Raw genomic sequence first — 121897 nt, 5'->3', positions numbered from 1 at the left:
GAATTGCATTAGTGAAGTCAGACAGCACAGACCTGAAGTGAACTCAGTACAGTGTCCTGATGATTTGTGTCAGTCTTCCTCATCAGTTTGGATTCTTTGGCCTTTTTACCTTAGCACAGCTCAACAACGCTTCAAAGTTCTCTAGAAAGCTCATCTACAACCAAAATCAATTATCATGTCAAATCAACATCATCAACCAAAATATCCAATAGTATCCTGTAGATTTCATATTAAAAATCAGGACTGTCTACAGAGAGGATCTCTAACACTTTTAACACTGTAAACTCAGTGTCATACAGACAGAGGTCCTGTGAACAGGACTATGCATAAGAATCATGTAATAATTCTTAAAAAGCTGAAACTAGATCAGAATAAGAGGCCTGTAACCTTAAGCATCCAGACAAGTTGACTTTCAGCCAAGGCTAGGTCAAACTAGATTGAATTGGCTTCACAAAGAACCTGGGAAAATTTCTGGGGAAAATTTTCTGACTAGTTACATGCAATTGCAGCTTGGAAAGGATGGCAGACCAGAGGTCCTGCCGATTCTTCAGTTTTCCAGCATCTTTGCATACTTGAACCCTTTCCAGCAGTGACTGTATGATTTTAAGATACATCTTTTCACACTGAGGAAAATTGAGGCACTCAAACACAATTGTTAAAAAAAGGTTCAAACGTTCACTGAGGCTCCAGAAGGAAACAAGATGCATCAAGAGTTAAAAACTCAGTAATAAACAGTAACCCCTTCCACCCTCGATACAACGGCTGCCCACTGCTCTGGGTGTGTATTCAATACTGTGTGTTTGTACTTGGATGGGTTAAATATAGAGCACAAATTCCAATGGGTCACTTTACTTCACTTCAGTATTTGACCAGTCAGAAACAAGTATTACAGAGAGCTAATAATATAATTGCTTCTGGTCACGAATATTACATAATACATACTTTCATCTGAAAAAGGAGTTGTAATCCCACTCAGGCCAGGAGTGAATGCAAGAAAAGTGTACCTCCCCTGCAAAAGACCATCTGCAGTATTGGGGTCCTACAACCATCTAAAAGGTGGTTTACCTGTCCATGTTTTTTGTCAAGTTTCCACTTTCCACAATACACAGCCCCATTGGCATATAATAAGTGTCCTTGCATGACGCATGCCCTGAATGAATTCTCCTGTGTACTCATTCATACGAGGTTGCTGAGAGCATGGAGCCCTTTTACAGAACCACAGTAGGCCTATTGCTGTGTGTTCTATTGCTAAATCGTACTTATATGACCGCCATCAGTTCGTAGCAGTGAATGAAGATGTATCATATCGATCACAAGTGCAGTATGGAGTACCTCAAGGCTCAGTACTAGGGCCGCTACTCTTCACGCTTTATATGTTACCCTTGGGAGATATCATCAGGAAACATGGAGTTAGCTTTCACTGTTATGCTGATGATACTCAGCTCTATATTTCTTCGCGGCCCGGTGAAACACACCAATTTGAAAAACAAATGGAATGCATAGTCGATATAAAAAACTGGATGACGAGTAATTTCTTACTGCTAAATTCTGAACAAACAGAGGTGTTAATTATAGGACCTAAAAACTTGCTTGTAATAACCTAGAACACTGTTTAAGACTTGATGGCTGCTCTGTCAATTCTTCGTCATCAGTTAGGAACCTAGGTGTGCTATTTGATCGCAATCTTTCCTCAGAAAGCCACGTTTCTAACATTTGTAAAACTGCATTTTTCCATCTCAAAAATATATCTAAATTACGGCCTATGCTCTCAATGTCAAATGCAGAAATGTTAATCCATGCATTTATGACCTCAAGGTTAGATTATTGTAATGCTTTATTGGGTGGTTGTTCTGCACGCTTAGTAAACAAACTACTGCTAGTCCAAAATGCAGCAGCAAGAGCTCTTACTAGAACCAGGAAGTATGACCATATTAGCCCGGTCCTGTCAACACTGCACTGGCTCCCTATCAAACATCGTATAGATTTTAAAATATTGCTTATTACTTATAAAGCCCTGAATGGTTTAGCACCTCAGTATTTGAATGAGCTCCTTTTACATTATAATCCTCTATGTCCGCTACGTTCTCAAAACTCAGGCAATTTGATAATACCTAGAATATCAAAATCAACTGCGGGCGGCAGATCCTTTTCCTATTTGGCGCCTAAACTCTGGAATAACCTAACATTGTTCGGGAGGCAGACACACTCTTGCAGTTTAAATCTAGATTAAAGACCCATCTCTTTAACCTGGCTTACACATAACATACTAATATGCTTTTAATATCCAAATCCGTTAAAGGATTTTTAGGCTGCATTAATTAGGTAAACCGGAACCGGAAACACTTCCCATAACACCCGATGTACTTGCTACATCATTAGAAGAATGGCATCTACGCTAATATTTGTCTGTTTCTCTCTTATTCCGAGGTCACCGTAGCCACCAGATCCAGTCTGTATCCAGGTCAGAGGGTCACTGCAGTCACCCGGATCCAGTACGTATCCAGACCAGATGGTGGATCAGCACCTAGAAAGGACCTCTACTGCCCTGAATAACAGCGGAGACCAGGACAACTAGAGCCCCAGATACAGATCCCCTGTAAAGACCTTGTCTCAGAGGAGCACCAGGACAAGACCACAGGAAACAGATGATTCTTCTGCACAATCTGACTTTGCTGCAGCCTGGAATTGAACCACTGGTTCCGTCTGGTCAGAGGAGAACTGGCCCCCCAACTGAGCCTGGTTTCTCCCAAGGTTTTTTTCTCCATTCTGTCACCGATGGGGTTTCGGTTCCTTGCCGCTGTCGCCTCTGGCTTGCTTAGTTGGGGTAACTTCATCTACAGCGATATCGTTGACTTGATTGCAAATAAATGCACAGACACTATTTAACTGAACAGAGATGACATCACTGAATTCAATGATGAACTGCCTTTAACTATCATTTTGCATTATTGACACTGTTTTCCTAATGAATGTTGTTCAGTTGCTTTGACGCAATGTATTTTGTTTAAAGTGCTATATAAATAAAGGAGATTTGACTTGACTATTGCTAATTTGACTGAACCCATCTCATCATTCCTTCTCCATGTTCCATTTTGAACATTGTTCTTCCATTGCCCCTTATATAAACTTCCAGATTAGCAAGGACTCTATTTGTAAGTACTCAATAATAAACTTAGACTTATTTAAATGTAAAAATATATATTTTTAATAATAATAATAATAATAATATATATATATATATAATATATAATGTAGTAATTTAAGTCAATAAAAGCTATTATACATTTTAATTAGATTTAGATTTTATACTGGTGTCCCAGTTTAGTACCGTCGTTCATTTATCATTTATTCTTTACTCCAATATTTCTCTTGATCTTATTTCAGTCAGCTCAATGCACATTTAAAGGGACAATACACTCAAAAATAAAAATTAATTATTTGTTATAATTTAATTATTATTATTTTTTGTTCCTATTACTTTCTTCTGTGGAATAAAGGAAATAATGCTTTTAAGAATGTTGGTAACCAAACAAAATTTTTTTTTTGAGGACCACTGTCTTCCACTGTATGGACAAAAAAAAAAAAATAATATATATATTTGTCAAATGTCTTCATGTTCTACAAAAGAAAAAGTCATCCAGGTTCGGAATGCCATAAGAGTGTGTGAACCATGACAACTTTAATTATTCAGTAATTATTAAAATTCTGTTAAACTCATGCACTGTGTGGATGAATTTGGATATTGATTTGTACCTTTAAAATCTACTCACCTTAAAAAAAATTATATATATATATATATATATATATACACATTAATAAAAGTGACATAGTTAAATAATTACAATAATAAAGCTGCAAACGCATAATGAAAAAGTTAGTTTATTATAAAAACTACAAATAATAAAATCCTTAATTAAAACAAAATTGTTTGACAGGCACTAAGAAAAACAGAACAAATGCTGCAAAATACAGGTGCCTTAGTCCTGAGAAACCATATCCAGATTAGCAAGGTGTCTCATGGTGGGTCTACCATGTGGACAATTCCAGGGCTGTTCAATTTCCCCCATGTGCTGCACAAGTTTCTTCATTTCACTGGTGTTCAGGGCAGTGCCAACCATCACCTGTTTAAACAGACACACATTGACAAACTGTAGAAGACAAAAACACAACACAAACAAGCAAGAGCTCAATCACAGACTCTGTTCTACCTTACAGGTATTTACTTGGGTACAATTGATAAATAATAGACAGGTAGATTAGAACGGCTGAAAAACATTCTTGACTGGAAGAAACGCCAAATGGCACTCACCGATTTGCGACATGCCCTGGATGCAAACATCTGCCTCACACGAGAAGGTCGACACATGATTCCAGGACTGTCGCTAAGCATAAAGATGAGTTCTTCAATGTCACTTGGGCCAAAGGTCCAATTCTTGCTTGTAGGTAAAGACACCAACTTCACCCTTTCCATAACCTGAGCTGAAAGAAAAAAAAACTCTAACCCACATCAATCTGGTGGAAAAGGTATCACATAAGATATAAAATACTATTACAGCAGATAACCCACCATCCTCATCAATGAGGAAGTCAAAACCATTCTTTCTGAAGATTTCAAGGTTTTCCATGAGCACAGTTTCACTGATAGCTGGGAGGTGAAGACTTTGTGGACTGCATATTGAAAGATAAACATAAGTTAGCTTTAAAATAAATAGGCCTACATGTTCTGTTTAACTTATCTCCGCAAAGTGTGACTTACGCTATGAGTCGCTGTCCCTTTAAGACCGTATTCTTTTGTAGCATCTCAAAATTGTACTTTTCGTCAGTGGCATGCTGGTCAATTATGAAAAGGTCAGTTTTCAGCTTGGTGATAATAAAACCCAGGTTGAACTGACCAATGATTTCCATATCCTTGAACATGTCTTTGCTGTAAGAAAAAGTTGAAGCTTTGTCAGTGGCATATACAGGTCCTTCTCAAAAAATTAGCATATCGTGATAAAGTTCATTATTTTCCATAATGTAATGATAAAAATTAAACTTTCATATATTTTAGATTCATTGCACACCAACTGAAATATTTCAGTTCTTTTATTGTTTTAATACTGATGATTTTGGCATACAGCTCATGAAAACCCCAAATTCCTATCTCAAAAAATTTGCATATTTCATCTGACCAATAAAAGAAAAGTGTTTTTAATACAAAAAAAGTCAACCTTCAAATAATTATGTTCAGTTAAGCACTCAATACTTGGTCGGGAATCCTTTTGCAGAAATGACTGCTTTAATGCGGCGTGGCATGGAGGCAATCAGCCTGTGGCACTGCTGAGGTGTTATGGAGGCCCAGGATGCTTCGATAGCGGCCTTAAGCTCATCCAGAGTGTTGGGTCTTGCGTCTCTCAACTTTCTCTTCACAATATCCCACAGATTCTCTATGGGGTTCAGGTCAGGAGAGTTGGCAGGCCAATTGAGCACAGTAATTCCATGGTCAGTAAACCATTTACCAGTGGTTTTGGCACTGTGAGCAGGTGCCAGGTCGTGCTGAAAAAATGAAATCTTCATATCCATAAAGCTTTTCAGCAGATGGAAGCATGAAGTGTTTCAAAGTCTCCTGATAACTAGCTGCATTGACCCTGCCCTTGATAAAACACATTGGACCAACACCAGCAGCTGACATGGCACCCCAGACCATCACTGACTGTGGGTACTTGACACTGGACTTCAGGCATTTTGGCATTTCCTTCTCCCCAGTCTTCCTCCAGACTCTGGCACCTTGGTTTCCGAACGACATGCAAAATTTGCTTTCATTCGAAAAAAGTACTTTTGACCACTGAGCAACAGTCCAGTGCTGCTCCTCTGTAGCCCATTTCCTGCACACGCCTGTGCACGGTGGCTCTGGATGTTTCTACTCCAGACTCAGTCCACTGCTTCCGCAGGTCCCCCAAGGTCTGGAATCGGTCCTTCTCCACAATCTTCCTCAGGGTCCGGTAACCTCTTCTCGTTGTGCAGTGTTTTTTGCCACACTTTTTCCTTCCCACAGACTTCCCACTGAGGTGCCTTGATACAGCACTCTGGGAACAGCCTATTCGTTCAGAAATTTCTTTCTGTGTCTTACCCTCTCGCTTGAGGGTGTCAATGATGAACTTCTGGACAGCAGTCAGGTCGGCAGTCTTACCCATGATTGCGGTTTTGAGTAATGAACCAGGCTGGGAGTTTTTAAAAGCCTCAGGAATCTTTTGCAGGTGTTTAGAGTTAATTAGTTGATTCAGATGATAAGGTTAATAGCTCGTTTAGAGAAGACTTGAAATATTTCAGTTGGTGTGCAATGAATCTAAAATATATGAAAGTTAAATTTTTATCATTACATTATGGAAAATAATGAACTATCACAATATGCTAATTTTTTGAGAAGGACCTCTAAACTTGAAAATGATTTTGGAACTTCAAGAGATCAATCAAAATATCAGTATAACCTTATTTCTTTCTTAAGCTCGTCCTCAGCACTCTGGTTTTCACCAGGGTTAATTTTTGCCCTGAACCGTCTATATTTTAGCTCTTGATCATTGTTCTCTTTCTTCTGAGCCTGCAGCCTCTGCATCCTTTTAGAAAGTTCCTGCAAAGAAAACTGCAAAAGCACTGTGTTCTTCTGTATGCTGACAGGTGAATCAAACTGTGTAGAAGCATTCTTGTTTTTGGAGTCCACCAAACAGTTTTGTGCTAGAGGTTCAGCTTCATATCGAGCTCTTTTAGCTTCAGGACTGGAAATTCTGTCCTGGTGTTGCTCAGACTTTGTCTCTGGCACCAAAGGTTTATAACTCCAGTACTTCTCATCTACAGGTTCACTGATAGTCTCAGCTTTAACATCAGTTTCATATATACCAGGGTGTAAACCTGACTCTGAATTGCTTTCATGTAAAATCTCTGGATCATCTTCAACTGAAATGTGGTTTGCAGCCTCAGAATCTTCAGCATCACTATTAAAGGTGCTTTTATATTTAGCTAGACAAGCAGATTTTTTTATGGAGGAAATTGCAGCAAAACGTGGAGAGGACTTTAAAGGTGGCCTCATAATGTCTGTCATTTTTTTAGAGCAGCTCACAAAGGAAAACATCTTCTTTTGAGAATGACCAGAACAGGCAGCTTTATGACTAGACTGCTTTGACCCAACTCCAGGAACCTGATGGATTGAAAATGCTTCTTTAAGCCGAGCTAGATTGATGGAAGTCTTTGGTGGCTCATCATCTGGAAGCGCTTCAGAGACAGAACCTATTTCCCGATCTTCTGAACCAGCACTTGTCTCGGTTGGTCTACAGAAGTCTTGAATGAAGAACAACATCAACATCTGTAATAACACTTCAAGACAACATATCTTATGTCTTAAAAGGTCTGATGTACTTACTGGTAAGTGCTGGAGTGATGTGATTGAGACTGATTTTATTGACACCAGTCTCAAACATAACCATGAGTGAGCTTTTCAGAATTGCCAGCAAGAGCTTTTCCTCTTGTAGAAGGATCTGACGTTTGTCTGGAGTCACATTCACGTCGACACAGTCTAATGTGAAACAAAGAATTCAAACTTTTAATAAATGACGAGTATTAGTTAATAAAGTGCATTTAGCATTTTATTTTTTGATTAAGTTTCTTTTTCTCACCCAGACTCCATTTATATGATTTTAAAAAAATGCAGTGAAAATAGTAATATTGTGAAATACTATTACGATTTAACATAAATTGTTTCTATTGCAATTGATTTAAAATTCTATTGGTTTCAGTGATTGCAAATCAGAGTTTTCAGCAGCCATTACTGCCCAAGAAAACAGTACATTTTTAATTAAAGGGTTAGTTCACCCAGATAGCAAAATTATGTAATTAATAACTTACCCTCATGTTGTTTCAAACTCATAAGACCTTTGTTTATCTTTGGAACACAGTTTAAGATATTTTAGATTTAGTCCGAGAGCTCTCAGTCCCTCCATTGAAACTGTGTGTATGATATTAGTCCATGTGACATCAGAGGGTCAGTTCGAATTTTTTGAAGCATCGAAAATACATTTTGGTCCAAAAATATCAAAAACTACGACTTTATTCAGCATTGTCTTCTCTTCTGTGTCTGTTGTGTGAGAGAGTTCAAAACAAAGCAGTCTGGATATCCGGTTCGCGAACGAATCATTCAGTTCACCAAATCAAACTGAATCGTTTTAAACGGTTCGCATCTCTAATACGCATTAATCCACAAATGACTTAAGCTGTTAACTTTTTTAATGTGGCTGACACTCCCTCTGAGTTCAAACAAACCAATATCCTGGAGTAATTCATTTACTCAAACAGTACACTGACTGAACTGCTGTGAAGAGAGAACTGAAGATGAACACCGAGCCGAGCCAGATAGCGAACAATAGACTGACTCGTTCACGAGTGAAGAACCGGTTGCATCGGTTTTCGGATCACCAGTAGTTCTTTCAGACAGTTTCAGACAATAAACCGGTTGAAGAAAACGGTTCACCTGTTCTTTTGCGCTCGACGTAATGGCGTCATTTGCGATGATTGCCCTTGATTCAAGCCTTCGGTTTAACCACACTCATAACAATAGCACAGAATCAGTTCAGAATCAATCACCAAAAGAATCAGTTCGGTTCAGACGCCCTGTGTGTCAGTCTGCTTCACACTGAATCACACATGCGCAGTATCATCAGCTCCTCGGTTCTTCTTATCTGGCTCGGCTCGGTGTTCATCTTCAGTTCTCTCTTCACAGCAGTTCAGTCAGTGTACTGTTTGAGTAAATGAATTACTCCGGGATATTGGTTTGTTTGAACTCAGAGGGAGTGTCAGCCACGTTAAAAAAGTTAACATCTTAAGTCATTTGTGGATTAATGCGTATTAGAGATGCGAACCGTTTAAAGCGATTCAGTTCGATTTAATGAACTGAATGATTCGTTCGCGAACCTTATATCCAGACTGCTTTGTTTTGAACTCTCTCACACAACAGACACGGAAGAGAAGACAATGCTGAATAAAGTCGTCGTTTTTGCTATTTTTGGACCAAAATGTATTTTCGATGCTTAAAAAAATTCTAACTGACTCTCTGATGTCACATGGACTACTTTGATGATGTTTTTCTTACCTTTCTGGACATGGACAGTATACCGTACACACAGCTTCAATGGAGGGACTGAGAGCTCTCGGACTAAATCTAAAATATCTTAAACTGTGTTCCGAAGATAAACGGAGGTCTTACGGGCTTGAAACAACATGAGGGTAAGTTATTAATTACATAATTTTGCTATCTGGGTGAACTAACCCTTTAATAAGTTTAGAAGAATAGATTTTATTCATAATACATTTTTTGTAACATGGTAAATATTTTTCTAACACTTTTCATCAATTAAAATCAAATGCTACAGTAGTGTAACAGTAGTGTACACTTTTATATACAATTTAATTTCTTTATTGTTCTGTCAAGACTTACCTGAAGCAACAGTGATGTTTAGAGCAACAAAAGGGTATTGATGTCGATTGTACATGTGATAAACCTCATTCACAAGCTTGGATGCCTGCAAATAAAAAAATCACAAGAAAACAACAACAACGATGTCATACTTATTAGATATAATTATATAAACACACAAAAAAGTATTATTAAAAAGACACAACACCTTCACTGGATCACAGGGTCTTTTATTGATAAAGAAGAACTGTCTGTCAGTAGCACTTCGTCCGACACCATGATCCGCTTGTGACACAAAGCCGTCAATGCTAGAATTTAATATCATCAATTACAATCACTTTACACAGGAACGCTCCAAGTCATAAAATGGTTTTAATTTCCTTATTTACAGAAAGTGCGGAAACAAATTCATGTGTTAACTTAGAAAAACTCACACAAAAAGGTCTTTAGGAACATCTACGTCCCCGAGACCATAATCTTCTTTAATTGATTCACCGGGAGATATTTGCTGGAAGGGAATCAAACTTTGTATCTGTGGAAAAGTAAAAATGTGTCATACATGTTACTTTCAACAACAAGGAAAAATAATAGTAAAAGTACTTTGTTATGATAATACAACAAAGTGTGTTCTGTTTGTGTCAAAAGTACTGATGTCAGTACTGAAATGTTAAAAATGTGACCATACCAAAGCCATGTCATTCAACGGATCCCTAATATATCTGCTCAAAATAGATGGATCTGATGCAATGAAGTAATGATCATACCATTGTAGCAAATCACAGACATTTCTGTTAAGCATGTGAACACAATGGCCAATCAGAGGTGTTTAGGAATCCTCTCAACAGCGCTCAAAATGCTAGCGGGGAATGCATTTTTCACATTTCAGTACCGACCTGTCTACTGACATCGCCACTTTTGACACTATGCAAGAATTTCTCTTCTTAAATGATCCACTACAAAGAATAGGTCATTCTCACCTGTTTAGGTCCAAACACAGCTCCAATGTTGTCTCTCATGCTGTTACTCCCACTGGTGCACAGTACCGTGGTGCGCTTGCCTTGTCCCGTCTGGTTGGTGCATGTTATACGCACACCAGTGGAGATGATGCAGTAGGACTGCAGGATGAAAATCATCTTGGAATATTCCTGTGGAGAAACTCTAGTTAATTTCTTTCTAAACATGAATACAACCCCCTGCACCCAAGTAAACCCCAGCAGACCTTTTTGATGTTGCGCTGGAACTCCTTGTGTCGGACAGGTAATGTGGAGAAGAGTTTCTGCAGAATGACAGTAGTGCCATGTTGGCGGGGATGTGGCACACGCTGAGTTAGATGACCATCATGGTTATACACCAGCCGAGCTCCGATCTGAGCACTCTCATGACAGGTCACAACACTAAGATCACTGTGATCATAAGAAAAAACAGTGTATATTAAGAAACCAGTAGTGGATAGAGATCAGTAAAACAAGATATCAGAACATGAACAATTGTGAGATCATCATTACACTATAATCATCACACTCTTCATGTTGTAAGAATTAAAAGGACAAATCCAATGTAAAGTGTTACCTAAGAGCACAAAGTGAGCTCAGAGCTTCTCCACGGAACCCAAACGTCTCCACGTGTATCAGGTCGGAAAAATCTCTTAGTTTAGAGGTGTGGTGTTTTAAAGCTGCGGAAGTTGAAAAGGACACAAATAAGTTACTACTTGTCAAAAATTAGAAATCATTTAGATTGTATAATGTTTTTAAAAGAAGTCTCTCATGCTCACCTGAAATTTTTTATCAAAAAATTGTGAAATATTATTGCAATTTAAAAGAGCTGTTTTCTATTTTGATATATTTTAAAACATATATATATATATCTTTTTTTTGCAGCCATTACTCCAGATCTTCAGTGTCTGTCTGATCTATCAGAAATCATTCGGTTTTCCACAAAAATATTAAGCAGCAAAAACTATTTTCAACATTGATGAAATGTTTCTTTAGCACCAGATCAGCATATTAGAATGATTTCTGAATATGAATAAATGCAGCCTTGGTCAGCATAAGAGATATCTTTCAAAAATCTTTAAAAAAAAATATTTATTCCAAACTTTTGACTGGAAGTGTAAGCATGCTACAGTCTTTTATCTCTAATGTTCACAAGACAACTTACTTAGTCCCTCAAAGTTTTGCTCCTCAACACCTTTTCCATTGTCGGAAACCTCCACTAACTCTATTCCGCTGTCTTTTAGCTTGACATCTGTATGGAAACAGAACACTTGACCAAATGTTGCATGAGCTCAAATGCAATGTTTCCTCATGCTCTCATCCCCTGAGCTCACCGACATTAGTGGCACCAGCATCAATACTGTTCTCCACCAGCTCCTTCACAGCTGTGGACAGACTCAGCACCACCTGTCCAGAGCAGATCTGATGCACAGACTGTTTGTCTATTGCCTTTATGGCTCCTGCAGAACTTGTGCTAGGAATTTAAAACACAGAATATGAAGGGAAACATTAGTAAACAGTACTGTACAACACTAGAGTAAACAGTATGTCCAGAGTAGCAGATAATCTCTATCACTAGCCTATGATTTGTCGTTGTTCTAATGTAGCAAACTACTAAAAATAATATGCAAAGCTATAAACACTTACCTTAAGTCTGACATTTTTTCTGTGGAAATATATATGGTATCAGTCACAGAATCTTAACTTAAGGGTTGCATTGTAGGTATTTTGAAAGCTTTTGCTCCCTGCGGTATCCAGGTCAAACAAGCAGCGGGAATTTAATGTGTTTTCATTTCTCAGTGTGAAAAACCAATGCTTCGACAAGGAAGTGGTTCTTATGAACTATAATGGAACACACTTTAGTATTTCATATGCAATAAACATGCGCATAACTGCATAGCTCTCTGTAGACGTTTCCCGCGGTGTGACGCACAACGGCAGGTCACCACATGTTGCGTAGCACGTGATCAACTGTGTACAACTGTGTTTAGGATAATGTGTTTTATTTTTTATTGTTTCTTTATTGATCGGTTACATTTTATTGACGTATCAGATTGTGATGCATTGTAATAAAACTAAAGTACCTATTTTATTGTACTGTTTTAAAACGTTTCATCATCCTCCGCGTGGTTGCCTGAATAGGGGCCATGTAAACACTTCAGTTCTAGTATTAGCCGAAACTGACACTGACACAGCAACATTAAGGTTATTTTCTTGTAACTTGTGTTGTTCGTGGAGATAAAAGTATGTAGAAACTGCAATAAATCCATGTAATTATTATTATTATGTTTAGATGCATATTATCATTAGTTGTTCATCACGTCATCACATTGTAAAAGGTGATAGTTTAGAGATACTCCCTGACTGTTGTCCGTAGAATCATTGCAAGGCACTGTCGGTTTGCAGTGGTATTTTTATTCTGCCAGATTTAAAACGTGTAAGTGGGGTTAGCCAAATAAAAGGGGCTGGGTTTTTTTTAACGTTGGCCCTTCCGAATGGAGCTACGGAATGGGATGAACATAAGTGTATTTTAGCAAAACGTCATGTTTCACACAACAGAGAGACTAATGGCTGAAGAAAGTTCGAGTAGCAGTGTAGTTTCTACTGTTAACAGTCATAGCTTTCGTATCCGACGTGGCCTTTCCTCTCAGGACAGAGGATCAAGAGGAGCAATATTCAGCCTGACAGATACCGAGGATGACGTCCAGTTTGATAGTGAGTCCACTGCAATATAAAGCGCGGCCCCTTTCAGTTTTGACTGTAGTAATGGCTAGAGTTTGGGCTTTATGAGCCAAGCATTAAGGTTATTTACTCTCTTTAGATGTTAATGGCTTTAAATATCATGTGCATGATCTGTCAAGGTATTATGTCCAAACAACTAAATTGATTTAATGCATTTTTAAGATGTCCCTCCTCTGTAATATATAGTCTTGTGTTACTTCTTGGTGTGGGGAGGGGTAACTTGGAAATGTTTCAGGCTGATAAGTTACTTAGACCTTACCCACCCCTAGGCTACTGTACACTCAAGATGCAGCATTAGTGTATTTATATTTGCTTAGATGTTAAGAGAATACCGTAAATGCTTGGTGTCTAAATGGATTTAGGGGGAAATGACATTATTGCTTTAATTGCCAAGTTTATTGACGAAGGTAAGAAATCTTGAATTGAAGTTTTTGAATACTTTTTTAGATTTAGTTTGGTTAGCTTTCACTTATTTTGTGTATTTGATATTCGGACATAGTCAAACATATAGTGATCAATCTTTTTATTTGTTATATTATTGTAGCCTCAGACTTGGACAATAACTGTGAAGTGTTGCTGGCGGGGAGACCGTTTCCATCGATCCAGGAATTTGCCTCTGCCATTCCCAACCAACTGCTGCTGGGATCTCTACTGGAACACTTGTGCTTTGTTTATGAGAGTGATCCTACACGCTCACGCATGCTGTTTAAGGGTAGGTTGATACTGCCTTTTAAATAGTCTCCTTTTGTTTAATTTTCTGGTATTTGTCTTAAATTTAGTTTTCTTAAATGCCTCTGCTGTTTCAGTGATAGGCCAGCATTTAGCAGCCATGAACCTCCTGTCACCACTGGCTATCAGTGATGAGTTTAGTTCGGTCCGACTACAGCATAACCGGGCATTCACAGAGCTCCTGCACGCAACCAGCTCATCGCTCTTCCCCCAGGTAATCCATCAAAATTCATCATCAATAAAAAAAAAATTATGACTTCTATCCAGCTGTTGCTTTCTTGAACAAAAACTAAAAACCAGTTCATCTTTTTGATTCTACAGGAACATAGATACTTGAGAACAGAAGGCCAGAGCCTAAGGTGAAAACTTTTACACTTGTAGCAACTCCACTTACACTGCTTTATAATGTACACTACTGTTCAAATGCTTGGGGTCAAATAGAAACTGATCATTTAAATGTTTTTTTAAAAGAATCGCTTATAGTCACAAAGGCTGTATTTATTTGTATATAAATGTTTTAAAATGTAATAGTTTCGTGTGTAGGCAAAGCTGCATTTTCAGCTCCATTACTCTAGTCTTCAATGTCACATGATGCTTTAGAAATCATTTTAGTATGCTAATTTGGTGTTCAAGTTTTGGTGTAAATTTGGATTCTTTGATGAATAGAAAGATCAAAAGAACAGCATTTATTTAAAATAGATGAATCTTTTGTAACATCATACATTTCTTCGGTGTCACTTTTGATCAACTCAATGCAACTTAATCCTTGCTGAAGAAAAATGTCTTACTGATCTGAAACCTTTGAATGGTAGTGTACAGTACTTTCAATTTAAAATAACTGTGATATGCTTATCTATCCTAGATCCAAAGATGGTCTTTTCCAAGCACACACATCCCGCTACCTTAGTGAATTTGCCGAAATTGCAACACTGGGGAAAGGATCCTATGGTAAAGTGTTTAAGGTAAGGAGATTTTCTGATATTGTACTCTTAAATAGAGTGAACACATGACTTGAAACGTGCTTACTAAAAACAATAATAATGTTTTAGGTCACAAACATGCTCGATGGTCAGGAATATGCAGTGAAAAAAATCCTCATCAAGAAAGTAACAAGAAACGACTGTATGAAGGTAAAGTATGTCACAGATTCAGTTAAAATAGTGATATAATTTACCCCCCAAATCTATATGATTTAGAGATAGTATACCTTATTGCATCTGTTTTTATCTCCTCGCAGGTTCTTAGAGAGGTTAAAGTGCTCTCCAGCCTTCAGCATCCCAATATTGTTGGATATCACACAGCATGGATGGAGCATGTTCAGCCTGCTGTGAAAAGTTAGTTGCTGTATTGATGTTGTTACATTAGGAGATAAAGCCATTTGAATCGTGCTTTGCTTTTATTCAGTATTTCCTGAGTCATACAAAAATTACATTAACATGTAAAATTTTCTGTTTTTCTCACTAGATCCAAAATCCCTTATTTCACAAACATTTCCAGCATTAGATAAACCTTTACAGAAAGATGGGTAAGATGGTTTGAAAATGATGGTTTTTCTCATCACAATTAACTAATTGTAACACGTTTACAACAGCATACTGAAAATGTTTCTTGCTTTAGGTGTACACAGGAAAACACTAACAGCAGCAATGGATCGTCCATTGTCTTTGAACATTCTGAAGAAGCAGAAGGCAAAGAAAATCAGGTTGCATTAGAGAGCCTCTCAGCGAAACCCTCAACTTCAAAAGAAGAGATGGGACATGCCGTTTGCCCAAAAAATGTCCGCAACCCACAAAACATTGTTCCATGTGTTTTTCTGGGAAAGCCACGTGCTACAGTGAACAAATGCCCTGCAGCTAAATGGGAGAGCTCGACACTCTCAGAGGACGACCTCAGTCAAAACACACTGGAATTGAACAATAACTCTTACATTGATATGGACACTGCTGAATGGTCAGAAAAGCAGGCACATGAGGTATATGGTTAACTAAACAATGAATGTAACAATTGATTGAAATCTTTTATGTTTTTCATCATTTTTTTCTTGTTCCTGTCTATAGGTTCAACTCCACTTAATGCTTTATATACAAATGCAGCTGTGTGAGCGATCTTTGAAAGACTGGATACAGGAAAGAAACTTAAGGACCACAGAGGGACTGTTGATGTCAGTAGGTGAGGTCACTTTATTCATCTGAATTTACTTACACTACACATAGTCGGTACCTTCTTTATTTAAAAGACATCAAATAGGTAGTTCTTTGGAAGTCTTATAAATTGCTCAAATTCCCTTTCTTTATATAACACTTATATAACAAATATAGTAGTCACTTACATACACCCATTACTGTTTTTGCAATGGCTGACACATTGGCTGAACAAGAAAGACAAGAAAAGCTGATTTCCAGAACATATCATGGAATCAGTCACAGCATATAATTGAGTTGTTGGATTATTTTAGCATTTTTTTAACCAATGCTTTGATCCACAGATCCTTGTGAGTCAGTTGACTCCGAATGCGCATTAAACATTTTAAAGAAAATACTGGAAGGAGTTGAGTACATTCATTCCCGTGGTATTATGCACAGAGATCTTAAGGTATGTGTGCTTATTTTGTTGGTTTGCATAACTTGGTATTTTTCACCACACAAATATTTAGTACATGTCTGGCTTGAAACTGTAAATGCATTAGTCTGCATGGGAGGAGACCTAGTGTTTTGATAACAGATATTGGGCCGGTGTGGCACAACAATTTGCAAAGCACCAGTTTACAGCCACCATGGCATTTAACAATCAATTATTTCAAAATAAAATTAATTGCAGATAGTCACTTTGTCAAATACTCTTCTTGTCCCTTACAAACAAACTCTTTATCTGTTTGTCATAGTAAGGCAACACGGTATTTCTCATGCATCTCTTCTGGATACTTAAGTCTTTTAATCAATATAATAGTAAGCCCGAATACCACTTGGATCTGCACACATTTTTTAATTAACAAAAGGCTAGAATACACAGTTACCTATGAAATTCCTAAACAAATGTAATTTTTTAAGCGATTAATATGTTAAAACTGTGGATGTTCTATTGGTGTAAAGATGTGTCTATGATATGATAGATAGTGTCTATGATAAAAGATAGTGTCTGTTTGTTGCAAGTTTGTTACAAGTATATTTTTTTATTTACAGCCTAGGAACATTTTCCTTCATGGACCTGAGTGCCATGTGAAGATAGGGGACTTTGGATTGGCTTGCCGGAACATAATAATAGACGAGCATGAGCAGCTGCCCTCCAGCTCTCAAGCAAGTGTAAACATAGGTGACAGGCCTTGTAACTTCTTCTGTATTCACAAACGTATTTTAGTTATTACAAATTCTGAACTATAATATTTACAAATACATTTTTTTTTACATTATTATATTTTCCGTTTTTTTTGCGAAACTACCTCTGATTAATTGGCAGGTAACAGTAGATGGCAGCAGTGAACTAATGCAACATATTATTTCTCATTAAACATTTCACACTAGACTCAACTCACACTAGTGGAGTGGGAACTTTTGTTTATGCTGCCCCAGAACAACTTGAGGGTTCTCACTATGATTCAAAGGTAAGGAAAAATGGTAAAGTTACAGACTGTTATAATGTAAAGTCTGCTGTTTTTTGGGCTGTACTTTGGTGTCTGGCTGTTTCATCTTAGACGCATACTAAAAATGTGGTAGTAAAATTTGATGTATTTGTTTCATTTGTACAGTCAGATCTGTACAGTATAGGAGTGGTTACCTTGGAGTTATTCCAGCCATTTGGGACTGAGATGGAGCGTGTGCATACACTTGAAGAACTACGGCAGAGCAAGATCCCCAACACTCTATCTAAAAGCTGGCCACTTCTGGCTAAGTATATCACCCTACTGACCAGCACTGATCCCTCAGTGCGACCAAGTGCATCTCATTTACTTCAGAGTGACCTCTTCCGTGCCAATGACATGGTATGTGTGGCTATAATGTTTTTTTTTACCCCCAAAATGGAACACAAACTAAAAGTTCATGTATAATCACAATTTAGTTAGTTTTGTGAGCTTTGAAGAAATGTTTTACCTTGTAACCTTGTTTGCATTCTTTATTTTAGGTTATTCACAGTTTGAAATGCAAGATTGATGAACAAGAAGAAGAAATTGTTCAGCTCAGGAGACAGATCAGTGAGCTAAAGATCTCTCAAAATGCAATACATAGTCCAGAAAATATATGATAATAGTCACTCTTTTGAAATGCCATAAGTGCTCAATATTTGTACATTATATGAATTGTTGTTTGGAAATGGTTGTATGTGTAAGTGCTGCTCTGCTTGTATGTATATAAATGAGTGCCATATTTAACTTGACAAAAGGTTTGTAAAGTAAAGTCCCATGCCGATGGTGTATTAGTCTCCATTTATCTGACTCTTTAAAGCTGAGTAAATATTACTTAAAAAGTAAATAGTACCTCAATAGTATTCTTAATAAAAATGACAATTATTGCCCAATTATCACGAATATTTATAACACCCCAAGGTCATCATGGATAAGGCATTCCAGTGCCATTATATCAAAATAACTTTTGTAGGCTTATCAGTGTCCTTGAGGTATTTTTAATATTCATGATAATGATGCACTTTATGATATTTACCAATTTAAACTTTAACTTAGAAATAACACAATTAGTTTTCCATAAATTATTTTCATGGTGGATAATAAGATGCCATGCACAACCTACCGTAACGCACTAATACCCATTACCCACCATATAACGCCTCTACAGTAATATAAATGTGTACAAAACACTACTCTTGTGAACTTAACAACGGACACTGTTTTAATCGTTTTTATAAAAGCGATTTTTTCCATTCTCGCCGAGTTGACAGCAACAAAGACATTAAATTGCCTTGACGGCCGCGTTCAATAAGGCCACATCCACACAACACTGGGTTGGCTGATATTACGAAAGTACCCGGATGGACCCGTGGGGAAACTACGTCATTGTTCACCGCCGGACGCTCTTTGGATTTTAGAATGGATGAACTCATTTAAATTAATAATAAATTTACAGGTATGTGCATTATATGAGTTAAATATCACATATGGTTGCTGCAGGGGATTTTTGGAAAGCGCGTGTTGTATGGTTGCGTTTATTGCGTTGCACAAAATTGAAAACACCGGGTTTCGTAATGGGTCTTTTGGCGGCGTTGCCTTCTCGGCCAAGGCACCGGTAATTTTTAAATACCGTGCCCCTCCTTTCTACCTGTTTTCGATTAAATTCGAACTGAGGGTAATTTAATTTATTACTGTTGTGTTTATGTTTGTGAAAGAGACACGCCACATATATCATCATCATCTTTATTCGCAGGCAGGCTTCTGGAAGTGCGTGACCATGTTCACGCCGCGTTCCATCTGTATTGTCACGTTTCGCCGTTACCATGGCGTTTGTAGCTAACGTTAACGTGCAACACCGCGGTCTTTAAATCGGCCTGAACTTCTCGCGCCAAACAAAAACCTGCCTAGCCAGTTAACTTTCACTGACAAGTATTTTGCATACATTTATTACCACTGCAAAAACATTTATACATAGTATTTTATGTATAAAGAACGTGCGGCAGAGGCCTATCTCGCACGCGAAGCCTTTAGCCGAGCACACCAGCTAACAGTTGGCGGACGTGCGGAGACGGTGTGTACTACAGGATCATTTCCTCGTGTAAAATCACACACGGAACCGCCACTGTAGTTGTTAAACTGTGTATTGAGTGTCACGACATAATCGAAGGTACACACATTTTTCTGAGGTTTTATTGTGGAATGTGTTGATATATGAGAGTTTCCTGTAAACTACTACTACCATGAAGTAGCCGAGGCCATGGGCCCATCCTGGCGCGCAGCTCAATAGATCAACAACACACCGGCCACTACACCGACACATATTAAGCTTATTCGATCAAATCTGGTTGACCGTTTACAAGGAAAGAAAGGCTTACATCTTTACATGTTGTTTTGCTTAATAAGAAACGACTAGTGTGTTTGGGGGTCAACATTCACTTGTATTTGTTGTACTTTCACTTTAGCGTGATGTCTCAGGCATTTAACTCGTTATCTTCTTTGATGCTGTATTGGTGGGTTTTTAGTTTTTCTTCACTGCATTTACTTGTTACCAAGTTACGCGACTAAATGTTTTTATGAAGGAATGTCGTTTTTAGGTTTACAGAAATATAACGTTAGACGTAAACTTTTGAATGGCAGGAATAAATACTATTTAATGTAGCGAAATGCAGTATTTTTTTATTATAAAAACTGATCGAGACTTAAACTGAGCCAAAAAGTTATTGCAAGCATATATTACATAGTAATACACATTTATTAAGTGGTTTAGTTGGCATATATTAGTGCTGTTTAGACTGGCCCTGTGCTGTAACATGAACATTGATTTATATTTTATTGTTCTGGCCTGTTAAAAAAATAAAATTGGAGTAGGACATTGTTTGATGAATATATTTGTTTGTTTAAACTATATATTTTATTAGAGTAAGGGAAGGTCAGAAGCAGTTTACACTATAGACATCTTTCTTTACCTTCGTGCTAGAGAGTTTTTGCTTTCCTCTCAGGTACCTGTTGCATTTGACACTTACTAGTTTAACCTGAACCTGTTCCTTTAAAACCACTTCACATGCCAATGACAAACCCGTCTGCCTTGTCAAAAATGATCGAGTTGACAGACATCTGTTTTTTTACCACAGAAAATGAATAATGACCATAGTTGACAAACCTCCAGAGAAACCTGACCTGGAGTCAGTGCGGTGCAAGCACTCCAGCTCCCTGACCCCTTTGTCCTCCAGAGACATGGAGAGCAGTAGTTCGAGCTGGGGTGTTGGCCCTTCTGCCACTGAGCTTTCAAGGGCCAAGACTGCCTGTATGGCCTCAACCATTGGAGTGACTTTGAATGGTAGTAATAACACCGCAATCCAAGTTGAAGGGCCCCGAGAGCAAGGCAAGTGCATTTTGTATCACCACTTTTAAAGTACAACAATAGGTTATGCTGTATTGTTTATGTAATATATGTCTCTTTTTGTTTTGTTTGTCGGGCCGTGTAGTGGTCATGACCAGTGGGGATGGCATTGCTCTTCCTCAGAAAGTCCTGTTTTCCCCAGAGCGGCTTTGCTTGAAATGGAACCAGTGCCATCGCGTTGGAGCAGGTCTCCATAACCTGGGCAATACATGTTTCCTAAACTCTACCCTTCAGTGTCTGACCTACACAGCTCCCCTTGCCAACTACATGCTGACCAGAGAGCATTCCAAAACATGTAAGTGTGCTAGATTTTGCAACATTGTATATACGCTTGGCATGCCTTTTCTCTAATGCTGTACATTCTTCCTCTTTACATGCAGGTCATGAGCCTGGGTTTTGCATGATGTGTACCATGCAAAATCACATCATCCAAGTATTCGCTAACTCTGGAAACGTCATTAAGCCTATCTGTGTGCTTAATGAGCTAAAACGTGAGTGCTCAGTTTAAGTTATAACATTTGCTTTGAAATCATGTGACAAAATTACTATTTACCCTGCTAAACCATTAATATAACACTCAAGTGCTACATGAATAGTGGGTACAACTGCTGATATGGTGCTACAACACTTTTAGTGCTAGATAAGAGTTGAGGGTTTTGACAAAATAATTATTAAGGTTAAACCTTGAAGTTTGTATAAAAACAAGTAGCACAGCCACAGTGATTTTAATTTAAGAGATAAGGAAGGGTTCAGGATGACCGTTATTTATAACATAGTCCACTGATCTTTTGTTCTTATCCTCAGGGATTGGAAAGCATTTCAGATTTGGAAGTCAAGAAGATGCCCATGAGTTCTTGAGGTACACAGTGGATGCTATGCAAAAGTCCTGCCTGCCTGGAAACAAGTGAGTTCCCACAATGCAGTTTTGTTTGCCAGTTTTCTAGCATTATAAGGCATGAAATAAGCCTTTCATCAATCATCAGTACATGAACTGTTATGACTGCATGCTTACATCCAGTCTAATACTGCATTATTGTCATTTATTGTCAGATTGGACAGGCAAACTCAGGCAACCACTTTTGTACATCAGATATTTGGGGGTTATCTGAGATCCAGAGGTAGGTCATCAGATTTTTGTTTGTTTTGATTTGGTTTAAGGTTAATCTTATTCTTTCTGAATAACATGTTGCAACTATTTTCTGTAAAAAGACACCTTTAAATTTGGTGTCTAGAAGTTTGATGAATTATATGTATGTTTTATAGAATTTGTACAATGATGCAATATTTAAACTATGCTCCAGATTCATCTGTTGGTGCAGAGATATTGCACATTTCTTTTTCAAGTCATCTGTATTTATACAGTGCTTTATACAATACAGATTGTGTCAAAGCAGCTTTACAGTGTTAAACAGGAAAAACGTGTGCTGATAATGCAAGAGCACAATATAAAACAGTCAGTTTATCAGTTAAAGTCAGTTCATTGTTGATTCAGTGATGTAATCTTCCAGCTCAGTTCAGTTCTCTTCCAATAGTGTCTGTGCAGTCAAGTCAACAGTGTTGCCAGTGGATCCAAAACTCCATCGGTGACAGAAATGGAGAAAACATACCTTGGTAGAAACCAGGCTCAGTCGAGGGGCCAGTTCTCTTCTGGCCAGATGAAACCAACATGGTGTGGTTAAATTCCAGGCTCCAACGCACATCAGATTGAGCAGAGGACTCCTCTGGTTCTCGTGGTCTTGTGCTGATGGCCGACGAGGTCTTCACAGGGGATCTGTCTCTAGGGTTCGTCTAGTTGACATGGTCTCCGCTGACTTTCAAGGCTGTAGAGGTCGTCTCTAGGTGCTGATCCACCATCTGGACTGGATACGGACTCTATCCAGGTGACTGCAGTGTCCATCTGATCTGCATACTGACTGGATCTGGGTGGCTAATGTGACCTCGGAAGAAGAATAAAACAGTCTAATATTCGCGTAGATGCCATTCTTCTTACGATGTAATGAGTACATTGGGTGTTATGGGAAGTGTTCCCGGTTCCGGTTGACCTAATAAATGCAGCCTAACAATGCTTTAATGGGTTTGAATTATAGAAATATGATAGTGTGAAAAAAGATAATGCGCATGCCAGGTTAAAGAGATGGGTCTTAAATGAGATTTAAACTTCTGAAGTGTGTCTGCCTCCTGAACAATGTTAGGTAGATTGTTCTAGAGTTTGGGCCCTAAATAGGAAAAGGATCTGCCGTCTGCAGTTTATTTTGATATTCTAGGTATTATTGAATGGCCAGAGTTTTAAGATTGCGGTGGAAGTGAAGGACTATAATGCAATAAGAGCTCATTTAAGGACTGAGGAGCTAAACCATTCAGGGCTTTATAAGTAATTAGCAAGATTTTCAAATGCATATGATGTTTAATAGGGAGCCAGTGAGTGCAGTGTTGAAAGAACTGGACTAATATGGTTGTACTTCCCGGTTCTAGTAAGAACTCTGCTGCTGCATTTTGGACCAGCTGGTGTTTATTAAGCATGTAGAGCAACCACCCAATAAAGCATTACAATAACCTTGAGGTCATGAAGGCGTTTTTTGCGTTTAACATTGAGAGCATAGGTCGTAATTTAGATATATTTTTAAGATGGAAAAATGCATTTTTACAAACATGCCTTTTAAAGGAAAGTTTGCTATCAAATAGCACACCAAGGATTCTAACTTTTGATGATCAATTGACAGCATTACCATCAAGTGTTAGACCGTGTTTTAGATTATTACATGCAGAGGTTTTTGGTCCGAATAATTAACACTTGTTTTTTCAGAATTTAATAGTGGAAAATTACTAGTCATCCAGTTTTTATTTCACTTATGTGTTCTGTTATTTTTGCTAATTTATATGTTTTGTTGGGCCGCAAAGAAATCTAGAGCTGAGTGTCATCAGCATAGCAGCAGAAGCTAACTAAATGTTTCCTGATGGTATCCCCCAAGGGTAGCGTGAAAGACAACGGTCCTAGTTAGAGGTCGACCAATGTATCGATTTGGCAATTAATCAGTACCATGCCAATAGCTTTTCTGGGTTGCGTCTGTTGCTGGAGTAGCTGAGAAGCTCCGCTGTCATTATACATGTCACTGATTTTTTTCGGCCGATTTTTCCGGAAGTGCGCCCGCGTGCACAGACTACATTGTAATCATTCGCTATCATGTCATTTGTGTGAAAGAGTATTTCGAAATCTGTGCGCAGGACACGGGCAGCCGTTCAGCACTGGAAGTGCAGAGCTACACGTCTGAGGGTGCTTTCACACCTGCCTCATTTAGTTCGGTTGAATCGTACCAGAGTTCGTTTCCCCCTTTGGTTCGATTGGGCAGGTGAGAAAGCAGCAATCGCACTCGGGTGCGCACCAAAAGCAGACCAAACAAGCATACCGAGACCTGCTTGAAGAGGTGGTCTCGGTACGCTTTCAAACGAACTCTGGAGCGGTTCGTTTGTGGTGAGAATGTGATCCGACCTTGAACAGACCCAACTGCAAAAAGTACTGATTATTTTTGGACTAAACCAGCTGCCGTAGTCAGCTGCGTTGTGCATTATGGGATGAGGAAGTGTTTGTTGACAGTTTGCACTTTAGCATGGCAGCTCGTGGACAAACTTGTAGTAGAGAGGAGGTGCGGAGTCTCATAGAAATTTGGTCAGATGACCATGAGCATGTCAGAGTTAAGAAGAATTAATGCACGCCTCCGCTTGAAGTTACGAGCGATTCCCGCTCGCCGTTTGCAGTGCATTAAAACATTGTTTTCAAGCCGCATCCGCGCTTCATTTTAGAAATTTATTTTTTACATATTGTGGTGTATACAAACAATGTAATAGATTATGGCCAGGGACAAAACCAGCCCACGCAGTCGTGTTGTCTCCATGTTGTTTGCTGGCTTTTCCTCTTATGTTAGAATTTTCCCGCACGTAAATTCTGACCAATCGAAAAGCAGTTTAGGAAATACGTCATGGCCAATGAGTGATGTAGATGTTGTCATGTGACTGCATCTTGGTTCGTTTCAACTGGTACGGACCAAAGCAATTAGTGTGGTGTGAAAAGGAACCAAAAAAGCTGAAAAATGCTACAATGTATAATTGTTTGCCCTTGGTTCGGACAAAATTAATCGAACTAGAGATGTGAAAGCACCCTGAGGCACAGATAGCAGGAAGCAAACAGCAGCTGGTGTACTGGCGCACAAATAAGAGCCTCTTTCCTGCGCGAGCGTACTGTACCTGTCCCTACACAAGCGAGGACAGTGAAGCGATGTCCAGCTCAACTTCTCGCGTGTTGGATGAGAAACGACTAAACTGTGATAAAACTGAAACTCAAGCCAATAGTTATTTATTTTTCATTGGCTCAAGTAAAAAAATATAGATGTGAATCTTTACCCTATATATATATATATATATATAATTAAAAACAATTTTTTTTTTTTTTGGACGAATGAAACGCTTTGCATCTTTGTTTTATTCGCACCAACATTATTTGATTTTAACATTTTCGAATTTATTCTCACTGGTAAAGCTTTTTTTAAACCACATTTTAAAACTAAAAACATATCCTAGTGAAAAAGATGAATTAGTGATGTTCAGAAGAGGATCTATGACTTTTGGAAGAACCTCTTTTAGCATCTTGGATGGTATAGGATCTAATATACATGTTGTTAGTTTAGGTGATTTAACAAGTTTCTATACTTCTTCCTGTCCTATAGCAGAGAACGAGCAGAATTGTTCCTCAGGGTGTACTGTCTGATGAAATACTTTAGCTGACAGCTGCATGGTTATTATTTTATTTCTAATAGTATCTTGGAAGTAAAGAAGTTCATAAAGTCATTACTGCACTGCTGTTGGGAAATGTCTGTGCCTGCAGATGCTTTATTTTTGTTAATTTAGCCACTGTATTGAATAAATACCTGGAATTGTGTTTTGCTTTCTTCTAAAAGAGTCGAAAAGTAAGCAGATCTAGCCGTTTTTAAAAGGGTCATTTGATGCAATTTCAATTTTCCCTTTCTCTTTGGAGTGTGAAGTTCTTGGTGCATAAAGAAGATCTGTAAAATTGCAAAGAAAAAAGTCTCAAATCCAAAGAGATATTCTTTATAAAAGATAAGTCAACCACGCCCTCCTAGAGGCTGGTTTAAACACACCCCCTCATGACTACATCACGATGTGGGAAGATTTGCATAATGCTGCCCAAATGTTCGCGCAAAGAAAGAAGGCGCAACTTTTATTCTCACTGTTGCCGCTGGCACCATGTTGTGGAGACATTGTGTGTTTCGTTGTGAAAGCGAAACTACTTTGTTTGGCCTTCCAAAAGAGGACAAAACTAAAAATCAGTGGATTAAGTTGTATTTACAGCACTGTTCCAGAACAGTTCAAACCAAATATTCTGATGTGTGCTGCACATTTTATGGAGGATGAGGACTGTTTCCTGAACCAGTAGCCTACCTTTGTCGGTGGCACAAAGGCTGTTTCTAAAAAGTGTGGCAAATCTCTACATTGAGAGTAAATCACTCGCATATGTGACTAAAACTTCTCTCTGGTGACTAAATGATGTCTAATATTAGCCAATGGCTAATACATTCTCAGATTTTACTCACCAGTGTTTGAGTTGGAGGCTAAGTATAAGTTTAGCACAGATATATTTTCAATCGCCGAACACTCTTTGACTGAGCGCTTCAGAGTTTTACTCTCTGTCAATAGGGCTGGGAATCAATTCCAAAAAGAATAGATTTCTCGATTCCGAGGCGTTGGGAATCGAGAGTTTGGAATCGATTTCATCAAGGGTAATCGACTCCTCATTCAGAGTCTTTTTCAGTTAAACAAAGCTTGCTATGGGAGTTTCTCAAACGGAAGGCTACATCCGACAAAGGCTGCACACATTTAAATTCACGAAGATAAACAAAGAAAACGAGCCGGTACTGATCATTTTAATTTTAGGATGTAGCCTTTCATTTCAGAAGCACAATTCACCTAAGCCATAATTACAACAGTTGTGAGATAAAATATAATTTTTTATGGTGGAACTGGCTTGTCCACAATTTTGAGGGCTGCATGACAGAATAGATCATGACGTCACTGAGGGTCTTGATCTTATTACCATCTAAAATAATTTTTTTTAAAAACATTTCTATTAGCCAATGATAATTATAAATAATACATCACGAGCATAGATCAGTGGCCGAGAGTGCATCTGATTGACAGATAAACCATGAGCTCTATCAGTCATTAATGTTCTGGTTATTTTGTTTCAGTGTACAGTTTGTTAAAATTGTGCAAAGTATACAAAGTAAACTTCATCAATCAGCTGAACTGTGCACATTTATTTTAGACACTTCATGTCTTATTTAATTCATGCGATAAAAGCATGTCCCTGCTGAGCTGGGCTATTTTCACGGGAATCGATTCCAAAAATTGTGGAATCGAACAGCCCTACCTGTCAAGCGATCTGTGATATTTTTCAGTTCATCTGGCGAACTCCGGTTTGAAGGCGCACGACTCGCGTTGCTTTCTCTCACATGCGCAAGTGGGTGGAACTGATGTGCAAACGGCAATCTCATTGGCTGATGCTCACTTTTTATCATCTTTGTTTTGATTTCAGCAAATCAGTTCCCGCGAACAGACACAACCTGATTATTATTCATGAATCCAGCAGCTCATTCATCCTTTGTGCATTTTTTTACTGTTCTTATTAGTAGAATTCGGATTATTATTATTATCATCTTATCAGTATTATTGTTCGTTTCCCATTTGTGGGATTTATTTTTATTTTTTTATACAGAAACACTGAATGACAAAGCACCACCACCAGTCTTAAATTCAGTTAAAATGTCTATGCATTCATACATGGTTACCAAGAAAATCATAATTACTAAAGTTCTATCATTAAATGGTACTTTATCCAGATATCATATTATATATTATATATATTAGGGGTGTAACGGTACGTGTATTCGTACCGGACCGTTTCGGTACAGGGATTTCGGTACGGTGCACGTGTGTACCGAATGCAATATTTTGTGTGCGTAATGATAGGTACATTTTCGTGTTTCCACACGAACATATTAAGTGGCGGAAGTCTCCGCGTTCAGCGCAAATCCCGCCCTGCAGCTGATTCTAATGCCGGAGCGTGGCGTTTCTGTGTTAGTTGCGTGACGGCTGCTTCGTTTTCTGTGTCTTTACACACCAGAAGCGTGCCTGACGCGGCGCTGGCACGCTGCTGCTACTGTAGGTGACATAGAGGGAGATTGCCGACAGACCAGGATTTTGTCTTCACGACAACAATATCTATACTTCATGTTGAGCATAAATATAAAGCCTACTGATAAAGGACACCGTCAACAGTATTGACGGCAAAATAGACTATGTTTGACAGGTGCAATATGCCAGTGTGTCACCGGCTTAATGTTTTCAAAAGGCATCACGCGAGTGTGAACATCACTACAACTAGGAAAAAAACGATTGTAATTCAAACGCAATTCCCGTCCGCATTTAAATAGACCTTTGCTCTTAATTCCGATCGGTCCAACGCAATAACGAAATCTGAGCAGGTCTAAAAACTAAAACTGTTGATGCTGCACTTTAAACTTTGGAAAAGTTATATATATTTTTTAAATATGAGCAGGCCTACAAGCTGGGATTGGTAATGCTGCACTGTAATCAGTTACTTATTTATATTTTTCATTATATTTTATTATATGATATTGGTTTGAGACCGAGAGTATTTTATTTAGTGGAGAACTTTGCAGTAGTATTTTATTTCTTATTCTTTTTTTTTATTTTATATATATTTTATTAAAAAGTAAACAAATTGTTAAAAAAAAGTTTATAGTAATAAACAACCTGCAGTTTAATGTTTGCATTTCTTTCCCTTACTGTACCGAAAATGAACCGAACCGTGACTTTAAAACTGAGGTATGTACCGAACCGTGATTGTTGTGTACCATTACACCCCTAATATATATATATATATATATATATATATATATATATATATATATATATAAGTATATATATTAGTATATAAGTCTGGTGAGTAAACTAAAAAATGTACTAGCCAATGGCGAATCAGTTGCCAAGGTGTCTGTAGAGGGTTGTATGGCTGTTCCAACTTTGCAAGGACATTCTGGTGCTTGACTCACAGCCTGTAAGTACGTTTTTTTATATTTAAAGAATTTGCCATTGACTATTCAAGCACGAGTTTTAAGCAGTGTAGAGTAGCGTTTGTTGTTTTTATTGGTTTAGTCTCATTGTGCTGGGAGACAGCACCACAGTATGGTAAGGGGTGTAACATTTATGTCACACGCTTGAGTCATTCGGCCAATCATAATGCATTGCATAGCTGGCCAATCAGTGAATACCTCGCTTTTTTAGATTGATGAGCTTTGTAAAAATCAACACATTTCAGAAAGACGGGGCATAGAGGAGCAACAATAATGTACATTATATGGCATTTTTTTTTGTTTTTTAACCTTAGACATCATAAACACATTGCATTACACCATATACACAAAATAATGTTCTTTTTAGCAACATCATATGACCACTTTAAGGCTTTTCTGTGTGTAGAAGAACTTTCCCTGCAATACAAAATACCTCTAGTTTTGTTTTCTTGCAGCTGCGCTCCATCTTCCGTGCTGCTCTCTTTAGGGAACACTGTGGTGTATGTTCATTACACCACAGTGTGTGACTGTTTTCATCAATCTTTTTTAAGGGTAAAGGAGCGACCGTGTCTAAAGTGCTAAAAAAGAGAGTCAATAGTTTCTGTTACACCATTAAGTTTTTCTGAGCTACTGGATATGCTGAGGAATTGAGACCAGTCTGGAAGATTATTTACAAAGCAGTCTTTCGTTGTATAAGGGATGGTTCTACCATATTTGTAACAAGGATTTGAATTTGCAGCTTTAGCTATATGGAGTATACACAAGACTAGATAATGATCTGAGATCGTGTTATGTGATGACATTACATCTAAAGTATGATTATGATAATGAGTAGGTCCTGACATGTTTAATCCCAAAAGAGTTTATAATGTCTATATAATGTTTTTTTTTCTTTTCACAGTCAAATGTTTGAATTGCAAAGCAGTCTCGGATACTTTTGACCCATACCTGGATATTTCATTGGAGATAAAGGTGACTGAAAGGTTTCTTAACAAATTTATCTTACAGTTGAAGCAAGTCAATTTTGGCACAGTTACAATAGTGAATTTTTTTTTTATGTTTATTTGCAGACGGCTCAGACACTCAGTAAGGCATTTGAGCAATTTGTTAAGCCTGAGCAACTTGATGGGGATAATGCGTATAAATGCTCCAAGTAAGTTTTCTGTACATATTAACACCACATCATTATATTACCCAAATTCAATTTTTGCATGCGCAGTTACCATGTATTTGAATTCATGCATTGCCCACTCTTGACAAGGGCCTTCTTTCAGTTGTAATCTATTTTATGACTTGTTTTTTTCATAATGGGATAGTGCCTTTAGAGACCAAATAATTTGTTCATGTGGAATTGTTTTTATTTTTATATTTTCTCTTTCACTCAAGGTTATAGTAATTTTCTTTTGTCTTGGCAGATGTAAGAAAATGGTTACCGCATCAAAGAGATTCACCATTCATCGCAGTTCTAATGTTCTCACCATCTCACTGAAGCGGTTTACCAACTTTAATGGAGGAAAAATTACAAAGGTACACTGCATAAAGGTCATAACTGTAAATGTATTAAAAGCATAAAAATGCCATCAGTTAATGCTTTAATTTGGCAGCCTTAAATATGATAATTTTTGATACTTCACAGGATGTGAGATACACAGAGTATCTAGATCTGCGCCCATTCATGTCTCAGTCTCATGGGGAGCCACAAATCTATGCTCTATATGCTGTGCTAGTTCATTCTGGCTTCAGTTGCCATGCTGGACACTATTACTGCTACATTAAGGTAAGTCATCAAGTACAGACCTGCATCCTCTTTTATCATGTGCTTACAACATAACATATGTATAAATAATACAATCCTCTATTTCAGGCTAGTAATGGCCAGTGGTATCAGATGAATGACTCCTCAGTATCTCTCAGCGATATCAGAACAGTGCTTAATCAGCAGGCTTACTTGCTGTTCTACATCAGGTAAAGGTCTTAATTCACTTCCCGTGACATAGATGGATAATTCGTGTTTCTGGGGTTAAGGGTGAGTCTCATCAGTAAAACGCTTATTTTAATTCAGGTCACCTGATGCAAAAAATGGAAGTGATTTTAGCCAGATGAATCATACTCCAGGCCAGTCGTCTCCTCGACCATCTATTCCAATCAAGATGAATGGGCCTCAGTACACCTCCACATCTTTCATTGGCCCTCAGCTGCCTCCTCATATGCTGAAGGTACTGCAAGGCAACAACACAATCAAACAAATTACAATGGTTTAGAAAATTAGCCCTAAAGCTAAGCTAGGTTTGCGTCTCTTCACCTGGTTACTCTTTGTTTTTTATAGAACTCGTCATACATAAATGGGAATGGTTCTTCAAAGGAATACCATGGTGGTTCCAAACCCAACAGAAGTTTATGTGGTGCAACCAAATTAGGCTCTGCCCTATCTCATACATCCTCTTCTGCATCCGCATGCTCTTCTACTTCACTTGTTCGTCCCATGGGTATTCCTGACTCATCCAAGAGGCCTAAGTTGACTTTTCTCATTGGTCAGGGCAAGCCAGTGAAACCTACTCAAACCCATTCAGGCCCTAACTGCTCTTTATCCTCAGCATCTCACCCACAGCCCACATCTTCCAGCACCTCAGTGTCTAACTCAGGCTTCCCGCAGGTCAATGGAACCCAAACTGGAGCTTCTTTCTTGGTTCCTTATGGTCAGGAGTCATCTGAGGAATCAGACCAAGAGGCTGGAGCCTTGGACAATGGATCAGTTAAGACTTATCATGCTCCCAAGATAGCCAATAGGAATAGGTTACAGGATGACACCCAGTCCCACAGCTCCAGTTCACTGCCTCATCTTCCCCCGAAGACAAATGGATCTAATGGCTTTTCAGAAATACATGTGCGTGAAAATGGATCAGGACCTGCCCACAAATCCCAGAATGGCCTTCCCAAAGCCAATGGTTTTAATCATGCTGAAAAGGTAAAACATTTTATTTTTATTTTAAACATTTGAGGCTTGTATATTACTTATAAAGAAACACACACATACACACACACACACACACATATATATAATAATTTTTTAATATTTTGCTAAAAAAATATTTTTTTATTTTTTCAGGTTGTGGGTGCACCACATTCTTCATCACAGATTGCTAATCCGCCTAATAGTTCAGACTCACAATTCAATTTAAAGTCTGGATACAGTGAGTCAAGGTAGGATGCTCAAACACAACGTTTTTTTTTTTTTTTTTTTTTACTGTCATTTGATGTCTTCATGAATATCCATCCAAGTGTTTGTTTTAGAAATATTTACTATTATAGTGTATATGAATACTTTGAATTAGCTTTTATTTTTGTTATCAGTTCTCATTTTAATTGTAGGGTTTTTTAAATGTTTGTGTAGTTTTTACTTATGTTTTAGCAATTTTAGTACTTCAATTTAAGCAGTTTTTTCTGGTAGTTGCCAAGGCAGCATTTCTAATTTGTTTTTCATCTTAAATTAGTATTTGTTTTTTTTAAATTCATCTATTCAACAGCTCTAAACCAACAAGTTCTGATGGCCAGCCATGTTTCTCGCCTTCTAGAAAAAGGATGAACCCCTCTTCAGACTCTTCATCTCAGTCTGCTTCAGAGGTACAGTCTACATCTTCATCGAAGGCCTCATTGGTCTCAAAGACTATGAACACTGACCTTCATGCCCAGACAGCTTCAAAAGCTGAGTCGTTTCAGAGCCATGACACCCATGCAGTGGCTGGCATGTCTGATTTTCAGGGCAACAACGGTCATGTTGGTGATGGTCACACAAGTTCACGCAGGTTAAAGGAGGAGTTCAGGTGCAGTGAAGGAGAAAGCAAAGAGTCAGAGCAATCACACTTAGACAAGTTTGGCTCTGGAGATGGACAGAGTGAGGACCGGAATAGGGTTTTAGAGCAGCCACACTTTTCTTCAACCGTGAAAGACAGGGACCGATACAAGCACTATAGGGAATACAACGAAAGAAGCCGGAGCCGCTATGGTCATAGCTATCGAGAAAGTCGTCCATTTAGAGAACGTTCTACTAGTAGAGACCGGCATCACCGAGATCGTGATAGGGAGAGACACTGGGACAGATTCTCACACCACCGTCGAGAGCACTACCATTCCCAAAGAAGACCCAGAGAGGAACGTGACCGGAGTAGGGATAGGAGATTTGTGAGTGATGCTTATCGTCCTTCTGGATTCCATAACCGGGATGGATATTCCAGTCACAGCCATCGTGGGGTGGACGGTGGCTATGGAAGAACGCCTCATACAGTGAATGGTTCTAAAGTGAGACCCCCTTCTCCACATTCTATCAGCCCACTGCACGGACATTACAAGCGGAAACGCAGTCCATCGGCTAATGCAAGACAAAGCTCTGATGAGTGCAGAGTGAAGACATTCAAAAAGAAAAAGAGAAACAAAGAAAAGCACAGGTGAGTCATTTTTTTAGTAGCATACTTTGCTACTGCTTTATTTTTGCTCTGGATTTAAAGATTTATTCAAACATCAAATGCACTAATAATAATAATAATGAATAATAATAAAATATGTAAAGCATAAAGGAAATTCTTGCAAAGAAAATTTTAAGTGATCTTATAATTTCTTATCTTAAAAATATTAAAACAACTTAACTGCATTTTAATATTTGAAGCTTTGACAATTTTGTTTGTCACTGACCATTTAATATTTGACTGGGTGAGAATTTAAAACCATTAGACAAAAAAAAAATTATTAAAAGACTAGCTGATCATTGTGACTTTCCACTTCTAGGCACTCAGAGAAGGACCAATCTGAGGGCAATGAGGACAGCAGCTCCAAGAGACATAAGAAGAAGAAAAAGAAAAAGAAGAGGAGAGAGGATGAGGAAAGGCCTCACACTAGGAGAGATGTCACTCCGAGGCAGGAAGAGCATGATTCTAGAGCTAGGAATGGTGCAGAGAGAGGAAGTCAGCACCACATCTCTGAGTCTCTTCACGATGTCCACCGAGACCATATGGAGGACCAGAAACAGCTCAGTGGACACAAAGGTGCTTAATTGTTAATAGCTTACATCGTTGCAAATCATTTGAATTTTGTGGCAGTACGTCATAAATAGAAGGAGGCAACAGTTTACTGTTGGGGATTTGTCATCTTGCACTGCATCACTAATTATAATGGGTTCTATAGTATTTTGTTGTGCCATGTGTAGACACGTTGTTAGGCTTTTTCTTTTTAAACAGTGCAAAGTGGAAGCAAAGAATGCTTCAGGCAGTAGCGTACTTTCGTTTTGCACATTTTTACTCGTTTAGGAGATCACTTTTCACACTTATATCAAATGGGAAAAATAATATTTTTAACATTTTAAAATTTGCATCGTGGAAATATTGTCATGGCAGCTAAGCACATTTCCCCCCAAAATTATCATTAGAATAACTTTTTTTCCAATATGCACTTCCAAATGCAATTTAAATATGTATACATATGAAATAATATGGAAACATTTACAGTTTGCATTATTTTGCAGTAATGATAATTGGATGTTGACTTTTTGATTTAAAATATTGAAATTTAAATTAAATGTACAAATAACCCAGGCTGTCTCTTTCAATCATGTGAAAAAATTTGTTTGTATTTCATATACAAGATATAAAAAGGGCCTTTTGAGTGATATGGTTTATCTTTGTGCCTTTTAACATTGGATGGGTCAAAGCTTAGTAGTCTCCTTCAGATAGCAGTGCTAACTCTGAAATGTTCCAGTAAACTGATGTTATGATACATAATACATTAAATTGGTTAATCTGATTTGCCATTAATTGACAAAATTTTTCTCTCTCTCCAGCTAATGGCCTGAGCTGTTACAGTGGAAATGAACTTGATCTTTGTCATACAAGGATGGAGAAAGACATGAAATGCAAACATTTTGACAACTTTACCACTGTCAGCAGCACAAAGACACTCTCAAATGGAGATGTGAACTGTGTCTTTCACAGAACCCTATCAGATGTTGAAGTGAGTAGGGTCTCTCTACACTTTATAACTTGACCACAAAAATACAGGAATCTAAACTTAAGGAGCCACATTTTTCAGAAAAACGTTATATTTAAAACGTTGAAGTTAAATATTTGTAAAATAATATATGTAATTAAAAATAAACTACATTCTTTTGTAGTTAAAAAAAACATTATAGTTGTTGTGGTTGCACAACTCTGACTGATCTCTGGTTTTCACAGGAAGCCACACATCCTCTTCTAAAGGGAAAGTGATTTCTTGCTCACACCTAAGGTAAGAAATGTAGTTTTATTTATTTAATTTTAAACATAATAAGCTCAGCTCTAATTGTCTCGTTCCCTCTCTCTTTATTTGAAGACTCTGAAAGCCACCCATGCAAGCATGTGAAAGACTAAATCCACAGCTACAGTTCCTGACCTGGTGCTTAACGTTTAGAACATACTGTATTTTTACCACAAGATGAATTTTAAAGTCGCATTATTTTGTCTTTTTGTTTTTCTTTATTTTTAAGTCTATGGATTTTTTTAGTACACTGTACATAAATGAAGTTTGATTATGAAAAAAAATTATATTCTATAAAGTTAATATATGCGATTAAAACAAAAGCCTGGAGCTTAACATCAGAATTGCTGCTCAGACATACAGACTCAGGATTTTCTCACTTGTGAAGATGAGACGAGCGCTCCCTTTAAGGAATCAAACCTGGGAAAGACAAGAACATTTATATGCTGCATCGGCAGAGAAAGACTGCTTGTCTCTAGGCTTCAAGTTATGATGTCACCATTTTCACACATGGGTTGAGAAAACTGTCTCAAAGGAGCAGCCTTTGCTAATGCTACACGTGCACTTACGTCACAGTTAACCTGGACACACTTGAGGACATAAGATGTTTGCTTTGCTGTCTCTTTAGCATCTCATTGTATTACTCTCTATCTGAAATTCCTCAATCAGACCTTTCTAGAATGCAAGTTCATTGCATCTTTTTTGTTTTTAATTCTCGCTGTTTATTTTTCTTGAATCAATTTGATTTTAGTCAAGATAAAACTGTGAATTTAAGTTGAACTGTATTATCAGTTGTTTGTTTTTGGTCCTGTATCAGGAGGTTCAATAGAGACACTCAGTAAAGTCACTTGTAATGTAGACCATGGTCTCTGAACATTTGTCATTTTTTTGTTCTTCAGCAAAAAGAAAGAGACATGAAAATGGTTATATTCACCTTCATTTTACTGTAGCATGTCAAAGTAAATGTATACAGTGTACAATATGATGAGTGAGAGGAAACGGCCTTAATGTCTGAAATTGTAATATTTTCTCTCACTATGTTTACAGTGTTTTGTTGGAGTGAATGAACGTATGTGATGATGGGACGTGTTTGGTTTTGTAAAGTGTGGGGTTTCCTTTTTACATATAAAGAATGACATGTGAGATATGTTTTTTGAAAAATATCTTAATTGATGTCAAGGTGTAGTATTGTTTTTTAAAGCCATTATCTCCGCAATAGGAACCCAAACATAGCTTAAGAAAGACTTCAATTTAATGTGCTTCTGCCCTATACACCAGCAAATCAGAATATAATTGTAATTTATTTGTCTCGATAACCCAATAGCAGTTAGGCTTGTGGACAAAACGTACTGAAAGCAGCTTAATATAAAACTGCACAAATCAATAGTTGCAAGATTAGAGCGCACATTACTTGCAAAGCAATAACATGCAGAACGGTTAATCTTTTCGCTACTAATGCAAGCCTGCTCCCTAAGTACATGAAGAGTAAAAAAAAAAAAGTCCTAGCAGTGTGTCGGAGTATTTTCTCTATACTCTGCAATAAACTATGAGAAATACCGGTATAAAACATTCACATATAAGCTCTCAACTGACTAGCTGTAAATACATAGTTTTAGATCTATGGAGTTCCCGAAAAACTTCAAATAATAAAAATAGTGATGGTATTTGTGTTATTTACAAACATAGTAAAAAACTAAACATAAGTTAATACAACGTTGCCAGTATTACAAAAATAAAATACATCAACTTATATAAGTAACAATTTAAATCAGAAGGTAAATCAAAGGGGTGCAGAGTTTCCATTATTCTTAAAAAGACATCATTAGTAAGAGAACTTAAGAAATAGATTTTTTTTACAGTATTTTATAATACTATAAGGACCTTAAAAACATAATAAATATAATATGTTAAAGCTTTCTGGTTATTTTCTCTTCCAATTAATGCAACCAGTCCTGCTGATTTGGATGACTATGATATGACACAAATAAAAGTACAATCATTTAAAACTACTGACTAACAATGAATAATATTTGAAATCATACGATAGCACAAAAAATTACACTCAGCAAGACTCCCTGCCATATGGATCTATTTTCTGTATTCACAGGCTACACCTGAAATTTCTGAAAAACTGAATGGAATTGACATTTACAGTAGTTTGGTATACTTTACATACATTTCATCAACATCTAATCAATACCAAAGCTTAAATTTAGACTTTTGCCTTGCGATCATCTCCATTTAACTATACCTCGAAATTTGCAATTGCAAACGGTTCCTGTTGTAGGCAGCAGGAGGCGCTACTTACTCTATATTACACCCGCACATGAAATTAGTCAAATATCGTAGCATAGTTAAATCAGTCATCACTCTTTAAGCAAACTTCGTTTTGACAAACATTCAGCATATATTTGCATCATCACCATCACTGTCTTCCATTTACAATCCATTCAGAGAGAAATATTTTTAGCACATAACCCCTTTGATTACATCAGGACCCATACAGACACCATCATATCTAAAATCTTGTCCTTCTTTATTTTCAGAGAGCTTGTGTCTCTTCTGTCACCTCCTGCAACATGCACGTTCCCATGTGAAGGTTTCCACTTGAAGAGTGATTATTAAACCCAAATTGAAGGTCTATGGCTCACTTTTTAGTGGCCACTCGCCGTTTCCTAGTAGCCAGCATGTCATAGAAAGGATCCCTGCTAATGCTTGCCCTGTAGGATAGCAACAATAAAACAGAGATTGTACAATCAAAGCCTAGAAATATACATCCATATAAAACAGTTACAGTATTTTCTGGAAGCAGATCATAAAATGATACAGGGTTCTTTTATTTAGGGTGTTTAGTTCCTTGCAGTCCCACAGGACATGCTGAGGCAGCTTTTGATGTAAAACACCAGGCTAAACTGACCACAGAGCAGTTCCACAATTCCAGCTGAGTCAGAGGACATGTGTTACATAGACGTCTACAGTGCCACAGATTTTCAACTATTGTACACAAATGGCCTAAAGAGACCTACATAAGACCTAAACATACATGTTCCACGTCTTTTAAAACAAGTTTTAGGCAGGGGGAAAAAAAGCTAGAGTCATGGCCAACAGCAAAAGACCAAGTGGTCTTTAACTTCCCCTTCTCCAGTGATAAATGCTGATTTATCCTCAGGAAAGACCATTTCACCTTCAGAAGGACGTAGGTCACTGAGAATCCATTATAGTCTTGTCAGCCCTAAAGTGTGAGGTTTGTACAGTATATGTACTTGGCTGATATTTTGCCTTGTTTTTCAGTAACAACATCCTTAAAACAAAATAAATTGAACTGATATTAAAACTTAATTCAGAGAATGAATTTGATTGATTGACTTAGCATCCATTCATTCAAACAATCATTATTATTTTATTAAATCTAACAATGTAAAAAAAAAAAAAAAAGTATTTTTATTAAATTAAAGATTATTTTCTGCAAACAAGTCTTTTTTTCTTTTTTTTTGCCGTGCACAGCCAAGGTCTGAAACACTGGAAACGCTCTTCTTCATCTTATCAGCACACAATGGCGATGTTCCTTGATAAGAGAAGCCAATGTTCCTTTCTGAGCATCTGTGGGTGTGTGTATATGACCTACAACCAGCACACATCGGTTATCTGAGAAGAGAATAATGAGGGCTGACACGGTGAAGCCTTACTTGATGGATTTGATCCACTCTTCTTTCTCCTCCGGCGTGGGTGCAGATATTCTGTACACCACGTGATTCCCCTCCACCACCTTCCCATCAGCCTCTGTCTTGCACGCCTTTATTACCTGCCCCTTATGACTGGGGTTGTAGAGCTCAAAGCAATTCTGAAAGGTCGAAGCATGAAATGGATAGAATATAAAAAATATAAAGAAAAGAATATAATTTAACTTTGAGCTTGAAGTAGAAACATACTGGTTTTCTTGGTTCTTCCACCTCTCTTATACTAAGATTCTCCAGTGGAATGATCCCCCGAGGCTCTTTGTCCTGTGAACATGTGAGTAATGGATCATGTTTATTTGTTATTAAAGCAATTAGTTTTAGACTTAATCTGTAATATGTTTCCCTAAATGTGATGTGGATGGTGGGGACTTATGGAAACGCAAAAGTGAGGGAACTAACTATGTGCACATTAAGCAACTTCTGTCTGCCTCTTGATCTAAATCTGGCACACAAATAGGGAACAAATGCATTATTTCCTTACACTTTGCTGATGAGATGACAGTGGGGACACTGGTGCTTTGGGTCCATTAGTGCATGCATGTTCACTTTGAGGTCATGTATATGTGAGCGTACTCATAAACACTGACACATTTAAGCATGTGTACACATTAAACATGTACTTACTGATAACATGTCCTGCACTACAAAGATTTTTGTCCCAATTAAATGCTCAAAAATGACAATGGCCCTCCCCTAATACCAGCTGAAACTGACTAACAAATAGCAACTTGTGGCTGTAACTAGTCTTTTGGCTAGAAGCTTCAAAAATACATCAACACAGGGAAAAAAAGTATTTCATGGAATATTTCTTCAGATCTTGTTTTATCTTTATTGTAAATATGAAGCTTGCGAGGAGTGCTGGTGTCTGCTTAGACAACGAACAAACCATTTCTTAACCGTTCACTCTTTTTCTCCCTCACTTCCTCTTCTATCTGACCTCCTTTCACCCCTATCTTAACTATCTGAATCATCAATAGATTATATAGATAAATCCTAAATCTGTTTACTGCTCAAACAGGACATACAGAGCAGTTCTACTTACTGTTGTATATTCAAAGTAATACAGACAGTTATCTGTCAAAATGAACCACCTCCTCTTCCAGGTCTTCACTCTTCCCCCTGCGATTCAGATACAGAGAATACAAATAAATAAATACTGGGAAAGTGCTTCAACAATGGCCGATCCTTTATACTGTAAATAAATAACTGCATGACAGAATTGGTGTAGAGTAGACCCTATCTCTCACCAACTAACATTTGCCAAAATCCATTTGATGGATATTAAAGGAACTTTACTCATAAACATTAACTCACTGAAGTGCTATTAAAGCTTTAATGGTCTGCCAATAAAAGCATTATCTATGTAATCCTGATCAAAACCAAAAAATATTTAAAAGCACTTTAATTACTTTGAATTATGTCACAGTAGCAATTCTGCTGGATGAGCTATAATGTGAAAAAGTTATTAAGTGAGATGTTGGATAATACCACATTAAATCCAATATTTAATGAAATCAGGGCATGCTCATGGGTTTGAAACCATTAAAGAATGATAGATAGATAGATAGATAGATAGATAGATAGATAGATAGATAGATAGATAGATAGATAGATAGATAGATAGATAGATAGATAGATAGATAGATAGATAGATAGATAGATAGATAGAGGGGCAGACGAACAGGCATACAGAGAGAAAGCTATACAAACCTAGTTTTAGCAGCCACCCCTCTCTGTCTGGATTAAAGAATGTGTGAGTTAGATCGTTCCCATCGTCTTCAGGAATTTTGAAAGGCTCATTCTTAATGCTTTCATATAAATTCTGTGAAGGGAAAAGCAACATGCAAATGCATATTCTATCATTGCATAACTTAGAGAGGAGTGTGCAGCTCTCTCCAGACTCACTCTGAGCAGCTCCTCAGGCAGATCTCCTCCCTCGTTGATGCCCCGATTCATGGATATGAATCTTTCCACCGAGGGCTTGTCTCTGACATTAGGGTTGTGCAGGCTGGTGTTGAGCATGATGACAGAGAACGAAAGAACATAGCATGTGTCTGTGGAGAGAAGAAACTTGGATTGGTCAGCTCTGTAGGCCCACAAAGGCAAATAAATGGAGTATGCATATAAAGATACAATATGAACAATATTAAACTCTCTTTTTTCTTTTACATTTTTTATGAGTTGACTTCTAAATTATACTTTCTGAAAAAATTCTTAAGTTTTATGCAAGATATAGGCCAGTTTTGAATGTCTCTGGATCTTTATGCATGACTTCATGCTGACAGAAATATATTAATGCTTTGGACATTTGAAGACTCTGTTTATGAATTAGTAATCATTCCCTTGCACTTTGTTTAAGCACAGTGTCTTTAGTCCATTTCTGGGGTGGTGTATTTTATACAGTCTCTTACCTTATTCATCTCTGTTGTTATAAAGCTCTGGCCTCAGAGAATCAGAATTTCTACAGATACTCAAAGTGTGCTGAAATTCAAGAGAGTCGGCCCAGCAGACACAGAAGTAAACACCCACTGCTATGATTGGCTAACAGTTGTGTATGTTTGACATAGAGATAGACCGATATGGGTTTTTCTATAGCCGATGCCGATGTTTAGAGGTCGGGGTCAGCTGATGGCCGATATGTGCTGCCGATTTTTAGGGCCGATATCTTGAAGTTTTCCCCTTCATTTGCATGCTAAAATGTCACACTAATAATAAGTGGATGCACAACATTTCTAAACTTATCATCATTTATTGAGCACTGACTTGAACCATCTCTGGAATCTTAATTTTGTGCACTGCACGGTATTAAAATAAAAAATGTATCCAAAGTTAACGAAACAAATCAATAAACTGACCAAGTATTAATTGTCAATGTCACCTTTATTTATATAGCGCTTTAAACAAAATACATTGCGTCAAAGCAACTGAACAACATTCATTAGGAAAACAGTGTCAATAATGCAAAAATGAGAGTTAAAGGCAGTTCATCATTGGATTCAGTTATGTCATCTCTGTTCAGTTAAATAGTGTCTGTGCATTTATTTGCAATCAAGTCAACGATATCGCTGTAGATGAAGTGTCCCCAACTAAGCAAGCCAGAGGCGACAGCGGCAAGGAACCGAAACCCCATCGGTGACAGAATGGAGAAAAAAACCTTGGGAGAAACCAGGCTCAGTTGGGGGGCCAGTTCTCCTCTGACCAGACGAAACCAGTAGTTCAATTCCAGACTGCAGCAAAGTCAGATTGTGCAGAAGAATCATCTGTTTCCTGTGGTCTTGTCCTGGTGCTCCTCTGAGACAAGGTCTTTACAGGGGATCTGTATCTGGGGCTCTAGTTGTCCTGGTCTCCGCTGTCTTTCAGGGATGTAGAGGTCCTTTCTAGGTGCTGATCCACCATCTGGTCTGGATACGTACTGGATCCGGGTGACTGCAGTGACCCTCTGATCTGGACACAGACTGGATCTGGTGGCCACGGTGACCTCGGAACAAGAGAGAAACAGACAAATATTAGCGTAGATGCCATTCTTCTAATGATGTAGCAAGTACATAGGTTGTTATGGGAAGTGTTTCCGGTTTCGGTTTACCTAATTAATGCAGCCTAAAAATCCTTTAACGGATTTGGATAATAAAAGCATATTAGTATGTTATGTGTATGCCAGGTTAAAGAGATGGGTCTTTAATCTAGATTTAAACTGCAAGAGTGTGTCTGCCTCCCGAACAATGTTAGGTAGGTTATTTCAGAGTTTGGGCGCCAAATAGGAAAAGGATCTGCCGCCTGCAGTTGATTTTGATATTCTAGGTATTATCAAATTGCCTGAGTTTTGAGAACGTAGCGGACGTAGAGGATTATAATGTAAAAGGAGCTCATTCAAATACTGAGGTGCTAAACCATTCAGGGCTTTATAAGTAATAAGCAATATTTTAAAATCTATGCGATGCTTGATAGGGAGCCAGTGCAGTGTTGACAGGACCGGGCTAATATGGTCATACTTCCTGGTTCTAGTAAGAACTCTTGCTGCTGCATTTTGGACTAGCTGTAGTTTGTTTACTAAGCGTGCAGAACAACCACCCAATAAAGCATTACAATAATCTAACCTTGAGGTCATAAATGCATGGATTAACATTTCTGCATTTGACATTGAGAGCATAGGCCGTAGTTTAGATATATTTTTGAGATGGAAAAATGCAGTTTTACAAATGCTAGAAACGTGGCTTTCTAAGGAAAGATTGCGATCAAGTAGCACACCTAGGTTCCTAACTGATGATGAAGAATTGACAGAGCAACCATCAAGTCTTAGACAGTGTTCTAGGTTATTACAAGCAGAGTTTTTAGGTCCTATAATTAACACCTCTGTTTTTTCAGAATTTAGCAGTAAGAAATTACTCGTCATCCAGTTTTTTATATCGACTATGCAATCCATTAGTTTTTCAAATTGGTGTGTTTCACCGGGCTGCGAAGAAATATAGAGCTGAGTATCATCAGCATAACAGTGAAAGCTAACACCATGTTTCCTGATGATATCTCCCAAGGGTAACATATAAAGCGTGAAGAGTAGCGGCCCTAGTACTGAGCCTTGAGGTACTCCATACTGCACTTGTGATCGATAGGATACATCTTCATTCACTGCTACGAACTGATGGCGGTCATATAAGTACGATTTAAACCATGCTAATGCACTTCCACTGATGCCAACAAAGTATTCAAGTCTATGCAAAAGAATGTTGTGGTCAATTGTGTCAAACGCAGCACTAAGATCCAATAAAACTAATAGAGAGATACACCCACGATCAGATGATAAGAGCAGATCATTTGTAACTCTAAGAAGAGCAGTCTCAGTACTATGATACGGTCTAAATCCTGACTGGAAATCCTCACATATACCATTTTTCTCTAAGAAGGAATATAATTGTGTGGATACCACCTTTTCTAGTATCTTGGACAGAAAAGGGAGATTCGAGATTGGTCTATAATTAACTAGTTCTTTGGGGTCAAGTTGTGGTTTTTTGATTAGAGGCTTAATAACAGCCAGTTTGAAGGTTTTGGGGACATGTCCTAATGACAATGAGGAATTAATAATAGTCAGAAGAGGATCTATGACTTCTGGAAGCACCTCTTTCAGGAGCTTAGATGGTATAGGGTCTAACATACATGTTGTTGGTTTAGATGATTTAACAAGTTTATACAATTCTTCCTCTCCTATGGTAGAGAATGAGTGGAACTGTTCCTCATGGGGTCTATAGTGCACTGTCTGATGTGATACTGTAGCTGACGGCTGAATGGTTGCAATTTTATCTCTAATAGTATCGATTTTAGAAGTAAAGTAGTTCATAAAGTCATTACTGCTGTGGTGTTGGGAAATGTCAACACTTGTTGAGGCTTTATTTTTCGTTTATTTAGCCACTGTATTGAATAAATACCTGGGGTTATGTTTGTTTTCTTCTAAAAGAGAAGAAAAGTAATCGGATCTAGCAGTTTTTAATGCTTTTCTGTAGGATATGTTACTTTCCAGCCAAGCAATATGAAATACCTCTAGTTTTGTTTTCCTCCAGCTGCGCTCCATTTTTCGGGCTGCTCTCTTTAGGGTGCGAGTATGCTCATTATACCATGGTGTCAAACTGTTTTCCTTAACCTTCCTTAAGCGTAAAGGAGCAACTTTATTTAAAGTGCTAGAAAAGAGAGAGTCCATAGTTTCTGTTACATCATCAAGTTGTTCTGAGGTTTTGGATATGCTAAGGAATTTGGATACATCAGGAAGATAACTTAAAAAGCAGTCTTTTGTGTTAGAAGTGATGGTTCTTCCATACTTGTAACAAGAAGTAGAATTTACAATTTTGGCTATATGAATTTTGCAAAGAACTAAATAATGATCTGAGATATCATCACTTGCACTTAATTATATAAAACAGGTAATATATATAAAAGTCAATCATTTACATAAAAGCTTTAGAGCATTTATCAAGCAGAATTTTTCAAGTTTGTTGGAACATAAATGTAAACTTAAATATATACATTTAAATAAAATAAATACAATTTTATAAATAAAAATCAATTAAACTTAAAAATATAAAAAATAAAATATATAAAAAATAAATAATAGTAGTGCTGCAAACACACTAGCAACCAGCAACATAAAAATAGAAAATATTATAGTTTAACATTCAGATACATAGGGAATATGGAAACATATGGATATGTGCAGAACGAGACTTGAGCAAAAACCTCCAAATACATCTAGCCAAACCTGCGCTCGCTCTTGATCTAATGCACTATGAATGCCAGATTTTTTTAAACAAATAGGCCTAGCAGAATGCAAAAATTCAGAACATTGGAATTGCGTTTTAAAATACAACAACGAGCACCACGAAACCATTTAAAGAGGCACATTCAGCGGTCTCCTTGACGGGAAACATTCAACAAAGTAAAATGATCTCCAATGTATGGCGCGCTCTCTTCATTTTATCAAATGATCGATTTGATAAACGATTTGATAAACGATCGATCATGGAAATTATCGAATATTGACATCCTTAAATGCAAATGAGTTGGATGGAAACCTGGCTATTGTCTGCATCAAACCATGCTTCCGAACAAATGTCATTCACCGTTCTGGTGTGCGTTACCCAAAACCGTAGCTAACTAAGTTAGCAACTTTGTTGGTTGCAATGCAATTTCACATTGCCAACCAAGTTGCTAACAGGTTAGCAACCATGGCTTTGGGAAACGCCCCCCTGGGCAGCTCCAGGACAGCTGTCTCTCCGAGCACGGTGCTGTCTGTGAGCGGGGCGGAGTAACATAGCCCTCAATCATGCTGCAGTGTTTGTGAGAGCTGACAACTTCTCCACCCCATTTACAGAGTGAAATTCTCTGACTACCTTTATCTCACAGGACTGTTGATGAATTTTCCAAAAGTTTTGGCTTGGGGTTCTTCACTTGCGGCAGCAGCACTTTCCACCTCACCAATGACACGGTGCTGCCCGCCGACGTGCCTGACTTTAAATCGGCACTACTAAACACGGATATCGGCCGATGCCTATATATATTTTTTTTAAAAATTACAAATATTGGCCCGATATATCGGTCGACCACTACAGCCTACATCTTTCATAGATGGATGCTGCTGATTTAGGTTAAAATGCATAAATACTCAATACATATCGAACGATCTGTAATAACAGACAAAGAAATAGTGACCACGTATTAAAAACAGTTATTCACACTTGTGTGGTGTGACATTACTGTCGGATCCAATATTTTCAATACAGCATCGTCTTTCAGATTAAATCTTTCTGAAAATCCTGCATCGAATTGTACCTTGTTTGTAAACAAATCTGTGGCGAAATGAAGTAAACAAAAGACCAAGTTCTTACTGTCACGGTGTGGAACTTCTTTATAAATAAAGTTCATCCACTGTTTACTAATGTAAGAATCAGAAGGAAGGCAATGCAAAGATTGTGCTTTTCCACAAACTGGCACTGAACAGCAGCTTCTTGTTTTTATAGTTCTTCTATGTTTTTTTGTGTAGACCTGCTTTTGGTTTCTTTCATTATTTACACTACAAGCATGAATCAGTGGGCGGGGCTAAACAGGCAGTGATGTAGAAGTAGGAGTTGATCTTCATCAGAGGCGGGGCTTAGCCACACCATTACATTCCACAAGTGGCACATTTCACAAGATATAATTTTGGCAGATTGGCTTCAATAGAAGCTGTTTTTAAACTAACGAGAAGGTTTTGAGTTCTGAAACTCACAGGATGTTTTTATGGTACAATGACCTTATTTGTCAAAAGATCAAGGGAATTTTGATTTCTTAGTTCATGACAAAGAGGGGATCAGGAAGTAAAGATCACTTCTGATAAAAGCTGTACCTGTGGACTGAAAGACACCTGGGTTACACTGGCAATATCGAGCAGCAAAGGCCTCCATCATTCGATCAATTTTCTGTGCTTCACCAGGAAGTCTGAAACTCCACAAAAACTGCCTGCCAGGGAGAAATGGGAATGACACTTAAAATTATAATGATTATTTGATTGACCTTTGCCCTAGGGATTTAATGAGTATGTATGATTTTATATGAACAAAGTAAAAGAGTGATGCAAAGATAATGAATGGCTTGCTTAACTTACATTATGCTCTAATTATCGAATATCTTGTCTTTTTTACTTTTTTTGAAATACATCAAACAAAACAAATATGGCTTTAAGTCATTCAAATATTGCTTTCTTTAAAGACTGTCTTAAAAACATTTATTACAAACAATGCAATTAGTAGTAGTTCTTCTGAATATCAAGAAAGTGGTTCTCTCAAAGAACTGGCAGGGTTCTCTCAAAGTTATGAACGAATGTTCATTCTTCCAGTGTAGCTGCTCTTTAATAATAACTTAATACAATTAAAAAATGGAACATTCTCTCAATGGCTTCTCTAACATTTGGATAACAAAGAAATAATGTTTTTAAAAGATTTAAAAAAACTGGAGGTTCTGAGCATTCAGAGCACATTCAGAAATAACATTTTCATTACTTAATGGGAAAGTTATTTTGGTTAGCTTGGCAAAAATTTGATTGAAAATGATATAGGTTCAGTTCTAGATAAACAAACACTATATAGAGCTTAAAAGATGACAATTATTATATTTCCATTTCCATATTCAGAAAACATAGTTTTAATGGATGGTGGAGAAAACAGCAATCTCACCTCAATGCTTGCACCAGGTTGAGATCAGCAAACTCATGAAGCTCCACAAATGCCTGCAAAACCTTAATATTGAAGTCATCTCTAAAAATAATGAGAAAAGGCGTTAAATCAGCAATATCTAGTCCTCATTCATTCCAAGCTCCATCTCAAGAGATTCATGCACTCTTTATAACCGAGGTCAATCAAAAGACAGTATAGACTTTCAGACATTTAGGAGTCAGTCGCTGTTCGTTTGTTCAGTTTTTTTTACAACAGGGTTTGTAGACCAACTAAAAAATGCACACAAGTACATTCGTGTAAGACCATGTTTGGTGTATGGATATAAAAAAACATCATTTGAATACATGCAAGAGTTTAAAAAAAAGCAGAGGTATAAAGTGTAAGGATGCGATTTATATGCCTTATGCTAAATATTGTTTTAGAAACTTGTAGTCATTTTCAGTTGTTACAAAAGGGGAAGTCATTTCCTAAAAGAGAATCAAACAATTCACATATAATTTGCACAGATAGCAAGACTGATCTTGCTTTGTGAGCGAGAGCAATGTGACTTACCGTTCCCCTAAATAATCTCCTATAGCAGTTTTGTTTAAGCCTTCTCCTTTATAGAGGAACTGTGCGATGTCCTCAGGTGTGTGCTGCAGAAGATCATTCTCCAAAAGAAACTGGATTCCCTGCAAAGATGTTTGAGATGTTATCCACTTCTTGATGTTTGCTCAGGCTCAAAGTAACACCATTTTATTTATGGTAAGGATAAGGAATGAAAAGAAATAGCAACAATAATACCTTTTTAGGATCCATATTGAATTTCTTTCTTCCAACAGCAATCTGCTTGTTCCTCTGAGTGCTTTTGCTGTAATGTGGTGAAAAAAAGGTTTTCTTTTAAAATAAAAAATATGAACTAATATTATTTTAGTCTCAATGCTAAACAAAGCGTTGTAATCTGAAAAACCAAAAGAACCATACGTCTCTGTGACACACGTTAAATTCTCAATCTCTGTCATAACTTCTGAGATCTCAAACTTTAACCGCTGCAAAAAATCACAGAAAAAGTGGTTACTTAAGTTATATCACTGAAGTTAATCAAATTCACCAAAGATCTTTCTTAATATTCTTAAAATGAATGCAGTGTATAATAAAATATATCGTGCAAACAATCACATTCAGCACCCCTCAGGTGGACATGATAAATGTCAATCACTGAGATATCTTAATGACTTTAAAAAGATAACAGCTACATTAAAGCCAATACCTCAATGTCATCTAGCAGTTCTTTTTTCCTCCATCTAATGTTGGACAGTTCATCTCTCTCTTCCATTGAGAGATCTTCAGGCACTGTTGAGAAACAAATATAACATCTAATAATAATAACCAATAAAAAAGAGATTCTACAAGACATCCAAAGAAGCTGTATACTTTATATTCCTGACTGTAAGGTCTGTTTTGGGTTTTGACCTAAACTCAAATCCCAAAGTGCCAAGTAAGACAAAAAATAATGTTAACTAAACTGGCCTTGGCAACCCAAAACCAAGAAAGAAGCTTTTCTTTTAGGCTGAAACCATGTATTTTATGTAAGTACTTCATTCTTGAGGACACCTATGATATGATTCCAAATGTTCAAGACAACTTGACCTTTCATGGTGAAAGTCATCCTGCATCTAAATAAGAGACTGTATGCCAATCCAACTTTACAACATTGAGGTGCCCACTGAAACACAGAAGGTTACAGTAAAGAAAACATGTATTGATCAAAGCTGTGGGTGTTATGTAACTCTTTTGTAGAGGTTTCAGATGCTTAATTAAGTCATAAAGGACCATAATCTCTTGAACTGACTTTATCATTTCTCAAAACTTTCACAAGTAGGAGAGTTTTTTGGATGAGGACCTCAGTTGCTTGTTGCTAAGTGCTTGTAAATGTGGACAGTATATATAAGTGCATTATGTAACTGCACCTCAGACACAGGATTAGACAAGAGACGGGGTTAATAAGAGGGGCAGGGGGGAATTTCCTGCGGGCGTCTTGTTCTGCCTCATGACAATGGAAGGGAAGTTGAGAATGAGTGCATAAATCAGGGTTCAACCTTAACAATAACATTTTAGGGTGATTCATTGCAGTCATTCTGAGCTTTTATATTAAGTGCAGTGGTCTTTTTTCAATCTTTTATTATTACATAAAAGCTATACTAAATCTTAATGAGGAGCCATTTGTTCGTTACACACCAGGGTCTGGTCTGGGTATGGTCAAATGTAACTTAGGTAAAAATAGAATATTTCTTCAAGATATGAACATTCTGTGCCTCTAACTTGCCTGAGGAATTGGCAAAAATCAGTAGAACAGAAGTAAATTCCCTTCTTATGAAGTTAAGTCACTATGTCCTGAGGATCATCATGTAAATCAGTTTATCTTCATCAAGACACTGCATTGATTGGCAGGCATTATTATTACCAAGTTGCTTTCCATATTATTCATATAAACCATTATTCTGAATTTTTGGGAAAAGGAAAAACAACAAACACTATCAGTGTTTAATCAGTGGCTCGTGAGGCTCCTTGGCTTGTGGGAAAACAGCAATGTTGGCTTTATGCAAAACTGTCCATTCAAAAGCTTCATTCCATCAAAATGAGTGACACTTTGCTTAGAAACTATAACAGCAGTTTGTAAAAAAAAAAAAAAAAAAAACCTGCAGGTTCTTTCAATTCGGTATAGCCTAAATTAGACACAATTCAACTGAAAATTGCTGCAATGTGATCTCATGAGAAATCGTATGCATTTTGCGTAAAATGTGATTCAACAAAACGCACATTTACTTATGTTTTTATGACAATAAAACATACAAAACTGATGTTTTTAGAGCATCTAAACGTACAATATTGACATATTTACAGCATTTTAACACTTTAAACAAATTATATAAGAACAACTTTAAAGAGTTACACTTTTTTATACTTTATCCTTGTTTTTCTTTATTATTTGCACATATTTTTAAGAAATAGCTACGGTTAGGTTTAGAGGTAGGAGTTAGCTTAGTGGATATAAAATATCTTTTTAATGCTATATTGTTACTAAAATGGTTGAATCCCTGCATATTTTGGTCAGTGACGTTTTATTTAGGTTTAAAGGTCTAAAAATCGGAATCACTTATCGATAAAATACACATTGATACAAAATGAAAATGATATAAAAGATATATTTTACATTTTAAGCATTGAAATACATTCAATAGTATTTTGTGCTTGCAAATGATACATTCTAATTTCTACGTATAAACAATGAGACCAGGCTGGAAAAACACATATAAGTTTGTGGGAAAAGATGAGATGAATTCATGTTGACATTCTGAATAAATATATATTAAATGATTTGCAGCAAACACTGCATCCTGGTCTCTAACACCCACTTTAACCTACACTCTGGCCTCAGTCCCTCTAACTATATCTTATCCTTATTCTCAATAGCTGCACGGGCCACCAGCTGCTCTAAACCCACAGGCTTACCCATTGATATTAACCAAACACTCAGGCAAGGGCCCATAGAACAGGAAGTGTGCCAGCCACTATCCTAACCAAATATGATAAAGTGCATAAACCATCTATACAGACTTGTGTGGGCTATGTGTTGGTCCACTGCACATCATCATTGCTTGAGTTAATGTACTGTATCTGCCAGTCATAATAATGTACATATTACCATAATATAGCTGATAATAAGATACCTAGTACCAAGCTTGAAGATGAAATGGGACTTCAACAAACCAAACAATTCAGTCATTAAACATGATTTAAACTATGTACCAGTTACCAAATCTTATGTAATACCCACAACCCCTTTTAATGTCTCTTTCTTTAGAAAACCTGCAAATGATAAAGATGCAATGCTAAAGAATGCATGGCTACTGAATACTGCATTCCTGACAAGAAAGAGACGGGGCTCTGGGACGGTCCTGACTCAGAGGGTGGAAAACTGGACAAGGGTCCTTTGTACTAGTGACTGTTTGTTTTTAAATCTCCTGCTTGGACAAAATGTTTTGACAACCCCATCAAGAACCTATTTAGGTTTTTAACTTCCCCTTTCACATTTTTAAAACAAATATGAAAATATTTGCATTCAACAACCATAATTCACCATCCACCAACTGTCCAACTGGCACTATAGTTCATAAAATATTTTTGAATACCTTCCAGACTTTCTTCAAATTAATTCCATATGTGACACTTAGACCACAACAAACACACTGAAAGATCTCTCTCATTCTTCAGTCTGATTCACTCACAATAATAAAGATGCATCCACACAATAAATGTTTGACACCATCTTAGAGTCTGCAATATTCACAGATTAAACCTCATTTCAAAATCTCAAAATCGTCAGCAAGTCTAAACATCAAATCGGTACTCATGATGTCTCAGTATCAGATCTATCAATATTCAGAATGGATATTACTCTGCAGTGAAATGTAAACACTACAATGTTTTTGATATTATAACGTGGCTGACATTGTCTTGACATTAAGCAGATTTGCCAGGCATGGTGACCTTCGGATCTCTGCTGGTGCAGTCACACCATTGATGAGGTTTTGACCACTTCCTGTGTCATGCCTGGAGCCAGACGGCTCCTCAGGAGAGCCTGGAACAGACACCAGTGGCATCAGACGCAGACAATGAGTGTCATGCCTCACTATCTCTCCTTTAATCAGTCTGAGAAAGTCTGCATCTGGCTAGACCTTAGCTTAGGACAAAGCAATTATTTAAAAAAATTAAAATGGCCTTAAATTTCTGGTTCTGATAGAGAGTGTTAAGAGGGCTGTCCTTGACGTCCTATCAGTCTTTCTTTGCCGTCAACCAATATGCCACAGAAACAGAGTTTTCCATTTGGTTTTTCCCACGGTAAGATAAGACAAATAGCCATTGAGTCCAAGACTTTGAAGTTTACAAGATACAAGAGGCACTGGAAAGACCTACTGAGTTAATGGTACCTCTACAGCTCTGTGCTCTTTTTTTCTTGTAGACATTTACAATTGGTCTTTGTCAGATAAAGTGATTACGACGGTAAATCAACATACTAGTGAAACTGGCTCAAAAGTGCTCCAGATGTCTGGATTTTAGGTCTGTTTTCTGTTTCTGTTTTTCTTTTTTTACACTGATATACCAAAGCAAATCTCAGACCGTAACAGCCGGAAACAAAATCACTAGCATTATCTCCACTGTATATTTAGATGATCCCATATTTAGCAACTTAATGCAGAATCACTGCGGAAAAATCATCTCAAAAGAGTCATCTTAAAGGGTCATGAAACCCCAGACTACTTTGGCACTAGCACTGCTTTTTTCACTGCCACTTGTCCAAAATCAAGTTCCATCATGCTTTATCTTTCCAAAATAGTCATCACAATAACTCATCGACCAGATGGCTATAATCAGTGTAGTACTGTTAAGGTGTCAAATTTAATATCTAAATATGGAACAACAAAAAAAAAAATCTTCCAGTCCTTTAAAAATTACCATGGAAGCCACACTACGGTTACTACAGTTACTACAGTTACTACAGTTATTTGTTACTACACTAAAATTAAAATACATGAATATCTCATATACATATATATATATATATATATATATACACACACAAAGTATATATGTTAGGGATGTCAGTTGATTACATTTTATTTAATTACATGATGTGGAAATTAATTAATCGCACTAAATTTTGCTGTGAAAATACCCACAAAAGATAATTTAAGGCCATTATTGTGTTAAATGGGAAAAGTATGGAAGCCCATTTCCGCCAACGAATAAAAAATAAAAAGAGGAAATTGTAACTTTTTTATCTCACAATTTTTTCTTGGAATTGGGTGATACAAAATCGCAATTTCAGATATATAAACTTGCAATTCTGAGAACATATAAGTCCTTTTTTCCACTCAAAAATGAACTTTATAACTCGCAATTGAGAGATTATATCTCACAATTCGGAGAGAGAGAAAAATCTGAATTGCAATATATATAAACTAGCATTTGAGAGAGAAAAAAAGTCTCACAATTATCTCACAATTCTGGATTTATTTCTCGCAATTGTGTGTTTATATCCCGCAATTCTGACTTTATAACACGCAATTGCGAGTTTATATCATGCAATTATGAGAAGAAAAGTCTAAATTGTGAAATGTAAACTCGTAATTGCAAGAAAAAATGTCGTCATTGTGAGATAAAGTAAAGTAAGTAAATGAGTCATTTATTCATTTGATTCGTTCAAACGGCTGATTCATTCAGGAATAAAGTAAATAGGCGTGTCCGAAATCACATACTTCCCTACTATATAGCAGGTGAAAAACATAATGTGAGGCAAGTAGTATGTCCGAATTCAAAGTATTCGAAAAACGGCTCGGATGACCTACTTCTTCCGCCTGGATTCTGAAGTGCGCATTCGAAGGACACTTTAGCTAAGTCTAATTTAGAAGGCTGCACCCTCCGGAGGTCGCATTCAAAGGCTGCATACATCATTGAGGCTGTCTTATTTTAGAAAAGTAGGACACTCTGAATGCAATCTTCGAATGCAACCTTCTTTCACAGGAATTCGAAGGATGCATGAGATGTATCCTTCGCTGCTACAGATAACCCACAATTCTTTGTGTCACCATAAATAACCGTCGTTTATTCAGAAAAAAAGGGTAGTGCTGGCAGATGTAATGTTACACACAAGCGAAGCTGTGGTGTTTAAATATAAGTATTTTCAAGTTCTTCTTCTTTAAGCTGAAGTGATATACAGCCAAGTATGTTGATCCATACTCAGAATTTGTGCTCTGCATTTAACCCATCCCAAAGTGCACACACACGCCATGAACACTCACACGGAGCAGTGGGCAGCCATTTATGCTGAGCAGTTGGAGGTTCCGTTCCTTGCTCAATGGCACCTCAGACGTTGTTTTACCAGCCCAAGACTCGAACCCACAACCTAAGGTTGCCGGCAGCCATATCACCCTGGAGCCCAAGACCGGTTTCCCACTGAAGCTAAGCAGGGCTGAGCCTGGTCAGTACCTGGATGGGAGACCTCCTGAGAAAACTAGGTTGCTGCTGGAAGAGGTGCTAGTGAGGCCAGCAGGGGGTGCTCACCCTGTGGTCTGTGTGGGTCCTAGCACCCCAGTGATGGGGACACTATACTGTCAACGAGCACCGTCCTTCGGATGAGACGTTAAACAGAGGTCCTGACTCTCTGTGGTCATTAAAAATCCCAGGATGTCTTTCGAAAAGAGTAGAGGTGTGACCTCAGCATCCTGGCTAAATTCGCCCATTGGCCTCTGACCATCATGGCCTCCTAACAATTCCCATATCCGCTGATTGGCTTCATCACTCTCTCTCCTCTCCACCAGTAAACTGGTGTGTGGTGGGCGTTCTGGCGCAATATGGCTGCCGTCTCATCATCCAGGTGGATGCTGCACACTGATGGTGAATGAGGAGATACCCCCTGACTATGTAAAGCGCTTTGAGTGCATAGAAAAGCGCTATATAAATGTAATGAATTATTATTATTATTATTAAGGGTTAGGTGTCACACTCTCTAACCAACCACTAGGCCACAACTTCCCCATTACCTCAGTTGGTAGATGTGGTAAACAGGATTACAAGTATTTCTTTGCAAGGCGAGAAACTATTAATTTGTTTAACCCTCTGGTATTCTACATTTAACTAGCGTGCGAGTGCAGCGATGCTATAAATGTGTTGGCATAGCAATGTGATACTTCCTGTTTTCTTTTCCGCATGTCTTCTTTTCCTACAAATTTTATTTTATTTAATTCTGGGTTGAGAACACTTCGTATACATATCCTTCAGAGGATACGACCTACAGATGATGCAACCTTCGAAATGAGACACAGCATTCATACTACCCATATTCATACTATATAGAATGTACTTTTCTAATGGTCGTGAAGTATATTAAAATTAAGTAACTATTCAGACAGTAGTTGATTTTGGACACACTGAAAGTGTCCGAATTCAGGTCTCCACTTTCAATTCCGCCCCCAAGTGCAAGCGTCAACTCCCGCCGATCGGTTTGTGCAGCGCCACATGAAGTCAAACACTCCTAATGGCTCTTTATAAATGGCCATTAAATCCTTGGTTCACCAGATTTGTTCAAAAGGCAGATTTTTTCAGAAGTGAGGATGCTTTCAAAAATAATGCCATAAAAAGGTTTTATTTATCAATTTACATCTATTGGCTAAATCAGATATACATTTGGTGTGACCACACTTTGCATTTCCAGGTGTACTTGTGCATATTATTTTTCAGGTAGTTTTGCAGGTAGGTTTCTTCAAGCATCTTGGAGACGTTGCCACAGTTCTTCTGGATTTAGTCTGTCTCAGTTTCTTCTGATTCTTCATGTAATCCCAGACGGATGATGGTGAGATCAGATCACTGTGTGGAACACTGGCTGCCATTAGACTCTTTGTGCATACTAAAATCTCACTGGATTATTACAATTAATGGTAAAAGAAATGTTTGGAAATGTGAACTGATATTTCCTCCTTAATACACTACAACAAAAGATAGAAATAACTGGCTTAAACCTTTTTTTGTTGATAAAAATACTCAGGGCCGCTGCTGGCCAAATGGATGCCCTAAGCAGGATTGTATTGTTGTGCCCCCCTTCCTCAAATATGATGATGAAAAAAACACCTACTATAGGGGTGAAAAAATAACTTTAATCAAATAAAAAACTAAATGAATAAATTGTATTATTTTCAAATTACAATTTTAGCTCTCGACATTTACCTATGGCTATAACTTTATTATGACTATAATAATTTATTTTATAGTCTCAAGCATTAAGAAATCATGCAAAAGGAAATTAAGCAGTTTTACTATGATAAAAACATGGTTTATTTTTGTAAGGGTTGCGATATGCATGTTTTTTTTTGAAGAAATTATAAAGGCTGTGTCATCTATAGCAAAAAGGTGGCCAAAAATGAAAGATTAAGTGACTATTTGAATTAAATGTTTGGTCAGTAGCCTAAACAAGGATTTGATTCTCCTTTAAGTGTAACAGCAGCAATTACATGGCATTTGGCTCCCTTTGTAGGCATTTGTAATAACGTACATAAATTGTTTATTTTGTATTTGCCTACATTATGTATTTTAACAGTTTTATTATTAACCAATCATTATTGCCTCATTGTTTTTTATATAATGCATTTTAAGTCATTTTAAAGGCTATTGATGGCTTAGCTCTTTTTTATAGCAACAACAACATCAAAAAAATATTACAGTATATTAATACTTTGTAAATTATATTTGAAGTAACAAAACCATGGTTAATTTGCAGTTACCATGGCAACAAGAACGATGATTTGCGGTGTTATTGTTAAAACCATGGGTAATTTTCGTTAAAAAAAAAACGTTCACAGGAATGTGCCTTATCTTGGCCAGGTCGCAGTTGTAAATGAGAACTTGTTCTCTAAATAAAGGTTAAATAAATAAATAAAAAAATAAAAAGTGATAAATGGGCCTATTTTTTACCTAAATGATTTATAATGTATTTTAATATATATAAAAAATTTATAAGGTGTGCATTGTAGCTGACACCTAAATGAACACATTACAATTGTTTTATGACTGCAAGTCTTTCTCCTCAAATGCTATTGAGTTTCAAATTTGCGTTTGAGCCCATGTGAAAAAGTAGCATAATTTACATATGATTTACAGTTTATTTTAATAAATCTCCAACATTCAATTCAATTGTGCTTTATAGCTGTCACCTAGATGAACAATTACAGTTGTTTTTATGAATGTAAGTCATTCTCCTCAAATGCTACTGACGTTAGAAAAGTGTATACCAATATCGCATGTAACTTTAGAGATGGTCCCTAAATTTGAGACTCTGGAACATCTAATGTCAAGCCAACTTTTTTTAAATTTTTTTTATTTTTACTTTCTTTAGTTTTCTTTTCTCTGCGCCGGATTGCTGATGTCCTTTACCGGGACATAGATGTTCATCCATCAATTATGAACATTCAGCCGAAAACATGAGGTGCAAGCGGTCGCCAGCGCGGATGGGAGAATGGCGGAAGGTTTTTTTTTTTTTTTGAGCAACTGGGATGGTGCCCCATCTGGGAGTTGGTGCCCTACGCAGACTGCGTACTCTGCGTGTAGGGAGCGACGGCACTGAAAATACTAAAGGCCTAAGACTTTTTCACAGTAGTATATATTATATATATGTATATTATGGCTGCTGGATCAATGGTGCCCAATCCTGCCCTTGGAGGACCAAGATCCTGCAGGTCAGCCACCTTCAACACACTTGCCTGGAAGTCTATCGAGTCTAAAATGAGTCTGAAGTATGAGTATGACCTTGATTAACTGATTGAGGTCAGTTTGATTAGGGTTGAGGCTAAACTCTGCAGGATAGTGGCCTTCAGTGGTTCCCAACCACGTTCCTGGATACCACCCAACACTGCACAGCTTGCATGTCTCATTTAACAAACACACCTGATTCAGGTAAACAGCTCATTACCAAACTCTGTGTGTGTCAGACAAAGGAGCAGTGTCAGTGTCTTCCAGGAACGTGGTTGGGTACATAGATAGTAACCATGTACTATGAAATGTTGCGTTGAATGAAATCCAGCATCTTGCCATAAGATGGCATGTACATCACATTCGATTTTCAGATTTCGAGCATTTTGGATACATGTTAATGTTTATAAATGGAGTGTACTTAAGTGCAAAATGTTAAATCTGAAGAGCGGATGCTTTGAATCCACAGAATATATCTCTCGTTCTTCTCCACTCATTCACACTACTCAATAACAGATCAGTCTGCAAGTTTCTTTGTGACAAGTAGTGCCTTGCATTTGTTTCTTTTTTAACCATTTTACATGATGGAGAAGATATACAGAAAAATAACCAGCCTTTTTTATTAAAATTTTTTGTCTGAAACATTACTGTTTGTTAAAATGTTGTATAAAGCAACATTGGTCTCCTAATTGTGCTGTTGTACTGAATGTCAGCACTGCTACAGTAGAGTCCAGAATGGCACTCAAGTAATACGCTACTGTTCAGTTCTGAAAGTAGTATTTTCCAATTAATAAACTGGTAATTTATACAGTGCCCAAAAAAAAATAAGAAATAAAAAATACTAGCACTTGACTCTTTAAATGCCTCGTGATCCCTCTTGGCACCACAACTGTTCTCATAAACATCTCGCGAGCAGCTTCAAAGGATCTCCACATCAAACAAACTGTCGACCTACATATGAACAGCCATATTAACGGCTCTGGCAATAAGGCTGAAGCGACGTTCAAATTAAAGCACAATTAAAGCACAACGATAAGCAAGAACACTACGTAAAAACGAAACACCTTTTATAAATAGCAGATTGTTAAAGTGTAAATAAAGTAACTTTTTCTTATCCAATAACTGATAACTAATAACAGTATTAAAAGTAAGAACAGTAGAAAATGTTAAATTAAAGTTTACTTTTTTCCCTCTCTGTTTAGTGCTGATTATTGATGAAATATCCTTCACAACGACGAAACCGAGTGAGCTGTCTATCGAGTGTTGGGCATCAAAACGCGTTCCGAATCAACTGCACGCCACCCTTACGCTCAGAAATGCTGTCTATGTTGGTTTTGAAACAAACCAGTGATTGACAGCTGCTTGTACTTGCGTATAAAACAAACCTTACCTCGGTTATCTTCATCCATGTTTATTCTGTGAAGGTACTTGATGTAAATAACGTCCTACTTAGATTACTAGCCTAATAATATAACACTGGTCTGGTCCAGTTCAGGCGCTGCTCTAATTGACATTCGCATATTCTATAAATTGTTGCATAGATGAACATAAATCCTTGCGAAATAAAAAAATATGCAGACCGCTCTCCGCCAGCTCCCATTCGCCTTCATCCATAGAGAGGCTTGTGTGAAGAAACAGCTTCATTTAGCCAACGAACAGAGGCTCCGCCCATCACCATAATATATAAATGTAAGCTATTACTTATTAAGTGATTGCATCCTGGTCTTTACCTAGTTTAATTGTGTAAATGTCTCGAAGGTAAGTCGGAAGAATAATAACAAATATATATATTTTTTAATTATTTCCTATTTCTAATGTATAGGTGTTGTGTGAAAAGCATGAGAAGAGAAAGAGAAAAGCATGATTAATTACTTTGTAATTATATTATATGATGAATTTGATATAATTTGCTTAATATTACACAATTATAATAATGTATAATTCACAAAACATGTATTTATTAATATTTTTGCCACATGTTTTTAACCACAGTCTTCACTGATGTAAATATTTCTTATAATAAGATCTAATTTAGAACTAAGACTCACTCACATTTCACTGCTGGTTAAATATGCCCTATATAATTGTGATTGTGACGAATAAAAATCTTGAATCTTGAAACTGCATATAATAAACCTGGAATAAGACCTAATGTGGTGATATGCAATATCCTGAGCTTCATTTGCTAGAGTGATGTCAGAATTAGGGTGGAGAATCCCAGATTCCCAATAACTACAGTGTACAGGAACTTGCCTACATGTCAGCCGTATTAGTCAGACTATTTTCAAGGTAAGCTATGGTCATTATCTCTCTCCAAACCTTCTTACCTTTTGTGTCATGAATTCCATTTTGAGTAATGTGTTCCAAAGAATCATGCATAATCCATTAAACAACTCAAGAGAGTCCATTGTTACTTTGAAACAAAAACGACCTCTGATGTTTCACTTCTTTTGCATGGATTTAAATACCCCATTATTTGTACTTCACAGCAAATAGTTTTTGTATTTTGCTGATGGTATCATTCAGTCAAATGAACTTAGACTCACTCAGTCCTATGAAAATTAGAGAGTTTTGTCTCTGTGTGTCTTAAACTGACATTAAAAATATTTAAATGACCCCATCTTAGGATGTAATGTAAGGTATTACTGGATATGAGGAAATCAAAAGAGCAAAATGTAATGTTCTGTGACCGCAGTACACAGCCAGGCCCTGTGTGTGAGGGAATGACTATGAGGGAAAACAGGGGCTTCAGGGTGGGAATGACATCCTGTGTGGGAAACAGATATCCGCTGAAGCTCAGGAAGAGAATGTTGTTTGCATTTTCCCTTTTTTCGAGGGAATGAGAAACTCTCCCATGAACTTCACTTGTTGTGGTCAGTTCACTCTTACAAAAATTCACATTCATTTGATTCATTAATACAGCTCTGATGCCAAATTGATTAATTAACCCTAAAACAAACAAGAGCAAAAAATAATTTCATGTCACTCTTTATATCATCTGGATAGGTAAAACATATTCAAAGGAATTTTTGTTATATTTGATATTATTTTATGAGTTGTACATTGCCTCTTTTAGGGTATAAAAATAGCCTAAGTTATCAATAATTCGATTATTTATTTGATGCAAACAAATATCTATTATTCAAAATATGCTGAATGACTTGTCTTGTATTTTAACATTTCTGGACTGTCTTGTCTTCATTCTCAGGGGTGGGCAATTCCATCCCTTGAGGTCCACTGTCCTGCATGGATTAGCTCAATCACTAAACAATCATAATGTAATTCATGTAATTTTTATGTAATGCCTGTTTAAGGGTCTCCAAAAACAGCTGACAACAGGTTGTTTGTAGAGAACCTGTTTAGCCTGTCTACAATAGAATAGAAACATGGATGGATCTATAGATTAGTATGATTATGAAATAGAGCTGAAGATCTTTGCCCGGTCTTTGTTCGCTCGGGTTCGGGCTTAATTTATATCATTTTACGCGGGCTCGGGCCGGGCTCGGGCTCGCGCTCCGGTTTGCGAGGTAAACAAGCGGTCATGTGATGTGTTTCGATTAGCGCGAGAAAGATGCGAAAATGTATGCTGAGTAGGTGTAACGGAGGCCTCTGGCGATTACCTTTTGGTTGCACCAGCAACTAAAGCAAAGTCTGAGGTGTGGAAAAGTTTTGACCATGTTTATAATGAGAATAATGAGTGAATAATGACGAACCATCAGTGAGCGCAGGAACGCGCTGGAGCCAGCTACAGTGGATTCAATCATTTTCCACCACAAAAACATGTATAGGCTTAGCCTAATCTCTGTAATTAAAGGTTTTTCAAATGATAACTAAATATTCACTGTCTTAAATGCATAGTGTCAACAGAGTAGGCTATACGCTAATGTTGGCATATTCTTTTATTAAATGTCAGCTGCTAGTGGCGAAGCAAATCCGGCCTTTATCTTAATTTCGTTATTGCCAAATACCCATCTTAATTTAAAATGTATCTTAATTTAATTTAATTTGTTAAAAATACTCGTTTTTAATGGTGCGTTGGTTTATTTATAGGCTAAATGAGCCCATGTCTATTTAGAGTGCTGAGATGTTAAGATGTTACAGAAGACTTATTTTATTCCTTTATTCCAACTTTCAAGTGGCCCACGTTAGTTATCAATAAATTATGCAAAAATATGTATAAATGACTCATTCTTGACAAAAGGCAAAAGAGCTGTTTGTGTGCGCGCACATTTGAATAATGTCGGGCTGTAAACGGGTTCGGGCTTTTAAAAAGCTGTCAATCAAGATGTAGCCTACTTGTCGGGCTCGGGCCGACACCTTTCGGGCTCGGGTCCTGTCGGGCCTAACTTTTAAGGCCCGATTACAGCTCTTGTATGAAACAGTTTACGTAATCATTCTTGCATTGATAAGATTTACAAACCACACCAGATAATAATAATTACCATCCATCTATTCATTCATCCATACATATATGGACTCAGTTTATATGCTTAGCATTGTATCAAGAAAAGCCACTGAATGAAAACTAAAGAAACAGAGTATAATATATTTAACACTTTTTTTCTAATATTTTCCCAATTTTTAATTTCTATGTAAGACCGACAGGTTAAAGAGCAAGACAATGTCACTTCATTTCCTCTGGAAGCCACTTTGCACGTTTGCTGGCAGAAGCTGATAGCACAGACAATGGACATAACCTTCATAGATGTTTACATAAAGACCCCTACATACAGTGGTGCCAATATGCAAAATAGTGAGACACTGTCTCATGGCTTATCATGAAAACATGGGTTTACATTTGAACATCCACATGATTTTGAATGTTGTTCCCTTTCTTATAATAATAATAATAATAATTCATTACATTTATATAGCGCTTTTTAGGCACTCAAAGCGCTTTACATAGTCAGGGGGTATCTCCTCATCCACCACCAGTGTGCAACATCCACCTGGATGATGCGACGGCAGCCATATTGCGCCAGAACGCCCACCACACACCAGCTTACTGGTGGAGAGGAGAGAGTGATGAAGCCAATCAGCGGATATGGGGATTGTTAGGAGGCCATGATGGTCAGAGGCTAATGGGCGAATTTAGCCAGGATGCCGAGGTCACACCTCTACTCTTTTCGAAAGACATCCTGGGATTTTTAATGACCACAGAGAGTCAGGACCTCGGTTTAACGTCTCATCCGAAGGACGGTGCTCGTTGACAGTATAGTGTCCCCATCACTACACTGGGGCGCTAGGACCCACACAGACCACAGGGTGAGCACGCCCTGCTGGCCTCACTAGCACCTCTTCCAGCAGCAACCTAGTTTTCTCAGGAGGTCTCCCATCCAGGTACTGACCAGGCTCAGCCCTGCTTAGCTTCAGTGGGAAACCGGTTCCAGGGTGATATGGCTGCCGGCTATCAGCTTGATTTTGCATTCTACTATTTATTACCAGCTTGTTTGCTATGGTAGTACTTCCACTAGTCTTTCAAGTACCTTAAAATATCCTGTAATGATTCAAAAATACATATCTCTCAGTAATATATACCCATACTAAAGTATTTGTATTTGAAATCATGAATGCTTTTAGGTTGAAATACTTTTAGGTTGCTTGTTTATGTCAACAGCATTTACACCTGCAATGTATTTTGAGATTTGCTCACATTAACCAAATTCAGCTGTCGTAACAGTTTTAAACCACATCGGGTTTGTAAATGCTTCTGCATTCAATTTCTGCATGTTTAAAGAAAGCTGAAGGTCCATATGCTCAACTCACATAAGTCTGATATTAGACAAAACATGAAACATAAGAACAAATTTAACATATCCATCAAATCCGGTTATTTAATGACATTTTATTTAGTTACTTAAAGGACAGTCTAGTCTTAAACTTCATTTAAAAGCAAAAATAATTAAGTTTAGAATCAGTTGTCAGATACCAGCACTCTGGAAAACACTATCTTTTATGGTTTGTAAGCTATAACAGCTTTTGATATTTTTCAGGGAATTCTACTAGACTCCTGTAGTACTCTTCCAGAGAGGTTTCTGCCTATGCCAAGTCAGCCCCCAAGGTTCTGTCACAGTTGTGCAGGGTCTAAGCTCCCCTGTCATGCCGCCTCATTTCCAAAGGCCCTACCTCATTTTCTCCAGTCCCAGAGCTTCTTGTTTTGGCAGCTCCAGTCTCACCAGAAGTTCCTACCAATTCTGCCCCAGTGGTTTCTGCCAAGGCAGTTTTATGTCACCATTACACCAGAGGTTCCTTTGCTGCCAAAATGTTTCTTTGAAGACCACTTCAGATCCAGCTACTATTCCTGAGTTCCTTGTCATAGAAGTTCCAACCCAAGACCTTCTCGGGTCTTGGAAGTTTTTTGTTGCGGACAACAAGGTAGAAGAGCTCTTTTTCATGGATGCCTCAGAGGTTGCGGTTCTATATATATATATATATATATATATATATATATATATATATATATATATATATATATATATATATAGAGGTATAGAGTCTTAACATCTGAATCCATGCTGATATTAAAAAAACTGTTTTCAAAGCTTTATTTAAAGTACAGTGAGTCTGTTATTTTAAGCTGTAGTATCACGACCACATTGACATGTCTCTCACTCCATCTACTGGTGAGTCTACATACATACTCTTGGTCATGGGTGGGCAAATCCGGCCCACTCTCCTGAAGAATTAAATCCAACTCTACTCAACTCTAACCTTAACAAACTAATCAAGGTCTTTGGATTACGTAACATTTTATAGGTTTGAATTTCATTTTATTTTACTAGTTTAGTTTAATTACTTTGAATAATTTAATTATATTTGTGCACACATACCAGACATAGGTCAAAACATTGAAAACTTTGCCTGAATTATAAAAGCTGGAAGTGGTACTAAATAAAGAGCCGCACAACACCGGTTCCTTTTGTTGAGCTGAGCCAAATAATCCGGATCCCTCAAAAGAGCCGATTCATTCCGGTTCATTTGAAGAAAGTTTGGAACGACGAGAATGCGGACTGCGGAAATGATGACAGAATTGAATAGCAGTAACTTTTCGTCATATATATATCCTAATGCTTCCGTGTTGTTTTACGCTGCTGTGTGATGTGACTGTGAGAGATATGCTGAGTATGATCTGAGAATCAGTGTGTGGTCGTGATTGTGACGTGAGCAGCGCACGCTGATCTGATGGTGGGAGGATTTCAGGAAGAGCGCTGAGTGCTACGTGTCCAATCCTGACTTCCACTAACTTCACTTTACTTTTACTCAGTGTTAGTCTCGGAACGGGTCACGTCGTTAGAAAGCCTCGGCCAGCGTGTTCTGTGACATCATGTCTGGAATTAAAAAGCAAAGAACGGTAGGTTTTTTCCTTTGCTTTTGTTTCTTTCTCGCTGAACTTTTAAAAGTGGAATCGATAGGAACCACGAAATGTACCGACTATAAAACATGGCAGAGATCTTTTGTATTAGTACTAATGCCTTTAATTGTTTTTAGATAATGCAGTAGTATTATTATTAATAATAATAATAATAATAATAATAAACGTTTATTTTAAAAGGCGCTACATTCACACAAAGTAGGAGTTGCTCGAGTTATATAGGCTAACTCACAGAACTACTGGATACATATAGAGTAGCAGCCCCTTAAAACAACACAAGTGTTTGTTTTTGGCAGAACGCCTGATGACAATGTAAATCTGTGATGATGTGGCAGAATGTTATGATTCGTTTATCCTTTTCATCACCTTGTCTACATGACTTAAGTTGAAATTTTTGGCCACAATTTTTCTTTTTTCTACATGTCAAAATCATAACATACATGTCACCATGATTCATAAAGAGTGTTCTTGTGATTCACAATACAATCATATAAAACTACTCAAATCAGTTCCTTATGAAGCCAGATTTTGCATATCCCCAGTCAAAGAGACACTGTGCACCAGTGTGAATTAACAAACTCCAGGGTTGCTTGCACCAAACTGGGATTTCTTGTTTATCCAAAGAGCCTTGGTGCAGAGAGAGAGAGAGAGAGAGAGAGAGAGAGAGAGAGAGAGAGAGAGAGAGAGAGAGAGAGATGGCTCTACTCCAGTTGGCCAACTCTCCATGAGCTTGCATGAATGGCCTTGTTTCTTTCTTTCAGGAGCTGCTCCCTACTCAGTCCTGAAGACCAAGTCAGGTCCTCTAGAATATAATCCACAACAACTGTGTGAATTAAACTGTTCAGAAGGGGAAAAAAAGTGTATTTGTGCTCTTTCGAAAGATGTCTTTCTTACTTTTCAGTCAAATGTTGTTCTGGTATGCTAATATTACTTTTTCATGAAGTTGCAATCAAAGGGACAGTTCACCTAATATTAACATTCTGTCATTTACTTACCCTCATGTTGTTTCAAACCTGTATGACTTTCTTACTTCTGTGGAACATAAAAAAATATTTTCAAACCAAACAAGTTTTGGTGTTTGTTGACTTTCACTGTATGGTAAAAAATGATATCCTTTTAGATTTGTATTGACATGGGGTGAGTAAATGATGACAGAATTAGCATATTTGGAAGAAGTACCCATTCAAACACTTTTGTGATGGTCTTTTTGTTTTGTACGTAGGATCTGCAGAGAGCAACCAATGTTGTGTACCAGGCTCACCATGTGAGTAGAAGCAAGCGTGGCCAGGTGGTTGGGACCAGAGGTGGATTTCGTGGATGTACTGTCTGGCTGACAGGTGGGAATTTCTCCTGTAAAAGTTTCAGAAGAAATTTAGATCGAACAAACTATTAAAGAAAGTTCTCTCTTAGATGAAAATTTGGTCATCAGTTATTCCCCCTCATGTTCAGACCTGAATGACTTCCTTTCTTCTGTGAAATGTTCAGATGAGATGTTAGGCAGAATGACAGTCTCCATACAGAGTCACCATTCACATAAACCATCACTCCTTTTTTCCATACAATAAAAGTGAATCTAGAGTAGATTAGTGCAGTGTTTATTTTCTTCTACAGGGCTGTCTGGTGCTGGAAAGACTACAATTGGATTTGCTTTAGAAGAATATCTAGTTTCTCATGCCATTCCTTGCTACTCACTTGATGGTGACAATATTCGACATGGCCTAAATAAGAACTTGGGCTTCACGGCCACAGACAGAGAAGAGAACATTAGACGTATTGCTGAGGTGGCCAAACTGTTCGCCGATGCCGGACTGGTTTGCATCACTAGCTTCATTTCTCCGTTTACAAAGGTGGCGTGATATTTAATGACATCAGAGGTTCCTATATAACATGATTTTTTCCAACAATTTCTAAATCAGGATGGATCAAGACGATGATTTTACATGTATTCACAACAGGATCGAAATGATGCCAGGAAGATCCATGAGACTGCGGGTCTGCCATTCTTCGAGGTGTTTGTAAATGCCCCACTGGAGGTGTGTGAGAGCAGAGATGTCAAAGGACTTTATAAAAAGGCCCGTGCTGGAGAGATTAAAGGTATGTTTTATGGAAAATAAATCTATAAATGCATTGCTTACAGATGTCCCATCATGTTTATCACGGATAGAAGATAATAGATAACATTAAAAGCATTTAACATATGACTTATTTTGGACACAAGAATGCAGAGAATAATGTCATTTGCCAATCATGTCTTTACATGAATGATTTTTTTTTCACCTTGTAGCTTTTACGGGAATAGACTCAGACTATGAGAAACCTGAAGCCCCTGAGCTTGTGTTGAAGACGGGAGAGCTCACTGTCAATGACTGCATTCAGCAGCTGGTGGATCTCTTGAAGGAACAGGTGGGTCATTCTTTCATTTCTGGTCATCAAATGGATCCTTGCGTTTGGCCAGTTGTCCCTTTCTTTGTGCCAGCAGCACACAGACTGTCAATTTTCAGTTGTAAAATCACTGACCAGATGATTCGTTATTACAGGATATTGTGCCCACTGGTGTGACAGAAGAAGTGAATGAGCTCTTTGTTCCTGAAAACATGCTGGACCTGGTGCTGAGTGACGCCAATATACTCCCCACTGTAACCATCACAGAGGTAGTGCAACCCTTCACAAACTCACACATACCCTGTGCGTGAATGTTGAACCACAGGCTTTTCATCACAGTTCAGTTAACTGAAAGATTTTGACTGTAACCTAGTGTTTGGAAATGGAAATATATCACAGAATTTAACTAAATATCTACTTTTTAAAAATGCTGTTATTTTATGGCAAACGTATTATGATGGAACATGCTATAATGATGCTGTAGCAAATTTAACACAACCCCTAAAAAGTTCATTCCCATAAGTCCCTGCTAGTGTGAGAAAACTCGTCTCACTGCAGATGCAATTTTTGCATTCCAGTTGTGTTATCCTGTGCACAATGACAATGCGCTCCTGTTGTTATTGTGTGGCAAACTATCGCTCCTGTCATGAAATAAAACTAAAGTTCTGTTTGTGTGTTTCTCTCTGGTCCTGTAGCTGGATTTGCAGTGGGTACAGGTTCTAGCGGAGGGCTGGGTGACTCCACTGAGGGGATTCATGAGGGAGAGGGAATTCCTGCAAGTCTTGCACTTTGGAACTTTGCTTGATGGTAAAAACATTTCTAAACTGCTAGGCCCACTGACAGAGACATCACCCTCAAAAATGTGTTTTTCACAGGACATTTTTTAAAATATAGTTTCTCCATGTAATTTAACAAAGTTAAGAAAAATAATAAGGGTTATTACTATCAAATATTAAATTTGTTAACATGTTCTGTTTTGTGTAAATAATGTATACTCTGAGCTTTAGAAATAACAGATTACGTTATTATCTGTCTAAATTATTTATCCAATTTATTCTATGAGGATTCATCAAAGTGATCAAAATATTATTATTCCAAATAAACTCTGTTCCATTCATCAAAGAATCCTGATCGTAAAAATATTAAGCAGCGCAACTGTTTTCAATGTTGATAATAATAAGGAATGTTTAGTGAACATCAAATCAGCATTTAAGAATGATTTCTGAAGACAATTCAGATTTACCATCCAGATTTATCAGCATTACCAACATTAATCATTTATGTATAACTATATTATAAATATTTTATAATATATCTAAATAGTTATTTTGAATTGTTCTAATATTTCACAATATTACTGTTTTTTATTGTATTTTTGATCAAATAAATGCAGGCTTGGTAAGCATAAGAAACAGCTTTCAAAAACATAAAAAAATCATACCAATTCTAAACTTTTGAACGGTAGTGTATATATTATTAAATATTAATTTAATAATAACACTGTAATAAGTAGTTATATTATAATCAGTAACTTTCATGTATATGTTTCCAGTTAGCAGGTTGAGTTAATGTAATAATATCAAGCATAACATGCAATAATATTAGTAATAAAAACCCTAATAATTCATCATATTTTATGTTTAGGGGGAGTCATCAACATGTCTGTTCCCATTGTGCTGCCCGTATCCAAGGATGACAAAAAGAGGCTGGACGGTTGCGCTGCTTTTGCCCTGGAGTTCAAAGGTCAAAAGGTGGCAATCATGCGCAACCCCGAGTTTTATGAACATCGTAAAGAAGAGAGATGTGCCAGGCAGTGGGGGACAACATGCCCCCAACATCCATACATCAAGGTGAGAAGACTGTCACTGCTTTTATAATAGCTGTATGTAATACTTGCTAATACAGTCAGCCATGAAATGCCACCTTTTATTCTTCATACAGATGGTAATGGAGAGTGGAGATTGGCTGGCTGGTGGAGATCTGGAGGTGTTTGAGAGAATTAGGTGGAATGATGGTCTTGACCAATACCGTCTCACGCCACGGGAGCTAAGACAGAAATTTAAAGAAATGAGAGCAGGTAAAAGTGAAATGCATAGTAATTTAATATGAAAAAATTACAAAGAATATTCTTATTATGATGGAACATGATGCTGTAGCAAATTTAACACCACCCCTAAACGTACACATTTTTGTTTACCAGTTCATTCCCGTAAGTACTTGCTGCTAGTGTGACAAAAACCTCGGCAATTGTGTCTTTTCCTTGCAGATGCCATTTTTGCATTCCAGTTGCGTAATCCTGTGCACAACGGCCATGCGCTCCTGATGCAGGACACTAAGCGGCGTCTGCTGGAGCGAGGCTACAAAAAGCCTGTGCTGCTGCTGCACCCTCTGGGTGGCTGGACCAAAGAGGATGATGTACCGCTGAACTGGCGCATGAAACAGCATTCTGCTGTCCTGGACGAAGGAGTGCTGGATCCAGAGAACACCATTGTGGCCATTTTCCCCTCACCCATGATGTATGCTGGGCCTACAGAGGTCAGACTTTTGTTGAACATGTTACTCTGAGAAAGAAAGAAAAAAAGAGGCAGTTTAATAAACAGAAAACCGAAAGAAATTAGTTTCTGCAGCCATTTTAGACTTTTTTTTTTTTTTTTAGTACAAATAATGAAGTCAAAACAATTCTTAATTGGACAAAATATTATTTCCTTATAGGTACAGTGGCATTGTCGGGCCAGGATGATTGCTGGGGCCAACTTTTACATTGTAGGACGAGATCCAGCAGGTATGCCTCATCCGGAAACAAAGAGGGACCTGTATGAGCCCACACACGGTGGAAAAGTGCTGACCATGGCGCCAGGCCTCACCTCTCTAGAGATTATTCCCTTCAGAGTTGCTGCATACAACAAAGTTAAGAAGGCCATGGATTTCTATGACACGGAAAGGTGCGTAAATATTTAATATCAGCTTTGAAGTCTGCACTGAAATATTTATATTATACCCGTTTAACCCCTAACATGAAAATATATTCATGTAGAATCAAGATAGCTTAAGCATGGCATCTTTTAACTCTAAATTTAATGATAATGAAAGCCATCGTTTTCAATAATTTTTAACATTTAATTAAATTATGAGCACTGAATAATATCTAATATTGTTTCTCTCTGTCTGTTGTTTTATTTTGAAGCTCATTTATGCATTATGTTTCATGTAGATCACAACACTATTGATATTTGTATATACAGTATTTAGCTCATCTTAACAAGAATTGATCACAGCTTACAGCTGCTTGACCAGGAACTGTTACTGAAACTGAAGTCAGCTGCATTTCTGTTTTTCAGACATGGTGAATTCGAGTTCATCTCGGGAACCAGAATGCGGAGCCTTGCCCGCAGCGGGGAGAACCCCCCCGATGGTTTCATGGCCCCCAAAGCTTGGAAAGTCCTAGCTGAGTATTACAGTTCTCTGCAGAAGGACCAGTGAACACAAGTCACTGGACTATATGCAGACGTACAGTTAAGCTCTATTTAATCTATTTCATTCGATAGAACTGATAGAAATAGATTTATAGAAAGATGCATTACGTATTCTAGTCCTACATTATAGTTACATTTTTGGAAAACAATTCTAAATCTTTGTTAGACTCATTTCTATAACACATTCTTAGATATATGCTATCTATATTTATGCCCTGCAAATTACTTTAAAATACATTATATTTTGTTCCCTGAAATCACCCTGTACATGGATCAAACTACACAGCTACTGCTGTATCAGGTGTTTTATAGACTTATATTCTGATCAAGAAGTTCGAAGTATGCCTGACCGTAATAGGACCAATATTTCACCTACCTCAGCTGGAGCTTTATTTGGATAAATGTTTGTCTTGGCAGTATTTCCACCAGTGGAAACCATCATTGAAGTGTACTCATTGAAGAGACCGATTAATTCTATAACATTCCTTATAAGAATTATAAAATGTTCAGTTCTGGCAGCAGAGTATAACCACACTCGGATGTATTTGACTTTTAACACAATTTTGTCTTGCAGTGTACTTCCATGTGCCTTAATGTAAATGTGGATTATTTTTACATTCCCAAATGAACAAGTTACTGTAAAGAGCGATGTATGAATGTGAAAGATTTGCGCTAAATGCATAAACATGAAACTCTTGAGCAATCCAATGTGAAGGAACAAGAGCATATTTATTGTCTTTCCATTTTCTTAATGGACCAACCTAAACATATTTATTATCTTACAGGAAATGTATTTACTTCTTTAATACTTTTTGTACAAACTTGTGAGAATTACACTTTGCAATTTCTTACAATATTTGATGTAATGTGCATTGGGCAGTCATTCCAATAAACTTCATTAAGACAAACCATTGCAGTCCAGTTTTTCAACAGTGTAAACTGTATATTCTGACTTATTAAACGGATAGTTCCGGTCCTTGATTCGGACTGGTTGAGCCACATTCGAAGTTGTTGTAAATTACACTATAAACCTACACCTTTGTTTACTTCTGTGTGTTGCTCAGCAATCACTTTCTTGGAACCACAACTGATTCTGAGGAACTACATTGTTTGGTGGAAGAATACTATTTTTATTTATATCATTTCTTTATTTGCTCTGTTTTATTCTGTGAAATCTTACTACGTATATGGAATAACCATTTTATAAAAACAGTAAGCCCCAAGAAGCCATGGTTTACAATGAATTTAATAACGCTTAGTGTTGTGCCAAACCACGCCCCTTAGCTGTTCTAAATTCAATGTACCACGGCTTCATGGGGCTTATTGCTTTAATCTAAGCACATTTAGACAGGTTTCTCCAAAATAATACTTTTTCTCTCCATTTTGATGTCTCCTTCACCCACTCAAATCCCAAAATATCACCTGACAGATGAGTGCATGCAGAAAAGCAGCGGCTTGGCACTGGCTCCAAATATCCTGTGTGAGCATATTTAATGTTTTACAAATAAATATCTATACAACAGGTCATCACATAACCTCTACTCTGGGCTAAATTAAACGCTTAAACATTTTATTAAATATAAATGGCTTACAAATCCATAAATGCACCTCAATCAAATAATTCACTCGCTGGGGAAACAAGATGTTCTGAGTTAAAATTGTGTTGATGTTTTTGTGCTTACAAATCAGCTGAATTTTTACATATTGTAAAAAAGTATTATTGCAGGGGAATGTACGTACCTTATACATAACTGGAAATATTAACTACACTGTTTCCCCATCTTCACAAACCTCTCACAGGGTTTTACAGAACAAGCAAATCCACACAAACCAAAGCTATGAAGACAAACACATTAGGCCTTATTCTTGAAACACAAGCAAAATGAATTTTATGTAAACTGTTCCATTCTTTCATAAACTGTCCCACTGAAGTGACAATTTACTTAAGAATGGTTGTACACATTTAATTAGAATGATTATTTTTTTAATAAGGCTCATCGATTGAGTTGCAAATACAGTATTGGAATTACAGTGCAAAACATAAATAAAATAAAAACTCATTCCACCATTTATAAATCCTGAGTTTTCCCCTCTTGCAAAACATGACGATATGCCACAAATAAGAAAAAATAGACCAAATCTAGTTTCTTGTTCTTTTAAAACAGCAGCATCACATTTCAGTCCAGTGGTACATGCATAAACGCCTCTTGCAGTCCTGCAGATTTGGACTTCCTCATCTTCCCAATTGCCCTCTGCAAGTCTTCCTGCCTGATGGGACGGATGAAGTCTTCATCTGGACTGTAATGGGATGGAGGAGAATTAGCAAGAAAGCGCCTCAGATCAGCTACAAAATGATTCAAATTTAAACTGTTTATGCTAGATGTTATGTGAATTGGACAACAGAGGTGTAAACTTAAGATTTAAAAAGAGCTTGATACGTTCTGTGCTGACTCTGAAGCCCTTTGTTAAGTTTACCTTTCTTGGTGCACAAAGTCACGCACACAAAGCAGAGCAGCATCTCGGCACACCTCTCTGAGGTCACTTCCTGAGAACCCATCGGTCTGTTTTGCAATTTCACCAAAGTCCACAGCAGACTCAACCTTCAGAAAAGACAAACCGATCCTTTCAGCACTCGCAACTTTCCAAAACCATACAGTTCAATTAATAAAATACTTACATTCTCATTCTTGAGGATCAGTTTCAATATGTCTTTCCTTTGCTTGACATTCTAAATACACGACAAATTAATCAGTTATCAAAAGCACTACAGAGTTTAATGATTCAATAGTAAACTGTAAAAAATTCATTTAAACCATATAAACATATTTTGAACTGACTTTAAGGGACTTACAGGCTGACTGATGTGGAATCTTGTGGGCATCCTTCGGAGTATTGCAGAATCAAGATCTTGTGGCCGATTGGTGGCTCCCATTATTATGACCTTTGTGCAGAAATCAAATCACAAAAATCAGAAAAGGAGACTAATTTGCATATTAAATCACTGCTCAAACCTGTAATCACTAAAAAAAGTAAAAAGATGCTGAAATGCACCTGGCAGTTGTAGTCAGTATCCAGTCCGTCCCATAAGCTCATGAACTGAGCCTTCATCATAGCGGTGGCCTCATGATCTGAACTTGAGCGACTCCTCAAAAAGGAATCTTAAGACATGAAGTTGATTAGAAATTACTTTGAAAGAAAGCTTTTCACACTGCACTTAACCCTGGAGTATCACTGTTCTAAACCCTGCTTTTAACCCCATGTAATGGTACGTGTCACACTAGTAATTTATGAGCGGGATAAGCACTGCTTTTTACTTGAGGTAATGAAACCCTGCTCCTGCATGACAGTGCCAAATTTGTACAGTAAGAATTCAAATGTGGTGTTAGAATGCCACAGCTAGACCCTTAGCAACTGAAAGCCAATCGCATACTTCATTTCCACATGCTTTGGACAGTCTCAGAAACACAAACACATAAACACAGAAACACATTAGATTAATGTGTGATAGACCTTTCTTTCATTCTCTTATAGTCTGAAAAGCTATTCTGGAAAACTTGACAGTACTATCGGCAATATATAATACAAGGATGCACAAAGCTAGAGCCATTATGTAAAAACCTAGTGTGCTGTATTCATCTAATCAATAACACTGACACCAAAATATGCAAATAAGCACGTTAACCCAGGGTTTAGGAATGTACAGTTTGAAATGTCATCTTTTGACTGCCCAAGGTTAATCATTAACGCCGGGGTAAATTATGAGTTGTGTGAAACTAGAATGACCCAGGGTTAACCATTTGAGGTGTGAAAAGCCCTAATGACAAATATCCAGCATTTTATTGCCATATTATGTGACTGTAACGGAGCAAAATGAACCGATTTAGATTCAAAATTTAGATTTCAAGTGATCCATAACTTGCAATGAACCTGAACTGATCTACCTTTGAAAATAAAGGGTGAAATGAATAACTACTAGACTTGTGCCGGTATTCAGTAATGCTATATATCACGGTAATGAATATGCACAATATTGTTATCCTGGGCACTTCTAAATACCGTGAATAATTATATATTACAAATTATTCAGAATTTGTAATGCATTTTAAGAATACTATTCCCATCAACTGGTCAAAATGCACAACACCAGCTGTATGCTGCTTGAAAGACTCTACACTCTGATGTAAACAAGCACGCATGAGAAGCACATGGGGGAACACGTGAGAGACGCGCTGAAATGAAAGCACGTTCACTCTCTGACAGCAGATGGCGCTAAACTGCAGAAAATGCAGTCCTTACCCTTGAAACACCACAAATAAACCAGCTGGACTACTTTCTGAAACATATTTAATAATTTTAAATAGGCAATCAGATTTGTGTTTTTGCTATGATGTTCATCACAGTGCCAAATAAGTATTAAGTCTTAATAGGCTATTTTAATCTGGACTACAACATGACATAGAAATTGTTTGAAAGAGTTTTGAGTTTTTTATTCTTAATTTACATTTTACATTAGGGCTTCATTTTTAACATTAGTTAATTCATTAGTTAACATAAACTGCCAATGAAAAATTATTCTGAACATTCATTAATCTTAGGTATTCCAATATTTAATAACATGTTGATAAAATCTAAAGTTGCAACTGTATTATTTAATGAGCTAACATGAACTAAAACTTTTATTTTTTAACAAAGATTAATAACTTCTGTAGCAAATGTAGCTATTGCTCATTGTGAATGTTAATGGTGAACTAAAGAGATCTTATTGTAAAATGATACCTATGGGTCTTTATAGTTCTTTTGCACTTTAATCGGTGCAAAACTTTTAACTTTATATATTTTTCTTTATTGCTTTATTGTATTTAAATGTTCAGTTATTTTTGTTACAAGAAAAACCGTTTTTTAACCTGTTATACTTTATTATGAGCACTTTTTTAAACTAAATTGCAATACCGTGATAATACTGTTTACCGTGATAAAAGCCTGAGCAATTAATCGCGACAGGAAAATTTGATACCGCCATATCCCTAATAACTACTGGTATGTAAATATTAAGAGGTGTATGAGGGACACATAAAAATGTAAATATGCATTTACCGATCTCATCGATGAAGATAATAGAGGGCTGTAGCTTGATGGCCAGGGAAAAGACAGAAGCAGCTAGTTTCTGGGATTCCCCGTACCATTTGTCAGTGAGAGTGGAAGGCTGCAGGTTAATGAACCGGAATCCAGCCTCTTTGGCCGTAGCTTTGGCTATAAGTGTTTTCCCACAGCCTGGAGGCCCATACAGCAACACACCTGAGAAGATGACACGCAGACCACCTCAGAATAATGTGCGGAGTTCAATTTAAAAGCACTTCATGGAAATATCTCCCTCCTAGTGCCTACCTTTGGGTGGCTGAAGAAGCCTGGATCCTACAAACAGATGTCTCTTCTGGATCGGAAGTATAACGGTGTCTTTCAGTTCAGTTATGACTTCATCCAGGCCTGCAATGTCATACCATGTAATCTGTGGACACACATAAATGATTGGTGTAACCTGCATAATCAATTAAAATATACAAGTAGACTAGAACAATTAAAGACTGGTAAATAAAGTCAGATGGTGCTATAATTCCTCGCCTGCATAGTTAGAGGATCCACAAGATGAGCTGCGATGCTCATCTCATATTCAGAAAGCTTCACATTCTGTACTCCAATCTGCCGCATGAGTTTCTCGGCCTGTGAGGCGGCAACAAAACTTCACATTAAGTTTAATGTGAGCCTTTGATGAAGCTATACTTTTTCAAAAGTTCAACTTGGTTAGGCTTCCTATTTGTGGCAAATAATGAAAAAAATAAATAAATATATACATATATATATAATGACCTTAGAATGTTTAGTCTACATGAAAAGAGGATAAGACTATATAGGATAAAGAAGTAAACAAATACAATTTTACAGAATGGAATATTTTAGAGCTGAGGAGGACAAGAAATATCTGTATATTACACTTAGAAGAAATTGTGTACTGATAACTAACAGAACTCGCCCAACACATCCTGTAAACTGCATACCTGTTTTTGTGCCTCAAGTTTCTGTTTTCTTGTTGGATCAATGGCATCCACCATCCACTTTATTGTAAAATATGTGACGGCACCAAATATTGTGAGGCGAAAGAGTAGACCTATGACCTCGTTCCGGCCCAAAGGGCGAGTGATGTTGTCTGTTGGAATCTCTTTCAGTACCATCTTCTTACATTCACCTGCAAAATAAAAACAATAAAATCGGTATTATTACAAATCTAGGGCGTTCTAATGAGCCATTAACTTGACTTTTAACTTGAGTATTGAATATGGGTTTGAATGTGTAAATAAAGCTCTGTATAAACATTGCATATATACAATTCTGATACAGTGTGTCCAAGTTCTACATGCCCTTCATGCCAACTAGAACATTTGGTCCAAATACAGGAAATACGTCATGTAATTAGACAAGTGGTCAAGTGCAAAGTATGGCATTGAAACATGCCCTATGTTTGTGCCTCCGTTCTTGAAATCATGCAATAATCACTGCGCGTTAGCTCCATAGTAAAATTTGCGCCTAATTATTTCTCCACAGTATAAACATGAGTGTGCATTGAAATACTAACGTTACGAACTTCTGTACAGAATATTCGATTAAGTAATAATGATTACACAGTACAGCCGATTCCGACACGCGGAATCCGCAAATATTTCAACTGGCTCTTATCATGGTGATGAGTTAACGCAATTTCCTTTCATTTTCATTGTTTTATCTCTAAAGATTTAATGGAGATTTCCTGTGACCTTCCTGTGGGAAAAACAGATTACATACCTGCACCGTCTTTATTACTGGGGTCTTGCAAATATTGTAAAAAAAAAAAAAATTCCCTTTTAATCCAACGTTTAATTTACTTCCAGCGAGCAGATTTTTAAAAACATTTTATTCCTCCACAGTCCTCTACTTCTTCTATGGTTTATTAGCGGTTGTCAAAAGAGTTTAGGTGCATTACCGCCACCACCTGGATAGGAGCTCGTTTCAGAAGGCCACAAGCCTGTATAGATAATCTACTCTGCTAGCACAGACAGTCCATATTTTACTACAAATAAAATCTGAAAACCATGGCTACTATAGTTAAACTATGATAACCATAAATGAACCATGGATTTGCTATACTAACCATAGTTCACTTTTTTTGTAGTAAAACTGTGATTATACAAATGGTTATCAATACACTTTAAAACCATGGTTGCTTTTACTATAGTAAAACATGGATAATTTTCATAAGGGTACTTCAATTTGGAAGTTTTTTGCATTCTGTTGGAGAATGTTCTCTTTATGGTATAGGGACCAAGGATACTAAAAAGTTTTGAGTTACTTATTTATTCGGCGACAACAAGCTCTGCATAAAAAGAGTTGTAATCGGATCAATAGACTTTGATCCGATCAATAGACTTAGAATTTGGGGTGTCTTCATAAATTACTGTCATATTGTACATGTCTGTAATCAGTTTATTTATGTACTTAATGTAGGGTGGGTGGATTCAGATCCCTGCCAGGTTCAATCATGCCAGATTGGTCTCCGGCATTGCAAAGCACTGCAGTTTACCAATATGCAGTGCTATGCACCAGCAAATTAAGTTAAGGAAGAGGACTAAATTAACTGGTATGAAGTACAACACACAGTCTCAAAAAAATCCTTATCATGTTTATGGGAAATGGGAATACTAAGGCTGGAGCTGACAAAACTTACTGTGATAGAGCTATGGGAAGCCAAGACTGTGGGAGATAAATGACAATGGCAGCAGACTTGTTGACTTCAGCTTGGACAACAACCTAGTGATCAGATGCACCATCAACAAAAGGATATCCCCACACTGACATGGAAATTAGCTGATTGACCACATCCTGATCAATGGAAAGTGCCTTCCAAAATGAAAGAGAGTGTTGAGATGCAAATGCCAGCAGTGACCAATACCCTGTGAAAAGTAGGCTACTATCAAACTCAAACTTCACAAGGTGAAAGAAGAAATTAAGTGACATAAACCTTAATGTTGCCAAGATCAAATGTCCTTAAACCAACAGGGAACTTTGTACCGGAATTGAGGAAACATATTATTGTCTGAAGGCCCTTTCACACTGAGCGTGATTAATTGACACAAATGTACAAGATGTTCTTGAATAAAAATGTTTCAGTTAAAATGTTAACCAGTCATTACTGATGGTCTCCTGAAGCTATTACTGGTTGCCACTGATGTAACTGGACAAGGGTGCCAAATCCTGCCCTGGAGTTGAGACAGTAGGTCCCTCCTGATGGGAAACTACCACGGGGTTTGCTCCACCATGGAAGTTAACTCTGTGAACCATGTCTGGGATGGCCAGAAAGGGGCCACCAATAGGAGTCTGAGTGAGCATGGGATCCCCAAACTGTGCAAGGTGGGGGATGCTTGTCACTCCTCCCAGAGGGCTTCTTTCTGAGTGTAGAGCTGTCTCTGTGCTTAGTGGCAGGAGTGGATGGTTTAAGAGCCCTCCTAGGTATGAAAATCTTAAGGGCAGTTGATAGAGTCTTAGCTGTGCGGAACTGTCAACCACTGAACTGACTGCTACTCTAAAAAAAGCCTGATTGTGAGATAGGGGCAGCCATTGGGAAAAACTTCTCCTTCTCACAAGTCTCAGTGAGATCTAGCCAAAGGAGGCATTTGGTAGCCACCAAGCCCGCCATTGTGTGTTCAATTACACATGCAGTATGCTTAGTCGCACACAATACCAAGTCAGTAGCTGAATTCTTTTCAAAGAAAGCAAGTCTTGCATTAAGAGTTTTAAGCACAAAAACAGGTAGCGGTCTATTCAAAGGTATAACTCGGAGAGGCCTAACTAGAATGGGCCAGACAAAACTCTTCTGAAGTAAAAGAATCTGAGGGGTTGATGGCATGCACACTTTTACTCAGAAGATGCCCCAAAAAATTCCATGATTTATGAGTTTCAGACAATTGGGCACCACCTGAAGGGCATTCCCATTGTGTCATGGCTATGAAGCATTGAGTGAACATATGAAAGTGAACTTGCCCCACTGAAGAAGAACACAAAAAACCCTTTCCCTAAAAATACTGTTTTAGTCTGGCGAGCTACACATAAGCATATAGGTGATATGCAGAGATTATCCCAATTTATTCATATTTGGGTTAAGGCACAATTTACACCTGGTTATAAAGATGGAGGATTTAACTTATGGAATATTAGAGTTTGACTCCTAACCCTAAGGTTGTGGGTTCAAGTCTCGGGCAGGCAATACCATGACTGAGGTGCCCTTGAGCAAGGCACCAAACGGCCAACTGCTCCCTGGGTGCCGCAGCATAAATGGCTGCCCACTGTTCCATGTGTGTGTTTGTGTTCACTGCTGTGTGTGTGCACTTTGGATGGGTTAATTGCAGAGCATGAATTCTGAGTTTGTTTGTTTTTTTAAGTATTTACAGTTAAAAAGTAACATGTCATTAAAAGAAGAATAGATAATCTGTATAGCATCAAAATTAGAGGAAATAACTCTTAGAAATTTAGAAGGTAAGGGCCACGTGTCTGTGTACTATAACTTAAAGGGTTAGTTCACCCAAATATGTGAATAAATGAATCAACCTTTTGTTCGTCACTGCACTGCAGTGAATGCGCTCACAACAGACCCAGAAGAGAAGACAATGCTGAGTAAAGTCATAGTTTTTGCTATTTTTGGACCAAAATGTATTTTCGATGCTTAAAAAAATTCTAACTGACCCTTTGATGTCACATGGACTACTTTGATGATGTTTTTATTACTTTTCGGGACATGGACAGTATACCGTGCATACACTTTCAATGGAGGGACTGAGAGCTCTCGGACTAAATCTAAAACAAACTGTGTTCCGAAGATGAACGGTCTTACGGGTTTGGAACAACATGAGGGTGAGTTATTAATGACATAATTTTAATATTTGGGTGAACTAACCCTTTAATGCGAAACAGTACTGAATCAACACTGGGTAAATGAAATGTATGGAAAATGGATATACAGGAAGATATAGATGAGGAAGACTGGAACTACTGTACGCTTGTCTTAAACGCAGACAATAAATAAAAGGTTTAAATTACTTCAATATAAATGGTTAATGAGAACCTTTAGAACACCTATCAAACTTAATCAAATGTCCGCTATTATTCCGGATGTGTGTTCTAAATGCTTGGACAATAAAGGCACACTGTATCATTGCCTTTGGGAATGTCCAAAGATGCAAAACTTTTGGAAGGAATAAAATGTTTGTCAGATATGTTTAATCTTACAATTCCTTTGAATGTAAAACGTTGTATTCTTGGAATATATCCAGTGGACATTATACAAACATCAAGACAGATTGAATTTGTAGACTGGTCTCCTCCAAGCCGGAAGAGTTATTGCATTAGGCTGGAAGAGTATGGATGCTCCATCTATGAAAATGTGGACAAAGGAGTTATCGAACTGTACCGGACTGGAAAGGCTAACTTACATTGTTAAGGGCAGACAGAAAGACTTTGATCAGCTATGGGAGCCATACATAAATATCATGTAAAATGGAAATGCAGACCTTACTGAAACTTTTGTCTCTGTAACAAATTAATTAATTTATTTACAATTATTTATTTACAAAAATTATTTAATTAATTTTATATTTTTTTACTTTTAGAAATATTTACTTATTTATTATTTTATTATTATTATTATTCTTTTTTTTATGCATTTCTTTAAAAAAAAAAGGGTTAATTGAACGTGTAAGTGAAGGGGTGTATGCTTGTGTACTTGTTCTGGTGTTCAATAGGCTATTTTGTTACTATATGCCTATAGCTGATGTGTGTTAATAAAATAAGAAAAGAACAATAAACATACTGAAAAAAGGGGAACTAGCCCTGTTCTCCACCATAACAATAGGGACTAAACAACCGATCATAGCAATTGACCAGAAAAAAATCTTTTCGCATACTGAATTCTCACAAATCCTCAAAGTTACAACATTCAGGGGGTATGCATGAAGCAGAATCCAGCCTCTTTGGCCGTAGCTTTGGCTATAAGAGTTTTCCCACAGCCTGGAGGCCCATACAGCAACACACCTGAGAAGATGACATGCAGACCACCTCAGAATAATGTGCGGAGTTCAGTTTAAAAGCACTTTATGGAAATATTTCCCTCCTAGTGCCTACCTTTCGGTGGCTGAAGAAGCCTGGATCCTACAAACAGATGTCTCTTCTGGATCGGAAGTATAACGGTGTCTTTCAGTTCAGTTATGACTTCATCCAGGGTTGCAATGGTGACTTTATTCCCTACCTGCATAGATTCACAAGATGAGCTGCGATGCTCATTTCATATTCAGAAAGCTTCATTTTCTGCACTCCAATCTGCGGCATAATAACATGCTGCTGATTCTTATATAATATAATCCATAAATATGACATTAAAACATTTCATGGCTTATTCTAAACTTTTCTTTAAGATATAATGATCTGTCGACTATAATCACGAAGAACAATTTCCAGCTTTTAGAATTTTAGATTTTAGAATTTCAAAGCTAAGCATAATAAGAAATATTGTAGGCTATTAATCTATACAAATTTATGGAACTCTCACCAAACCCACCAACACTGTTACAAATATGGGTATCATATTTGACCCATCTCTCAATTCAGAATTATTATGACTGTATTCTTCCATCTTTATCTCATTCTTAAATAAAAATTGAAGACTCCAAACCTAGGCATGGCCCAATCTGTGAGCACAAGGTACGGTCTAATGCTAGGTTTAAATATGCTGTGCGTTTTATAAAAAGAAATGAGCAGACTATGAGGGCGAACTCTATGGCGAGAAAGTTACAATCTAATAATGTTTATGAGTTCTGGAAGGAGGTGAAAGTGGTTAACAACAGCAAAATGCCACTGCCTTCTAGTATTGATGGTATTACTGAACCTGAAAATATTGCAGAGCTATGGAGGAGACACTATGAGAACATTTTTAACTGTGTGAAGAGTGATGTGTTTAACATAGGAGAGATACCTCATAGTGATGGTGTAGTCATTGGACCGGAGGAAGTATGTTATGCTATTGACAAACTTAAAATGAACAAAGCCTGTGGGCGGGATAGAATAACAGCAGAACATCTGAAATACGCTAGTCAAAGTATTTCAGTTTTACTTGCTCTTTGCTTTTCTGGGTTAATGAAGCATGGCATACTTCCTGGATCCATGTTATCTGTCTTGCTAGTACCTGTAGTTAAAAATAAGACTGGTAAATTGACTAGTATAGATAACTATAGACCTATTGCACTCGCAAGTATACTATCCAAGGTACTAGAAGGGATCCTTATGTATAGGCTTGCAGAATACATAGCGTCAACGGATAATCAGTTTGGTTTTAAGAACAAGCATGGAACTGATCTGTGTATTTATGCACTTAAAGAAATTGTCCATAGGTACAGATCACGCAATAGCACAGTCTTCATGTGTTTCCTGGATGCGTCTAAGGCTTTTGATCGTATCAACCATGGGAAACTGTTTGGTAAACTACATGAGCGTGGTGTCCCCTCTTACCTAATCAGGATATTGCAGTTCTGGTACTCTCACCAAACTATGCAAGTCAGGTGGGGGATGAGTTTGTCAACACCCTTCTATGTCTCCAATGGAGTGCGGCAGGGCGGAATTCTGTCTCCGCTGCTATTCAATCTGTACATGGATAATTTATCTAGGGAGCTAAAGGGTTGTAGAACTGGCTGCTTGGTGGGGGATAGTCTCATTAATCATATGCTTTATGCTGATGATTTGGTGGTACTGTCTCCCTCCAGTGCTGGCCTGCAGCAACTTCTTAGAATATGGTCTCAATATGGACTAATGTTTGATATAAAATTTAACTCAATGAAGAGTGTGGTGCTGATCGCTAGAACCAAGGAGGATAAGAAGTGTGTCTATCCTTCTTACTCATTGGCAGGTGAACTACTAGAGGTTGTAAAGAAAGTTAAATATCTGGGACATGTGATAAGAGATGACCTCTGTGATGATGATGATGTGCAGCGTCAGTGTGGAAAACTGTATGGGCAGGCAAACATGCTGGCACGCAAATTCCACATGTGCACTCCTGATGTTAAAATCTCACTCTTCAAAACCTATTGCACTCCACTGTATACTGCCCACCTGTGGTGTAATTTTAGTGAGTCGAAAATGAAAAAACTTCAAGTGGCTTATAATGATGCACTGAGAATTGTGCTTAAAATTCCTAGGTGGAGTAGTGCCAGTGAAATGTTTGTGTCTAACAATGTGCCCACTTTTAATGCTGTTTTAAGAAATTTTATGTATAGATTCATGTGCAGACCGACGGGGTCTAAGAATATGATCATTGTGTCCATAGTTGATGTTTCTAAGAGTGACACAAGGTACACATCTTGCTTTTGGAAACATTGGACCCGAAGCCTGTATATGTTTTAATGATGCCTCACCTGCATCATACTTAAATGTTTTGTATTGTCTTGTATTTATGTATATATCTGTACTGTGTTGTCTCTATGGACCTCTGTGTCTTGAATAAAAAGTTGATTGATTGATTACTGAAAATTGTTATCGGAGGAGCAGCGGCGCTGATCAAACGCTTCATGACGAGCAGACGGGGAAAGCGAGCGGGAGCGCTCGTCAGGCTCAGGAAACGTGGATTTGCCGTTGCCTAGCATCCATCTGGCAAATCTCCGCTCTCTACCCAACAAAACGGACGAACTCCTTCTGCTCTCTCGGACAAATAAGGATTTCTCACACTCTGCTGCTCTGTGTTTCACGGAAACCTGGCTGAATGACGCCATACCGGACAGCGCGCTCCATCTGCTGGACTTTCAGCTGTTTAGAGCGGATCGCGAAGCAGAATCCTGATTGGAGTGTTTTTGAAGCTGCTACCACCGATCTGGACGAACTCACCGAGACTGTAACATCCTATATTAGTTTCTGTGAGGATATATGCATTCCTACCAGGACTTATTTAACATTCAACAATGATAAGCCATGGTTTACAGTAAAACTCAGACATCTTCGTCAGGCCAAAGAGGATGCCTACAGAAATGGGGACAGGGTCTTGTACAATCAGCCCAGGAACACACTGAACAAAGAGATTAGAGCGGCTAAAAAGACCTATGCTAAAAAGTTGGAAGACCAGTTTACTTCCAACGACTCAACTTCAGTGTGGAGAGGACTGAGAGCCATCACTAACTACAAGACACCATCCCCCTGCACTGAGGCTAATCAACGACTTGCTAACGACCTGAATGAGTTTTATTGTAGATTTGAAACCCCCAACACCCATTCTGACCATCTCCCTACTCATCCCATAACACCTCCTGCAATCCCCCTCTCCATACCTCCTGATATTCAAATCTGTGAAGATGATGTGCACCAGGTCTTCAAGAAGAACAAAAGAAGAAAAGCACCAGGCCCAGATGGCGTTACACCAGCCTGTCTGAAAATATGTGCTGACCAGCTGGCCCCCATCTTTTCACAGATCTTCAACAGATCCCTGGAGTTGTGTGAAGTGCCTTCCTGCTTCAAATGCTCCACCATAATCCCCATTCCAAAGAAACCCAAGATAACAGGACTTAATGACTACAGACCTGTGGCTCTAACGTCTGTCGTCATGAAGTCGTTTGAAAAACTGGTTCTGGCTTATCTGAAGGACATCACTGGAATCTTACTGGACCCCCTGCAGTTTGTTTACCAAGCAAACAGGTCCGTGGATGATGCAATCAACATGGGATTGCACTTCATCCTGCAACATCTGGACAAAACAGGGACTTATGTGAGGATCCTGTTTGTGGACTTTAGTTCGGCTTTCAACACCATCATCCCAACAGCCCTTCAGACCAAACTGACCCAGCTCTCTGTTCCTAGCTCTATCTGTCAGTGGATCACCGGCTTTCTGACAGATAGGCAACATTTAGTGAGACTGGGGAAATTAATGTCAAACAGCTGCTCCACCAACACTGGTGCCCCTCAGGGATGTGTTCTCTCCCCTCTGCTCTTCTCCCTGTACACCAACGACTGCACCTCTAAAGACCCCTCTGTCAAGCTCCTGAAGTTTGCAGATGACACTACAGTCATCGGCGTCATCCAGGATGGTGATGAGTCTGCTTACAGACAAGAGGTTGAGCAGCTGGCTGTCTGGTGCAGTCTTAACATCCTGGAGCAAGTTTAAAACAGTGGAGATGATCGTGGACTTTAGGAGAAATCCCCCTGCACTTTCCCCACTCACCATCATGAACAGCCCTTTGACTGCAGTGGAGTCATTCAGATTCCTGGGAACCACCATCTCCCAGGACCTGAAGTGGGACATTCACATTGACTCCATTGTGAAAAAGGCCCAACAAAGGTTTTACTTCATTCGCCAGCTGAGGAAGTTAAACCTGCCACAGGAGCTGCTGAAACAGTTCTACTCAGCCATCATTGAGTCTGTACTGTGTACTTCAATAACTGTCTGGTTTGGTTCAGCAACAAAATCAGACATCAGAAGACTACAGAGAACTGTTCGGACTGCTGAAAGGATTATTGGTGCTCCCCTGCCCACCCTTCAAGAACTCTATACATCCAGAGTGAGGAAAAGGGCTCGGAAAATCACTCTGGATCCCTCACATCCAAGTTACCCCATCTTTGAACTTTTGCCATCTGGCCGGCGCCTCAGAGCCGCAAATACCAGAACAGTCAGGCACAAGAACAGTTTCTTCCCCCAGGCAATCTACCTCATGAACAGGTAAATGTTCCCCACTTATGGTTATGCAATACAAATGTGCAGTATCCTTATATTTATTTGTTACCCCTCCATCCTAGTACATCCCTGCATCTTACTTAATCCTATTCCATTATCACAATTAGCACAATTGTTTATACACGTATTTATTTGCCTAATATATATATATATATATATATATATATATATATATATATATATATATATATATATATATATATATATATATATATATATTTTTTTTTTGTCTGTGTGTTGTTGTCTCTGTGTACTGGAAGCTTATGTCACTAAAACAAATTCCTTGTTTGCGCAAGCAGACTTAGCAATAAAGCTCTTTCTGATTCTGATTCTTTACTATATCTCTTTGTGTAACTATATTACATTTCCAGAACTATCTTATCTTTTCACAAGACTGTGATGACGTTTTTCAACGGTCATCGGCAATCGTAATTTTTTTTATGTTGTATTTTTTAATTTGACTGCCATTATCAGTTTCTCTCAATTTTTTATTTCTATTTTTTTAAGTAGTGGAAACACTATTGTGGAGTTTGTCTTTTGCTATTTGAGCAAATGTGAACGCAAAAAATAAATTTGTGGTAGTATCCCATTCACTGCTATAGAAGTTGATAACTATGATAACTTCCAGTCCTGAAAAATCACACAAATTCAGTGGTAATTCAATTTTGACATTTTCTCTAAAATTTTCTCTAAATTGCAAAACTGCAGAAATTAAACTGCATATCAGTTTTTGTTCTTCAGCTTTCTGTTTTCTTGTTGGATCAATAGCATCAGCCATCCACTTTATTATAAAATAGGTGACCATGACTGTACCAAACGCTGTAAGGCGGAGCCGGATAATACCATCAACAGGAATCTCTTTCAACTGCATCTTCTTAAGTCATCTGCAAAATGACCCATATTAGACACTTCTAAGTTCTTGCAAACTCAAAAATGTACTGCTTAGCTGGTTGCTTAGCTATTTGTGCAGCAGCTGTTTACTAGAATTTTCAGTATGCACTCAGAAATCTTTCTTATCATAATAATTAAATAATGAACCAGCACAGTTTACTTTCATTTTTCACTGGATATTGATATTACTGAACTGAGATGTGCTTATTGATGTTAATCCTGAAAGTCGTGAATTTAATTTGAAGTTAAATTAGCGGACTACACAGGTGCATCTCAAAAAAATTTAATACCATGGAAAAGTTATTTCTTTTTTGTAATTTAATTAAAAAAAAAAGCAAATGTTCTTTTATTCTAGATTCATTGCACACAAACTGAAATATTTCAAGGGTTTTTTGTCTTAATTCTGATGGTTATGATCTACAGCTTAGGAAAATAAAAAAAATCAGAATCTCAAAAAATAAAAATATAAAAATAAAAAGATCTACAAAACAGAAATGTTCAAGATCTCCAAAGCAGGTTTAATTATGCACTTAATACTCCTTTTGTATGAATTATTGCTTTAATGCGGCGTGGCATGGAGGCAATCCGTCTGTGGCACTGCTGAGGAGTTATTGAAGCCCAGGTTGCTTTGATAGCGCCCTTCAGCTCCTCTGTATTGTTTGTCAGATGTTACTTATCTTCCTCTTCACAATACCCCATAGATTCTCTGTGAGGTTCAGGTCAGGTGAGTTGGCTGGCCAATCAAGCACAGAAATATCATGCTTATCAAACCACTTGGAAGTAGTTTTGGCACTGTGGGCAGGGGCTAAAGTCCTGCTGCAAAATGAAATCAGCATCTCCATAAAGCTTGTCAGCAAAAGGAAGCATAAAGTGCTCCAAAATCTCCTGGTAGATGGCTGCATTGACTTTGGACAGGAGCAGACGTCCCGGATCAGGTAACCACAGCAGTGGAGATGGAAACCATGGTCGAGAAGACACATTGAAACTCAGAGACGGCACTCTGGCCATGAAAGAAAGGGCACGGATGGCCACCCTGGGTGGCTTCGTGTTGTGAATGTGTACTTTGGGATGGCCTTCCTGGCCTTGGAATGGAGTATATTTGAAAGGCTGCGCAATTGGCTGTGCACATGGGCTAAGCATTGATGTCAAAACTGTAGTATACTTGGGCTAAACTCTGCAGGAAGACAGCTCTCCACCAGCAGGATTTGACACGCATGCTATAAATAGACTATGCACACCTTGAGGCTGCATTTATTTTTCATGGGTATTTTAATGACATAACATTAATAAAGTTGCTCCTAAAAAATATAAACATAATAATAATAATAATAATAATAATAAAAAAACACTTCACATACACATGAATAACTAGTTGTCAAACCAGTCCACAAAATAAGCAAGGATTACATTTCCAGACTCCTACTTTGAATATACAAACTGTGAAATGTTCCATGATGCAGGAGGAAATGACTTTAATGAATATATAGACTCTGTGACTCTGCGCACAGTGTGTTATCACTTTTGAAAGAGCAGGGTATCTGGTTGTAAACAAAACATTTTATTCTAGCTTCATGCATTCTTTTTTGTAAACACTTGAATATGGGTAAGTTTCATTCATTAAAAAAAATCAGCTTTTTGCTCAAAGTCTATGTATTAAAATCTTGAATCTAAATATATTTGAGCTAAATTTGTGCTCTGGTAATCCATGTTTTCATTGTTATCCAGTAGGGGGCACTATCACATACCTTCTGTACAGAAGTTCCAAAACACAAGCGAAGAAGAAACCAAAACAACTTATGCTTCTACATGTATGGTGCATCCGAAAACTGAAAAATGCTGCCTTCGGAGGTCGCATTCCAAGGTAGGAAGGCATCAAGGCATGTCCGAAATCAATGTCAGCTTCATTTCCCGTCTCCTTCATCTGGCCGGTTTTTGAAGGCAGCATAGATGTATCCTTCGCTGCCTTTGATATCCCACAATCCTGTGCGTTCCATTCTGTGACAGTTAAGCCAAAAAATAAAGATGGCGTCTGAAAGTTGCGGTCGGTGCTCAGTTAAATGTTAAGTGTAAATGTATGTTTCTGAACAACGTTTTCCACTTTTTATGTAATTTCTAGCGAGTAATTAATATTGCAGTAATGAAATATCCACTTAGTTATTACCAAATCTCTCTATATTTTGCTGTAGATCATTAAACCATTACTCCACCTCAGAAGCCTGTCCAAAATCCGTTTCATGAGGTGCCTTCGGGCAAAAACACTGCCTGCAAAGTCATTGCCTGATTAGACAGCAAGGCAGCAAGTCACCTGCCTAAGTTTTCGGATGCAGCCGTAATCTAACTAGTGATGGGAAGTTCGGATAATTTTACCGACTCGGACTTTTGAGACACGTTCAGCAAAATGAACGAATATTTTTTTGAGTCATTTCGTTTTTAGCAAAATGTAATTAAAATGTTACGTGTTACTTCCCCAACACATCTAGTACTAACGCAAACGTTGATCACACTACAAACAATACACAACTTAAATGCTATAAGATTCAGAAAAGATTAATTCATTGTTTACCTGGGTCTTCAGGCTGTGATTAGCTCACCTCACCTCTTGTCTGACAAGTCTTTGGGTTCAAGTCATTCCTTAATCACGTGACAGACCCATACGCTAAACCAATGCAGTTCGAGCCGGAAAGAGAATTGATTAGTTCATCTCATGAGTCTTTTGGGTCGAGTCGTTCCATAATCACGTGACAGCCCCATACGCTATTTTTTGACATTTCTGTCACTGTGTTTTTGTAACTGTTTCTTCAGGATCTGTGGTGTGTTATTATTTTATAAATAAATAAAACCCTGTTATAAATAAAAAATTGATTAATTTGTCTTTTTGACTGTCCATCAGTAAATAAACACTAGGCTATATAATAATATAATAATCCAAACCTACAATACAAAGTATTTATAGCCTAGTTTGTTCATTTTTAATCCAATTTTGAGTTTGCTGGTATAATAATTGCTTTTCCTAGGAAAACTTGACATTTTGGTCTAATATATGTACAAGAAGATTGCTCAAAAAGGACATAATGACATAAATTAAAAGCAAATATCATTTTGAATCCTAAACAAGTAACACTACAGTTCTATAGTCTAATTTGAAGGGTGAACCCAAAAGACATAAATCATACAACAAGGTCATTTTTGAAGATTAGAATCCACTGTAAAAAAAAAAAAAAAACACAGAAAAAACATCTCTTCATCAAAGTGATTTCGCCATCATATGAACAACATTTAAAGCATAATTATTATATATAAAAAAAAAGTACTATGCACCCATTTGTAAGGAAGGTTGTAAATTTACTAATTACTTTAGCCAATGTTGTCACGTCACGTGACAAAAGAACGAACAACCCGAAGACCCGAAAGATGAACTAGTCAATTCTCTTTCCAGCTCAATATTGCATTATTTTACTGTCTATGGTTTTAGCGTATGGGTCTGTCACGTGATTAAGGAACGACTCGACCCGAAGACTCATGAGATGAACTAATCAACTCTCTTTCCGGCTCAGATTGCATTGGGTTTAGCGTATGGGGCTGTCACGTGATTAAGGAACGAGTCAAAAACCTGATAGACCCTGGGGGGCAGGGTTTCATATTTTATTGAAGCACCCCTGGGCGCCGCCATTGGCTAGCGGACCCCCACCTGCTGTTAGCATTCCATTGACTCCCATTCATTTTGGCGTCACTTTGACAGCGAATAACTTTACATCTGAGGCATTTAAAGACTCCATTTGTCCATTCATTATTTCTAAAGAAACACGAAATTGTATAAAAGGCTCCATTACCTTGTATCTTACGTTATGGTCCCGTAGAAGCAGTTTTTTGTAAAAAATAGGCAAACGATTTCGTCATAACCTGCGACTCTCTGTCGAACAGTAGAGAAATTACCATATGGACAGGAGGAGAAGCTCGCAGGCAATCTTTTACTGTCTATGAGGCTATCTGGGGGACGTGGAGGCATAAAGTCAAGGGAGAATCAGAATACTTACCAAAATTTGCTCCTGTTCACGCTCGCCTTCTCTGCAAGATTCGGTGGGTGATTCAGATTTCTCTTGGCACAGCGGTTAGAAGACTTACAGGTTGCTCACGTGACATTTAGGTCATCAAGTTCAGTTTGAGTCTGCGCAGTAAGCTCGACCCCCAGGAAAGGGCATGCTTCTAATTGACTTCAGTTGAATCCAATGGGGTCGCTGTGTCCATTTCTTTTACTGTCTATGGATGGACCCGAACTATGAACTAATCAATTCTCTTTCCGGCTCAAGCCGAGCCGAGCCAGATAATGAAAGAAACATTGACTCGTTCATGAGTCAAGAACCAGTTGCATCGGTTTTCGGATCACCAGTAGTTCTTTTGGACAGTTCGATTCAATAAACGGTTCACCGGTTCTTTTGTGCTCGACGTAATGGCGTCATTGGCGATGATTGCCCTTGATTCAAGCCTTCGGTTTACCTGGGCTCATAAAATTAGCACAGAATCAGTTCAGAATCAATTACCAAAAGAATCAGTTCGGTTCAGACGCTCTGTGTGTCAGTCTGCTTCACGCTGAATCACACATGCGCAGTATCATCAGCGCCTCGGTTCTCGAATCGGACGCGTCTGACAGAAACGGTTCTTGATGCAAGAACGAGTCAATCTTTTGTTCGTTATCTGGCTCAGCTCGGTGTTCATCTTCAGTTCTCTCTTCACAGCAGTTCGGTCAGTGTACTGTTTGAGTAAATTTATTACTCCGGGATATTGATTTGTTTTAATTTAGAGGGAGTGTCAGCCACATTAAAAAAGTTAACAGTTTAAATCATTTGTGGATTAATGCGTATTGGAGATGCGAACCGTTTAAAACGATTCAGTTCGATTTGGTGAACTGGTTCAAAAAGATCCGGTTACATCAAATGATTCGTTCGCGAACCGGATATCACAAACTGCTTTGTTTTGAACTCTCTCGCAACAGACACGGAAGAGAAGATGATGCTGAATAAAGTCGTAGTTTTTGCTATTTTTGGACCAAAATGTATTTTCGATGCTTCAAAAAATTCTAACTGACCCTCTGATGTCACATGGACTACTTTGATGATGTTTTTCTTACCTTTCTGGACATGGACAATATACCGTACACACAGTTTCAATGGAGGAAGTGAGAGCTCTCGGACTAAGTCTAAAATATCTTAAACTGTGTTCTGAAGATAAACGGAGGTCTTAGGGGTTTGGAACGACATGAGGGTGAGTTATTAATGACATAATTTTTATTTTTGGGTGAACTATCCCTTTAAAGTACTTAAAGTATGATACTTAAAGAGTGATGTAAAGTTCACTTCATGAAAACTTACGAATATACTGGCAGTATAAAACTACTAAACTGATCACAATACAGTGTTTCTAATCCCAACGTACAAGACTATGCTGAAGAGACACAAACCGGTGACGAAAAGTGTTAATGTTCGGTCAAAGTATAGCATTGAAGCCTTAAAAGGCTGTTTTCTTGGTACGGATTGGGAAGCCTTTCAGAGTGAGGATATTGAGGAAACTACTGTGGTTACTACGGACTATATTAAAAAGACTGTATTAACAGAAATGTGCTTTTTATAATCATGACAGACCTGGAGTAAGCAAAATCCGGAAAGAGTTGAAAGGGATGCAAGGAAAAAACATAAGGAATTCCTGGAGGACAAACTATATATGTCCAACCCTAAGCAGTTGTGGGATTCCATCAAATCCATAACTAACATGCAGCCTATTAGGAAAGCTGTTTCAACCATTGATGACTTACAGATGGCAAATGATTTAAATGACTTTTATTTAAGATTTGAGAAGTGTGGGCATAACTCCAGTAGTGCCATGGAGTACTCTTGGGGTACCATCAATGATAAGTTATTGATTGATCCGATGCAGATTAATTTGCATTTTAAACATATTTGCCCTAAGAAATCAGCCGGACCTGACGGAATTTCCTCCTATGTTATTAAGAACTTTGCAGATAAGCTGACTCCAGTGTGGCACCATATATTCCAACAATCTTTGGACTCTGGCATTATTCCCAGCTTGTGGAAAAAATCACTTATTATACCTGTTCCCAAGATTGCTAGACCACTGGACAATAATGATTTCAGGCCTGTAGCCCTGACATCTGTGATTATAAAATGTTTTGAAAAATGTGTTGTGTCTATCTTAAAAGCAGGAGCTTCGGACAAATTAGACCCCTTACAGTTTGCATATAGGCAAGGGAGAGGAACTAAGGATGCTATTAATAACACCATGCACTTGATTTTGAAACATTTAGAGAGTCCTAAAGCTTATGCCAGACTACTGTTTATTGATTTTGGCTCCGCTTTTAACACTTTCCAACCTCAACTGTTAATGGAGAAAATGAAGCAGCTGTGTGTTAACCCACTTATTACCAAATGGTATTATTCTTTTTTAACAGATAGAACCCAATGTGTAAAAGTAAATGGTTGCATTTCACAGCTAAAGAGTAGTGGTACTGGTGTTCCTCAAGGCTGTGTCAGTTCACCTATTCTTTTTACACTTTTCACAAATTAATGCTCAAACTGGCATTCACAGAATTATGTTTTTAAATATTCAGACGACACAGCCATTTTAAGTCTACTTTACGAGCATGATAATGTTAGAACCATTTATCAAGCAGAAATAAGTATGTTTGTTGACTGGTGTGATAAAAATTAGTTGGTAATTAACACAAAAAAGACACAGGAAATTGTATTTGATCCAAAATGTATTTGTGCATCAACCAGTGGTTATACACAACCATCACATTACCCAGTCGCAGACCTACAAGTATCTGGGTGTGTATATAGAGAGATCACTTACATGGAATACACATATTGAATGGGTTTTTTACTCGCCTAGAACAAAGATTGTACTTCTTGCGCAGATTATGTCTGTATGGTGTGAACAAAAATGTCATGAGGCTGTTTTATAATGCTGTTTTAGAAAGTATTGTTAAGTACGGGATCACAGTATGGTTTGGTAATCTTTCAGTGAAGCTTAAATCTAAATTGATGCACCTGATATTGACAGCATCTAAAATTGTCGGGCATGAGAGAGATTGTAATCTCCAGGATTTATATGAGGAATGTATTCTTAACCAGGTGGAAAGGATCATTGGCGATCAGAGTCATTTTTTAAACTCACAATATGAACTGCTTCCCTCTGGCAGAAGATACAGAGTCCCGAGGTGTAAGCTAAATCGATACAAGAACTCTTTTGTACCAGTATCTGTGTGCCTGTTTAACAGATGTTTATCTTGAGGTTTTCTTTCTATTTTATCTTTTATATTGTTTGTTTTATCTTTTTTACTTGTCTATTGTATGTAGATTGTATGTAGGTCATGCAGCAATTTTGTAGTCCAAAACAAATTTCCTCTCGAGGACAATAAAGTATACTACTACTACACTACTACTACTATTTTATTGAGACTATAATTCAAGGTGTACTAAAACTAATACAAGTATATAATTAGTAAACTATCAGTATACCTATAAGTTCACTTTTAGTAGGCTATAGTTGCAGTACATACTAAAAACATAGATGTATAGTACTCAAAGTTTACTACTGTTATACTTAAAGGATACTTATAAGTTTACTTTCTTTATACAGAAAGTGGTCCAATTTACTCCCAAGGAGTATTGAAATAGTACACTTACAAGTGTACTACTAGTAAACTAATACTTCATAAAGTAGGCCTATACTTTAAAATATACTTGAACTTTACTTAAGTATACTTAATAAAATACACTTTAAGTATACTTCCTTTTGGTAAGGGTTGTCATGGTTTAGATTTTGTTAGTCATTACACTTAAGCACTTTGTAGAGAGAGTGCTGTAAAGTCATTTAATGAGATCAACGTATGGATACAGACGCAACAAGCATCATCATGTCATAAAAGGTGCTATATATTGCCAGCGTCAGTAATGCGTAGTTGGGTTCAGTCTCATTTTTAATGGCGATAAATATCAAATATCCCAACCCAATCTCATGAAAGTGCGTATAATAGTACGCCAAGTAAAAACAAAAACTCGTGGTATTGATACACACATTTTGACTATGGAGTATGCTACAGGATTAGGGTTGAGGGGTAGATGCGTAGCCTATCATATAGCCTACGCGAAAACTGCATATCATATGCACGCCAACAAATTTCGTATCACTGCACGTGAAAACAGCGTATTATACTATGCACGCTAAACACGTGTATATCATATGCACGCCAAAGTCAATTTTTGCGTAGCTATCAGTACCACGAGTTTTTGTTTTTATTTGGCGTACTATTTATATGCATTTTAATGAGACCGGGCTCAATATTTAGATGTGTGTAGATTGTGATTTAGTTCCCATTTATGTCACAACTACATGCTGAACTCGTCGGCAATGCAATCATAGGCTATTTTCATATTTTCTTATTCACAACCTTACAAACAATAGACTGCTGTAGCCTACTTAACATAAAGGAACTAAATAAAGAAAGCAAATTAAATCATATTTTCATATATATTTCCAAATATATATTATAATAGCTATACATAAATATATTTCCTCGTTCACTGATACAAACTGAAACTCTTAAAAAAGAGGTCACTTAACAGAAATTAGTGGTGTTGCGATGAGACCCACAGTCACACCCTTCTCACCAATGGGACTTCTGAAATAGATATTCACGTATACGCTGTCATATAGAATAGCCTACATGCTTTCTGTTTGAATGATTCAAATTGTTTTAAAGTCAAAGACACTGATAACTACGTAATTAAACATGTATTTAATGCTGTCCACATTAGTTCTATTTAAACTGCATCAGCATTGTGAACTTTTCTAAAGATACAGTGCGAATAGCACAATGCAAACCATTTGGCCTTAATTGCAATATTAAATATTATGCATGCAGCATAAAAGACCCACGACTGGTGGATCCGCGCTACTTTTCTCTCCAGGAAGATGTGGTTTGTATAAAGATGTTAACTGTGATGATAAAGATGACTGATAGGTTAATTTACATTTTCAGTGTCAAGATGCAAATAGGATAAACTGTGTGAACTGGCTCAGTGGTTTGTTTTTTTATTTGTTTGTTTGTTACAACAGAAAGACATTCTATTTTGTTGTTGTTGTTGTTGTTTTTACAAAGTAGACTGAGAATACAATTCAATGCAAATAACATAGCCTAACAATTAAACCAACTAAAAATAAAATAAAATATAATAATAAAATGAAATACAGTATAATACACAAAAAGTTCAGTGGTTTCAAGATTAAATTTTATGACTTATAGTAAGCTATATCAGTACTCTTCTGATAGACTACCCACTCAAATCTAATACTGTGATGAATTAGGAATCAGGTCATATTTCTCTCTAACCTTCTTCACCCGACAGCGCACCACTACCTTCTTCTCCTGGCAAAGATAAGTTATCATTGTATAACAATAAGGATACAGTAATTCAACGACAAATGGGATACGCGTAAAATATAGCAGACCATGAAGAAGGAATGACTTATTAATTCCAGATAAAACAAAAATATCTAACATACTAATAAATCATAAATAACTTATAATTTAGGCACAAATTAGCTCATACACAAAGCACCAAACAATAAAAAATACACTAAAAAACTCCTATCCCCTAAATAATGTTACAAATAAAAAATAAAAATAAATAAATAAATAATTGAAATTAAATAAAAAGCCAAAACATTTAGAAAGGGGTTGTACTGAAAAAAAAAAGGACAGGAGAAAATATTGTAATATCTACAATCCTATTCTGACAGATGGCGCTGTGCAATAACTAGATCTGTCTACCTTATTGCCATCTTTGGGGGTTAAATGCGCATTTGAGAAAATGGTACAGAACACGCATATTGCATTAATACATGGTTAAATAAATTTGCGTAATCGCTGGCGCAATTAATTTATGTCATTTCTTTATAATTACCAAATGATGTGCTTGCGCCTTTATGCAGTAACTTACTTTTCTGCTTGCGTAAGCATTTCAGCAATTTCCTGCCTTCTATTGCAGGCTAGTTGAGGGGGGTAATGTTAACTACACGCATTCTGATATTTTTCCTCGTATACAGTAGTGTTTCAAATATATACATTCCAGGTTGTTCTTTGAAGTCACCACGGGTCAGACCAGTAAACAATTCTTTCAAAAACAGAAACGAGAACGCTGGTCTGTAATACCTACATACTCACTTGAAATCTGATATAAAATATTGGATACTTCCCTCATTTCTGTACACACGTGACCCTGGAACCAAAAGTAGTCGTTTGTGCCCTGACTATATTCTTCCGCTGGCTGTACCTAAAAAAAAATAATGTTTAATGTTTTAATTTTACGTCCAAACAGTTAAATATTTATATTTAATAATGTGTGTATCTATATACTGACATACAGAAAAAGCATTGGTACAGACAATACTTCATTCGTGGAACTACTTGACACAGCGTATGAATATGTTGTCTGAACGTCACCTTTTTTTTCAATGGGAAGCCATGATGGAAGTTTGAGACTTTAACAGAGGAGTAGCGACGGAAAAAGATCCGACTGGATACCGCTCCTACGTGACATTTAAATATCGAGTTTTTAATTTCTTGGTGGAGGCTGTCACCTTTAATTTCATGTGTTGGAATTTGGACATCGCGGATTGTTGCAATGTTCGATGGCTTTTATTTTTTTAAGGATGGGTAGACGAGCTAGCGCGCTAGCCGTTGAAGCTAGCGGCTAGACTTAACGCGAGCTGAGCGCGAGCGAGCGGGGCTTTGACAATCGTTCTTGAGGTGGAAGTGCACGGAGAGGACCCTCTCTCCGCCTTTCCGTTCAACCACGGCGGCTACGGTGCGACCAGAGACTTGTCGTGCACTAGAAATTCTGCAGTTCGAGACGTGGGACCTTGCTTATCTTTTAAACCGGGGCTCGTCTGAGCTGAGGAGGGCATTTTGGAAGCCGGGCCTGTGGTGGTTTGGAGCGAGGCCCTTGATGAGAGAGCCACAGCAGACTCCATTCTAGTTAGCAGGGGGACTGCGAAACGAATAGGGTATTAATCGACCGAAAGCAACAATACTCTCTCACACACTAAAAACCTTAAAGACTCCTGTCACAGCCATGGCTGCGATCATAAAAGAAATTGTCAGTCGAAACAAAAATAGATACCAGGAAGATGGATTCGACTTGGACTTGACCTGTATCCTCTTTGATCAATCAAATGTCCCTGTTCTGTCTATTGTGTAGAAACCAGTGTCTGCAGTGAAGGTAATGGCTTGTGTCTTGTTCTAAATAGGGAAATCTCTGACGTTTCATCAGAGAATACAAACGTTTATTTATTTATTTATATATATATATATATATATATATATATATATATATATATATATATATATATATTCTTTTTTTTTGATGCAGAAACTATTGTCACTGTCACCTAGTCGGCGACTGGAACTTGACATGATCTAGATCTATTAGTATTTGTGGCTGGATCAAGTCGAAGCCAGCGCCGTTTAGATTCATATCATTTCTCAATTTAACCAGGTTAACGAACATACAGAGGATCAACAGACTGCGCGCGCATTCATTTCATTTGTACAGTTGTTCTGGGCAAGTTGCATGATGTGCAAACTACAACACAAGTAACGCCATTTAGGTTGTAAAATGTCATTATTTTCCCTTATGTAATCTGGTCCATCGATTGACTGCTAATCTGTAATCTAGCACACAAAACGCGTTCATTTCAACTCGAGGCTCTTTGCATGAAACTGCAGTTTGGGGATTTAAAACAAAAGGTTCGTCGCGTAGAGGTCTTGCTGTTTTATATAATGTGATGGATTAGATGAAATGCACAAGCAGTGTCACACAAAGAGCAATTGCATCAGCTGCTCGCAGAACATAGATCTCGTACTCAATTTGGTGTAGTTTTGATTGACTATAAATGAGTCAGTTCACACGTTTGCGTACAATAAGGAAATGCTTTAATATCTGAAGTATGTCTTTTTCGTAATCGCAGGAATGTATTCGCGCAGTCCTGTTAAAGAGGACTCCCTCTGTAGCGCTGTATTTTAGAAACGTCACTGATGCCTGCTCACTGTTATGTGCAATGTGTCAATGTCATTTGTGTTTTTCAAGCACAGGTATTGTTTGCATGTGCATTGTTGGTTTTGTGATGGCTTTGTTCAGGTGCATTATATCATTGCAGATGAAATGCAAAGAATAAGTGGTTTGATTGCTTGTTTTATTTCAGCAGTATTCAGTGTTATTGAAGATGCTCCTGATGAAACATTAAAACCAAACCTGACGTTTAGATGTAGTCCAGTTCACCTCACTGTCCTGTTCGTTGTACTGTAATTTACAAAAAGGCAGATTTACCAAACACTAAGATACAGGGCTGGAAGGACAGTTAGAGGGCAGGATCAAATCATTGAAGAGGTGCATTTATTTCTCTGTATAACACTATAACAATGGCTTTAGGAATCTGGTAGGCCTTGGTGGATGTTTCGTTAAGAATTTTGAAATGTAAAGTGTATTTACACTAAACAAGGATGCAGTTTTGCTTTAAATCTAGTGTTTTACATGAGTAGCCTGTGAATGAATTGATTGCATTGAAATTGATTTGCAGGGGCTTCGATGGTGTGTGGGTTCATGCATTGCGAAATGCCATGGACTCATTGTATTTAAAACACACACTGTGTTGAAGTGGAATGTAGGACTCTATTCTTTAAGTTTCAAAGGATAAATATGGAGAATGATTTCATTCTTTCAGACTCTTTTTCACGTTACTGATAACATGAGACTGTCTCAGTGTCAGTGCATCATATTTATATCCAGTTGTTTGCTTGTGTATGGCATTTTTAAAAGAGAGTAATGCATTTGTGTTATTGATAAAATATCCGGATTGATTGAGTTTGACCAGATCACTATGATCTGTGTTTACTGGATGCAAGTAAATTCGTCAATGTGTTTCAGACTTTAAGGATCAAATAATTTTTCTTGCCACTGAACCATTAAAATTAAAGACCAAATATATTTTTTTACATGCATATTAACTGTTTCATGGAGATGTGGATATTTTTAGACATTTCAAAATAATTTAGATTATGATTGTCATGGGAAATTAGTGAAAAAGTCTAATTTCTTAGACTTCTTAGGCTGCTTCAGATGGTAAACATTTAAAGACCTCTTATGGCTTTTTTTAGAATCACATAATTTCTGAGCTCGTATCCATATAGCGGCCAATTTTTTTTTTTTTTCTTCTTTGCTGAAATGTCAAGTTTTCCAGAAGTGAGAACCACATGCTACACCATCTGAGAACACAAGATGAAGTTCCTTACCGTCATCTTAGCAGTATGTTTTTTTTCTTGTTTTTTTTTAAGAGCGTTTTTCATAAAGTTAACAAGGTAGATTTAACATCTAATATTTTGTTGTATTTTCCAGACTTGATTTAAACAGTTGTGAGTCTCTTTGTGATAGAATTGCTTTGCCAACAGTTTGTCTGCTACTTCAGGGTCTGATTACATCATCTTTGATTATAAAGGCCTGCATATGTATGTCGGACTGAAGAAGTGATGCGCTCGTTATGGAAAGGTGAGGAAGGAAAGTAATTCCAGACTGGGCTGAGGCACAGTGTGATTTATTTAGTGCCCCTGTGTGGCCCTCTGGGTTAGAGGTCTATGCATTGGTCTCTTACAGCGAGAGCCATCTGTTCTATATTAACCAGAATCCTGTTATCTGAGCTCTCATTGCACAACTAAAAAGTAAAGTGCTAATTTTCTGGAAATGCACAAGATCTCCACTTAAACCGGGGCTTGGTGTTTTTTACTTTTCCTGCTCCTTGTGGCATCATTTAGCTGCTCTGCATTGTTCACCAACCTTGTCTCAGCGATTTGGATATGTGTTTTACTAATTGTTACAATTGTGTAAGGCCAGGAGCCAGTGGACTTTCTAAATGGGTTCATATTTAATCAGATGATTTTAGTGTTGTTGTTTTTTCCTCTCTCTCGTCCATATCAGTTTCCCTAAAAAGAGTCTCTAGATTTCCTTAACTCTGCTGTCTAGATATTTATCCGAACATCATAGCTATGGGCTTTCCAGCTGAAAGACTTGAAGGTGTCTACAGAAACAACATAGATGATGTAGTGCGGTAAGTATTTGCTTTTTATATTCTTTAGAAATTTTGTCAGTATAACTTGGATCTGTGAGTCTTTTTTAACATTTACAACCCATGTTGTGGCAAAAAAAACTACCAAATCTGCTGTGATATTTACAGCTATAGGCTTTTCACACAGTGTATTTAAAACCTCTGAAATGACGTGTTGCACAGCTTTATCAGTTTGCAGTGAAATGTGTAAATAATGTTAGACTGTGTCATTCAGTATGCCATTTCACAGTCATATGAATAAATGCATTTGTGATGTCAATTGCTTTACTGTAAATATTAGCCTTGATTGTGCAGAAAATGTTTAAAATAATGGTTTTATGTTCCAACCACAATTCTCAATTTTTTTTAGACATTAGGTCCTAAGTGACAAGCACTAATAATTGCACATACGAGTTGTTTACATGCAAATTCAAACTTCTCAAAAACGTTTCGCCTAATTCACAAAACATGCCTATACAGTTGGGCTGAAATGATTAGTTGACATTATCGACAAACATCTGATCATAGCGATGTGGAGGTTTGCACCAGCTCTGCAGTTCTGCACTTCAGTAAAGTTCAGTCACATCACATTTATGTACATAGCACATTATACAATAGATTGCTTTAAACCAAGCAGCTTTGCAGAATTAAACATGATAAAACTGAGTCAGTGTCACAGTTACAGTTAGCATTACTACTTTAAATTACCTTTTAAATTAAAGCTTAATCTAGCTATGGACTGCTTTGATTATTGTAACACTATAAAGTGTTTTAAGAGAGATTAAGATCTGAATAAAATAGTTGACCAAAAATAAAACTTATCTCTTGCCTTTATTTTTTTCCATATTCATATGACTTAAAAAAGAAGTCAAAATGATGAATTGGTCAGTTCCTTTTTCACACAGTTAATTAAATGGAAAATGAGAATATCTGTCATCTCATTTTGTGTGCCATATACATTTATTTCTATTGTAATAATTTTAATTGAATGATAGTAATATAATTGTTTGACATTTTCATAAGCTGAAGTGATTACTTAAATGTTTTTTTCAGTTAGAATATGTATAGCTCAATATTTTAACTAATTGCAAAACTTGAATAATCAATCAAAGATTAATGGCTGAAATGGCTTATCATTCTAATAATCGTTTGATTAATCGTTTATCAAAATAATATTTTTATTGATATATAAACATTGATCAATGCTAATGGATAAAGCACATCAAATATTGTAAATGGAAGAAGCAATGAGGTTCTCACACGTCAGGCAAGCACATTTGATCTACTGCAAGAACCAGTGAGGTTTGTTCTCACATGACTGATTATTATTAGGCCCGTCGCGATAATTAAATAAGTCAAATCGCGTTTATTTGATCTAACAACTGCGATTATTGTGCTTTTTATATGGCAAAATGGAGAGTCATACACCAAAAGAAATAGAAGAGCACCAGTTTGGTTTTCATGCACTGTATAGCCTATATCATCTGAAGCCATTCCATATCTTTATGTGAGGGACAGAATTGTTTTTACATTGTTAAATTTAAGTTTACAGAAATTGATCTTCCTTCTGCTGCAGCTGTCAGTTATTCTCCGCTCAGCATTCAAACAGCTCGTCTCGTTCAGTTATGACAGCACGGGAGAACTCTCTCCAAAATGATATGTTCCCATTATAATACTTGATGTGTAGATAAAGGTCTGGTTTCTGATTCGCACAAAATGACATCTTGCTGGAGTTCATTGCGCTCTCATTTCTCTTCTCTTTTTTAGTACAGTGTGCGACTCCATTGTTGCTTCAAGTGCACCTTTCTGCACCCTGGATGTGCATAAGAGCTTTGTGCAGACAGAAAGATTATTAGAAGCCTTTCTTTTTCTCATTATTTCTATCTTATTTTCATGGATGTATTTTGTAAGAATACAAATAGTTAACAGAATAAACATGATTAAATTGTATAATGTGCACCAAAGATTTTTTCACGATATTTCATAGCTTATTTTTATTCAAATTTAGTTTTCTCTGTAATGAGCAAGTGAGTATTTAATGGATTATGATTAACAAAGAGTTTAAAAAAAGAATGACCATTAGTTCCACACAGTTTTGATATTCTATAGTGGTGTTAAAAAAAAAAGCAAAAAATAGCGCCGGTGTTGGATCAGCCGATTCTCTAATTCGCCAAATCCATAAAACAGACAATTAATCGCAATAACCGTGACTTTTTAGACAATTAACCATCAGCCAAATTTCATAACCGTGATTCGTGACAGCCATAACCATTATGATTTATGTATGTGCGTTGATCAATATGTCTATGTGAATATAAATTTGTATTGAGCTTATCAATTTTGGTGCAGAATCTCTTGAAGCATCAAACATTTGGTGGAATGCATTTTCAATGGAGTGACAGAAATGTCTGGTTTCTTGATTTATATCTTTGTGTTTTGAAAATGAACAAGACTTTCATTTTTGGGTGAACTCTTCCTTTAACCAAAATCAACCTTGATTGTCTGGGAAAGTAATTGTTGTGCTCTTTCTGCAGATTCTTGGATTTGAAGCATAAAAATCATTACAAGATATATAATCTGTAAGTATGTTTAAATAACTTTAGCTCTGTAAAATGCCATTGCTGCTAGAACATTTCTTCCATTTTGCTGTTAAAATCAGACAAGCTGCAATCTTGTTAAATTTAATATCAAATAAAGAAAAACAAGCTGTTTAATCATTGTGCATGGAGGGCATTGTCATTGCACATTGGTCTCTTATTTAGCTGTGAATGTTCAGTTGGTTTTTGCATTTTCATTTTCATTTTTCTTATGCAGAAATGTGTTGCGTTGAACTTATGTACTTATCTGTTTCTTTTGTATTGTTTAGATGTGCGGAAAGACATTATGATACTGCCAAATTTAACTGCAGAGGTAAGCTACTTGAATTGCTTAAATCTGCCATTTATAGATGGTTTTAAAATGTTGTAATGAAGGTCTCGTTGAACCCTTTATTTTCTCTTGCAGTTGCACAGTATCCATTTGAGGATCACAATCCTCCTCAGTTAGAACTTATTAAACCTTTCTGTGAAGATTTGGATAAGTGGCTCAGTGAAAATGACAATCATGTGGCTGCCATTCACTGCAAAGCTGGAAAGGGACGTACGGGTGTCATGATATGTGCATACTTGTTACACCGAGGCAAATTCAAAAAAGCACAAGAGGCTCTGGACTTCTATGGTGAAGTTAGAACCAGAGACAAGAAGGTGACGTATATATTTATACATTTTTGTATAGAAATGTAAATCAGGTTTAAAGTTTTGATACATTTGATACATCTCAACCGTCTGGCTGAGGCCAGTCTAAAAAGACGCTCAGGACAGTTGACAGAACGCGAAAGCGTATCATTTTCACGTGTTATTAAGCCTTGGCACTTGCAAATGTAACCATTCAAAAGACTTTAAAGCATTCAAACACAAGACGCGGAAAAGCTGAACTGAGTAGCTGGTTACTCGCGCGGTGTGCTCGGTGCGCACGCGGAGAGAGAGTCACGTCTCACAGACAGCAACACTGAACCGACTTCTCGTTTGCAAAGTTCTCCTTTAAGTTCCTCCTGCACCTCAATGAACAAAAACAACCTTTACTAGATCGACTAGTAAAGGTGGGATATTTTTTCCTATTGAAAGAATGATCATAGCTCACTATCAGCAGTGATTTTATCTATGTTTGTAACATTTCTTACATATTATTGCTCGGTTTAAGAGATAAATAAAGATTAAAGGTAAACAGTACCAGTACGAGTGATTGCGTGTGTGAATTAGTCATACCGTCTCTATATTATTGTGAAGCTGGGGGTTGTAAATAGCCTAGTTCTTTCAAATGTAGAAAAATATGCTATAATAGGTTTTGAGATTCTAAGATACTTTAGTGATAAATCACAGGACAGCGCTGACAACTGCGTTCCTCTGTGCGCGCGATCTTTTCGTGCCACAATGCAGCTGCGCGAACATGGTAGTTAGATATAATAATAGCCTACACATCCGATCGTCTAATCTCTTGAACGTCCAAACCATAAAACAAATACAACTGACAAAGTTTAGTGAAGACTCAAGGCTCACCGCTCGCGTGTCATCACTATGTGTTGAAGCGGCGTTCACCTCCGTGTTTTGCTTTTATGCCACTGACTCGCAGAATCATGTGGCTCCACACGCTTTTAAGGGGGAAGTATTAACAGGAAATAATCGAAATAACCGACATGGGAAAATTACGTCGGTTCGAGGTTCTAAATTTCGGTTTCGATTACTTTTCGATTAATCGTCCAGCCCTAATCTACTGACCTGCATCATTTCCCCCTGAGTATTCAGTGCCCATCCACTTTTTTACTGGCCTTTGTTCCGGCAGTATTTTTCTCATAAAGAATGAAATAAAGTCTTTGTTAAAGGGTTGTATGCCAAGAATCGAACCAAGCAGCTACGGGATGAATCACAACCTTACAAACTTAGATTTGAAGCAAAAAAATATTTTAATATCAATCAAAAAGGCAAAGGTACCGTACAAGACTGTGTACTTTATTAAGGGAAAGATCTACAATCTTATGAAGCATTGCAAATGACCTACTGAAATTAAAAGCAATGGCGAAATATAAAATGATTTTAAAGATGTTGATTTATAGAAACAATATTTTACTTTAACTGCTAAATATTTGTATATATATGGTTTTTTTAAACCAAGAATTGTGTTAAATGATTACTTTAAAACGTTTTTGGAATAATATTGCAGATGTCATCAACAGATGCATATACCATAAATGAACAACCTTGTAGATCACTTTTAAAGGCTTATAACAAGTCTTTAAAGGTTTGTAAATAATGTGTTGTGTTGTGTTGAGGCCACAGAGAAGATGTTTGCATTAACACTACAGGTTTGCTTTTATCACAGGGAGTAACTATTCCCAGCCAGAGGCGATATGTGTACTACTATAGCTACCTTCTGAAGAATAAGCTGGAGTACAAACCTGTGGCCTTGCTCTTTCACAAGATGGTGTTTGAGACCGTGCCTATGTTCAGTGGAGGGACTTGCAGTAAGTGAGCTCTTTCTTATATTTTTTTCCTTTCTAGCAGTGATGTTTATATTTGCATTGTCATCCGTTGCGGGCTATTTGATCTCACGTGCTCAGGTGAGACATATTAGTGTTTACACCTGGTATTACTTGCATCTCGCATGTCTTCTCTGAAAAGTATGGACTTTTCCAACTTTTGTGTTTTATTTTCTTTTAAAAGTATATGTAACTGGCACTGTTTAAAACTCTCGTTTTAACTTGGTACATGGTGGACATGAGCACATGCATTTCTAACTGCTGGCAGTTTAACATAGGATGTGCCAGTCAAAAAGGAGTCTGTTTCAATGAGATGCACATGGTAGATCACACCCAATTCAATCGATCTCTATTCTGTTGCCCAGCTCTGAACTTCTAAATGTAGACAGTTAGGCATTAAGGTATTCCTAACATTAACATCATCAATTTCTGTAGCTGTTTTATAACTGAATTATGAAATGTGCTTTAGTGTCACATGATCCTTCAGAGTACATTCTAAGAAGTCTGTGGAGCTCAGGAAACATTTCTCATTTTCAATGTCGAAGACTGTTGTGCTGCTTTATATAATTTATTTTATTTTCAAGATCCTTTAATGAATAGAAATTGATTCAAAAGACCAGCATATATTTGAAACATATTTTGTAATGTGTAAAAAAAAAAAAAAAAAAACATTTATTTTAATTTAACATCCTGTGTAAATTGGCCTTACCATTCATTGTGGTTTCATTGAAAAATATTTTGCTCCATTTATACGTGTAATTTTGTGCCATCCACCTGAGGTCAGATCAGCTCAGACATTAATATCACCCCCCACACACTTCTTTTATATAATAACTGCCGAGAGGCTGCTTTAATAGGCAGGGTTCACAGCTGCTCGTGGCTTTCCTTTTTGCTTCAATTGCTGCAAATTCTTCCCTACAAATTCTAACTCCTGTCTTTTTCTATGCACCTAGACATTTAACCTTTATCCAGATGTACCTAATGTACTACCAGGGGTATTATATATGCTTTAGCCACATAACTTTGACATCTTTAAAGAAAAGTGGCAGGAATGTGTATAGAATCTTGTCCAGTGGTGCTGCAGCATCCATGTCTCTCTGTCTCTGACTGTACCTCCTCCGGGCCCTATTCTGAACACATTCTTGGTGACACTGACCAAGCCTGCTCTACGCAGTCCACAGCTCCTGGACTGGATCGTTCATAATGCTTTAGCCAACCTGCTGTGTGAATTCTGAACTTTATCCCCCATTATATATATATATATATAGATTTTTTTTTTTACATCTGTAACGTCTGTTATGTGTGATTTTTAGAGTGTACCTCACAACTAAAGGGCTTCCCGGTGGTGTTGCACTTATGGTTTCCAACATAGTCCTAAATGGCCATTAATATTTTAGTCTAGCCCAGTCCAGCTCTGTAGAAGCTGTGTTGCATGAGTGTGTGTTGTGTTTTAGCTCTGTTTAAATGTTTCTTCCCGTTATAGTGCCCTCTCTTGCTCTTGCTCTGGCCAGGCCACTGGACAGTTTTTAATCTCCTTCTTTTTCTCCAAGGGGATTCTGCTGTAAAAAGCAAGAGTGAGCAGATTCCACATGGGTTCAGAAAAACCAATTGGCATTGGGGTAACATCAGCTTTTTCTAAAATGTTTCTCATTTTCAGTTCTGTTAGCCTAGCCAGTGTTGCTCTGTAAAATGTTTTTGCCATGTAGAAGTAAATGCCCCTAACGCCACTTTTGGTGGTCGTTCGTGAAGCCTCGTTTGAGGGAGATGGGAAGCGTGGTCCAGGGTCAGCTGTTCTCAGAATAGGGCCCTTAGCGTGCCACTGTTATTTTGTCTTTTCTGTATCAACATTTCTGCTGTTTCTGTCCTGTTGTTTTCCTCTACGCTTTTCTTTTGTTTTATGTTAACAGATATGCATAAGCTCATTGAAATATTTTGTTTCTGTTGCACAAAGCTGGTAGAGCAATTACACATTGATTTATCTTGCAGATCCTCAGTTTGTTGTGTACCAACTGAAAGTGAAAATCCACACATCTAATCCAGTGCACACAAGGCGAGAGGAGAAGTACATGTACTTTGATTTTCCACAGCCACTGCCCGTGTGCGGAGACATCAAGGTGGAGTTCTTCCACAAGCAAAACAAGATGCTGAAAAAGGTACGTGTGAGTTCCCAAACAGCCTAAAGTGTTCTTATAGATCATCATTGATCTTCTTTACTTTATTGCTGCATTTAGTAGTCAATGTAATGTTTTTATGTTAGTTAAGAGTGAAGATTAAGATACATGTTTACTTCAATATTTCATGCAGTTTTGTTATGAAATTTTATACTAAGAGTTGGGTGGTATGTCCTAAATCTTATTAAAGTTTAAAGAATTTATATCATTGTATCAGTATAGATCACAATATAGTGCTCCTACTTCAAATTCAACCCAAATGTTGTTTCAGTATATGGAATATATTATGGTTTATAAAAAAAATATTTTATAAAAATAATATAATGATCTTTAGTGATAAAAGTGCTCTAAATGCTACAAATGGAGTGAAATGAAAATGAATGAGTACTTAATATCAGTTAATTATAACTTTTATTTTGAACTTGATTAAAGCAAAAGATAAGATTATTCATAACAAATGAGTCTGGAATCCGTGCCAGAATGACTTCTTACAGGGTTGGGCTGTATGACAAAAATCTTATCATAGGATGAGTAATTATGTAGCACAGTAATGGTGTATAATTATGTAGTTATTTTTTATTTTTTTGGACATTGAGCTTAATGTTACATAACCATATAGTCATTTCTCTCTTTCTCTCACTCTCTCTCTCTATATATATAAAACTATATATTGACTTAAATACTTTAATGAAAGGGTTGGGTGTAAACCACAGGCTGTATCTGAGATTCTTAATTATGTCTTTAAGTCTGGCATCAGAACAGATACTACAAGGCAAATCTCAACTGACTAATTGTTTATTTCCTTGTAAACTGTCCTATTGCTCAACACCAAATTGCTCAGTATGGACTGTTAGGCTGTTATAAACGATAACATTATGAATTTCTGAAAAGCTGTTTTGAAATAATTTTTATTGTGAAAACTTTTTTAAATGAAGCCTTTAGGGATGCTCATATTGACAGTTTATCCCTTAACTGAGAGTAAAGATTTTGACAGATTAGTTTAAATGGTTTAAAAGGTATTAAAGTATTTTATTTAATGCTTGCTGTACGTATAAAGTATGCTATATCCTACATATCTGTTAACCCATGGGAAAAAATCAACCCAGGGCAACAGTTTAAATTTTGCATGTTAAATTAAATGTATGCATGTCAAACTCGTCTATTTGTATTTTTATTTAATGCAAATGTATTTTTTAGAATCGTAATAGTTAATATTCGGATAACATGGAAGCGGTTGTTGGTCGGAAAAAAATTAACCGAAATGAGCATCCCTAGAAGCCTCATCTTATAATATGATTTGTTTTCTTTTGTATTACACTCCTCAATTTTAGCTTATATTTATTTGTTTTTGTTAACCAGGATAAGATGTTTCACTTCTGGGTGAACACCTTCTTCGTCCCTGGACCAGATGAGAGCTCAGAGAAGGTTGAAAATGGAGGTTTAGTGAAGGAACTGGATGGAAACCAAACCACAGAACAGGGAGAGAATGATAAGGATTATCTAATCCTGACTTTAGCCAAGAACAACTTGGATAAAGCCAATAAGGATAAAGCCAACAGATACTTCTCTCCAAACTTCAAGGTGTGTTAAGCAATTTTGCTCACCGCCTTCCAATTGCTGTTCATTTAAAGGGTTAGTTCACCCAAATATTAAAATTATGTCATTAATGACTCACCCTCATGTCGTTCCAAACCCGTAAGACCTCTGTTCATCTTCGGAACACAGTTTAAGATATTTTAGATTTAGTCCCTGAGCTTTCTGTCCCTCCATTGAAAATGTATGTATGGTATATTGTCGATGTCCAGAAAGGTAAGAAAAACATCATCAAAGTAGTCCATGTGACATCAGAGGGTCAGTTAGAATTTTTTGAAGCATCGAAAATACATTTTGGTCCAAAAATAGCAAAAATTACGACTTTATTCAGCATTGTCTTCTCTTCCGTGTCTGTTGCGAGAGAGTTAAAAACAAAGCAGTTTGTGATATCCGGTTCGCGAACGAATCATTTGATGTAACCGGATCTTTTTGAACCAGTTCACCAAATTGAACTGAATCGTTTTAAACGGTTCGCGTCTCCAATACGCATTAATCCACAAATGATTTAAACTGTTAACTTTTTTAATGTGGCTGACACTCCCTCTAAATTAAAACAAACCAATATCCCGGAGTAATTAATTTACTCAAACAGTACACTGACCGAACTGCTGTGAAGAGAGAACTGAAGATGAACACAGAGCTGAGCCAGATAACGAACAAAAGACTGACTTGTTCTCGCATCAAGAACCGTTTCTGTCAGACGCGTACGATTCGAGAACCGAGGCGCTGATGATACTGCGCATGTGTTGTGTGATTCAGTGTGAAGCAGACTGACACACAGAGCGTCTGAACTGAACTGATTCTTTTGGTAATTGATTCTGAACTGATTCTGTGCTAATGTTATGAGCCCAGGTAAACCGAAGGCTTGAATCAAGGGCAATCATCGCAAATGACATCATTACGTCGAGCGCAAAAGAATCGGTGAACCGTTTTCTTCAACAGGTTGATTGAATCGAACTGTCCGAAAGAGCTGGTTCGCAAAAAAGAACCGAACTTCCCATCACTACTGGTGATCCGAAAACTGATGCAACCAGTTCTTGACTCGAGAATGAGTCAATCTTTTGTGCGTTATCTGGCTCGGCTCGGTGTTCATCTTCAGTTCTCTCTTCACAGCAGTTCAGTCAGTGTACTGTTTGAGTAAATGAATTACTCCGGGATATTGGTTTGTTTGAACTCAGAGGGAGTGTCAGCCACATTAAAAAAACAGCTTTAGTAATTTGTTGATTAATGCTTATTGGAGACGTGAACCGTTTCAAACTATTCAGTTCGATTTGGTGAACTGGTTCAAGAAGGTCCGGTTACATCGAGTGATTCGTTCGTGAACCGGATATCAGTACACTGCAGTGAATGTGGTCACAACAGACCCAGAAGAGAAGACAATGCTGCATAAAGTAGTAGTTTTTGCTATTTTTGGCCAAAATGTATTTTCGATGCTTTCAAAAAATTCTAACTGACCCTCTGATGTCACATGGGCTACTTTGAAGATGTTTTTATTACCTTTCTGGACATGGACAGTATACAGTACATACGTTTTCAATGGTGGGACAGAAAGCTCTTGGACTAAATCTAAAATATCTTAAACTGTGTTCCGAAGATGAACAGAGGTCTTACGGGTTTGGAACGACATAAGGGTGAGTCATTAATTACATAATTTTAATATTTGGGTGAACTAACCCTTTAATGTGTTAAACTGGTGGTATGCTCATTCAAAGTTCAAATGTTCAAAGCTACAAAAGTTCAAATGACTAAAATGTGCTCTTTTTTTTTCTCCCATTAGGTGAAGTTGTACTTCACAAAAACAGTGGAGGAACCATCCAACTCGGAGGCCAGCACTTCTACGTCTGTAACCCCTGATGTTAGCGATAATGAACCGGACCTTTACCGGTATTCGGACACAACAGACTCGGACCCTGAAAATGATCAGTATGATGAAGAACAGATTACTAAAGTTTGAAATATTTTTATGGGAAGAAAAAAGAAACCATATGTAATAGTTGTATAAAGGAGAAAACTTGAATATGAACTGAAAGCAAGTACTTTTTTTTTTTTTTCCTCCAAGCTGAATTAGGACACACGTCACACATATGCCACCAGATGTAGGGACAAAAATGCTGACCAATTTTTCTTTTGTTCATTCACAACGCTCCATGAAGTATCAACACTGATGTTTTGTGGAAAACCGCATCAGTAGCTATTATGTAAATACATGTTCATGCAGTAACACAAGAAAGGAAACCCAGTCAGGATGGGGGATCGTTTATGGGAGAAATTCAGTGGAGATCATAATTCGCTGCTCCATCAACCTGTTGAAACCTAGGCCAGTGCTTTAATCAGCATTCATGTATCCATGTCAGTCCTTCACTAGTCTGTCCTGTCCTACCTACTGTGAAACCCTTCTCATGCTGCTGGAAGGCCGCCATGTGTCAGTCTGGCTCTGTTGTGCAGTGGAAACTGCGTCGCTAGTCCTTTTTTAGTCTGCTTTCATCAGTACCACTACTAGAATGGAGGTGGTAATGATTCTACTAAACTACATGACACCTTGGCAGAAAACACAATATTTAGCTCCACCATGTATTATTATTATAATTTTTTTTTTTAATGCAAATATACACACAACACAACAGGGAAACCAGTGTTGCAATAATGTTGATCGAAGGTGTGCATGTTATTGGAATCAGTTTCCATGTTGTTAAATAAATAGTATACAATGTTTTTCTAAAAAAAAAAGGGTTTCTAAAGTCATTTACAATTTGATTGTATTTGGGAAGGAGATATTGCCATCACTCTTTCTTCTGCAGATGGGATTTTAATCTATAAAAACAGTCATTCAGTGACTTCATTTATATAATTCATATGTTTCCCTTTCAAAATTGGCACTTGTTTAAATCAGCTCTCACAGGATGATTTTGTTTTCTGTTTCACTTCTTGAAGGCTCAAGGTAGCGTCAGTGGTAACATTTTTCTTCAGTATGTTCTGGGATGCAGATCAATCTTGCTTGAAGGCTCTGTGGTTCACTACAGCGATCTCTGGTCAGATCGGGTTTGATGGTGTACAGCATCTCGTGTAATGCATGTCAACATGGAGAAGCCCTTTTCTGAATGTATCAACCTTTGATGCAAGTTTTGATTACATTTCAACAGCATTTACATAGTTTGTCTTTCTTCCTGGCTGTGTCAGACATCAGCTCTTTGGCTCCCTATAACATATTTGTAGCCTTATCGTGCATGATCTAATGAAATCTGGATCATTTATCCAGCAATGGTGCTTGCTAAACTGTAAACTCAATGTATAGTGCAGTCATTTTGGAGCAAAGAACCTCATGGTGCAAGCATTCAAACGCACTTCGGTGCGTGTCGTAACTGTTAGTCGCACTTTGATGTGCATAATTAGTTTCCAACAATTTGATGTCTCTCACTAGCTAGAGATCCTTTTTTTTTCTTATTCTTGAACAGGCCTTGTTCCATTTGGAATGAGCATAGTGCAGCTACGGATTTTACACAGTCTTGTGCTTGCTTCAGAAATATTAAAGCCCTAAATATTTAAATGTATAATTTTCTTTTAAGCATGCCAAATTTTTTTTTTTTTTAAACATCTGGCTGTGGCCAGACCAAAAACAGAGAGAAAAAAAAACTTTCTCAGTCTCTTGGGCAAGAATCTTCTCTAAGGGTAGTGAGTAAGCTGCCTTTCTCATACTGTTAACGTTCAGGCTTCACTCTTCTCACCAGCCCACTGCACTCACCATACATCTCGCCTTCCTTTAGAGAAAGAATACGTTTCCCTGACATGAAGAGGAGACTGGGCCTTCCTTTATGAGATTGTACACTAACCAATCCAGGAATAAAAGCAAGCCTATCAAGGATTCACATTTTGTTTACATTTTACCACATCACTGAAAAACTGCCAAAATTAAGCTTCATCATTTTTGTTTTATTGTTTTCTTTGTGCTCCAAGGAGGAGGCAGGGCCCACGGGAGGTATTCTTTGCCTTACTTGAAGTTGACAATGCTTACTCTTCTACTGCTTTGATACCTACCATTCTGCCCAAGCACTGACTTATTTAAAGCTACTATAATAGAGCAACATATTGTACTAGACATTTGCACTGTTACAGGTCTTTGCAGGGTTTCAGTCAGTGGTCCAGTGTTTTTTTTGTTTTTTTGTTTTTTTGGAAATGCTTCACAGCAATCAATAGTAGTAGAATAGAGTTGAAATGAAAAGACAGTAATATTTGTTTCTGCATCCAGATAGAATCAAATGTGTTTTTTTTATTGACTGATTTTTATATATATATATAAGAAAACAAAGCGGCTATTTACGAAAGTGTTCATTCACATTCTGGCAAAGACCCTCTCCTCTGCAGGTATTCCCCAGTCTAAACATACACTGAGATGTTTTGGATGTTTAGTGGTTTAATGTGTGACTTTTCTGAAGTGTCACATGATGAACTTCAATTGAAAGAATTCAAATCAAATATTCTGTCATCATTTACTCACCCTTGTGTCTTTCTGAACCTGTATGATCAGAAAAGATATTTTGAAGAATGTTTCCACTGATTTTGTCCACACAATGAAAGTCAGTTGAGTTCCAACAGAAATAGAAGTTTGACGTACAGGTTTGGAATGACTATAAAAATCATTGAAGAATATTTGACAAAATACTGTTTCAGTCTTAATTTCACATCTAATTCATTGTGTTACATGCTGTTTCTTCATGGTTATTTGTGAAATTGCTAAAGAGATTTTTAGCACAGAAGGGGTGAGTAAATGACGAATGTTAATTTTTTGGCGAACTATCCTGTTAATCCTCAGATCGTCTCTGCGACATGAGACCCATCCCTAGACATTTTGATAATTTAGCCACAGTACCTTGCGCAGGCCCTCAGACATCTTGTACGTGGCACGGGTGTGTGGAGCTCACAGGCAGCATGAAAAATTGATTTTCAGCTTTCATGAAAAACAAAACGTCATCAAAGGTGCCAGTGTATATGTTTCACATCACACTTTCTTAGCTGATTTGTGCAATATGTTATGATGCCTGTGATTGCCACAAAGTGCCTCTCGTTAATAGTTGAAAGTTGCTTTAAAAACTGGTAGGACATCACGTCAAGCGAGCGGATAGATGGGGTGGTACTGTGCACTAAAGCACTAAATCGTCCAGCTAGACCTGCAGCAGGGGGCCCTTTGGACTTCAGCCGTGCTCCATTAGAAATCATTCTTCTCCCCAGAGGGTTTTACGTTCACGTAATGTAAACGCAGTATATTTTCAAGTCTCTTAAGAAAACGGCCTTACTCCGTTTCAGCCTGTTCAGATACTATTGTGCTGTGCAACAGTTGCTCTGTGTGTAATGCCTATGCACTGAGAATACACAAACCAACCATGTATGAAATATTGTACAGGTATTCATGTTGCTCATACAAATCACGTTTGTTTGTAATTGTATGTGTAAACTGCCCTTTATCTTAGTGTTATAGACTCCACATAAATCCAATAAAGTCTCAATCTTGTCAGTTCGTTGTTTTTGACAGCATTCGATATTTAGCGAATCTGAATTCGTAGTTGCATAGTATAGAATTCCCCCCCCCCCCCCCCCCAAACATTTGTCAATTACCACAAGAATTTGTTTGGCTTCCTCATTCTCAAGCTTACGAGAAGCAATGATCAAGGTTAGGTTGAGCTTGCAACATATTCTTCAAATTCTTCTGTGTATTTTTTGAGTTTTAAAGCTGTTAATTGCATTTCACAAGTTTAGTAAGTGATGGTTTCACACTAAAATCATGTTATCATATTATGTCTTGTTTAAACTATAGAAGCTGTTTATTTTTACTCTTAAAGTTGGCCCCATTCATTCCCACTTTCTCAGTGTAACAGATGTTTAAGAATAGCTGCCAATCGGTAAACGTATTGAACTTGGAATATTCCATCAAGGAGCCCTACATTGAAGTTGTAATGTGTACATTCATGAACACAAATCATCAGTATTCACTGAAGTACATGTATACTGATGAAATGATTGTCTCACTCACATGAAAATACTGTTGGGTAATTAGTCTTGCTTTTCCTGGCCAAATACATCAGTGTGATGACTGTTTTTCTTGAGTAGGCTATAGGTTTTTTGTTGCCAGCTGCCCATTAGAGCTGAACTCATGATTTCAGTCTCGTGCTGAAGGTGCTTTTCATGTCAGCTGAGAAAAAATACAGGAAAACGAATGCAGTTCTGTTTTCTCTCTCTTTTTTTTTTAACTTCTCTAAAACTGCTCTTGGGGACTATTTAGATTTTCTCAACAGAATGAAGAAATATTTATAATCTTCTGTAAATAAACTGCCTTATGGGAGACAACTTTGTGCCCAGAAAATAATCTTGATTTTAAATATATCTCTGTTAAGTTTAAAAGGACATTAAGGTAAAAACCCCAAAGCACACTTTGAGTCTGGAGCCTGAGGGAAGATCTGTTAATGACCTCTGATTTCCCCTCCTATCCTGTAGTCTATTAATAAAGGCCTCAGTGTCAGACCTACAGGAGCCGTAGAGGCACTGCTTATGAATGCATGAATCTCTCTCGTTTCAAAGAGAAATTGGTTTAATGTACAGACTGATGAGCTTGTCCTCTTCACCACTGAACTCTGATAGCACCATGTCCGCTGTTTGAAATGAATGTGGCATGACAAACGCCTTTAAGAAGAAATCATTAGAATTTAGGATTTTATTATTCAAGGTCAAGGTTTTCATCGGTTTATATTTTTCAGTTCTTTGGGAGTTTTGAGATTAAGTGCTATGTTAAGTAGATCATTTTAAAAATGTATTAATGAGAGGTTTTCACCCTGTTTGGGACGTGTCACTCAAATAAGCTGCTACTCTGAGATATACATTATTAGCATGTACTAACTTTATTTGTCTTACGCCATTAGCTAATTGTTTTTGTCTTGGTTTAATAATAATAATAATACAATTACAAAATCAATGTACTATTCTTTCAATACACAACCCTCAACTCTCCAATTCTGAATACCCCAGCGGTCAACTTGATATCAATTTGACATCAAATATTATTCAAGACTTGATCGAGATGCTACAGGGTGAAACGGGCAGACCTGATGTCAGGGCCCTGATCATCAGATGTAAGTAACAGATGGATTTGAATTTCTGCTTTTCTTTGCAGTGAAGTTGAGTGAAGCTCAGGGCTGTGCCGCAGGTACCTAACAACACCAGCAGCAAGAGGAGCATGACATAACCGCCTCCAACATGCTCCTGCCTTAGTAACTACAGAGAGGGACAAACTGGGAAAGTTTGCTTAAAAAAAAAAAAAAAAGTGCTGCCTTCTTTGAAAGTAATTTTGTGTGAAAAATCATGGCCTTTCTTGGAGTTAGGGGAAAAAGGTGGCTGCAAATAAAAGGACGCAACAGAACTGACTGTTTCCAGTCTGTCCCAAGCGTCTCATTGTGAGACATGTTGTCGGACAGTCTTGCATAAGCCGTATTTACTTCAGTATCTTCCAGCATGAACGCCAGCGTCAGATTGTGTTTGTACTTCGTCAGACTGTGTTAGTGGGTCTCACAAACATGATTAAACTGTGACATACCAAAACACAAGCCTCCTATTCTGAATACTCCAGCACACTGCTATTTTTTTTTTCTTGATCAGTATTTTTGTCTGGTTTTCCGATAAAAACATCTAAACATTCCTAAAGCGAGATCATTTAAAAATAATAATAATAAATTATTATTATTGCTGTTGTTAGTAGTAGGATAATAATAATAATTCAAAATATATTCTCAAAAAATATTAAATAATTATAGTTATTATCGTTTGTAATTTCAAATATTTAAATAAAAAAATTCTAAAGTAAATGTATCTTGTATTATTTATTTTTGATTTATATATATATATATATATATATATATATATATATATATATATATATATATGACATATATGACATATGATGCTGTGAAAGACACCTTAGTTTTGAGTGGAAGACTGGAAAAAGAGGGCAACAATAGATATGATCTGGAATCTCAACCACAGAACTGGATACAGGCATGAGACAGAGAAGATAGCTGGCCTGAGTGTAATGGACTGTGTCTTGGCTGGCTGGATGGCAGGAGCAGAGGGTCTGCTGACAGACAGACAGACAGGTGGGCCTTGTTCCTCTCCATCTCCAGCCAAGACATTGCATAGTCTTCAGTACATCCACAGTTCAGACAGACAGAAATATGAAGACCTCTCAGTCTGTCTGGCACCTCTTTCATTACAAAGGGTCATGGGTAATGAGAACTAATCTCCATTTTATCTATGATTGGTCTAAACAGTTGTATGGGTAAACAAACACACACACATGCTGATAATCGTGATGCATAACAGTACAAGACAGCAATAGTGTCTAGCTACACCAGTTTAAAAAAATTAAACACAGCAAACTATTTTTTTTTTAAAAGACATGATGACTTATTAATCAAGAATGCATTCTTTGGATAAAGATACTTTTCTTTTAATCAAATAATTCCAACCTGGATGAACTTAAGAAACTTCAATTTAAAAAAAAAAAAAATCCTTCAAATATATTCCATTCTAAACAGTAACGTAAAATATAGCAATATCGAAAATTAAGGAAGACATTTTACATAGTAAAAAGAATTGTGCTAATGAATAATGAATTATTCTTGCGAAAAGTTGAGAAATTCTGAGATGTTGGATGAATCTTATGAAATCAATGTACAACATATCCAGTTATTAATAAAGCAAGACATTAGAAACTATAATTGCATACAATACACTCTTTTTTTCTTCCTTTTGAGCATTAGCTTGCAAATTTTCTTTTGGGAAATTAAAGAAACACAACTTTTTTTTTTTTTTTTTTTTTAAATAGTCTCATTTTCCAACTCCCCTAGAGTTGAACAGTTGATTTTTACAGTTTTCGAATCCATTCAGCTGATCTCCGGGTCAGGTGGTAGCGCTTTTAGCTTGGCGTAATAATCAAGGAACTTTGCTGCCGTACCATGGGTGCAGCAGGCGCAGTGAAATTACACAGGGCCTGAAAATAGTCTGAAATGGTACTTCACCAAAGTTCCTTGATTATTACGCCAGAATGAGAGCATAGTTCCTAACTTTTCATTTCTGTTGGTCTCATTACACGACGTAACTACAGAAGAGTCAAGTTTTAAATAGGAAAAATATATGCTAACGGTCTAATCAGATTCAATGATCTATGCTAAGCTAAGCTAAAAGTGCTATCGCCAGACCCAGAGAATGGCTGAATGGATTCGAAAAAGGTAAAACCCAACTGTTTAACTCTAGAGGAAATGGAAAACGAACCTATTAAAAAAGTGATAATTCATCCAAAAGTATAATAGCTATGATAGAATCAGGCTGAGAGTTGTCAGAATTAATTACAATTTTCCTCTCTAAGGGCAATGGATCATTGAGAAAACTGGATCAGATAGACAGACGAACAAATCATTCATACTAGGAGTGCGTCCAAAATCGCATACTTTCTAAATAGGTACTTCTTTTAAATAAATAATTGAATAAGACCCTAAAAAGTATATAGTATGAATGTGTGTAATAATGCAACATCACTTGAGTTGCTAAACTGCCATTCACAAATCCCCTCTCATGGCTTCTCTGAACGGTTAAATCTAAATTCATCTTTCTGAATATTGAAAATATTGGTGACCAGGATCTATAAAGTAACTATTCTCAAAAACAGCTGCTCAGACCCTGTAAAGACCGAACGTCCACATCCAGCTACATTATTGTAACATCTGCTATGGGAGTGGATTCTTCTTAGGCCCATCTGGGAGAAGGTCCCTGCGGTCTCCAGAACCCTCTGGTAGAGATAGATGTCCTGTCTGGGTCAGTCTGTTTAGGGCTCACCCTGTGCCCTGAACTCAGTGACCCTGTGGAGGTGAGGGGACACGCAAGTCACATTTACCCCCCCGTTAAGAAGCCAGAAGAGAGCAGACACAGAGTCGAAGGTTCCCCTGGGGAGCCCTACCAAAGCCTTTCAAGTTCTCCACAAGACTGCACTATGGACAACATAAACTGACGATGTCTAAAATCTTTCTTCTTCTTTCTCTTTTTATAAAGGAATGACCTTGCTGGAGCATTTGATCAAAAACTCTGTAAGTGGACGAAAAAAAAGAAAGAAAAGGAAGATGAAAAAGAGACAAAGGATCCATATTTAAATATGAAGTTCAATGAACCCTCAATGAGTCAGCTGTTTTCTTTTCCTCGCCCCCAAGTCTTTTTCGAAATTCACTTCTTCCCAGTGCTTGTGTGCTAAATCTATATTTACTCAAGCTACTTTTATTTTTTCAGGTCCTGTTGCCTTATAAAAGTTTAGTCACTTCCTTCGATGTCAAAAGTGCGGTAAACAAATAGCAACACTTCTGCATCACCCTTAAAGGCATAAAAACAAACGTTCTCTCATGTTATACATGTAGTGGAACTAATTCTGATCATGGTCAAATTTAGTAACACTTTGGTTACAGGGTATAATTACGATTTATTTTGTAAAGCGCTCTTTACACAGTTTCAAAGCAGCTTTACAGAAAATCATGATGTTAATGTTTACAATATCTTATGTCTTGTAGTCACATGTAGCAGATTAGAGTTGGGTTATATAATCACTTATATTTTGCAATGATACAAGCAATCAAGCAGTAGAGATTTGCTTTATAGTATATATTGCTTTTCATGAGTATCTAGTACTGTAAGTATGCAGATAAAGATGTATATATAGTAGTTTATATAGAGCTGTGCTTTAATATAGTTTGCAGTTTGTTATTATTTAAATTGCCAAACAATACTTGATGTGGTCTAGAGCCTGTAGCCTGGGCCGGAGAGTTTTTACCTGGCCAGAAATACATAAGGCTGGAAACAAGGCTGTCTCTGCCATGCCTCCTTACATTGATAGTGCTACACACCA

The 121897-nt window shown here is 37.3% G+C and overlaps 7 protein-coding genes across 9 annotated transcripts; 4 read left to right on the top strand and 3 right to left on the bottom strand.

Moving 5' to 3' along the window:
* Nucleotides 1-3861: 3861 nt before the first annotated feature.
* On the bottom strand, nt 3862-12385 carry LOC132121392 (mismatch repair endonuclease PMS2-like). The gene is made up of 15 exons (XM_059530731.1): nt 12079-12385; nt 11766-11905; nt 11597-11683; nt 11009-11111; nt 10659-10842; nt 10417-10584; nt 9874-9971; nt 9648-9747; nt 9461-9545; nt 7394-7546; nt 6468-7311; nt 4757-4924; nt 4568-4668; nt 4310-4479; nt 3862-4121 (listed from the first exon to the last, which is right to left on the bottom strand). The coding sequence occupies exons 1-15, from the start codon at nt 12090-12092 to the stop codon at nt 3978-3980; spliced, it is 2559 nt and encodes an 852-aa protein (XP_059386714.1). The 5' UTR covers nt 12093-12385; the 3' UTR covers nt 3862-3977.
* Nucleotides 12386-12800: 415 nt separating this feature from the next.
* On the top strand, nt 12801-18306 carry LOC132121391 (eukaryotic translation initiation factor 2-alpha kinase 1-like). The gene is made up of 15 exons (XM_059530730.1): nt 12801-13146; nt 13718-13885; nt 13980-14116; nt 14224-14261; nt 14765-14864; nt 14952-15032; nt 15140-15236; nt 15367-15427; nt 15520-15874; nt 15960-16071; nt 16388-16494; nt 17082-17211; nt 17421-17500; nt 17645-17878; nt 18019-18306. Exons 1-15 carry the CDS (start codon nt 12975-12977, stop codon nt 18136-18138), a joined length of 1992 nt encoding a protein of 663 aa, XP_059386713.1. The 5' UTR covers nt 12801-12974; the 3' UTR covers nt 18139-18306.
* Nucleotides 18307-18824: 518 nt separating this feature from the next.
* On the top strand, nt 18825-36655 carry LOC132121390 (ubiquitin carboxyl-terminal hydrolase 42-like). Its single transcript, XM_059530729.1, has 19 exons — nt 18825-18974; nt 20650-20900; nt 21004-21213; nt 21299-21409; nt 21723-21822; nt 21969-22036; nt 29985-30055; nt 30154-30236; nt 30499-30610; nt 30720-30860; nt 30948-31048; nt 31146-31299; nt 31410-32048; nt 32190-32284; nt 32608-33525; nt 33863-34119; nt 34911-35080; nt 35302-35353; nt 35438-36655. The coding sequence occupies exons 2-18, from the start codon at nt 20660-20662 to the stop codon at nt 35332-35334; spliced, it is 3504 nt and encodes a 1167-aa protein (XP_059386712.1). The 5' UTR covers nt 18825-18974; nt 20650-20659; the 3' UTR covers nt 35335-35353; nt 35438-36655.
* A 245-nt stretch (nt 36656-36900) lies between these two features.
* Nucleotides 36901-59702, bottom strand: LOC132121389 (cytohesin-3-like). The gene is made up of 13 exons (XM_059530728.1): nt 59461-59702; nt 49039-49121; nt 48753-48817; nt 48573-48639; nt 48342-48460; nt 47790-47870; nt 46964-47076; nt 41005-41153; nt 40810-40921; nt 40142-40218; nt 39292-39363; nt 39049-39203; nt 36901-38082 (listed from the first exon to the last, which is right to left on the bottom strand). The coding sequence occupies exons 1-13, from the start codon at nt 59477-59479 to the stop codon at nt 38010-38012; spliced, it is 1185 nt and encodes a 394-aa protein (XP_059386711.1). The 5' UTR covers nt 59480-59702; the 3' UTR covers nt 36901-38009.
* A 5561-nt stretch (nt 59703-65263) lies between these two features.
* LOC132121388 (bifunctional 3'-phosphoadenosine 5'-phosphosulfate synthase 2-like) lies at nt 65264-72205 on the top strand. The gene is made up of 12 exons (XM_059530727.1): nt 65264-65421; nt 66665-66779; nt 67054-67289; nt 67398-67536; nt 67727-67845; nt 67980-68093; nt 68520-68631; nt 69469-69674; nt 69766-69901; nt 70091-70359; nt 70537-70766; nt 71163-72205. The coding sequence occupies exons 1-12, from the start codon at nt 65395-65397 to the stop codon at nt 71302-71304; spliced, it is 1845 nt and encodes a 614-aa protein (XP_059386710.1). The 5' UTR covers nt 65264-65394; the 3' UTR covers nt 71305-72205.
* A 568-nt stretch (nt 72206-72773) lies between these two features.
* On the bottom strand, nt 72774-78287 carry LOC132121387 (outer mitochondrial transmembrane helix translocase-like). Of its 2 annotated transcripts, none has more exons than XM_059530724.1 (10): nt 78132-78287; nt 77351-77538; nt 76917-77015; nt 76683-76803; nt 76392-76592; nt 74349-74455; nt 74149-74238; nt 73975-74025; nt 73773-73897; nt 72774-73595 (listed from the first exon to the last, which is right to left on the bottom strand). In XM_059530724.1, exons 2-10 carry the CDS (start codon nt 77522-77524, stop codon nt 73475-73477), a joined length of 1089 nt encoding a protein of 362 aa, XP_059386707.1. In that variant the 5' UTR covers nt 77525-77538; nt 78132-78287; the 3' UTR covers nt 72774-73474. The 2 variants fall into 2 exon arrangements, with proteins under 2 accessions (XP_059386707.1, XP_059386709.1); XM_059530726.1 differs by lacking the exon at nt 78132-78287 and adding an exon at nt 77678-77700.
* A 20199-nt stretch (nt 78288-98486) lies between these two features.
* LOC132121386 (phosphatidylinositol 3,4,5-trisphosphate 3-phosphatase and dual-specificity protein phosphatase PTEN) lies at nt 98487-113700 on the top strand. Of its 2 annotated transcripts, XM_059530722.1 has the most exons (10): nt 98487-99195; nt 102057-102141; nt 104673-104717; nt 105005-105048; nt 105142-105380; nt 107053-107194; nt 108760-108828; nt 109196-109362; nt 110740-110961; nt 112751-113700. In XM_059530722.1, exons 1-10 carry the CDS (start codon nt 99117-99119, stop codon nt 112925-112927), a joined length of 1269 nt encoding a protein of 422 aa, XP_059386705.1. In that variant the 5' UTR covers nt 98487-99116; the 3' UTR covers nt 112928-113700. The 2 variants fall into 2 exon arrangements, with proteins under 2 accessions (XP_059386705.1, XP_059386706.1); XM_059530723.1 differs by lacking the exon at nt 108760-108828.
* Nucleotides 113701-121897: the final 8197 nt, after the last annotated feature.

Source organism: Carassius carassius, chromosome 39 (genome assembly GCF_963082965.1).
Source record: "Carassius carassius chromosome 39, fCarCar2.1, whole genome shotgun sequence".
In the NCBI taxonomy this organism is placed as follows: Eukaryota; Metazoa; Chordata; class Actinopteri; order Cypriniformes; family Cyprinidae; genus Carassius; species Carassius carassius.
Note: the sequence above shows the minus strand (reverse complement) of the source record. Positions and strands in the feature narration are given on the sequence as shown.

What these genes read in the sequence shown, in the direction of transcription:
- LOC132121392 (XM_059530731.1), bottom strand. An exon ending in AGCTCACTTTGTGCTCTTAG is followed by an intron (nt 10,843 to 11,008) that starts GTAACACTTTAC and finishes TTATGATCACAG; the next exon opens with TGATCTTAGTGTTGTGACCT. An exon ending in GAGCTTAAGAAAGAAATAAG is followed by an intron (nt 4,925 to 6,467) that starts GTTATACTGATA and finishes TTTTTCTTACAG; the next exon opens with CAAAGACATGTTCAAGGATA.
- LOC132121391 (XM_059530730.1), top strand. Translation starts at nt 12,975, where the DNA reads ATGTTTCACACAACAGAGAGACTAATGGCTGAAGAAAGTTCGAGTAGC. An exon ending in AAACCTTTACAGAAAGATGG is followed by an intron (nt 15,428 to 15,519) that starts GTAAGATGGTTT and finishes TTCTTGCTTTAG; the next exon opens with GTGTACACAGGAAAACACTA. An exon ending in TCTTCCGTGCCAATGACATG is followed by an intron (nt 17,879 to 18,018) that starts GTATGTGTGGCT and finishes TCTTTATTTTAG; the next exon opens with GTTATTCACAGTTTGAAATG.
- LOC132121390 (XM_059530729.1), top strand. Translation starts at nt 20,660, where the DNA reads ATGACCATAGTTGACAAACCTCCAGAGAAACCTGACCTGGAGTCAGTG. An exon ending in TGAAGGGCCCCGAGAGCAAG is followed by an intron (nt 20,901 to 21,003) that starts GCAAGTGCATTT and finishes CGGGCCGTGTAG; the next exon opens with TGGTCATGACCAGTGGGGAT. An exon ending in TGTGCTTAATGAGCTAAAAC is followed by an intron (nt 21,410 to 21,722) that starts GTGAGTGCTCAG and finishes TCTTATCCTCAG; the next exon opens with GGATTGGAAAGCATTTCAGA.
- LOC132121389 (XM_059530728.1), bottom strand. An exon ending in TCAATATGGATCCTAAAAAG is followed by an intron (nt 48,461 to 48,572) that starts GTATTATTGTTG and finishes ACATCTTTGCAG; the next exon opens with GGAATCCAGTTTCTTTTGGA. An exon ending in TGGAAGAACCAAGAAAACCA is followed by an intron (nt 39,204 to 39,291) that starts GTATGTTTCTAC and finishes TCGACCTTTCAG; the next exon opens with AATTGCTTTGAGCTCTACAA.
- LOC132121388 (XM_059530727.1), top strand. Translation starts at nt 65,395, where the DNA reads ATGTCTGGAATTAAAAAGCAAAGAACG. An exon ending in CCCAACATCCATACATCAAG is followed by an intron (nt 69,675 to 69,765) that starts GTGAGAAGACTG and finishes TTCTTCATACAG; the next exon opens with ATGGTAATGGAGAGTGGAGA. An exon ending in GATTTCTATGACACGGAAAG is followed by an intron (nt 70,767 to 71,162) that starts GTGCGTAAATAT and finishes TCTGTTTTTCAG; the next exon opens with ACATGGTGAATTCGAGTTCA.
- LOC132121387 (XM_059530724.1), bottom strand. Translation starts at nt 77,524, where the DNA reads ATGGTACTGAAAGAGATTCCAACAGACAACATCACTCGCCCTTTGGGC. An exon ending in GCTTCTTCAGCCACCCAAAG is followed by an intron (nt 76,593 to 76,682) that starts GTAGGCACTAGG and finishes TCATCTTCTCAG; the next exon opens with GTGTGTTGCTGTATGGGCCT. An exon ending in GACTTTGTGCACCAAGAAAG is followed by an intron (nt 73,596 to 73,772) that starts GTAAACTTAACA and finishes ATCCCATTACAG; the next exon opens with TCCAGATGAAGACTTCATCC.
- LOC132121386 (XM_059530722.1), top strand. Translation starts at nt 99,117, where the DNA reads ATGGCTGCGATCATAAAAGAAATTGTCAGTCGAAACAAAAATAGATAC. An exon ending in AACATAGATGATGTAGTGCG is followed by an intron (nt 102,142 to 104,672) that starts GTAAGTATTTGC and finishes CTCTTTCTGCAG; the next exon opens with ATTCTTGGATTTGAAGCATA. An exon ending in AAAACAAGATGCTGAAAAAG is followed by an intron (nt 109,363 to 110,739) that starts GTACGTGTGAGT and finishes TTTGTTAACCAG; the next exon opens with GATAAGATGTTTCACTTCTG.